Source organism: Sycon ciliatum, chromosome 1 (assembly GCF_964019385.1).
Source record: "Sycon ciliatum chromosome 1, ocSycCili1.1, whole genome shotgun sequence".
Taxonomy (NCBI): Eukaryota; Metazoa; Porifera; class Calcarea; order Leucosolenida; family Sycettidae; genus Sycon; species Sycon ciliatum.
This window is the reverse complement of record NC_088643.1, coordinates 79,705,994-79,849,353: the sequence shown is the minus strand read 5'-3', so window position 1 is coordinate 79,849,353 and position 143,360 is coordinate 79,705,994. Positions and strand designations below refer to the sequence as shown.

Genomic DNA, 143,360 nt, shown 5'->3' with positions numbered 1-143,360 from the left:
GGTTGCCAGCCAGAGCTCTTGAGTCACATGCACCAGCATGCAGGAAGTGATGCCCATCACGTCTTATCGAACCTAGAAGTGGAGCTGGACTCAATTTCCCGTGATACGACCTGTGATGGAGCTGCAACAACCAGCGATGCAAGTTTGCAGTCCAATTATTTGAAACTGGCCCGCGATGTTGCTGAGAACGTACTCAAGGCAACATTTGAGAAATTACCTTTCGAAAAAATGTTCGGTACAAACCTGGCCGGATATTGTTTAAACTTTACGGTACTGTGTGAAGAAAACAACTATTTTATTGCATAGACTAAGGAGCTATCCAGCATTATCGATAATTTTCATGAAATGAAAGAAGGACCCTCCTCCAACCACCCACCAACCCCCCCCCCCCCCCCCTGATTGATGTCTGCAATATCAATGTTTTTTCGAAACGAAACTCCCCTTGACCCACCCACAAACGAAACTTTTTCTCTTCGTGTAAAAGATCGACAATTATGGACCCGGCATTATCCATAATTTTCACGAAATGAAAAGTTTAGTTATGAGTAACTTGTGACCGTCCCCCACCCCCACCTACTCACCCCTCAACGAAAAATAGCTGGAATGGACTAGTGTTTCAGCTATCAATATTTTTCATTACAAACCCCTTCTTGACCCACCCGCCCACGAACGATTTTTTTCTCGTTTCGTGTTAAAGATAGATAATTATGGACGGCCCCTAACGTGCCAGGTTTGAATGAATGGACTGTAGAAGATCATTTGTGATATCATACGATCAGAACAGGTGACAACCAACAGTACATGGCTGTATACTTGATGCGCTGCATTTACTGCGTGCAACGCAGGGAGCTGTAGCATCTAGGTAGACGGCACAGGCGACTGTAAAGCTAAATGACATGGGATTCGACCCAGGGGTTCCTGTTTCAGCCACCCCCGGGGCACCATTGGGCAGATCTATACCCGCTCGTACATGGCATTGCTAATCTGGGCCGTTCTCAGGGTCAGTAGGTCAAGGCCGTGATCGCGGGTTGCACAGATCACGGAGAACCCCCCAAATCCTGACCCAAAATTCTATAAAGTATTGTGTAGTCTCCCTAAAGTGTAGGTGCTATGACTCCCTGGTGCGATGTACCTGCTGGTAAATAGACAAATTGCAACCAGGCCATAATTCGGATAGAGCAGACGATCCTGTCCTGGACCCTGTTCCACATTCAAAGCGTATCTAGACTCATATGGTGAGGGAGGAAAATTGTGGTACTGACTCCGATTTTCATGCGCTAAGAAATTATCAAGTATATGTAACTAAATAACCGACGAGGAGACAACAGTCGTAAAATAGCAATGAAAAATATCAATTGTGCACTCATAATCATGTATAAACAATTAAAATGAAACAATTCCAGAACGTTTTCGTGTGACCATCATCAGTGGAACATCGTCACATAGTAAGAATCACTAAAACAACCAGTTATATAGCTAGAGTAACATGAAAAGAAGCGTGAGAATGCAGCACAGCTAGCGGTTATGCATAACGCGTGTAGTGTGAACCTTTGCAGTGTATCTGAGAATGGTAGCAGTAGATGAATGTGGCAGCTGTGAGTGCGTGTGAACAAAAACTGGTGAGTGCGTATTATTTAAAAAGTGTGAGTGCTACAACATTTTCTTTTTGCTTGCATAGAACAGGGTCACGTGTGCGAATATATACAGCTTCCAACACCTGCAACTGCTTAAAGAAACGCGCGCGACAAATAACACTAAACCAGGAATCGTCAAACAACTTACGACAATCCGGACTGGACACCAAATGCTTGTAGATGGCAGACTTGCTCTTGTCGATGTCGAACTCCTCCTCGTCCGTATCACTCTCATCCTCCACTTCCCGTTCCTGCTCACCCTTACTTTCCTCCTGACCATCCTGTTCATCCCCATCATCATCCTCCATCTCCATCTCCTCATGCCATCGCTTCTTTCTCCTTGACGTGTTCACTGCTGCGCCCGTACTTTCACCTGCCACTACTGGTTCCGCCTTCTCCATTTTTCTCAGTCGTGTCTCCGCTAGTCTCTGGCTTCTCCTCAGATTCGTTTTTCCTCCATTTTCATTTCGTTCTCCTGGTGATCTTTCCGTTACCGCCATCGGGTTTGTTAATGAACGGTCGTCCGGTGGTCTCCCATGCCGTGTTGTTGTCGTCAAGAGTGACACCAGATTCGTGTGTTGCGCTACTGTTGAGTCCGGTGTTGTATCCGTTTCTGGTTGTGTTGTAATACTGACAGGCGTAGTAGTAGGCAACGGGTGTTTTCTCGGCCTCCCACGCTTTGGCCTGCCTGCCCTGGCCGCTTTTGACAACAAGGACAATGGGACGTGTTGTTTGATACGTTCGGACAAGTGTTGAAGCGTCCTGCCAACATACCGACTACCGCACTGTCGGCATTCAAAATGATAAATGAGGTGACTCAAATGATGGGTCGGCAGGACGTCCTTCAACACCGTGAACGAACGTATCGTGGTGAAGACAGTTACTACATTCACTGCATAGTACGTCTTCTGGACAATAGACTTGACAATACGACTGACCTTTGTCGACTCCGCGCCTTTCCAAGGCAGGCACAGGAAGACACGACAAGGAGCCGGGCCGATTGTCAGTTCCTTACGGGGCGCATTGTTCGTGAGTAGTTTCGCTAATAGTGATCCTGGATATCCGTTCTTAAGAAAGACAGAGCGAAGGAAATCAAGTTCTGCTTGCAGTTTACTCTCGGAGCAAATGCGTCTTGCCCTGTCAGCTAAGTTTCGGACTAGATTGGTCTTGTATTGCGAAGAGCAATATGAATCGTACATAATATACTGACCAGTGAATGTAGGCTTACGATACACCGATGTCACACCACCCTCACATGTCTTTTCCACGAGTACATCTAAAAACGACAATTTGTTGCAATCCTCGTGTTCACATGTGAAGCGTAATGCAGGGTGGACATCATTCAACTCATCTAGAAAGCCTTCACTGTCACGTCTTGTTTCGAAATAGGTAAATGAGTCGTCCACAAATCGAACGTACAACTGAGGCCACTTTATTTTGTCCATTCTCGATTCGCAATATCCAACGAAGACATTTGCCAGTACCGGGCCCAACGGAGACCCCATCGCCACACCGTCTGTCTGCTTATACATAACATCACCAAACGAGAACTCTACGCCACTCGTCACCATCAGCATCAAACGTCGAAATGCTGTCTCCGGTAACCATGGAAGATCAATGTCATCATCATTGTGGTATAGTCTTCGCGCGCAGATATCTATTGTCTCGTCTAGTGGTACGTTTGTAAACAAGCTTACAACATCGAAAGAGCACATATGGGCAGTAGGCGGAATAGGGTTGTCACGAAGGATTTCAACGAATTCAAACGTATCCTTAACGTTGTGTTTACAATAATGCTCTAATACGAAAATGTTGTAGCACTCACACTTTTTAAATAATACGCACTCACCAGTTTTTGTTCACACGCACTCACAGCTGCCACATTCATCTACTGCTACCATTCTCAGATACACTGCAAAGGTTCACACTACACGCGTTATGCATAACCGCTAGCTGTGCTGCATTCTCACGCTTCTTTTCATGTTACTCTAGCTATATAACTGGTTGTTTTAGTGATTCTTACTATGTGACGATGTTCCACTGATGATGGTCACACGAAAACGTTCTGGAATTGTTTCATTTTAATTGTTTATACATGATTATGAGTGCACAATTGATATTTTTCATTGGTATATGTAACTGTAAGTGATAATCACTCAAAGTACGAAGCTAACAGTAATATTCACTGGTTCGAGGGAAAGGCACAAACGGGAAAGGTCTGAAGAAAAAAATGACTGTCACCACCAGGATTCGAACCAGGGACCTTCGCTTGAGGCCAGCGATGCTCTAATCACTGAGCTAAGGAGTAGCCGTCATCCCAGCCGAGATCGTTCAACATTTTCTTCAGACTTCGTAACGCACACTAACAACATCAGCTAATGGTATATGTACTCTTTTTCGATAGTACATGCCAGCTCTACCTTGTGATGTTGAGCACTCTTCGTTTGGTGGGGGTACTCCGATTGTCTAATGTGAACCACATTCCACCTACAATTCTACATTTGCAACGTTGTCCAATGTGCATCGGCACGCATTGTGCATAAGCGTTACAGCAGAGTGTAGATAGATTATCCGCACCCCTCGGGCGCACGCTTTCTCCAGGGGGTTCGGATGGGGACAAATTCGGATAAGGGAGCAGTCACACATCCATCTAAGACTTGCACATTACTTCACGTTTCCATCATTTCTCACATTCTCTTCACAGGAACTAGACACACTCTAGCTCCTCAATATGACTCTACGGTGATACATTGTTGCTCCAACCTGTTGCAAACCATCTTGTGCACCGCTTGAATGGTGCTTGGGGTTGGGGAAAATGAGCAGAAGCTAATTTTCGTCCCTTCAATTCAATGGAAACTGGCATTTCGGATAAGTGATTGTTCGGATTATTGGCATTCTACTTTATTCATATTCACGCTTTCGGTACAGTCTGGAACAGGAGATCCTAGTTCGACTCAGACTGCCCTTTCCATAACACGTTTCTCATGTACTCGCAGTTCTTTTATCGGAACATCTTTTCTTCCCAACCTCAAATCCTGTGCAACACCGGTTGGCTTTCCTCAGTTTCCTGAGTGGTGTTACCTCTCAATAGAAGCATGAGTGGCTATATTGTAAAAAATGTCCATAATTATCGGAGAAAGGATCGGATGTGGCTAAATAATTTGAAACTGTCCACCTCTCCTCACTGCGCTCTTGGCCCACATTTACCACACCATACCGAGGAAGTTCGTTCTTGGATAGATGCTCTACATCCTTCAGACATCTATCCAAGAACAAACTTCTTCGCTATGGTGTGGTGAATGTGAGCCAAGAGTGCAGTGTGGAGGGGTGGACAGTTGCAAATAATTTTACTACAATGTACTAAGCAGAACAGAGGCACTAGCACCTGGGTAGAAACTATTCTGAATTTTGAATGCCAGGGAAGGCTGAAGGATACCCATGAAACCACTGCCAAAGCAAACACAAATTTGAAAAGCAGTGCATGCATGGTGGCGGTGGGAAAGAGGAGCCAAGGAAAGTGTGTACATATTTTTGTTGAAAGCACGAGAATTCAAAGAAAGCTGGCTGCTTCCTCTATTCCCATGATCGGCCAGTGCCTGCAGCACGAACAGTACATTGTATTACATGTATGTGCATAGAGAGACAAATAAACACTAACCTGAGCATGGGTACCGCTTGTATTCGTGGTCAGGAAAGTGAAAGTACGAACGAAGGAGAAGAAGATTGTTGACCATGGCGAACAACTGCATATCCAGAGGGCACACAGCTTGCCAGAATGGGTCGGCTACATCTTCGCTAATTTTCTATCCTAACAACATTCAGCTTCGAGGTCAAGGACGACGGCATTTTTGGAAGGAAATTTCGAATTTTGGAGAAGAAGCTTGCTTTCGGAAAAATGTTCCTTTCACGCAAGGCAGCATGCCAGGTCAGGCGTGTGAACCAGGTGAACTGTGTCGGCAGATCGACGTTGACGTTCCAGGCCGACAGTTTTTTGACCAAGCCGTGAATCGCCCTCGCTCGGACTCGCCCGGCTACGAAGGAGTAATTTTACAACTCTTCAGGCCAGCTACAGGTCTCTGATGCACAGCTGCAAGTGACGGATATCGGTCATTTGCAGCCACTACTTAGAGCCTCCTGGTCGTTGCAATCTGATACATAATATACCTCCCAAATCAGTCAGTTTCACTGGCAACATCACCTTGCTGTGAGTGAGACCGCTTGAAATGTGCTTGGATCCATACAAAAACTGGATCCAGGTGGATCCAGTTTTCGAATTTTTCAAATTGTTGCTATGCCATTGCTATGGAGTGACGTAGCACTTTCAAGCCCTATTCAATCCAACACGCCCGCATTTCGATCTCAACAACAATGTTGCCATGGAAACTGAAGACTGGTCATACTGCCCATCAGTGTCAGGCATCACCCTCCCTCCCTCCCCCTCAAAAATTAATTGGCTGAGAAAATTCAAAGAGAAAGACGCACAGATCAGGACTTACAAGAGTACCGGCACAACATGTGGGGCCTGAACTCCCACCAGAACAAGAAGAAAACCAGGGAGTAGTACAATACTCCCTGAAGAAAACCGGGCCATAACAGGGTGAGGCAATGTAAAGAGAAAAAAGATCAGGTATTGTTTTTTCATTTGTCAGATTGTGTTTTGTTCCTGTGTCATGTTTCCTTGCCTTTCCTTTTTTGTTGAGCTTGAAAAAGTACGTACTGAGTACTGTACTCCCTGCATGCTTAGGCCCCGGTCACACCGAAACAAGCCACTTTGGGCTTGTTATCGCTGGCGCTCAGCTGGCTTGCGTGATCCCTGTGACACGGTCACACCAGACCTTGAGTGCAAAGCTGGAATGGCTTGTTTTTCTTACCCGCCAAATTTTGAATATCTCGAAACACACCAATGTTTGCAAGAAACTGGAGAGCAGAACGTTCGCGATCTAAAACTGTACTGTTCTAGTGTTCAGTTTTGATGAAGAAGCGAAGGAAGCCCGGATTCTGAATTGCGAAGTCGTGCTCTTTTTATTTGTTCGGTGTGCATGGACGCGATGGTTCGGGTGGTGTTTCCTGATGTCGAGCTTTCTGCCCCGCCGGTTGCCGTGATTGAACTCAGTTGCAAACCACTCTCTTCTTCGTACCCGGCTTTCTTCATGAATTCGGTCGTGCCTTGTCTTGGCCTCAAACCACAGCTCCAACAATCTACGCAGCAGTCTAGAGGCACAGCGGCAGAAATCCATGGTCGTTGGACAAAATCCAAATCAAACTGAATACAGTGTAGTTGGGGTAGACAGACTCACGGTCAAAACCAAAGGCACAGGGATAGCACGGTTCCACGGACACAAGAAAGAACATCAATATATCAGTTCATCATGTCAACTAGCTACATGGTGTGCTCCGGAGCTCCAAGCGCACTCAAAATATTATTTTTTGAATTTCGGCTTTCAGCCGCTTGTACAAGCTGTGGCTGAAACAAGCCGGAAAAAAACGGCTGAGAGTCAGCCACGCGAAAGGCTAAAGCCGAAATTACTAAAGGGACAAGCCCAACTATTTTTGCGGATTTTCTGTCATAAAAAATAAACGTCACAGGCTGCTCTTCGTAGGTGTCCGCGTCCCAGCGGTCCGGGCAAGCGACCGCACCTCAGTGGGACACTTGGCCGTGGCTTTTGTACTGCAATCTGTGGGAGAGCCTTTCCAGGGGTAGTACACACCTGGCCTGGGTACCAGGTATGGACGAATCCCTGGTAGATGGTGTTGATCCTTTTTTGTTCCTTTCCTTTTTATTTGTTTTTGCTGAGAAAGAAACGTTGCTGTTTCTGTTCCCGCCAGCGCCTTTGCTCTAGTAAAACATTGCTGGCTGATAAATGGTCATTGCTCGTGATGCCAAAGGTGAAGGGAATCTGGGTTTCTTGCCATTTGCAACTCCCTGTCTCTGAAAATGTAGCTTGTAGCTCCGAGTATGTTAGTTTTTCGACGTGCCAGACCTATTGGTATGAGCTGCAGAGATGAGGAGCAACGAAGGCGTTGGATTAATGCGTTGGATTGATGCCAATAATGGTGTTTATGGCCGGACAACGCCAGCGGTTTTCACTTGTCAGGAGGACAGTCAAGTTGGAGCAGGCAGATGACGGATTATTAATTTTGGCGCATTTTTTTGCAGAGTGGGTGGCTTGCCGAAGAGAATCATCTCAGTACCTCATGGTTACTAGTATCTGACAAATGCCTCTTATTGCTAGTCTGCATTAGAGCATAGCAGAATTGGTCATGTCACAAGTACTAGTAGTGTCAAGACTTGATGTGCTACGATTGTACTCAGATCATGTGGCAACTTCACGGTAATTCGTCCTGCTACTTTACGCTCTCCCGGAATTCCCTGCAGAAGTCACGTGCCTGTGCAGGGGACAACGTGTTTGCATTGCTTACTGATGCAAGCGGATGGAGTGCAGAGCAGATAAGAAGACATAATCTGGCTATTCAAATAGCTTCGGCTGCTATTAATTGGCTGGACTCCTGGAAACGTGGGCAAGAATCTAAACCAGTCCACGGAAACGATGTGACGCCACACAGGAAGCTAAATGGCAAACCAATCAAGTTCTTTGGTAATGAAACCTTTCACCAACGTTGTCCGGTTTCATGCCTAGTGTCACTCACACAAGACCAATGGATGCCACATGTACCTAAAAGATACGCTGTTGATCAACCACAACTCCAATACCACTGAGCAGCGTCTTCTATACAGATCCAATTAGATATTGAAGTATATGAGTCGAAGTTGCTGGTATAGTCTCTCCTAATGACCGCGTATTTGGCATAATTTTCTCTATACTGCACTCTAGAGCTACTTACCTTTTCCGACATTGAACTCAGGCAGTGACCACTCGCCCACAGAATGAGCCAATTGACACAGACACCAAGTACCATGTGCATTCGTCGCAAGAGAGACACGCAAGTTTGCAAGTGCAGTGGATGTACACCCACTGATTTTCTCTTATGCCAACGATATCAGACATGACCTGAGTGAAACATATCAAGACTAGCACAGCATTACTGCCCAATTCCGTAATTATAATTATTGCGATGCCTTGTGAAAGGATTCTCAATGCACACCTGGTCTACGCCACACGGAATACATCGGATGATAATGACCAAGACAGCTGCCTATGTCTTTCTCTTTCCCTCTCTCTCTCTCTCTCTCTCTCTCTCTCTCTCTCTCTCTCTCTCTCTCTCTCTCTATCTTCATCTATATCTATCTATCTATCCAATCTGGGGACAGAACTGTTTCGTCCTTTGTGGACTCATTAGCACAGCACAGAGAAATGAGGCCGAACCTGATTGCAATGAAAAATAAATTCCAAAGCCATATTTAAACCAGGGCCGAATATACTGTGCCAAAAATATCTCTCTATCTATCTCTATCTCTTTATCTCCTTGAGGGCACACTGGGTCCCCTGTTTTCGCAATTCTCCACCTATCAACTCCCTTCTGCGTTTGTGTGTGTGTGTGCGTGCACGGGTGCAGGGTATATGCGCACATATCTTTCCTTCTCTTCCTGTCTTTACCTGGTTTGTGAATCGGCTTTTTAATCATATTTTTTTTCGGCTCACTGTTTTATGAGTTCACCTCATTATTGCACACAGGCAAGCAGTCAGGCAGCATTACAACAAATCAGCTTTGCTTCACTCCTGTACAGTAGTGTCTACTACACTCTGCTTTCGCCGCATTCGACAACTCTCAGCACTCTAGATCTGTGTGCATTATGCTGCTACCTACTTGTATTATACTACTTCAGTATTAGAAATCCAACGAACGAAATCTCTCGTATCTGTGTGTCTCCACATGTTTCTCTGTCTGTCTGTCTCTCTATTCTATTAATATATCTATCTGTCTACCTCTCTCTCTCTCTCTGTGTCTATGTGTCTCTGTCTGTGTCTTGGTTTTTCTGTATGCCTGTCTTTGTCATTCTCTAGCTGTCTGCCTATCTCGTTCTGTCCGTGTGCCTGTCCCTATCTGTCTGTCTGTCCATCTGTCTGTCTGTCTGTCTTCCTTTCTGTTTCTCTGTCTCCATCTGTCTGTCTCTGTTTTTCTGTCTGCTTCTCTTCTTCAGTCTTTCTCTGTGTGTCTCTCTTTGTCCCTCACTCGGTCACTGTTCTCTGTCTCTTTCTTTCTCAGTTTTCTCTCTCTGTTTCTGTGTGTGTGTGCGTGTGCGCGTGTCTCTCTCTCTCTTCTCTTCTTCTCTCTCTCCCCCCCCCCTCTCTCTCTCTCTCTCTCTCTCTCTCTCTCTCTCTCTGTGTTTCTCTGAATCTTCGTCACGGCCTTTCTGTCTGCCTATCTGTGTTTGTCTGTGTAACTCTCCAGCTGTCTCCCTGTCTTGGTCTGTCTCTGCTTGTCTCTCTCTGCTTGTCTCTCTATGTTTGTCTGTCTTCTTGGCCCTGTACTTATGTCGCTGTTTCTCCGTTTGCTTCTCTTCTGTCTCTCTCTCAGTCTCTGTGTCTTCTTCCTTCTCGATCTGCCTCTCCCTTTCTTAGTTTTTTTCTCACTGTCTCTCCCTAAGGACCCTCTGTCTCTGGCTCCCTGAGTCTTTGTGTCTGTCTCTCCTTTTGTCATTCATTATGTGCGTCCCTCTGTTTCTGTCTCGGTCTTTCTGTGTCTGATTGTCTGTATCTGTCTGTTTTCTCCTCAGTCTGTGCTTTGTCTCTTTCTCTCTGAGTCTGTGTCTCTGTCTGTCGCTCTTTATGCGCAGCATCCCTCCGTTTCTGTCTTTCTGTGTCTGTCTGTCTGTCTCTATCTCTCTACCAGCCGCTGTTCTACACATAATGAAATTGTGTGGCACCGCGCACGTGGCTATGCGTGGGACATTCACACGCACACACACACACACATCCGTACGCTCGATCATACAAGTACATGTAGTAGTGAAGAATTCACCTCAGACACATTATTAAAACGTATCTCTCTTTCTCTCTCTCTCTCTCTCTCTCTCTCTCTCTCTCTCTCTCTCTCTATGCCTGCCACTGTGCTGCATATACAGTTAGTGAAATTGAATGGCACAGAACACGTACATGACTGTATATTTACGCACACATGGGGCATTCACGGATGCACCCACACACACCATGTATACGCCCGTCGCAAGAGAAGCACCAAATCTGCAAATGCACACCCACACACACACACTTGTACGCTCGATCATACAAGTACACACACACACACACACTCATACGCTCGATCATACAAGTACAATGTAGATTATGTAGTAGTGAAGAATTCACATCAGAGACATTAAAACGTCTCTCTCCCTCTCGCTCTCTCTCTCTATGCCTGCCACTGTGCTGCATAATATTATACAGATAGCGAAATTGGTGTGGCATATAACATATACATGACTGTATATTTACCCACGGGCCAAGCGTGGGACATTCACGGATGCACACACACACACACACACCACACCACACACATGGCCTGCAGCAAATAACATTTCATAGCTACAAGACCTTCAAAGAAAGTCATGGTGTCAAGAAGATAGACACGTACAAGGATAATTGTAAAGTATAAATTATATTATACATGTACATGTAGCAGGGATATTCTCAGAGAGTCAAACTACCGGATGAAATGGCAAACGAAAGTCTCAACTTCAGAGAGTAGAGTAGAGAGTAGAGTGGGTGGGTGTGCAGACCAGCGAAGGTCATAACAAATTGATAATAACGTGTAACCAATGCCGGCAATGGATAATGTGTGAGCGACCAAAGAGGCGTACATAGCATTACCTGTACCACCATAAACACACCTTGACCTTGCCCATTGCGTAGCAATGATACCGCATTGTTATTTCTCAGTGCATGCATGGCGCCTGGAGTCCGCGCCTGACCATGCTGACGCGAGTGACCATGGTGACGGTCCGAGGACTGTGACTAGCCCAGGTGTGAAAGCGGTGCTGGGACACAGTGTACTGGACTGGGTTCAACAAAGTCTCTACATCGCCGGATTCCTCGATCTCAGAGTCAAATTTCCTTTGCAGTTTGTTTTGACGAAGTTCGTCGTGTTTTGGACGATGCTTTCGCTTTGTGGAAAAGAAAAATGAAGCATCGACATCCAGAGGGCCAGCACTCTATTCAGAGCTATTTTGAGCAGCAGGCAAAGCGTGTAGCCAGTGCTAGTGGCGAAGGTCAAGAGATAGATGAGAATGGAGACGCACCTGACTTGCAAGCGAAGGCTGCATGCATCGAGCAGCGCTGAGGAAGAAATCGTCGGCGAAGCTGTAGAGCGACCGTTGTTACTTCAGTGACATGGGAGTGTGTTGGAAGGGATATGTGTTCGAAGGAATATTCTGAAAGTCGACGTCCACAGTGGAATCCAGTCCCCCGACATTTGCCGGACACGGAAAAGATTTCCGGCGTCACCGACAATCATTGTGCGCCACCGAAGGCGAAGGATTTCATTTCCTGTGCGTGTCCAGATGGATGGCAAACAGCGCCACTTTCAACTATCCTTGTTACAGGAGTTACCTTGGGTAGTCTTTTGACCGGCGTGCAATGGTGGCCTCTGCTTGCCCTGTGTGATGTTTGCTCCAGATGATTCGAAACTTAGGCAGCTTTCAAGACTGCACGCAATCGTCATGCTGAACAAAACATCCATAAAACGGGGAAAAGTTCAGTCTTTTAAAATCAAAAATGCGTAGCAATGACATCGTATAGCAGCTTGTGGATGAAAATTTCACCCAGTCTGAGGAGAATAAGCAGAAACTCCGTGGGATACAATTGTGTGGAATGTTGGTTCATCAGTTGGCATGGGAACCACTCCTGGAGGCGAGCGGCGTACGCCCCTGAATGCAGACTAGCAATAAGAGGCATTTGTCAGATACTAGTAACCATGAGGTACTGAGACGATTCTCTTTAGCAAACCACCCACTCCGCTATAAATGCTCAAATAATCTGTCATCTGCCTGCTCCAACTTGACCAGGCGCGTGCACCGTATGAGTTTTTTGGTGTCTGGAAACCACCTTTTTTCGGGCAATCTTGCCAAAAGAAAAGCGTGTAGTACTGGATTGGTTATCCATCCTGCATACGCATCGATCGACGGGCAGTTTACAGAACAGTGACTATGTCCTTATTTCGAAGTGAGAGAGAGTTGCTTTGCATGCAGTTCGAAATACATTATTCTCTTTTTCTTCAGTGGAGAGTAGCCACGGAGGGATCAATCTCTAGCTCTGGTTCGCTCCTGGATTGGCGATGACGTTCAAGAAATCCGGTTTGTCTCGAAATTTGAGTCAAGCACGCGCGATGCAAGTCAGTTCAAGGATATGATTGACGATATCTCCTTCCAAACCGTTGACTCAAATCAAGATCGCCACAGCCTTTCGTTCTCGCTCATGTGCGCAGCAGAGATGTTCGTCAAAAACGTTGTCGACTGGAAGACGTAAAAATGTGCGTCCATGATCCACTTGCGCTGCTTCAGAACGAAGCGCTGCTCCGGCCGCGACTCAAGGACGCGGGGCTTCGCTTTTCTTCCGCGAGCTTCCATCGAAGCAAGGTCCATAACTCTCTATTGAAATCATGTGGAACATTGCCAATACATGCTGAAAACTTCGTCATAAGAACAGAAAGAAAGAGACGTCGAATGTAAGCAGTTTTTGATGAAACAAACAAGCCTGGAGTGGACTTGTAGTGAAGTACCATAGTCTGATAGACATAGTGTTATAGACTGTATAGTGTAGCCTGGGCAGCTAGGCCTATCAAACTTTTACGTGTTCAATAATTATGACAAACATGTATATGAGTACATTGACTTTTGCACCCTTTTTGCAAATGCTTTTTGAAGTGCTGGTATGTAAAAGGTAACCCGTTTTATCCTGCTATCGATTATACATGTACATGTACCAACATTTCCATGTAACCGGCATCGTCCCCTCCCTCCATTCCTCTTTATTCTTATTTCTGTCCTTTCTACCCCTGTACCTGGTTCCCTCTCAGACGCGTTTGTGCCGGCATGATCTGATGATAGCAGTCGGACGAGCCCCGCATCTCATCAGCACCAGTGTTCATTGGTGCCCTGATCTTGAGTCCCCCCCCTCCCTCCTCCCTAGCCGCGCTAGCCGGCTGCCCTCGCCGTTATCTCCGACGGGATGTTCGGGGGATGCGCATGTGCACAAAATTCATACATAATTATACAATGGGGCCCCAGAAAAAAAATTATCAACTCTAGAAACCCCCCTTTCAAGACTCGGTGCACGCCACTGTTGACTGTCCTCTTGACAAGTGAAAATCGCTGGCGTTGTCTGGGCCATAAAACCATTATTGGCATTAGTCCAACGCCTCCCTTGCTCCTCATCTCTGCATCTCGTAACGATAGGTCTGGCACATCGAAATCTAAAACTAAAATACTTGGAGCTCTTATTTGTTCAAGCTATATTTTCAGAGCCAGGAAGTTGCAAATGGCAAGAAACCCAGCTTCTCTTCACCATTGGTATCACGAGCTATGATCATTATCAGTGAGCAACGTTACTAGAGGAAAGTCGCTGGAGTGAACAGAAAGCTTTCCAAGCAGCAACGTTTCTTTCTCAGCAAGAACAAATAAAAATGAAAGAAGCAACACCAAGGATTTGTCTATCCCGGTATAGGTACCCGGGTGTGTGTAGCCTCTGGCATGGCAAGGTTCTGCCACAGATTTCCAGTACAACGGCCACGGACAAGTGTCCCACTGAGGAGGTATATTATGTATCAGATTGCAACGACCAGGAGGCTGAAAATAGTGGCTGCAAATGACCGATATCCGTCACTTGCAGCTCTGCATCAGAGGCCTGTAGCTGGCCTGAAGAGTTGTAAAATTACTCCTTCGTAGTCGGGCGAGTCAGAGCGAGGGCGATTCACGGCTTGGCCAAAAAACTGTCGGCCTGGAACGTAAACGTCGATCTGCCGACACAGTTCACCTGGTTCACACGCCTGACCTCGACCTGGCATGCTGCCTTGCGTGAAAGGAACATTTTTCGGAAAGCAAGCTTCTTCTCCAAAATTCGAAATTTCCTTCCAAAAAATGCCGTCGTCCTTGACCTCGAAGCTGAATGTTGTTAGGATAGAAAATTAGCGAAGATGTAGCCGACCCATTCTGGCAAGCCGTGTGCCCTCTGGATATGCAGTTGTTCGCCATGGTCAACAATCTTCTTCTCCTTCGTTCGTACTTTCACTTTCCTGACCACGAATACAAGCGGTACCCATGCTCAGGTTAGTGTTTATTTGTCTGTCTATGCACATACATGTATTACAATGTACTGTTCGTGCTGCAGGCACTGGCCGATCATGGAAATAGAGGAATCTGCCAGCTTTCTTTGAATTCTCATCCAGTCAAGAAAAATATGTACACACTTTCCTTGGCTCCTTTTTCCCACCGCCACCATGCGCATGCATGCACTGCTTTTCAAATTTGTGTTTGCTTTGGCAGTGGTTTCATGTGTATCCTTCAGCCTTCCCTGGCATTCAAAATTCAGAATAGTTTCCACCCAGGTGCTAGTGCCTCTGTTCTGCTTAGCACATTGTAGTAAAATTATTTGCAACAGTGTCCACCCCTCCACACTGCACTCTTGGTTCACATTCACCACACCATAGCGAGGAAGTTTGTTCTTGGATAGATGTCTGGAGGATGTAGAGCATCTATCCAAGAACGAACTTCCTCGGTATGGTGTGGTAAATGTGGGCCTAGAGCGCAGTGAGGAGAGGTGGACAGTTTCAAATTAGTTAGCCACATCCGATCCTTTCTCCGATAGTTATGGACATTTTTTACTATAATATGACATTGAATGGCCACTCATGCTTCTATCGAGAGGTAACACCACTCAGGAAACTGAGGAAAGCCAACCGGTGTTGCACAGGATTTGAGGTTGGGAAGAAAAGATGTTCCGATAAAAGAACTGCGAGTACATGGGAAACGTATTATGGAAAGGGCAGTCTGAGTCGAACTAGGATCTCCTGTTCCAGACTGTACCGAAAGCGTGCATATGAATACAGTAGAGTGCGGATAATCCGAACAATCACTTATCCGAAATGCCAGTTTCCATTGAATTGAAGGGACAACCCCAAGCACCATTCAAGCGGTGCACAAGATGGTTTGCAACAGGTTGGAGCAACAATGTATCACCGTAGAGTCATATTGAGGAGCTAGAGTGTGTCTAATTCCTGTGAAGAAATGATGGAAACGTGAAGGAATGTGCAAGTCTTAGATGGATGTGCGATTGCTCCCTTATCCGAATTTTTCCCCATCCGAACCCCCTGGAGAAAGCGTGCGCCCGAGGAGTGCGGATAATCTACACTCTGCTGTAACAGTTATGCACAATGCGTTTCGATGCACATTGGACAACGTTGCAAATGTAGAACTGTAGGTGGACTGTGGTTCACATTAGACGATCGGAGTGCCCCCACCAAACGAAGAGTGCTCAACATCACAAGGTAGAGCTTGCATATACAATCAAAAAAGAGTACATAACATATACCATTAGCTGATACTGTTAGTGTGCATTACGAAGTCTGAAGAAAATCTTGAACGATCTCGGCTGGGATGACGGCTACACGTTAGCTCAGTGATTAGAGCATCGCTGGCCTCAAGCGAAGGTCCCTGGTTCGAATCCTGGTGGTGACAGTCAATTTTTTCTTCAGACCTTTCCCGTTTGTGTCTTTCCCTCAAACCAGTGAATATTACTGTTAGCTTCGTACTTTGAGTGATTATCACTTACAGTTACATACCGTAAAAGCCCCTGTATACGCCCACTCGAAATTACGCCCACCCTCCGTGTACACGCCCAGTCAGGGAAAGTCAACACGTTTGTTTCAAAATAGCGCCCATGCCCATGTATACGCCCAGGTATGCCAGAAACACCAGTACATGTACAGGTACTGATACCCAATACTTACTGCTATCCCTATTCCCAGTATACACCCGGTTCCAAAATAACGCCCGTGCTCTTGTATACGCCCAGGAAATCGAGGCTGCTATTCTATACGCCCGGGGCCTATACACGGGCTTTTACGGTATACTTGATGATTTCTTAGCGCATGAAAATCGGAGTCAGTACCACAATATTCCTCCCTCACTATTATGAGTCTAGATACACTTTTGAATGTGGAACAGGGTCCAGGACAGGATCGTCTGCTCTATCCGAATTATGGCCTGGTTGCAATTTGTCTATTTGCCAGCAGGTACATCGCACCAGGGAGTCATAGCACCTACACTGTAGGGAGACTACACAATACTTTATAGAATTTTGGGTCTGGATTTGGAGGTTCTCCGTGATTTGTGCAACCCGCGATCACGGCCTTGACCTACTGACCCTGAGAACGGCCCAGATTAGCAATGCCATGTACGAGCGTGTACAGATCTGCCCAATGGTGCCCCCAGGGTGGCTGAAACAGGAACCCCTGGGTCGAACCCCATGCCATTTAGCTTTACAGTCGCCTGTGCCGTCTACCTAGATGCTACAACTCCCTGCGCTGCACGCAGCAAATGCAGCACATCAAGTATACAGCCATGTAGTGTTGGTTGTCACCTGTTCTGATCGTGTGATATCACAAACAATCTTCTACGATCCATTCATTTGAACCTGGCACGTTAGGGGCCGTCCATAATTATCTATCTTTAACACGAAACGAGAAAAAATCGTTCATGGGCGGGTGGGTCAAGAAGGGTTTCGTAATGAAAAATATTGATAGCTGAAACACTAGTCCATTCCAGCTATTTTTCGTTGAGGGGTGGGGGTGGGGGACGGTCACAAGTTACTCATAACTTAACTGTTCATTTCGTGAAAATTATCAATAATGCCGGGTCCATAATTGTCGATCTTTTACACGGAGAGAAAAAGTTTCGTTTGTGGGTGGGTCAAGGGAAGTTTCGTTTCGAAAATATTGATATTACAGACATCAATACAGGGGGGTGGGGGGTGGGTGGAGGAGGATCCTTCTTTCATTTCATGAAAATTATCGATAATGCTGGATAGCTCCTTAGTCTATGCAATAAAATAGTTGTTTTCTTCACACAGTACCGTAAAGTTTAAACAATATCCAGCCAGGTTTGTACCGAACATTTTTTCGAAAGGTAATTTCTCAAATGTTGCCTTGAGTACGTTCTCAGCAACATAGCGGGCCAGTTTCACATACTCTAATTTCAGAAATTTTAGGTGCTCAATATTTTCGGTATGAGAGCAAAAGGCCAGGTTAGGTGAACAGATAATTTAGGTACAGAGAAGCAGTTCTCTATCGGATTATGTGTTAGGGTTTGTTCGGTGTATTGAAATTTTAGGTATGAAACAGACGCACCGAAAGTACCGAAAATAAAAGTACACTTAACATTTGTGAAATTACAGTAATTGGACTGCAAACTTGCATCGCTGGTTGTTGCAGCTCCATCACAGGCGTATCACGGGAAATTGAGTCCAGCTCCACTTCTAGGTTGGGTGACACGTGATGGGCATCACTTCCTGCATGCTGGTGCATGTGACTCAAGAGCTCTGGCTGGCAAGAAGTTTTAGACTGCAGGTGCAATGCAAGATTTGTCTGCGATGTGCTATGCATTGTGCATTGCATTTCTCGAGAGACACTTCACGCTATGTGAAAAAAAGAATTTCGCTCGATGTGGTATTGTGCATCGGGCAGTGCAACTTTCCCACAAAACTGGACTCAAAGCGCCTTATAGCTGTGGTTTACAGCAAAGATTTTCCTATTTGCGACTCTTGGTTTAATGAGTGCAGTAGCATGCATGTGCCTGGTGATATTATTGCAATGGATCATAGTGAGGGCGTCGCAGTACTTGTGCACTGATAGTTGGTATTGACATGAGTACATAACCAAGAGTGGGCAACTCGATGATCCCTCTGCCCATGGCAGAAAGTTTCATCACTTCGGTTTTTGTGGGCCATTGGGCTCACTAATACCATCATGCGTAGCCAGAGATTAAAACTTGTACATCACAGCTACGGTAGGTGAAGCAGAACAATAAACTGTGGATCCATGCCTACTGAACCTGATGAAACACTCTATCTACATGGCACATGTAGACATATATGCGCGCTTGCTCATAATCATTTGATTTCGAAGCCGTTCGTACCTTATGTTAGTAGTTGCACATTCTTAGTAGTTATGTAGTTTGATAATAACGTTACGATAGATTATCAATACTGGTGGAAACGTTATGCGGGTTGCATGATTTTTTACCCGGTGTGCCATGGCCAGGCATGCTAATTCATCGGATATTAGCAAGTTTGCCTGCCTGCTGGGTGTTGTATCTTAGCTTCACTGTACTACAAATACGATATGCTTAGTTTTCCTAAATTGCTTCATTATAACATTCAGTTTGTTTTGCTGCAATCTTTTCACGTGTTTTGCAGGATTGTAGCCAAGGGTGAATACCATTATCATGAGCGAAGGTCTCTGAGAACCCATGTCTGAAAGCTGGTCATGTTGGCCCAACGCTGACTTTCATTGTCTGTATCCGCCACCTTCATACTGGAATGAACTGGAACATGTTCACTCTCTGTTTCTCATGTGGAAGGACGGAACAGATTGTTTGTCTGTCTCTGTGGATCACCGAAGGCTGAACAGTACAGTTGGAAGAATATTGGATCTCACGAAGTGCCTGAATCTGAAGCGGCTGACATGCATCTGCACAGCGCTGTCTTTCTGAGATTTGCTTCAAGGCAGGTTATTGTGTACAATTTTGTCCACAGTATTCCAATATTTGCCAAACGTATTTCTCTGATAGGATTGCGACTACACACGCGCAATGATCTCTCCGTCATCAGTCTTTCGCAATGATGTGGCTCACTGATGACAGCATGCATAGCCATAGATCAAATGAGCAGCTAAGGTAGTTGAAGCAGAAGAATGGATCAATGCATCCTGAACCTTGTGTACTGCCTATATGCACTCTCAGAAGTATTTGTAACGTATTAACTATGAAGTATCAACATTGCTTCTCTTCTATGTGGGTGGTGTGAGTGATGTCAGATGATCTGTACTGCCATGGCCGATGGTGTTCACTGGAAGATGTTGGGTTGGGCCATTGAGCCCTCTTGCAATATGCTGTTGCAGCCTGAAGGCACTGAAAACGTTCGAATGCTGATCTGCTTTCAAGTGTAGAATGTCCCATTGTGTGCATTACATATTTGCATAATTATGTTTTGTACTGGAGTGTGAATGTGCGGCAAGGGCGTGCACATGTAAGTATATCGCACTGGAAACAGCCTAAGAGTTCACGTGGTATGTGATAAGTACACTTTTGGAAAGTGCGTGCACAGTCGAATCATGTAATGTTAAAACAGCCTTCGTGCTCCTCCCTGAATGGCTATGCAAGTAGAAATCTCCGGCTTCCTTTGCTTCTTTTTGCTTGAGCTGGCATGGTGGTCGTAGAGTTGGAATTTGTCAAGTATGATAACAATCGTTGTTTGGTCTAGAGACAAGAATGCATTTGGATATTTGTCCCAGGACTGCATGGCTTCCCAAACTGCACGTTGAATGCCATAGATGATTATTGTTCGGTTCAAGAAAGGACCCGTGGATCTGTCTGGCTATTGTGAGCTCTCGCTAGTCCATTTCCATAGCACTTGCTCTGGATTCCCTCGCTGGAATACCGTAAAAGCCCCTGCATACGCCCACCCTCCGTGTACACGCCCAGTCAGGGGAAGACAACACTTTTGTTTCAAAATAGCGCCCATGCCCAGGTATGCCGGAAACACCAGTACATGTACAGGTACTGATACCCAATACTTACTGCTATCCCTATTCCAAGTGTACGCCCGGTTCCAAAATAACGCCCGTGCCCTTGTATACACCCAGGAAATCGAGGCTGCTATTCTACACGCCCGGGGGCCTATACACGGGCTTTTACGGTATTCTCCGGTATAGACCAAGAAGTTTAGAAAACCTACTGGTGATATTAGTATGTTATACTAGTTTCTCCGCACTGTACCGCAGCTTTTGTTATCACACACATGTGGGTTATATAGTTTATCTACAATCCAGCATGATGTTCTTCCAAGAACGCCCCCGACCTAGGCCCTCGGAACGACGTTCTTGGGTGTGCAACATCACTTATAGTTCTAAATCTTAGAATTTAGCGCAGGATTTTTAGTGATCACGGTTTCAAATGCATGTCATTGCACTCCACCTTTGGGATAAAAGCTTGTCATAAGAGAAGAGCAGACTTAAATAGGCATCTTGTACGCATGATTTCTAAAATGTAACATCCCTGCTGAAGAGCGTTCTTCCATACTACAGTACAGTCGAGCGTCCAAGAACGTTGTGTCCAAGAGGTTAGCCCGGGGTGTTCTTATTTTTCAGCTGTCCGGCTGCGCTCTTATAGCATGTTCTTAGAAACAAACATGTTAGCATCATATGTATCCCGAAAGCTGCCGGATAACCAACACCCCCATTCTTTTAAACTTTAGGCGGTGGCGTTCTTACCGTACTTCCGCACATATAAGCGCATGTGCTTATGTCCGAATATAAGCGCACCCCTCAATTATAAGCGCATGTGCTTATATGTGAACACTATTGGTGAAAAGGCGGGAGCGAAATATACCACTAAGTGGTGTGATGACACCATTGTTTAGGACACAGACAAACCTGTATTGCGCATATGTCATGGCCCTGCGTAGACAGTACTACTCACCAATACTATAGTAGTGCTGCACACATTCATTATCAGCCTGTCACCTACCTCTACCGCGGCTCTTCATCAATGTTCTCTTCCTTTTGATTAGGATAGGGTTACCTCTCCTGTCGCCGGACCTAGACTATCCATTACCATAGAACTGTCAGCTATTGTCTCTGTTGCCGGTCCGCTGGTCTGCTGTTCCGCTTAGTTGCTTCAATTCATGATTAGCATTAGCTTCAATACTTAGATACATCACTCTTTGCTGAGTTTAGCACAGCTCACTACTCGTTCGCTGCTGCCTGCTCGATCCTTCCCTTCGTAGCCGCTCGCATAGAGTTCAGCTAGTATAAGTTCGCTGACTTAGCCAGATATCGATTAGTCTTGTTTGAGTCTTGGATTAGTCTTGTATGAGTCTTGTATTAGTCTTATTCTCTTTTATAGCTTTCTTGACTTTCTTTATAGGAGTTCCGCTACCGCTCAAGCGGACTTGTCCGCTTGAGCCGGTTTGGCCTTTGACTTTCTAGTTTCTTACTGTTCCTTTGTTCCTTTACTATATCGGACCTGAGGGCTCCGCCACCCTGACTTCTCTCTGTGCTTTGGGTCTGAGGTACGCCTGAGTGGAACTACCAAGAGGCGCACATATACTTTGTGCAAACGGGCTTGGGATAACTAACACGTAGGGACGATCAGCCAGCCACGACACTTGGTGCTGTGACCAGGATTCGTCTTGGTCTAGTTTCCCAGGCCCTCCGCCCTACTCTTGGTCTATGCACTACCCGTCGTCGTTCCGTCCTTGGACCTCCGATGTGACTCTGCCGTATCTGTACGTCGCCTCACGAGTCCTTTGGATTGTGAGTGCCTACTGACGATTCCTCGTCGATCGACGAGTCGTACGCCAAATCCGTTGAAGACACGCGCTCCGAGTTGCGTACGGCAACAAAGAGAATACTTACGCCAGGTTACCACTGCATTCGCAGTCGTTTCCTCTTTGAAGAGAAGCAAAAGAGACGTTCCTCTGTGTTGATCGTCAGTTACGCCGCTCTGCTGTTTCAGCAAAGCCATACGCTCCCAAACGTGTTGTGGTACTGTCTGTGCTGCTTCCGTTGGCCTACGCCTTTGTGATCAGTCCTGCCTCCGGAGCCGGGGGCTAGCCCTGGTCAATCTGTTCGCCTGTGTTACGCCTGTGAGTGTGAGCTGTGTTCCGCTCGCAAAAAAAAAAGAGTTTCGTCTCTTCGCCGGATGCATGCTCCGCGATCTTCGTTGTACATGATTGTACAGTCCGCACTCTCTGAGCGTGCGCTCACTCCGTTGTGTGTTCCAATCAGCTCAGCTGGTATGGTTCACCGGTTTCTCCGCCGATGTAGTTCCTGTGGGAGCTGTTGACGAAACGCTCATGAGTTACGTGAGTGCTCCGTTGTACTCGACGAGTTTGGGTCCCGCGCGTTGGGCCATTCACCGCTGCAGCACTTCCTCCGGGAAGAGGTTGACTCTACGCGCTCTCCGCCTGATGGAGATGGCCATCCTCCAGCTCTGTGCTCGAGCTCGTTTACGCAGGGTGACGGAGTATGCGCGTCATGCCTCGTCGGTCTTCCGCTTGATTCCGCCAGACCACTTACGCTTATCTCCTGGTGTTGGCCTTTGTCCGCTGTCCACAGCTCCTGTGGTGCATTGATTGTCTTGATAATTGAGAGATGGCTCTCGTGATACTGATACGCCCTGCAACAGGCGCCTGGCGCCACCTCCGTCCTATTCATATTTCGTTTCTGTTTCCGCTGATAATTGTCCTTTGTCCCGCGTGGCGATTGAGTTTCGTCTGGTCTGATGCGCTATTGGCGATGTGGTTCCGCCTGGTGCAAGAGAAGGATTGTGCGCACGATTGGTGCGGTTCGGATCGTCACTGGAGAAGTTCCTGGTCTCGTGACTGGATCCAAGATCGGAGTAGAGAGAAAAGGCTCCGATGGCTCGCGGTTAGTGGTTGCGCTGATTGCCCGTCGTTGTATTGCTGCCGAGTGCTGGCGACGAAATTGAAGTCCGATCTGACCGTGGAGTGGTTTGTGTTGTAAAATGCGTAGCCGGCTACGTGACAAGCGGCGAAAGGCTGCTGTGCCTGTGGTGCTCGGGAGCTCGCGTCCGACTGATCAACGGAGAGCGGAGCTGGCCAGGTAAGAGTACGGAGATATATGCACGCGATCAGACCACCGTCTTTTGTGAGTTTTGTTTTTTTGGTTGTCAGTGGAGGTTAGGGTTCGTCCGCAATTGTCGAAAGTTTTTTCCAATCCGTAGTAGCTTCAAATTTTTCCTCACCCACCCACCCACCCCCCCAGTCCGTAATAAAATATTATTGATGGACACACAACGCAACACATATGGAACAAACTCAATCAGTGCTGGTCCATCCTTGTTCGTCGTCTTGGACAACTGCCACAAGCAATTTATTTTTCTGTAATAATCAGAGTCACCAGCGGTTTCGAAAAAGGGCTGCTTCTTCACCGCCTTTCCAAACAACGTCGCCTGTCTGGACATAGTCAATAACAGTCGTCAGCGCCAGCGCTAGACGGAAGGACTTCAAAGGAGTGCATGGAAGACGGTACTCTGGACGAAGGAGACAGTGAAACTCAAAAATAGAAGGTGTCGACTCGCCGTCGAATGCGCCGAACTTTATGATCCCCGGCCCAGGAGGAGCAGCCAAGGAAGCGCGCGCGGGGGCGCAGAAACTGCCAGAACTACAAAAATATTATAAGTAGTAGACAGTTCGCCCGCAGCCGCGCGTGGAAAACAGGGGCTACACGTAGACGTACACGTGGCACGCGCACGTGTCATTTCGGAAGTTTTTCAATCCGTAACTGGCCTTGACCCACCCACCCACTTTCGAAGCTACTGCGGATTGGAAAGGGCTTTCGATAATTGCGGACGACCCCTTAGCTGGTTTTATTTTTCAAGGTTTTGGAAGGGTTTGTCTGAAGTATTTGTTTTGCAAGCAGTAACCATGGTAACGGGTTTACTGGTTTCAAGGGGTGCAGAGGTACTAGCTAGGTAATGAATGGTAGTTATTGAGTTCACGGAGGTTGAGAATCTTGGGTTTACTTTAGATTGAAGAATACGTACTAGAAAGTTCAGGCACCAGCTGTTGACGTAACATTGTTTTGTAATCATTTTGTTATTATTTTTGGAGGTTTTGTTGATTTATCCACCTATTCTATCACGGGTTCCGGGTCACTGATGAGTACCATTCTACTATGATGTCTATGTGAAGTACACCTTTGGGCTGTTACTTTTTCGTGTTACCAGGGTGTCAGGCTCTGTTTTGAAGTACATGTAGGTTGAAGGTAGTTGTAGTCTTGTCGTACGAATCATTGCGGGGAGTGTGACTGCATTAATGTTGTTATTGTTGCCGTTGTTGTCTATCGGTACGAGAGTACACTACGCCGCCCAGTGGGCCTTCCGTATCCCTGTGTCGTTCATTTCCGCCGGTTTGCATACTGTGGTTGTAAATCACTCTGGTCCGCGTACCAGAAAGACAAAGTACATTGTGGATGCACATGTCTCGAATGACACTGCTCTTACGCCTACTTGTGTTGTCTATCTGGCACACGTCGCCGCTGCTGATATTGCAGCCTAGGGAAACCTATTTGTGTCTCACTGAAGTGCCTGATGGCTTGTTACAGTTTGATGCGCGCCGTCCTTTCCGCCAATTGTGCCCTTCTATGGTGTTTTTGGTATTCCGCTGCTAAGTTCACTTAGCCATATCATGAATGTTACGCTGCATTATGCTGGGCTGTTGCCACCTGGCCTTGACTGACCAGGCTGCCCACCATAGTTCCATGACCCGTCAATCTCGTTGTTACACGAAGCTGGATTCTGTCGTGAATCTGACCATTACGTGCAACACTGCTGGGGTCCTCTTTCCGCTTAAATCCCATTGCTGGAGAGTCAATTCTCCCACTGCCGCTCAGATCATTGATTGTGGTGTGCAGCCGTGAGCCATGCTAACAGACTATCACGTCGTGCTCGTTCGGCACAGTTTGTGTGTGTGTACACACTTGGTCTATGGCTTGCATTCCGCTGAGGTACAAACCGTTGCGTTTCCTACCCTCATGTGTATCAGGTAAACGTTACGCCAGAAACTTTGTGCATGCGCATTCTGTGTGCACAAACGTTCGCCTGTATCTGTCTGCACTGCCCGTCCTCATGACGTTGGCGCTCGTCTGGTGCATCTCGTTTCTAGTAACCTTGTTTGGTTGCTGGTCCCCGCCGATTGGTCGAAGGTTCCCTGAACTTTGTGTATATTATGGTGTGGACTATTCCCGGTACGAGACCGTCTCTTGGATGTTGTGTATTGCGTCCCAACTACGCCCGGTCTTCGTGATTATTCTCAGTGATTCTTGTGGATCAACTGTCTCGCTGCCGTGTTCTTTATGAGCTAGGCCACCATCCTTCGAGATGGAAGAAAAAATTCGCTTCTTGAGTTGGTGGAAGATCTGCCTTCTCCCTACGCCTGTCCAGTCATCTGTGAGTGAGGCATTCCTACTGCTTCCTGACTTCGAGTCATTGGCTCTGCTGTTCTACCACTACGTCTCATCGTTTCACCCTACCATGCTGATACCATCACTCACCTATAGTACGATGACATGAACACCAGGATTCCATTCCGTGGTCTGCTGAGCCTCACCAAGTACCTGTCTTACCCAGCCATTGCCACCAGTTGCTGGAGTATCAATGTTTCTGCTATGTCTTCGTTGTCCGTCCACCCTGTCACTATAGCCGATTCCGTTTGGTACTGCACTTGCACTAGTACTGCTATGATGTCGTCTGTTCCCTACTACCCTGAGTGCACTGTTCCAGTCTACCATCCTGTACTGCCATCATCTTCTATAGTGTCTACCGTCGAAGTACTGTCTTCCATGTGCCTAATAGTGTCTGCTCAACTTCATTCAAGTACTGCCGTCCACCATCATCATGAGTACCGTCCACACTGATCTCTGTCTGCTACCTGAGTGTCACCAAGTAAGACTATCTATGTACGAACAATTGTGCCCCATATCGTTAGTTCTCTAAGTTCAGCCTTTGCTCATAGCTACCTCTTGAGTGCCTACTGCCCAACTGTTACCCCTGGTCCTGTGCCTTAGGCAGTGAACAATTAGCTCCTAGCCCCATCGTGCTTTGATTAAGATTGTTTCCCAGCACACAAGATTTTGTGCCGATAGATTAGATCCGCTGTCCATTCTTTTTTATCTATTCGGCATAGCTCATCAGTTATCTTATAGTTTTGTTCTGCTGCTAGTGACTGTTTAGCGTCACAATTTTTCCAAGGTTAGACCCTGCTAGAGATGCCACCTGCCAAAGAAACTAGACTTAACATTGTGTTCGTTAGTTCTAGCCGTAGGTTCTTTCCGATTTCGTTTTCCTGATTCGAAGTCTGAAGCTTTGTTCCCTCTTGCTCACACCCTCTTTGGAACTACTGCGATGTTTAGTTTCCTTTTATTTTAGCCCTTTTCAGTTGCTCTTTTGTGTTGCTTCTTCCCGTCACGAGGACGTGACCCTTTTCTTTGTAGCCGAGGGAGATGTCATGGCCCTGCGTAGACAGTACTACTCACCAATACTATAGTAGTGCTGCACACATTCATTATCAGCCTGTCACCTACCTCTACCGCGGCTCTTCATCAATGTTCTCTTCCTTTTGATTAGGATAGGGTTACCTCTCCTGTCGCCGGACCTAGACTATCCATTACCATAGAACTGTCAGCTATTGTCTCTGTTGCCGGTCCGCTGGTCTGCTGTTCCGCTTAGTTGCTTCAATTCATGATTAGCATTAGCTTCAATACTTAGATACATCACTCTTTGCTGAGTTTAGCACAGCTCACTACTCGTTCGCTGCTGCCTGCTCGATCCTTCCCTTCGTAGCCGCTCGCATAGAGTTCAGCTAGTATAAGTTCGCTGACTTAGCCAGATATCGATTAGTCTTGTTTGAGTCTTGGATTAGTCTTGTATGAGTCTTGTATTAGTCTTATTCTCTTTTATAGCTTTCTTGACTTTCTTTATAGGAGTTCCGCTACCGCTCAAGCGGACTTGTCCGCTTGAGCCGGTTTGGCCTTTGACTTTCTAGTTTCTTACTGTTCCTTTGTTCCTTTACTATATCGGACCTGAGGGCTCCGCCACCCTGACTTCTCTCTGTGCTTTGGGTCTGAGGTACGCCTGAGTGGAACTACCAAGAGGCGCACATATACTTTGTGCAAACGGGCTTGGGATAACTAACACGTAGGGACGATCAGCCAGCCACGACACATATAAGCGCATGGGCTTCTACCCGAACATGTTTACACAGCCAAAGATCTTTTTTGCAGCAAATTTTCGCTTATAAGCGCATGCGCTTGTATGTGGGGAAGTACGGTAGCATTTCAGGCTGGACATTCTTGGTCAACACGTTCTTCGGTGCTCGTGTAGCACTGCACATGAAATACAGCTACTACAACTCTAGTAATATAGTCTTATTATAGATTGCCGATTATCCGAATGATTGATTGACTTGATTGTCCAAACTGCTCAGGCTGCATGGCAGCAGGCTGTCATCAACATGCATCCCATGATAATTTCGAGGAGCTGGAGTGCGTGCCAAAAAGAATGAGAAATGAAAGTATGCATGAGGAAATGAGTATGTTTTAGATGAGTGTTTTCCCACGCCCTTATCCGAACATACATGCACTCGATCGCCATAACCCCTGGAGATGACTCCATGCAAAGAGGAGTGCAGACCATCAGAGCCCACAAGTACTCCCAGGTCCCGAAGCTTTCGTCTCAACAAAGAATCATAATCGACGACTTGTAATGAACTACATTTTGGTGGTATTATACCGTACTTGTTTACATTCAATTTAGGAATGAGTTTAAAGCATGAGAACTATCCACAGCAGACATTCTCACTGTTCGGAGTTGCCAAAAAAGTGGTGCATGTACAAATCAGGGATGGGTACAATACCAACATCTGAGGTGAGTCTATCAGGAAAGTGAATGTCGTCCACTCTATAAAATGGGGTCCATCAAGAAAGATGTGATTTTGCAGCCATGGACGTTTCCAGCCAGGTGACTGTATATACAGTGATCTAAGTTATGCACAGCTTGACATGAATGATTGGCTGGACACGTCGAAGAGAAGGAAGAGAGAAGCAGACCAACCTTACACCACCCTGAGCTGAGTGTAGTGGCCCAAAACAACAAACTAATTCTGTGTGGCCTTAGAGGAGCTGGGCAAGAGGTGTACAGTGAATTAAACAATACAGTAAACGTGGGAGAAGCGACAAGACTGAGTATGATACACTGTGCCAGCACAGTGCACATACTAGTGCAACTGTTGGTGTAGTTACAGTTAGCCCACACAAGCAGGTCACTCGATTGTAGATACACAGAGCGCATTCTACATCATACAAAACATGTTGAGCTAGGCAGCAGTGGCTGGCATTTACGACATGCACCAATGCCAATGCGCGGCTTGAGCAAATATTACAAGCCTCGGAACACCCATACTCCATTTTAGAGACAGAACAAGGCGATGAGTAAGCACCAAAGGATTATACGAATAGCGACCAGGCAATAATTCAGGCCACTGCTGCTAATCAAGGACTAGCTACAAGTACTAGTATGTTGTCAGTGTACCCTGAAACGATGCAATCACAGCGAATGTGATACATGCACATCATGTTGCCTGGTTCTTGGCCCGGTTAAAAGTTGTATCCTCAATGCTTGAAGTTTGTGGGGTCCCTCCAGCTTCTCAGAGTCCTGCACAAAAAAGATAAAAGCAAGTGCAGGTAGAATATAGTAAGCTCACATAAAACCTCTTAGTCTTGCTAACGAATTTCGTGATTAAATCCACACCATGGGAACGGGGCTACAGGAAAAAAAAGTTCAACCATAATAATGCAAAAAGGCAACTTTAGCTGATCATATTTTTGGCAGCAACACTATACTGTTTGTATAGGAGAGTTGGCTTGGTGCATTCATGCCAAATGCACTCCCTATAGTATTGTATTACTGTACTTCATCATTTTACTTGGGCATTCATTCCCAGTAGCCCCAATGTCTTCTAACAGATTGCGCAAGGTACTGCATATTCGGCACATATTTTATTTTCGGCTATTGTCGGCCTGTCCATTTTAATTCGGAAAGTGGTGGGCATCACGCAACTGAATTGCAAATAAAAGGGGGTTTGTCAACTGACAACCGCATACTTTTTCGACATCACTAATAAAAGAATTTTTCGTCCAGCGCATGCGCCAAGAGTGAATAGCAACTGAATAGAGCGGTTGTCATTTGACAACCCCCTTTTATTTACTAGAGGAAACGCAAAAGGTAACAAGATTACGTAACCAAAGGTGAGAAGGCACTGAACGAACTGTCAACCTACGAATACAACCTCAGTGCAACAATGTGCTCTTTCTGCTTACACAAGCAGAAAGAGCACGTTGTTGCCCTGAGGTTGTATTCGTAGGTTGACACTTCGTTCAGTGCCTTCTCCCCTTTTATTTACTGGGCATTTGTAGCCTAAAATTTGTTTTGCAAGGTTCAATGTGACAGTGTATGCAGGCATCAGCAGTACAGGCTGAAATTTCAATGTGGCCGAGATGTGTTTTTGCCCTGGGGAGGCTGCAATTTAAAAGCACCGAAAATTTGCATACTTTACAACACAGTACTGAGCATGCGGTGAGCTGATGACGAAATGAATTGGAGGTACTAATAATGCTAAGGGATTCGGGGGGCGCATCAAAGGGGTCAGCACCAAGGAATGGGAAAGATTTGTGCCCAGTTCGGGCATGTATATTGGGTATAGAACGGAAATTATTGGCTTAGCCTCGGGCGACTCCTACCAGTATTGCCACCAATGGCCCATGGCTGCTGATCTCTGTGATAGAAATGAGACGTGTATGTGAAACCAAAATATGGCTTTTCAAGATGAACTGTAAGACATGTTATTATAACGAGTCGCAAATTTAACGATTGTCCAAAACTCATAGGTTAACGAGAAGATATGTTAACGATCTTGCAGTATTCTGCCATATCCACACACAGCATATATGAAGCAGTACGGACTCAACGGATCTTATTATAACGAAGAAATGTCATCCGTTAAAACGTTAGATTTGCTTCCTCGTTATATACAATCATGTCTTACAGTATGTGCATTTTGTGAAGATCTGATGTAAGTCATTAGGGACACCTTGTTGGGTCTTGCCAACATTCAATTATTATGATGTTCATATCTATGCAATAACGTTGATGGAATTATCAGCAAGAATCAATAACCCCAAGAGTATGCAGCTTTGTACATGGAGTCTGCCACAACACGTTGACCAAAGTACATGAACCTAGACACGAGCTGGGAAATCAGCTGAGCTGCTGCGTCATTTATGATCTGCTATAGTTTCCAGTCTCCATGGAGGTTTTTCTTGGAGACGTCGAATCTACAGTATTAGGTGTGAAACTTTTGTACTAAACCGCAGGAGATAGAATCTATCCAGCTCGGACATCATTTCACTACGTACGGAAGGAAGTACGCCGATCAAAGCTTGCTACACTCAGGAGATAGAATCTATCCAGCTCGGACAACATTTCACTACGTACGGAAGGAAGTACGCCGATCAAAGCTTGCTACACTCCCGTTTAGTCAACTTAACGGCCCAAATAATGCTTGGGTCATGAACTCATCGCTGTTGGTCTTTCGAGGGTGCCTGACAATGGTTGTTAATGCACAGCACCAGCCGGGCCAAATGACAAGATCAGAGACATAGATCTTCCTACGAAGTAGTTCAATTGCTGAAACGTGACTTCTGCAAACGTTATGTAGCAAAAGGAACTGTACTACGGCACTACACGCCATTCACAATAATCAAAAAAGGCCCACTTGACAAAACAGAATTTCATCAACGGAGCCCCGTGATTTTTTCTTCTGTACATAAGTTATGCATTATGGAGTCATAGCATAAGGGAGACGGCACGGTAGACTTTCAGCCTAAATCATAACAAGGGCCAGCCGGGCAGCTCAAAAGAGAGTGCTATGCACTATTGGCAGAGTGGTATACATGAATAGAGAGTGACCACCCAGTGCGTGAAGCTTTTCGTGTCACCCTAGAAAATTTCACAAATTAATAATGTGGGTTCAACCCCGGGCTGCCAGTGACAGTTGCCCTTACTGCCTTAGGGGCAAGTGCGATACAAACATGTTGGCATATAGCATCGCTTGACTGACCCATGCTTGGGGCCAGTGGGTCAAGTCCGCGATCACGAGTTGCATAAACCACAGATCATGTAGAATCTCCATGGATCCAATCTGTGTACTGTAAAAGCAGAAATTTTCGGTGGTGTAATATTTTCGGAATTCTCCAAAATCGGCGGTTCGGTGGAGGGAAATAATAATTGTCGGTAATACCCGCTTTCCAGGTAAGGGTGCTAGAACTGGTGCATTTTTGCGGTAAAAATTGTCGGCACCGAAGTTACCGAAAATAAAACACCACTGAAAATTTCTGCTTTTACAGTACATCATTTTGGGTATCATGATCTCGTGTTGTTTCCTTGGGTGCTACGACTCCCTGACATGCATTGATCCATGGCACGGTATGATTTGGGCGATTTCAGCCAATCAGTAGACGTTCTGAGAGGGGTATATTCAACGATACACCCCGCTCAGTTCACATGGGTCGCGCCAAGAATGAATATTGGGAGGAGTCTTGGGAAAGTGCCCTGGGAGAAATGGATTGCACCATTGTATACATGTACTGCATTCCCCATAATTTCCTCGTGCTACGTCCTCGGGAAAATATTGAACATATACCCTTCATATACTCATAGAATAATCCAAACGTATCTGCAGTCAACCACGGGTATAACAACCCACGGATAGTGACACTATCTTCAGACCTAGTAACAATATAGCCGTATATTTTCAACCCTGTGAATGACGACAACTCCCAAATAGCAACACTTTTCTCATGCCCGATCAAGGGTCGTTCGTTACTGGCAAAGTTAGCTGGGCATCATGTCATGTAGTCATTATTACTTCAGGCAGGGACAATGAAATACCCCCGCTCCTATTCCTGCAGAGGGAACAGTGCTGTGCCCAGGTCCACATGCAGCATGGAGGTGCTAGTAAGTCACTGGCATATTTTCTCTTGTGGATCGATGAATAGGGCGTGACAATGCTTCCATAGTGGTGGTGGTGGTGGTAGTGGTGGGAGCATACTGCACTGCAGGGCATTACAGCACTGGCATACTATAATTTTCTCTTGCAGCCGTGCAGGACAATGCTTCTATAGTGGTGGTCACGGTGGTGGTGGTGGTGGTCACGGTGGTGGTGGTGGTGGTCACGGTGGTGGTGGTGGTCACGGTGGTGGTGGTGGTCACGGTGGTGGTGGTGGTCACGGCAGTGGTGGTGGTCACGGCGGTGGTGGTGGTCACGGTGGTGGTGGTGGTCACGGTGGTGGTGGTGGTCACGGCAGTGGTGGTGGTCACGGCGGTGGTGGTGGTCACGGCAGTGGTGGTGGTCACGGCGGTGGTGGTGGTCACGGTGGTGGTGGTGGTCACGGTGGTGGTGGTGGTGGTGGTCACGGTGGTGGTGGTGGTCATGGTGGTGGTGGTGGTCACGGCAGTGGTGGTGGTCACGGTGGTGGTGGTGGTCACGGCGGTGGTGGTGGTCACGGCGGTGGTGGTGGTCACGGCGGTGGTGGTGGTCACGGTGGTGGTGATGGTCACGGTGGTGGTTGTGGTCACGGTGGTGGTGGTGTTCAAGGTGGTGGTGGTGGTCACGGTGGTGGTGGTGGTCACGGTGGTGGTGGTGGTGGTCACGGTGGTGGTGGTGGTCACGGTGGTGGTGGTGGTCACGGTGGTGGTGGTGGTCACAGTGGTGGTGGTGGTAACGGTGGTGGTGGTGGTCACGGTGGTGGTGGTGGTCACGGTGGTGGTGGTGGTCACAGTGGTGGTGGTGGTGGTGGTGGTGGTGGTGGTCACGGTGGTGGTGGTGGTGGTGGTGGTGGTCATGGTGGTGGTGGTGGTGCTGCTGCTGCTGGTGGTGGTGGCGGTGCTGGTAGTTGCGGTGGTGGGAGCATTCTGCACTGCAGGGCATTAAAGCAAGCTCGATTGTGCATGCATGGTGGCGGTGGGAAAGAGAAGCCAAGGAAAGTGTGTACAATATTTTTGTTGAAAGCACGAGAATTCAAAGAAAGCTGGCTGCTTCCTCTATTTCCATGATCAGCCAGTGCCTGCAGCACGAACATTACATTGTATTACGTGTATGTGCATAGACAGACAAATAAACACTAACCTGAGCATGGGTACCGCTTGTATTCGTGGTCAGGAAAGTGAAAGTACGAACGAAGGAGAAGAAGATTGTTGACCATGGCGAACAACTGCATATCCAGAAGGCACACGGCTTGCCAGAATGGGTCGGCTACATCTTCGCTAATTTTCTATCCTAACAACATTCAGCTTCGAGGTCAAGGACGACGGCATTTTTGGAAGGAAATTTCGAATTTTGGAGAAGAAGCTTGCTTTCCGAAAAATGTTCCTTTCACGCAAGGCAGCATGCCAGGTCAGACGTGTGAACCAGGTGAACTGTGTCGGCAGATCGACGTTTACGTTCCAGGCCGACAGTTTTTGACCAAGCCGTGAATCGCCCTCGCTCTGACTCGCCCGGCTACAAAGGTGTAATTTTACAACTCTTCAGGCCAGCTACAGGCCTCCGATGCAGAGCTGCAAGTGACGGATATCGGTCATTTGCAGCCACTACTTTCAGCCTCCTGGTCGTTGCAATCGGATACATAATATACCTCGCGTAATTATACGTAAAAAGTGTGACCATGGTGACCAGAGTCACCGCGTACCGGTACACGTGATCGTGCGTGGTCGACCCGATCGACCGTCTACCGATCGTGCGTCGAAGTGTCAAGAATTATAGTAGTATATGAAACATGATTAAATTTGTATGATACTATGAATCTATGATCGTATGTCTTTGAGAAATGAGAATATGAGAAGCAGGACGAAGGTGTGCGACGTTGGGACAGGGTGAAGACATACTTGCGTAGCTGTGGGGAGGCCACTATTCGTTGCTAGCTTCTGTTCCAAATTCTGCCCGAAGTTTCATCACTGAATCCGATTCATACGAGCGTATTCTCATCATAGATGCAACAGTAATTTAAAATTATTTCAGATTTTTCTATTTCACTAATCTCGTTCGTGATGCAACAATATTCTCATGTAGATTGTCTATGACCACTGCCGAGTTGGAATCTAAGCCCGCGATGAGGAATGTGAGGCTCAGATCCACTGCGATTTGCTGCATGACGATAGTGGTTCTCTTCATTGTGAATCTACCTGTGGCCAACGTCAGCAGGATTGCCACCACATCGAACACTGCAGATGCTAAACGCTATGCAATTGTCATTGATGCTGGTAGCAGTGGATCTCGAGTGTACGTTTACGAGTGGCCATCAACGAGCAATGGCCGGTCGCTGTTGTCTCTCAAGCAGAAAACTGATGAGAACGGAAAGTTGGTTACAATGAAAACTGAACCAGGTGAGCTGAGTGGATTGAGTGCATATGAGAGGTAACAGTTACGTATGTACTCATGGCAGTACATGTACTGCCCTTTGCATAGCAATGATAGTGAATGGGGCTCCCCGGTAGTGCGTAAGCCATAGGCACGTTGTACCAAGAGGACATGAAACCCAGAGTGTGCAGCTTCTGACTTTGTCTTCATGGGTGTCGGTTGCGGCGAAATTCTGGGACTGCATCATACTTGGTGCAAATCTGCGGCGGGAAGTGGTGTAGTGCGTACAACTGAGCTGCAGTTGTGCAGAAAGAGACCTCCTGAATCCTGCTTGTACCATAATGTCGCACAAACAAGCGCACGTGCTTATATCCAGACATAATGCACCCTCACATACCAGTATAAGCGCATGTGTGTGCCGAAACACATTTTATATGGACACTTTTGCACAGTTGGGTTATCTCGAGTGTTGAAAGTGAGTTTCTGCTACACGGAACTACGTACCAAACTCCGTGTCAACTGCAAGTGAAGTTCGACGCGGATTTTTCGTACATTGCGCCGGTTCTGCTGTGCGTAGCATGCTTGAACTTCCCGCCACATGTACTCTGTGCGCTCAGTTTTCACACGGAGCCGAGTCCGTGCGAAGTGCGCTTCCCACGGAAAAGGGTATGAAAAATCCGTGTGAAACTTGATCCTGTACCGCGATGAGGTTTCCATACGTACTTTGGTACGTTTTACCGTGTGGCAGAAACTCACTAATGACTGGTTTTGCCCGCCATGGGACATGTGGGAACCGTTAAACACAAGTTCAAACATAAAGCAAAGCGAGAACATGAGCATGAACCATTCATTCTAGTCCTCAGTACAAACTTCATCAGAAACAGCTTCATCACCGGGCAGATCATCCAGACGGTCTTCATCACTGGTCACTTCACCATTGCCACTAGGCACTTCATCAATGCCGCGTGCCTCGCCATCTTCATCGCTGCCGTCAGTCGAGTCCTCAACATCAGTGTCACTTTCCTCTGCAATGTCATCGGGCACTTCACCGTCATCGAGGAGAGACTTCAGGGACGAGTGAAGGCCGTCACGAGGAACATCACTGCCAATGCCACCGTTTACAGACGATGCCTTCACCAGCTCCTCAGGTATCTCACTCCATGCTTGCACTATCCACTGAGCCACAGTATCGTAGGAACTGTCCCTGCGGGAATTTGGACCAAATCACGGTTTTTTTGCATCCGTAGAATCGCTATGTGCGCAGTAGATCTGCTCGGGAGTAGTACGAGTCGCCCGTCGCGCCAAGACGCTTGGCAGTCACTAGGCTTCATGCCACCGATATTGTCCGCAAGCTACCTTGTTATCTGCCCATCACCCACTGCCGCTGGGAGGCCCCGCGGCATTCGCCCAGTATATCGTCGTCAGAGCTGTGTCGACGGTACAATAACGCTGGTAGAAACAAACAGTTGGTCGTATGGTATTGCGTCCAGTACAGTGTCATGCCCCAGGGGCTGCTGTGGCTGTCGACGTCGGCGAGTCGTGAGGTGCGTTTGCAGGCCTTCATGGCGCTGGGACAAGTACGATACACAGACTCTCACTACTGACACTAGCTACGCAGTACACTGATTCTGGCACGTTATTTCTGCTTTGATAGTATGCATAGTGATTGATTTTCCGCGCCGAATTTCTGACGCTGCATGCATGTCCCATGCGCGTCAACAGTAGTACTTCACACTTTCCCTTTCCCGCGTTATCACCTTAGCTATGCCAGTTTTGTATGTGGAAACCTTATATAATAGCAGTTTGGGCTATATTTTAATCATTCAACATCTACCTTCACTTATGAGCTATGTATTAGCGAAACAGCTGTCTGAAGGAGTTTATCAATATCGTCTACGGAAGTGTCCTCGCAATGGTGATGGTTGTGTGCAGGAGGGTCTAGTCGGCTAAAGAGCGCAGTGTAATGGTGGAGGTGACTCAACATTTCTTCAATGGCCGAGAGCTCTGTCGCACCCTGTAATAATGTACATGTGTACCACACAATCAACACCCAACCGGGCATGTACACACCTACGGGATTCCTTCATCTGTACAAAGTGCCTAGGGACCAGTGTGTACTGCACTTGCCTGTGAACGGAGAGGTCGCCGGTTGGAACCCCACGCGGCCGCACATCTAACTGGGAATCTCCATGACCCAGCTGACCAGATCACGGTATGGATCATCGTCACTCAGTCGAGTCGAGCGAGCTACTCCTAGTGCCGAGAGGCGGGTTCACACCCTTGTATATTTCCCCGTGTCCTGCCCCTAAGACGAAGTCAACACAGTAGTAGGCATACTGGCTGAGTTTAAAAATAAATAAAAATGATAGTGAATGATGCTTGTGTACAGCAACAAGGAGGACGAAGTGTGCCATAAGCATTTCCTACTTGTCCTTGTTGGTGTATCTTTTGTTTACTTTTTATCACAGTGCTCATACCTACGGAAAAGGGGGAAACGAAACAAAACCAAAAACTTAGCAGAGATACAACAGTGGGTGTGTAGGCGCTACATGAGCTGTGCTGGTGAGGTGCGGTGAACTCCCCCGACCAAGGGTCTCAGGATCGGCATACACAGCAGGCGCCATTGGGGAGAGAGAGCCAGAGGAAGGAAGGGGGAGAGAGGGAGAGAGAGAAAGAGAGATATTAAGGCCGTTGTCTCCGAAGCGAATGGTAGAAACCAAACTTCCCTGCACTGTGATTGAGCTCTTTGTCTTTCTGCAATGCTGTCCGTATGATCATGTTGCAGGCTTGTCCAGCTTTCGCAGCACACCCCAGCGGGCGTACTCATCCCTCGTTCCCCTGCTGAAGCTAGCTGCCTCCCATATTCCTTCGGAACTGCATCCCACTACGAATATTTACGTTCTCGGCACTGCTGGGTTGCGCTTGGTGCCCGCTAGGGAAAGAAATGCCATTCTTGCAGCGGTGTTCTCCCGTATTCGTGCTCAGTACCGATTCAACATCCAAGCAGATCACGTCAGGGTCATTTCAGGGCAAATGGAGGGTGTGTTTGGATGGATTGCTGTGAACTATGCGCTGAGTCGGCTGTCCAGGTCGTCCGATGGTGAGTGGGCACTGTGTGCTGCGGATACTTATCAGTGCATGTACATGTCAAGGTTTTTTTCATGTCCGCATCGCCACCGGCTATACAATTATGTTGAGAACGCTCAACCAGCTTAGGTAGTACAATCATGTACATGGAGTAATATCTGTGTTCAGTGTGTTTAGTGACCACTTCATGCTGCACTGAAAGGTCAGTATTGATAGGCAGATGGCCAGTAGTTGCTCTTCATTCATGTGTATGCTATTCTTGTGGACTGGGAGGGACAAAATTCCCCCGGCTACGGCAAACACTTCAGGTACTGCTTTTTTTGTCCTCTTTTGTTATGCAGTACCATTGTCCTCTGCTGTATTGCCCAAATGTGGCCCAAAGAGCTTTTTACGTTGCTTCATGAGGAACTTGATGACATTTGCTCCTGTTGATGATTCACTGATTCACGCCCTTTTGCTGTGCTGCCTGTTTATCCATCCTCTGCACAATTTGCACCCACGTTGAGAGCAGGCAATCAACTGGAGACTCATGGCTTCATAGAAATGGGAGGTGCATCGGAGCAAATCGCCTACGAAGTGAAGAATGAGGTATGAAAGCCCTTTCTGATGATTGTCTCTTGCTGCCGCATCACTGTTATTGCGAATCCTACTTCTTTTGAAGCTCATACTATAAACATGTTTTGCTGCTTTTGATTTGCCTTTCATCTGCTGATGGCAGTCAGAAGTGGTTTCTGTGTTTACTGTATCAGCACCAGCTTTAGTTTATATTTGATGTTGGCTAATTTTGTTAGGTGAGACATGCCAATGAAAGGTTGATCCCAGCTAAGTTTGAACGGAGCAGTCCCAGCCACTTTTTTTCTATACTCTCTTGTGAATTTAACCCTCTTTACCATGGGTTACAAGACCCCATTACTTTTGCTTTCTCGTAAAGCAAGCTCAGTAAAGTTGCGAACTATTCTCTGAGTCGCTAAGACCTCTTTGTTATTGTGTGTATTTCTGCTGCCGAAGGTTCTACCTGCAGAGGTCGGTATGGATATTCAGCTTTGTCCACCATCTGCCACAGCTTGTCTCAACTATCATCTTTATGTCACAACCTTCTTAGGTTTCGGTGCCAACTCAGCATACCAGAAATATATCCAGAAGCTGGCGAATCAAGCACGGTATGGTATCATTGTGTGCAGTGTCTTGTTTTGGTACATACTTCAAGTATACCTGCAGTCTATGGCACCTCTCTTCCCCCCCCCCCCCCCCCCTCTCTCTCTCTTCCTCTCTATCTATCTATCTACCGGTATCTATCTATCTATCTTTTAAAAGTGTTGATATGCTTTACCTGTGTTGTTTGCGCGTTTGCTTGTTACCATGATCAATCACATTGATTGGTTATGGCTCAGGTCTCAAACAAAATCGCCTGTGAGTGTTGTGGAGGACCCGTGCCAGCCACGAAACATGGCAGTAGCAGTCAAAGCCTCAGGCTCTCAGGTTGAAGGTAAGGCACATCATCTATTGACCCTGTTAAATGGCAGATGTGCCTGCCCATACCCAAGCACATTGGACAATGGTACTTCGAAGTAGCAATAAGGAGAGGTAGCACGATGCAGTGCCTTCCTTGTGAAAGTGCTATGTATATGTATTGAGTTTCGCTAGTTCCGGGTGCTTTGGCCTTGTTTCATTGGAGCTTGGAGCAAACGGAAACAATTTGCGTACATGTTGTCTTTTTGTTTGTGTAGTTTTAGCAGCTGGTGAGGAAGCTCTACCGGCAGGTACGAACATAGAGCTGAAAGGCACTGGGCAGTTTGCGGCTTGTCGGAAGTCCTTGTTGCCGCTGCTGGAAGCAAGTCAAGAGGAGTACCATTCCCTTGGTGGCGCATATCAGCCTCGCTTGCCACTGTCACGTAGCTTCTACGGCCTGTCAGAGTATTGGTATTGCATGGAGGACATCCTGGGGATTGGCGGCCGCTACCAATACCAGCGATACGTACAAGCAAACCAAGTAAGCACATGCCCAGCGATTGTGACACGTGTTGATTCTCCGCTGGCTGTCTGCCTGTAATAGACTCTGTCTCCTGTGTCGGTGTGTACAGCCACTATGTTGGTGTCATCCTCAGCTGTCCGCAGTGTGTCTGCAATTATCTGTTTGACAGCCCTCTCAGTGATTGATGCACTTGTCAAAATGATTCCTTAGCAATCTTGTGATATCTCCACTTCATTACACGGTGTATACTGGACTATGTCTATCTGGAAATGATAATAATAATTATCATCTGATGAATTTATCACCAAATAGACCTGAACCAGGTAACTTGTATTGCTCTCTTTGCAGAAATTCTGTGGTATGGCATGGGCAGATATAAAGAAAGAGAAGGAAATCGACAAAAAGTACCCGAAAGCAGATTCCAATCGGTTGAGGTATGGAGAGAAGAACTTTGAATCTTTTCTCAGTGTTGCATGTATGTGTATGTAACGTAATTTCCCACATATTCTGCTGCATAAAGTTTATTTTCTGGATGACTCCAGTGACCTGGGTTGTAGCCGACTTCGAATTGAAGAGGGGCGGCCTGGAACGTATGTGCGTTGCTATCAAATGTGCATCGCTCCACGCATGGCGTATAGCGTGGAAGGTAGGCTAGTTATCGTTTTTACTCGACGGTAGCAGTGAACTAGCAGTGTGGTGTGCTCTTCCGTGCCTACATGCACACAATGCATCCTGGATAGGGAAGCAAGGGGTTTTGCAGTGTCACTACCCATACCATGCATTGTGCAGTGGTGCTTTCGTTTCTGAAAGGGGTCGGCCAAAATGCGGATGAGGGCACAGCGCCATGCTTCGTCGGCTTGGCTGCAATCCGGTTGATGAATGGTGGCTAGATTATCAGCATGCTGGGGGCTGTTTTTTCCTTCTATGTGAGTACTCCTGGCTGGCGAATGATTTGTAATGTGACCTGTAGTACATGTACTGAAGTTAGTTGTAGGCAGTTTATAGTCTCGTGTTTCATTTCATTTCCCTGTGTGCTTTTACTTCGCTGTCTAGGCGTCAATGTTTCAAGGCTGCCTGGCTGGCTGCGGTGTTGCACGATGGGCATCACTTCCCGGAGAAATTTGACCACTTTCAATCTGTGAGTGAGATTGATCACAGTGAGGTGCAGTGGACGCTCGGAGCGCTTGTCTACAATCTACATCGGCCTTCGTCTGACAGGTTAGTACATGTAGTTGGTGTTAGGTTCTGCGTACTCTCCATTAGAGAGGTTTCGCACGACTTTTTTTGGAGCGCCGCATATCGTTGTAAGGGTAGGTCGACTGTAATTGGTGTGAGGTTCTGCGTACTCTCCATTTGAGAGGTTTCGCACAACTTTTTTTGGAGCGACGTGTAGTTTGACATGGGAAATGGCGTTGAACGTCGAATTTGAGCGTGAGTCGCACTCCGCTCGCGTTCGAAGGCAACGTGAGTTTTGCGCAAATTTTTGCAGGATATTTTATCGTTTTCCGAATTGACAGAGAAACAGCAAGTTACGAGTTGGCTAATTCGGACAGGTTTTGCTGCACGCGGCACGTGAGCCATTGGCGTTGATGTCGAAGTTGAAAAAACGCCGTTACAACATCGCCATATTTTCTGCAGCAGTAGTCCACATCCTACCACTTTATCAGAGGTAAACTGTCACGTTTCGGGCTTGTACTCGTCTGTACACTGGTGCACTGACAAGTAAACGCTTGGTTTATGAAATTCATGCTGTAATTACTTCAAGTATTTGTTCCTATTCAGTGGGCTGTAGTAATCCTTGGCGTAAATTTGTGTTGACCATACTACTCTCTTTAGGAGCCGCATCTGACGCCTGATAATGGGGCGGTGGCGTCCCACGGAAGCGGAAAGGTGGTTCTTGACCAGGGAGTTGTACGACTCCTTGTTCTTGACCTGCCCGGTACCCGAACCCGTCGAATTTTTTATATATTTTTTATACTACTCTCTCACTGCATGCATGTTTGCTTTGCTGGTTTGTTTGTTTGTTTTCCTGCAGTAGTGGAGGCATGCTTAATCTGCCATCATACTCGACATTGCCCTACAAACTCCTTCTGTTGGCTGCGTTTGTTTCTTTTCTTGTGGCATTCCGATCGTCTTGTCGGAAGCGACTGTCACAATTCTTTTATGGTTAGGGCTGTGTTTGTATTCCAACTCCTCCATCTTTGAATTTATTTTCTTACCCTTCTGCAAGCGGTTTCATGTACTTCAAAGTTTAAAAAAAATACTTTTTACCTGTTTTATACTATTTATTATAGTGTCCCAGGATTGTCTGGTGTTCTAATTCTAATAGATACTTTACTGGAGTTATGCTGGATACGCAACATTCTTTTTTTTCTCACTTCCAGACTTCTGGTGCTATGCACTCGAGCTAGAACGCAGTGCACAGGTCCTGTCGTTGTTTCTTGATATGTGTGTCTGTGTCCAACTTGATCTGCAGCATCACTTATGAATGCAGCCTTGATGCATGTAGGTTGTGCTTGAGATACTCTCTCAGTTGATTTTCCCCTGGGACAATTCAATATTATTTCAATGGCGTAACCGGAATGTACTCTTTGCCGCCCATGTTACACCCTTCCTGCCACTTTCCTCCTTCTGTCTTCTAATTGTTCAAGAAAGCCATTGACTATTGTTCCAAGTTTGTGTCAACCGTAACCCCTGAATTGAATATTCCGTCTGGTGTTCAAAGGTGGATCCCAGCTCATGCAACTGCCAGCGTGTAGTCATGAATATGAGTCCAGTACTACACCAAGAAGTCGTAACATCTTCGGAGACAACGCGAGATCAAAGTACCCATGTAACCACAACTCCATGGCCCTGCCCCAATGCCGAACTTCAGTTAGTGCAGTATGCTGGGATTATGTACTCTTGCTGACTACGACATCAGTGATTGTAGGTGGTGGGGTATGTTCAGGTCAATGACAACTTTTCTGTCACCTTGCTGGAGCAGGTGCAGTGCACACAATTGTCTAATGTAGAGATTGTAGACCTACAATGGCTACATGTACTTGTACATCATAATATGTACTAGTACTTGATGTTCCAATGTGAGTAAATAATTGTGCATGCACATAATTGGTTGCTGTGTGACTGAGGCGGAGTGTCCGATTTGTCAGGCCCAGGATCGTGACTTCATGAAAACACGATTACATCACTTTCTGGCACTAGTAATGTAGTATCTACATGCAGTAGTACGGTGGGCCATGGGGCCAGGGCACGCCGCCACCTGCATAGTGTGTGATAGCCCATTTCACGACCCATACGGCGGATACGAGGCAAGACCAGGAACCCCGCACACGTTTGTGTGGAGGACTCTCTCAACAGTCATGATTGTATGGCATTGCTTATCATTTGCTAAAAGTTATGCACCCCAACACCCTGGGCTTACCCTGACGCAATTGGTACATGCACGGATATGGATAATAATGCATGGCTGGTCTGCATTCTTCTTTACTGTAGCTAGCCTAGTTACCAGCTATCATTCATTACCAGTGCTTGTAGTGCATGCGTGCCTGTTGTGTCAAGTAAGTTAGTTGCAGTGCTCCTGTACATGTACTCGATCTGCCAATCGTGCGGCTGGGCCGGGCAGAGCGTCTGATCGTCAGGGTCTGTGCAGTAGGGGGCGTGGCTACGCATTCACTCCGTGAACTCAGTCATTCTCAGTCCCGGACTTTCTTTCATGAGACATCACGCACGATATATAGATAATAGAGGATATCAGCATGATGTCACACTTGCTATGATGTTCACCTTCATGATTGTAGATCTACATAATCATTGTATCCTGATGTCGACGTTCATACTATCCTAGAGTTTAGATGAGGGGTTCACGAAATGAGTTACTGTACTAGTACCGGTAGGCTGATGTCATGTTCTACAACTAAAACTGGGCATGCATGATGCAGGGAGGCTTCCGCTAAAGACCATTATTTTTGCTCCAGCTTGAGCCAACACTGAACAGCTACAGCAGTACGCCGGTCTACACTACGGTGACAATTGCGCTTGCCTGGCAATGGCGTACTCTATTACAGGTATTTCGCACCTGATGTCACACCGACCACAGTGATAGGCACACGAGCGAGCACGTACCAATCCTTGTGCATGCCCCAGCGCCTGTCAAGTCGCCTGTCTGCAATGGCTGTGATCATGGTGAAGCCAAGTCTGAGATAGCGGAGATGAGACAACTGGAACTAAACCCCAACGCGAGAGAATATTACTGAGCATGAAGCCGTCCACTTCGGACTAGGCACGAGGCTGACCAGTGCATTGGGCAGTACTAGTATTAGCATCCAGCATCACCGACATTACTAGTACTAGTACTAGCTTGGCACCTGTCCGCTATCGTGCAGGGAGGTGCTCGACTGACGGGCGTGTGTCAGGACAGAAATTGGGCGCTTCGCTGTGCACTGGCCGTGTAACGGACACCGTGCAGCGCTGTCCTTACGAAAGTTTGAAAGAGTCGACAAGTCTGGCAGCGCAGAAAGAGCCGCCTCGTTCGTATTTTTTTGAAATCCGCAGAGGAGAAAGTTCCTCGAACAAGGCAAGAAATTGCAGGGTACAGCTGCATTCGGAGTTTTTGACCCCTCGGGACACACGCTAGTCGCGGAGCAGATTAGCAGTAGAGAGGTGCTGAACTTACTTCCTGGGCTAGCTCGTCTTGGAGTGCTGCTATTGCGATTCGAAACGAACTGCGGTAAACTAGCGACAACCTTCGCAGGTAAGGAGGGACAATCCTTCTGGATGACATTGATATAATTATCTGTAACTAAGGGTGCTTCTCGTAGGATGCGCTAGCTCACGTCGTTCCTGGCTCAGTTGAACGCGAGAAAGAGGGAAGCAACGCTCAGTCTTGCAACCACCTCTTTGAGGCGTAGCCAACCTGAGAATGATTCAGATTAGCATGATATCTGCTATGTGTATTGTTTGTTGGGACTCCCATTGGCAGTGGCATGGGGTTTCATACACTTTCCATTGGCAGTGGGGTTTCCCATTGGCACGATCGGCGAAGCACATATGTGAATATGGTACTGGTCCAGCTTGTTGTTGAAGCACTGGCTCTGTTAGACTTGGAGGGAGGTGTCCTTGTACATAATATGAAGGACACAACTACTGGTCCAGCTTGTTGTTGAAGCACTGGCTCTGTTAGACTTCAAGTGGAGGGAGGTGTCCTTGTACATAATATGAAGGACACAACTACCATCGGCCCCTACATAAACATAAACAGACAAAAACTGATAAAGAGCATTGCGGACACTTCTCACGGTCAACACTTTGCTCCTCCCAGATTTCTCAGCTAAGACAGGTCTGATGAATTGGCTGGCTTAGAATCTGGATAGGAACAAGGTGCAGGATAGGGGGGGGGGGGGGGGGGGGTCGAGGTTGAACAGGAGAGTTCAATAGAATCAAAACCATATTCTGGGATGCAAACAGTACTGCATTGAAGTAACTCAATGTTAGGCATCCTGCATATGCTTATGCAAGTCATTTCAATGTGACCTTGGATATACAGTGATTGACATGAGGGTGGTCCCAGTTACAATGACAGGGCGGGCCCCTGGACATTTAATTGTTTTATTTCGAATAACCTGGCCCTGTTTTATTGCTCATTATGTAGCATATAGTTTTCCTCACTGTTTATTTCTATTGCATGATTTGCATCAGGAGATCCCCTTGACAGGCCATCGCCTCTAGGAGATCCTTTAAATATACCGTAGAATCCCGCGGATAAGCCCATGGGCTTATCTGTTTCACAAGGACATTTCGGTGGGCTTATACGAGAACATGGGCTTATACGCCGACACCAAGTTGTGCTATTGAAAAGTATCAAGGAAGTGAGAAGTACATTGCTGAAAACCACTGTGCAAACAAAAACAACCGATGATTGTGCTGAAATGCACGAAAAAAAACTATAATGTGCATGTACTACGTACATGGTATCGGTATGGCCAAGAGTCCATAATTTATGGACTCTCGGTATGACATAAGCCCATGGGCTTGTACGATGAAGCTTTGTGATGTTCGAACAAACCCTGGGCTTATGCGCGGGCATGGGCTTAGGCCACACGTTTTTATTTCTATGTTTCTCGTCACCTGAAAATCTAAAAACATATGCGAGAGGTGGAAAAAAATAAAAAATGACCGAAAAATAAAAAAAGTTTATCAGACCTTTGTTCACACTAAAATCCACCAATACACCATGCAAAATAGCATCCATAGTTAGCAACTAGTATGTGGTAGGAGCTTCTGTCACAATCTGTGCATGTGCAGCTAGATTGCGCACAATAATTGGTGACCTCGCATCATGTGTCGCGCAGGCCAGGCCACATTATGTACATGTGCATGAGTATGCTGGTCCCCACATGCACAGTCAGTGCAGCACATTTTTTCTTTTTTTCCTCCAGACTCCTGAATCGTATGCGCGCGGGTGACGAGAAACATAGATATAAAAACGTGTGGCCTTATACGCGGGTGGGCTTATCCGCGGGATTCTACGGTAGATTATTATTAAATGGCAGCCCATACATAGCAAACAGAGTCACTACAATGCCACTACAGTCATGATGAGGCTCTTGTACTTTAGAACAGCGGCCACTAGTGTGCAGTCCACCAGCTTTGCAGTACTCTGCCGCGTCAATGTGTAGAACTTTGATACTTTCCGGAGTATTACCCGCTCTTAGGACGCATACCGATACTGAAAACTCAAAAACAGCCCCTGCGGCTTAGACTCCGAATCGACCCATGCCCTATGCATAAGCTCGTATTATGCATGTACGGCATCATCCAACTACTGTTTTATGTGCTGGGATCCATCATTGCCGCACCAGCCTGAAGCTTCTACACCAGTCATGTGTTCATAAGTTAGGTACCAGTATCTGATAAACCGATTTGATCTATTCCTTGCAGTGCAGTGTTAAAATCGGATGGCCAGAAAATGTCACGGCCTGACATGTGACTTTCACCCCCAATGTAACCAAAGATATAAATTTTAGGCCCGAAAAGGGGGTGGCAGCTTAGACCCCAGTGCGGCTAACATACCGGAAATATGATACACCAATTTCGGGCACACAAACATACTGCGGTCAGTGAATGCATGTATACCAGAAAAAGTACCATGATAACCCATACTGAACATCTCCATGCAAGTCCAATGGGACATGGTGCTCCTTGTGCACTGTACTTTCTTGACTAAGGCTGCGTGTCTAGAGCTGACCAGTCTTGTTCTCTATGTCTAATGTAACCCTGTAGCAACCTGGAATTAGGCTGCTTGCAAAGCATTCTAGACGACAAACTGACAATTGCCTTGGCTGGTCTACATCACATCGCCAATTCTGATTTCTGACTGTGAAGTGTGCCAGGATCAGGCCCAGCATAGGCGTGCACCGACCAGTGCCGTCCGTCTGCTTAGTAAGTGCAGTTGCCAGTTTCGACGAGTACATGCATGCAATGTGATAGAGATTCTAGCCGAAAGGGCACACTGCATAGGTTGGATTGCAGTGATTTGACACCTAACCAATGACAACCTGCCGGTGCATGTCTCATCGGAACGCACGTATGTGCAATGTGCACCTGACCAATGAATGTGTTTGTATGTCCAAGAGCCAGACAGGTTTCATATTTTACCTACTCTTGCCCTTGTCCCTTCTTCGCAGTGCAACAATGGCTGGGACCAGCCGGCATAAGAGGTCAACACTGGGTGTCCAAACAAGTCAGCGCTTGCTGTTATTACAGGCAACGGTGGCATGTCTGTCCTTTCTAGCGCCATGCCTGGCGCAAGAAGGCATCACTCCACAGGTCTTCTTCAACCCTACCACCTACAGTGTGTTAGAGGTCAACTCATTGTCTGCTGCCAGTGTTACGCTGGAACGTACCCTGGAAATACTGCCTTGCACGGTCTTTCTTACAGTGAGTATTGTGTGTAGCCCGGCGGCTGACACTGTGACAGGAGTCAGTTTGCTCTGGCATAACATAATTATGTCAAAATATTGGCGTGAAATTATGTGAAACCAGTTCTAGAGTGCACATATCACATGTAATAATGCATGGCATGGAGGATGGGCACATGCATTTAAAAATTAATTGATGTGTCCAACTCGCCAGTGCGCTGCTCCAGCTCCCTACTCCCTTGTCACGTTATCCCCCGTTTTCTTGTTGACTTTCCATCTGCTGAACTGTACGTGGCCATCGGGAACTATGGGTAATGTACTGACTGTGTCCATATCTCACCAAACTACTGGAATGGAATTGAGATGGATTCCCTGCAACAACTTGGAGGAGCGTTGTTGAAGTTTTTTCACTAATGTAGTAGTCCACTGTACCCGTCTGATTTGTACTCTGTGTGTGGCCCGGGTGCTTCTTGGTTCAGGTTGTGAACAACACTCAGAGCGGCTTTCACACAACATCATTCGTCGACAACTTTGCATTTGGTTCATCGACACTCACGATGAGCCTGGGCCTCATGGACGATGCTATTCCTGAACCCGACCAAACGATAGCTGTCTCTATCACAAGTGTGTCGAGTGGCTTTATGATTGGATCACCAGCTACGGCCTACGTCACAATTCTTGCAAATGACGATCCTTATGGAGTGCTGGATTTTGTCAGTGTGAGTTCCCCTCTAACAATGGATATCATGTCCTGTGATACTAAACCCATACAAGGGGCTGCACAATACTCCACTCTCCATTGTATGCAATTACCCCCCCTCCCCCTCCCCACCCTTCCCTCCCTCCCTGCCCTCCCAGTCTCAACACACACACACACACACACACACACACACACACACACACACACACACACACACACACACACACACACACACACACACACACACACACACACACACACACACACACACACCAGGGGCGTGCTCGGCCCCCCAACTAGGAGGGTGCACGGGAGCCGAGGGGAGCCCCCCCCCCCCGGCTATTTTCTGCAATTTGTTTGCAACCTTTCTTGAATTTTAGAGCATATTTGCATACATTACAATTGCAATTACCCAGATTGAAAATTTTTGGGGGGTGCACGTGCCCCCCGTGCCCATCGCCGAGCACGCGCCTGCACACACACTACTACTACTACTACTACTACTACTACTACTACTACTACTACTACTATTGACAGCTGCCAGATTGGCTATGCCACTCCCAGATGGGAGGTAGTGTCAGAGAGGTTGGGGGGGGGGGGGGGAGGGGAGGAAGACAATGCTCCAAGTGGCGATCCAGATCTTGCCCCCTCTGGAACCGTCGGTTGTGACAAACTTGGCAGTGAAACTTGAATTGCTGGCGTTCAGCCACAGTAGGGCATTTTGAACAGGTTCCACAACGATGACGCTTGAGACCCGCAGCCGATTTAAATGAACGCTGACAGGTTGTGCAAGTTACATCTGGAACAACAAGAGGAGCAGGGGCCAGCGGCTGGTCGGCATCACCTAGCCAACACTTATGCACCGCAAAGCCTCCCTTGCTACGTAGCCATCGGTTGCATGTTAGACACTGAACTGACCCAGGCTGCTCCGATACCGGGAGCTGACGGATTGTCGAACACTTGTGCCTGGCCATATCAGAACTACGGCGGAACAGACGGTTGTAGGTTGGGCACTCAATGTTCTTCGGGGCAGGTTCCTTGTCCTCACCTGCTGCTGCCACCACTCCACGCCACTCTCCACGGTCGCTTGCCAACTTGAACCAGTTACGCACTCCAACCACAGATAGGTCCGTGTGGATGGTATCCTTCCAGCGACGACGAGGTTCACAGAATTGCCGAGACTGAGGGAGACAGGCAAACAGTAACTGCTTCGGTACTCTGGTGTCATCAAGGCGAGCCAGGTGCCCCCCCCCCCCCCCCCACACGCATGTTCCTCAAGTTGTATACCAACAAGTAGCAGCCAGAGGCGCTATGGTTACCAGTCATACTACAACACCCCCCCCCCCCCCCACCTCCTTTCGTAGTTTGGAAACTTTGGTGCATATCTCGATAATGCAATTGAAAATCATGCTGAAAATATTACTGGAACTCAGCACACTGTGCAATCAATCCAGCAAGGCCCTAGGGTGTATTTATTTTCTTCTCTCCCCAGCCAACTACGGCAATTGTTCCTGAGCCAGCATCAGGAGGCACGCCAGTTACATTCAACGTGGTACGCACAAAAGGACTATTCAACACTGTAGGAGCTACGTGGACGGTAAGATCTCAGCCACTGCATTCATAGCATATCCGAGTGCGGGAATTCCCCTAATAGATAGCTATTAAAGGTGTTACTGTTGATTCAGTCGCTGCTGAAATTACCATTCCTCACGAGTCTATGGTGCCTCTATTTCAGTAACATGGATGTCTAGTTTTGCCTATTATGGTATGGCAGTATCCTTTGATCTTTGGGGATTTTCTCAACTCCATTAGGCTTGTCTTTGCTTTACAATTCTCCTCACACTTGAAAGTAGACTTTTATTCACAAGAATGAGTTCATATTTCAGGCAGGTTTAGGACTCTAAACGACTTTGATGGTTCGAGCTGATTTTTTAAGCTGAGTTTGTACGCATGCTGCGTTGGGCGTTTTTCCCATATGAGGTGGTTTGTACCTTAAAATTCCAGTTTGGGACGGTACGCTAGCAAAGTAGCAGTCCATATGGGACTCCTGTGCAGGTCCGCTAGTCGATGTTTTCGTAATACACCGCAGAATTTGATGGCGTGGGTGTGCTCACACATCATGCCATTGGCACAGTGTCACGGTAGCCATGGCTACTGGGGGTGAGCTTGCACCATTTTAGTTGGTGCAGTGTGGCGAGTCATCTGGCTTGTTTGCATCCCATGTTGTAGCGCTTCTGATACCGCACTGCACCCATTCACATTAGCATAGTGCACCCATTCACATTAGCATAGTGCACCCATTCACATTAGCCATCTAGTTAGCCTGCAGCATAGGAAGGTACATGATTGTACACATGTATGAGAGTTTATGTGTGCATATGGTATCGGCAGGTGACTTCAACAAGCCCACTGACCAGTATATCACCCACTTCAGACACACTGTCGTTTGCTCCCAACGCAACAATGGACAGCGTGACAATCAACGTTCTCGCGGATAATGTGAGTTGTAGTGTTGGCTCAACCGTCTACTCCAGAACTTTGGTTGTGATTTTATTCTCATAATAAAGACAACTTACAGGCTATAGAGAGAATAACCATAGCCATGTGACTTGGAGTACCCCTCTGCAAGTACATATATACCTCGTAGCACAAGTGATTGCAGTACTGATAACAATCGTACTCGGATTTCCACAACACCGCTGCTGCTGAGCAACTCAACACAATTTCAACACCACTGTTGCTGAGCATCTCAACACCATCTCAACACCACTGTTGCTGATCATCTCAACACCAATGCCATTGAGCTAGCTGTGTTTACTATACACTTACATGTACTAGTGCACGTCATGTCATGTCAGAAGGTCTGTGCATTTTGTGTGTTAAAAATGATGCAGGGCCTCTGCGAGTCCTCCGCAGACACTTTAAAAATAGGCACACTATTCTTTCTCAAGTTCTTTACACGAATGCACATGCCGCAACCTGTGCTGTCTGCAACAGATACCAGAGCAGGATCAAACGTTCACAATAACCCTCACGTCCCCGACTGGAGGTGCAATTCTTGGCACAGTAGTGTCTGTCACTGTGACCGTACCCCGGAATGATGCTCCCATTTACTTTTCAACAACTTCCGTAACTGCTGACGAAGGAACGAGTGCAAGTCTGAGCCTAGTGAGAGGGAAAGATCCATCAGGCGTCAGTTTTGGAGACATATCTGCAGCTGCAACTGTCAAATACAGGACAATTTCAGGTAAGTCAACATTTCCATTTTTTTCTAGCTTTTGAGTTTACAAGTGTTTTATAAACCGGATAACCCCACAATGTTGGAAAGCAAAAGCAACTATCAGAAATGCTCCCTGTTGGCTCACTGTTGGACATCCTACAGGAGCCACTGCCCATCTAACTGCGCTGCCATCGTTTAGAATGGGCGAGGAACCAGCACGAAAACTGTGACCATATGCAATTATTATGCTTTTTGTCTGCAGTTTTGATAATATTCACAACATATTGAGTAGCATAGTCATGACCTGCCTCTCATTCTCTGTGCTTTTCAGTGTTCATAATTAAATGTCAAGATTTTGCAAAGAGTTCCATCCGATGATTTGTCCCCTTCACATTGTACAGGAACTGCTGTAGGCGGTCAAGACTATCCTGTGGTCACTAGTGGAACAGCTACATTTGCTCCCAACACCGGAACAACTAGCATCTCAATTCCCATAACAGACGACAGTGATCCGGAGGTGTCCGAGTCGTTCCAAATAGAGATATTCAACTCTAGCCTGAACTGCGTCGTCGAAGACCCCAGCATGGCCACTGTTACAATAACAGCTAATGACGATCCGAATGGAGTAGTCGGTTTCCAATTCGTTGGTCTTAGCACAGTGCTGAGTGAAGATGCAATCTCTCGCACGGCCTCTTTCCCAATTACGCGATCACGCGGAGCGTTTGGCGCCATCGTCGTCTCCTGGATAGTGAGTTTATCAGTGGTATCCATATGATTGGGTTTCTGCTTGTTTGCTGGCTTGACATGATGTACATGTGCATGTGTATGTGCATGTGCATGTGTATGGTGCTCATGGTCTTTCGTTTGTTCATTTCTATGATGCAGCTTGAGAACTCAGATGGGTCACCGCTCACGTCTCAGTTTGTGGCCACAGCAGGCGCAGTCACACTGGGACCTAGTGTGACAAGTGGCAGCATAGACGTGACACTGCTTGCTGACGCAGTTCCTGAAGAGGCCATGCGCTACACCCTGCGATTGGTGAATGTGACCGGTGGAGGACGACTGGCCAGTAGCTCGGAGACAGCCCTTATCACTGTCAGTGATAGTGACGATGCGTATGGAGTTGTCAGCTTTGCGCCTGATAGTTCTCAGTCCATTTCATCGGTAAGCATATTATGATAGGTCTACAGTGGACTAGATTGTCATGATGCCATGCAGCAGTGACTACTTCTGCTGTTGCGAGGAGTTTTGATGACCATACCATACGAAATCCCCATAGAACTAATGTGTTTGTCTTTCTCAAAGCCAGTGTATTCATGTACCTCGGTGTGGTCTGCTGTTGACATTCCCTACAACAACTGCTTGTATGTAATTCTGGCGTGCGTTCAGGTACCGCGACAAGTGAACTTACAGCTTACCAGAAGTGGAGGCTTGATTGGCTCACTGTCTGTGACCTACAGTGTAGTGTATGTGCCACCTGGACGGCCAGTCACTGATGGAACATCAATCTTCAATCCCAGTCAACCTGCAGCTGCAACATTTTCTCCCGGCGCAATGTCATTCTCAGCTTCACTAGGCATTGCTTCAGGCTCAGTCCTGGAAGTGGGCGGCCAAGTAGTAGCCACTCTTAGTGCAGTGCAGCTCACATCAACCACACCGACAAGCTCTCTGGCTCTATATTCACCCACCATTGGATCTCGTAGCAGAGTCTTCCTGACGATCAATTCATCATTGGCCAATGGTCCGATTGGCTTTGCGTCCTCTTCTCAGAATGTAAGCATTGGAGTGCGCATAGACTCGCTTAGATGGTGTTCACCAATAGCTTATTATCATAGACAGGCTAATCAAGAGTGTTTTGCGCATGGAAGGTGTGCAGCTTTGTGTACATCGACTGTCGATTATGTTTGGTATTTCCCAAAATGTGCTGCTTACACAAAACAAAACTAGCGGCAAAGAGCATGAATAGCGAAGCGATTTTCTGGCGCAGTTGGGCAAGCATTGTACTGTGCATAGTGCACACACACACACATGATGGGTATCCGCAGGACTACAACGTATCAGCACATCATGTAACCGAAAGGTACTGCAAGTGCCTAATGATCGTGATATATGAACGTTCGCTAATTTTTTGTGAGAAGAGCGTAATGCAAACAACTTTGATGGTGGATGTATGTGTTTGGCCACAGTGCAGTATCTGTCTTCGTTCAATTCGGTATAGGAGGCCTTGCTATTATCAGTCTACAGATATACATGTATTCATGTATTGGCTTTCGAGAACATGTTTGGAAAACTTGAATTACACTCGAAATGGGTAACATATTCACACTAATTGGACACTTTTTGGTTTGCACAGGTTCGCGTGAATGAATCATCAAGTGCTCAGGATGTCAATTTACAGCTAACTCGTCAAGGGTCGTCTGGTCAGGCAATCATTAGCTGGTCCATAATTGGGGTGAGCTCATCTTTCACGGCTGGAGACGTTGCCGCCACTTCCGGAACGGTCCAGATGGATGATGGTAAGATGGTCAACTGGTGCATGGTGGATCTCTGCAGGTCTGTTGTGCATGGTAACCATGACAACTATATTCAAATTATGACATTGCAATATTTTAGTGTAGTAAACGCCTGTGCAACGTCACCCCTGCAATAGGAGACCGCCGCGCCTGTCTCCCAGATCCCTGTCTGGGCTAGTGCATTGGTGCCTCAGGAATGTCAGCATGGTGGAAGGCTAGAACCTCACGTAATTGTGCCTTTGCACTGGCAAGTAAGAGTGTGTTTACTGTGCACCGCACAGGGTTATCCTGAATTGTCTGTTCATTCCTGTAATCATCGCACCTGCCATTCTGTGTTGTGTAGGCAAGGACACTGCCACTCTGAGGATCACCATCACTTCAGATGCCATGCCTGAGCTGGACGAACAGTTTCTCGTGAACCTGACCACCATCCAGCCATCTAGCCAACGCATAAATCCACTTGCGGTAAGCCGGAGCTAAAAAACAGGTCCATCCATCGCAAGCCATAGCCAGGTTACTGAGGTTACACAAAACTTAGAGAAGCCGGGGACTCGGGGGAGGTCTAGACTATCTGTGCCTACTGGGAAAGCCTGTGCATTGCCAATTTCCCTTACATGTACTTTCTTTGTGAGCTTGCACAATCAGGTCACTGGTGAGTTCCTCAATGCCAACGACAAATTGGGCCATGCTTTGTGTGGGGCCATACCGAGATACAACACAGACATGAAGTTTTGCTGTATGATGTCCACCATACATGTAGATGTGAACTTGAACTATATGAGATAGAGTAGATCAACTAGCAAGTGAAGTCACATGCTAGAGAAGTGGGTTGGAATTGGCACTACATCTCTGTTTAACTTGACACACCCCATGGCTTCGAGGCAGTAGTGTACACCTTGCATGGACGTTGTCATTATGTTTGATATCGTATAATCCTAGTCCTTGTACACTGGAATATAGACCATACGTGCGTGACTCCTTTCTGCCACCAATTTGCAGAGTAGTGCCACGGTCATCATCCTAAACAATGACAACCCTGGAGGATTTGTGTCATTCGATCCAACTGGACCAGTTTCTGTTACTGCTACGGTGAGTCACGCTACAGCACACAGCACACCGTGATGGAGTACCGTGCTGGCAACTGAAATCCGACCCCTGAGCGGTGCGCTCACATCGCAAAGACCCGACATGGGATTCTAACACTACGAAATAGAGGCCGCTAGAAAGTGAACAGGGGTCGGATTTCAGTTGCCAACACTGTAGTTTGTATTCATTTGCCCAGTTCACAGTTTGCAGCGTGTTAGAGTCCTAACACCGCATGAAAGGGAGAGAGAGCCTGGGGGAGGGGGGGGGGGGGGGGGGGAGAGAGAGAGAGAGATGCCGATAAAATTTCATGTACATGTGCATGGCAGCAGCGGTAGTCGTAGTAAAGTAACTCAACTTGAATTCAGTACCGGTATGTTGATCCATGGGACATGCATGTTCATACCCTAAACACAGCCAGGACGGGCAGGGGGCCTGGGACCGGGGAAGGGGTGGGGGAGGGTGGAGCCGCCGCGATCAGAACACTTTAAAGAATATGTCACCTTAAGGCAGGTCACAATCATGATTGCTGATTCTTGAGTGTTGTTCTTGCCTATGGCCAATTTTCAAATCGGCCGTGGCGGTGCTGCACATGCCCCCGCCCCCGTGCATGTTTTGAGCATGGGAATCAGTGCCTATTACAATATGTTTGGCGAAAATCTAGACGAAATCATTCCTCAAGAAACCCTGCAAGGATGTGGCCGGGGCAGCTGCCATATTGCTGTGTGGGCCATTTTAGAGCAAGGAACTTGCCTATGTATCCTTCGTATTTTTTATTTGTTTCAATTGTATTTGTCTCATAAGTTGCACAACAGTCAAGCAGATCATCCAAGAAGGACGGGTTGGTATGCTGACTTAATTTTCCACCTTGAAGCGACTCAGTATAAGAATGGCGAACGGACCTCATCTTTAGCTTCAATTTAGGAAAATTTAGGATGAGTCTTGGATTGAAATCTTGACAAAGTCTGGCCCCCGGCACCGGCGCGAACGGTTCACAAACCACTTTTGGTCAAAATTGTACGGGATCGGCGCAGGGGTAGATCGCAAGAGTTGGGCACTGCCCAACTTTGCCGGCGGTCCCTTGCAATCATTTACCGTATGATTCTGTTACGACTGCACTGGTTCACATAATCGCAATGCGCCGGGAGTGATTGCAAGAGGCTGACCACCGGTGACTCCCGACGCGTACCGGCGATATGTGAACCAAGGTGTACAGCTTTCTGTATACTTTTCTGTGGGTCTGGGCCATCTCCAACTGGCCCCGCCCCGTCCGTCCATCCGATGCCGGGTCATGCATAGTTTTTGCAGCTTGTTTCATTAATCACCGCCGATGTCGCAACATCCTTCGTATTGTTTCGAAGGCTAAGCACAAAAGATGCATTGTAGTTTGTGACAGTCATGTTGCTACATTTTTGTATGTAGCAGAATGAAGTGTGATGCTTTCAAGTACTATGCATATTGGTGTGCTCGTAATGATGTACTATTGAGCAGTGGCTGCGCAGTAGTCGTCAGTAGATCTACCTCGGGATCGATCGGGAGTTCGGGACTCAATGATTGACCTTTGCGGCTTTGGCCTGTTTGGGCGTTTGGGTACATGTAGTTTGGACTATGACGCACTTCATTACTAATGCGTATCGAGCTCGCGAGGCTACACGTGGCTGAAATTTTCAAAAAAATGAAAGGGCGACAGCTAGCTACACCCAGGCAAGCACAGAACTTCAGAAGGAAGACTTGCATTGCTTGCTCAGAAAGTCTGAGAAACGCAGGCTTGAGGTTAGCCGTTTCCCTTTCGAGAAAGCGCAAACTTTTCGATGTTTCTGGAGCATTGATTATGCTGTCGTCGTTTCCAGGAGGGCTCATCAACGAACATTATTCTGAAGCGAACTGGCGGAACTCTGGATGCCAGGATTGTGGACGTCATTGTCTCGAATTTGCAAGGTAAAGTACTTGTTTCGTATCGATGATGCCACGTTGTTGCCCTGTTCGATTATCAATATCATGATTATCACGCTGGTCTTCGGGGATGGGACGCTTGTCAGTCTTTGAAGACGTCGTTGTCTCACTGTACTGTATCAGTGTATGTCCGAATACGGGCTTGCTAGTGAACATCTGATAGCGCCACGAAATGGAGTAAAATTTGAAACTACTTGAAGTTATACAATCATATTGTAATGGTGCCTTACGATTGCACTGAGCATGAGATTGAGAGTGGGAACAAGCTAGCCTTGCTCCACTATTGTACTGTGAAGCTAGATGTGCCAACGTGTTTTTCCACGTGTGCAGAACACATTCTATAATAATTTAAAAACCAAGCCCCCCCCCGAGAAGAAAATGTACAGAGAGTCTGAGGTGTTCCTCTGAAATGTTGCTGGAAAGGTTTACTGGTACTCCAAAGCATCATTTTAACATTTATTAGGGATATATTTCAGACCAAATGGCAGAGACTGAGCTGCATACCTGTGCAGTGCAAATCAGATGCGGGATCATTTTCATTACGTTGAATGTGTATCGCACATTATACCTCACTCCATATACACTTACAGTCTTAGGCATGCTCTCCCTTAGTGGTGTATATATCTCCATATACACCACTAAGGGAAATTAGCAGTAGTTGTCGGCGAGGAACAAGCCATTAGGTGGTCACACACGGTGAATATGGAGAGGTATAACTATATTATAACAAAGGGACCTCGTGTATATCGAGATATATACACCAGTTATAAAAACCTCGGCTTCGCCTCGGTTTTCATACTGGTGTATATATCTCTATATACACTCGGTTCCTTGTTATAATATATACTTATATCGATGAATGTGACATGTTTTTCTTGACTCAACACAGCTACTGGCACCGGTGATGTGGTCCCAACACTCAAGAGAGTCATTTTCGCCGCTGGCACAGACACGAAGGTCGTTTCGCTGCTCGTTTCAGATGATGCCACTCCCGAGGTACGTAGGTTGATAGCTGTAGCAATTTAGGTTAGTGTTTGAGTAGCACCGGGTTGAAACATTGTACTTATCCGCTGGTCGTGCAGAACGGTCTGAACGCGTGTTCAAACTTTTGTGTTTTGCTACTTTGAAGTACCTTGTTTGGCCCACAGTGTACTAGCAATGTTCACAATGTGGATGAACACGAATGGGACTTGACGTGCACCAGAAGATGTCTCCTGCAGTGTTCCTTTGCTGTCCCTAACGTCCCTCCCTCACTGAGTCAGTTTTGTTCTACATGTGTCTGATGCAGTTGGAGGAGACGTTCAATGTGCAGCTGTCAACAGCTGGCCTTCCTTCGGGGTTTGCAGCAACTCTCATCTCACCCTCGGCAGTCACGCTTGTTGTTCCGAAGAACGATGATGCCAATGGCGTGCTTGCGCTCTCGCCTAAAACTCAGATTGTTTGTAAGTGTTTGTTGTTTCTGAAAAGCTAGGCCTTCTTTATTGCATGAATCCAGTATACTGCTTATTGATATTCTTGTGTGCGTGTGTGTGTGCGGGGGATGGGGGATTTAGTATTCTCTTAGTAGATTTCTTTGCTTACAAGTGCATCTTTTTTGCTAAGTGAACTGTGTGCATTACTGTGAATACAATACACGATTGACAATAAATTGCAGTGTTCAGACTGCCAACATGTTGGTGGACTGCCTATTTGCTGTGCCTGCAGCGGAGTCAACGGCAACGACGACCTACTCGCGCAACTTTACCGTTACGCGTACGGGCGGTCTCTTTGGAGTGGTGTCAGCAGTTTGGAATGTAACGGATGGATTGCAATTCGGTGATGACCTGGAGCCCTCCTCCGGTACTGTCACCTTCGCTGACCAGCAGGCAACGGCATCTTTTACCATCTCTTCTAAGCAGGACGAGGTACAGACCGAGCTCATGAGCCTGTTGTTCGTTGCGTGTTGTCCTTGTGCATTAAAGCTAGTGTCCTGGTTGCTTGGTTGCTTGCTTGCTTGTATCTGCTCATGAATCTCCCGCACCGTGGCATACTCTGATTCTACTGTTGAGCGCACACCACCAGTTCAACACTGTGACTGCGGCCTTGCCCTAAATATCTGCACGTGGATGGATGCGTAACGTCATGTACATGAAATTGTATTTTGCTTGGCCTGGTTGATGTGTTTATTTGCAGTTGACAGAGATCTCGGAGACGTTCACCATATCACTGACTTCAACTTCAGGTGGCGCTCGCCTGAGCAGTGATCCTGCAGACCTAAGCGCAAGCCTCCTTGTTCGAGCCAACGATGACGATGTTTTCTTCCTGCCTCCAGATATTGTTTCTGTCAATGAGGATGCATCCAATGTAACGCTCTTCGTTCGCCGTGGAAATCAAGCTAATGGCATCGCAGTTGTGAGGTAGAGCCTTTGCAAACCTCTCCTGCCAAGTTTCAATTTCTCATTTCATGCTTTTCCGTTCCTTTCTGCTTACGTTGTACACGCAAGAAGAAATAGAATAGACATGATTGTGTACATGGCATTGAACTACTAACGACAATGAATCATATTTTATGTACTACTCGGGCAAAGCCAAAATGCCATATTTTGTGTATAGGCGACAGGTCGATACCCTCACCTGTTGAGAAGCTATTTTGCAATCCATTTTGCACTAAAACTGCAGTCCACAGCTCACTGTTTCGTGGCGAGTGGTATGGTATCACAATCCAAAGTGCTTTTCTGTGTGTGTGTGTGTGTGTGTGTGTGTGTGTCTGTCTGTCTGTCTGTCTGCCTGTCTGCCTGTCTGCCTGTCTGTCTGTCTGTCTGCTTGTCTGTCTGTCTGTCTGTCTGTCTGTGTCTGTCTGTCTGTGTCTGTGTGTGCGTGTTTGTGTTCATGTGTGTGTGCATGTGTGTGTGGGTGGGTGTGTGTATAAACGTGTTTTTGGGCATGTGCGTGCGTGTGTATTCCTGTCTGTGTGTACTTGTGTGTACGTTTGTGTACGTGTGTGTGTGTGTGTGTGTGTGTGTGTGTGTGTGTGCATACTTGTATGTCGCAGGTACGCCACTATCAACGGTACTGCATTTGCAGGTCAGGACTTCCCAGGCGTGTCCGACGGGCAGGTGACATTTGCTGACGGTGTTCAGACGATACCTATTGTTGTTCAGATCACCAATGATCCAATCCCAGAGAGAGAGGAAATGTTTACTGTCATTTTACTCTCCGTGTCCGGTAAGTTCTCGAAAGTGGATTATTTTACTTTTGGTAATACAAGTCATGTATCCTGAAACCGTATTGTCTCTAGCTGGGAACTTCAAGTAACTTGCCAGTGGACGCATTTGTTTCGCTCACGAAAATGCCGTTAAGCCCTGAGTTTTACTCATAGAAAGTTAAGGGAACCAACGTTTTTTTTCTTCATTTTGTGTTTGTGTGCTTACCGGTTTGAAGGAGACGCGGTTCTTAGTGGCCAAACAGTAATCACTGTGATAATCCCTGCCAATGATGACACTAACGGAGTAATCCAATTTGCACCCACATCACGCAGCAAGGTTGTGCCTGAGGGCGACGTTGCTTCATTCATGTAAGGCCTTTGCATGCATACTTGTGCATGTGTGCATGGATGTCCAGGTATTTCTACTGGTGCCTTTTTGGTAATTAGTCATTGAATTGTGCGGCAGGAGCTTGAGACTATCTGCTTGGTTTCCTGGGGAAAGTCCTTTTCCTCCTTGACCTCACTCCCTATTGATGTTTGTTCTTCTTTGCAAACTGACTGTCTTTCTGTCCTTTTCTCAAGTCATGGCTAGCTGCAACTCTCTCCTCTCCATTATTGGTTTGGATATTCGTTGTGGCTTTATGCTGGAAAACTGAGAAATATTTACGTATTTTGTCCTATTTTGTCCAGGCTGGAGAGGCTGGGTGGAACGTTCAATGCGGTTGTGGTAAGCTGGGTTGTCAACCCACCGACTGGAGATGTCCTGGGACCGGCCACCTCTGGCACGGTCCAGTTTCTGCAAGGCAGCGACACGGCTCGCCTCAACCTGACTGTGGTGGCTGACAACGTCCCTGAGCTTCAGGAGGCTTTCACTGTCAGCCTCGTTGCGGTGTTGAGTGGTGGTGCAAGGCTGGCATCAACTGGACTTATGGCTAATCTAACTGTCCCTGAAAATGATGACACAAACGGTGTTATCAGCATCCCATCTTCTTCAGCGGCGGTAAGACAAATTTAAAATCTTGCTGGAGTAGTCCATGTGGTTCAAGTGTGGCATTCTGTCAGTTTGCATCATTCCTCGTGTTTGACTTCCACTTCACTCAGTTTTTTCTATGTACCACATTCAGTTCAACATATTATGTTGTTTTGTTGTTTTGTTGTGTCGCCTTGCTGTCCTTGCCGTCATTCAACTTACAAGTAGATCAACTACATCTGTATGTTCATGCTCAGCAGATTTTGCTGGGGTCATTGTGCTGCGCTAACTTGTGTGTGTGTGTGTGTGTGTCTGTCTGTCTGTCTGTCTGTCTGTCTGTCTGTCTGTCTGTCTGTCTGTCTGTCTGTCTGTCTGTCTGTGTCTGTCTGTCTGTGTGTGTCTGTCTATCTGTCTGTGTGTCTGTCTGTCTGTCTGTCTGTCTGTCTGTCTGTCTGTCTGTCTGTCTGGATGTGCCTGTCTGTGTGTCCATGTCTGTATCACGGTGTGTGTGTGTGTGTGTGTGTGTGTGCACATGTGTGTGTGTGTGTGTGTGTGTGTGCACATGTGTGTGTGTGTGTGTGTGTGTGTGTGTGTGTGTGTGTGTGTGTGTGTGTGTGTGTGTGTGCACATGTGTGTGCACATGTGTGTGTGTGTGTGCACATGTGTGTGTGTGTGCACATGTGTGTGTGTGTGTGCGTGTCACTGTGGATGGTGTGGATGGTGCGGTGCATACATGCCTGTCATCCTGGCTACTTGTTATTGCCATTCCCAGTTGTTTGTGGATGAAGACCGACCAAACAACTTGTCGTCAACTGGGTCAGTGACCATTTCTGTACAGCGCCAGCGAGGATTGTTTGGCACAGTTCGAGTAAGCAATTCCACCGTGCTTATCTTCTGTGTCATCTGTGTGTATGGTCCAGCACATATAAACCATTGATAATAGAGTGGGTGTGTATTTATTTATGATTGCAGTAGGTGGTATTTCTACTGACACATCACTTCTAGCAAAGGCTTGCTGCTAAATTGGTTTCTTGCAAGTTAGACTAGTTAGTTAATTGGAATCTGGGCAGTGCAATGTGGTTTAAATGTTGTTCTGTGTCTTTGTCTTCTGTGTTGGCTGCAGGTGGCATGGGAGCTTGTACCCTCTGGGACACCAACAGTGCAGTCGTTTGTAGGCCTTTTGCTAGCTGGCACCGCTCGAAGTGCCGTGACTACAGCTGCATCCAGGCCCGGTACCAGTGGCCTGGCACTGGATTTTCCTGGCAGCGGAGCAGGTTAGTCCTGGCACATTCTAGTATTACTTCCTCTGCGCCACCGGCATGTGTGCTTATCATTTCAGAGTCTGTGAGCAGACATCCTTTGACAATGACAAAACAGCACGTAGAAAATCAGATCCAAGACTCTAGAAACGGAACTGAAATCTTTCATGTCCTGCCATTGACGATGACTCGAACTTACTTAGTCCGAACATCTGCGATGTCGAGTAACACAACAAAACACAAGGGGTAACGTGCACAAAGGTTTTAGCTTCCGTCATGCTTGTTTCGCTTTTTATGCACATATGCAATGCAGGCTTACTCGTAGCTTTGCACAACCCCACCTCGCCCCTGGCTGAAATGTGACATGGATGAGAATACTCGACTTGCAGTATGCTTGGTGAAGTGATGACCAGTGCAAGGGCAGAATTGGCGATTGACCGTCATCAAATGGCATTCAGCCAAGTACAAGGAGCATGTAGTTGTTCGCAAGCTGTTGTTCTATCCAACATCGAAAGTATATAGTTTCAATGGGCGTTTGGTGCGTCAACTTAACGTTGTTAACGTTACTTGCCGCTTATCATCATCTTCGAGGTTATTATTTTGCAAAGCTGACTGCACTTGCGAGTTGTGTCCAATGTAAAAGATCAAACTTGTCTATGATGTTCTTATGTGGTCTCTGTTTGTGTTCGCTTAGATTCACTCCTTGAAGTAGCACAAGCACTTCAGCTCTCCTCTGATACTATCAACACTGGCTTCAGCATTGTGTAAGATGAATTAAGAATTAATATTTAAAAAGATATTTCGTTGTCTGATGATCGCCCTCTGGCTTGAAACTTTAGGGTTCACGGATTGGCATGCTAGCGTCGCCAGCTACATCATGCACGTGACAGGCGCGTGCATATACTGTCCCACACAATCGGTCAGTGCTCAAATCGCATTTTCCCATCAATATCACTCACTTTCAACTCTACGGGATTCATAACGGTTGGCTCAAACTGCCTGAATTTTTGAATCCACACGCACGAAAGACGTTCCAAGACTTCCACCGTTCGTATTTTTTCAAAAGAGTTCCGGGTTTTCCAGTAACTTTGGCCAAAGTTCGGCTAAAAAAACAGGGGGAGCCGTTGCGTTTCCGTAAAATACTGAACGGTAGAAGGATAGCCAAGGTCGAGAGCAAAACAACAAGCCATTATTTGTCAAAATCGAACAAGAAACGGCTCAGCGCATCTATTTTCCGTGCACGCGCGCGCGTACTTTGGCCGACAAGGTGTGGAGAATTTCTGAAGAAGAAGAATAACAAGAGCAGCAGCGCTCGGAACAGCCGTGCTGGATGCTTCCAATCCCGACGATGGAGCGTGTTGGCTGTCGTGAGCTGCTGAAACGACCATGACATTTCTTTTTCTTTGTATACCCTACATATCTTGACGTGCCCTAGCTCAGTTTCGGCCTCTTTACAGGAAGAATATTTTCTTCCATGGCATCAGCGGCCAAACAGCAAGAAGAGCAACAGATCGAGATTTGCAGGGCAAACAAAGGATGCGTGCAGCTACATCTAGTCAGGTTCGATGCAGCTGCGCTTTGCCAGAACCTCAGCAGATAAGAAAAGACGACAGAGTGTCTCAGATGGAACTGGATCTTTCGCCAAGACCGCCACCGCCGCCATCATCAAGTCCAGGTCAGTCAGAAAAATGCAAAGCCCGAGTGAAGTGAAGCCACTGAAGCCAAGGAAAAATTCAAAAAGTACGCTCTCCGGCTAGACTTCGAGTCGATATTTTTTTACTTCGATAGTCGCTGTCGCGGCCTGTAGCGCGCGTCCATAATCCAAAATGGAGGCGCACGTGACGGGTGCTTTTAGTGGCAAGCCGTGAACCCTAAACTTGAGGTACAACGAATAATCCGTTCCCTTCTGTCCACAGTGTGCGAGACCAGATGTGTGTTTGTGTGTGTGTGTGTGTGTTAGCGTGTGCGTGTGCGTGTGTGCGTGTGCGTGTGTGTGTGTGTTTGTGTTTGCGTGTGTTTTTGTGTGTTTGTGCATGTGTGTGTGTGTGTGTGTGTGTGCATGTTTGTGTGTGTGTGTGTGTGCGTGTGTGTGTGTGTGTGTGTGTGCGTGCGTGCGCGCATGTGTGTGTGTGTTTTTATGTGTTTGCGGTTGCGTATTTGTTGTGGTTCTTTGTTTCTGCGGTCCTCATTAACCTGCCATCGTAGTCATCAGCTGATGTGCTGGCTGAAGTAGGTTGTCATTGCTCTTATTATACAAACCTGCAGGTGTTGGTTGAAGCTGCGCACACCCGGCTACGTCTTTGCAAAGTTGAATAACGCCGGTCAAGTTGTGTATGGCCTGAGCGTTACTGCGCAGGATCTGACATTTGTCTATTTGCCTAGCAGTGCGTCGGTAAGTTTAACCTGTACTGATAGCTAAAGAGCATGATTACCTAGTTGCTATCCTCCTTCAGAAGTAGCTGATGGTTTGTACACTTAGATCGTTGAGAAATATTGCCCAGAAAGCACCTGGTTTCTTTTACTGCAGTGGTTCGTTTTGTGCATACGATTCTGTATCTCTGCTGCTAGAGCTTATCAATGGAAGCACGTTCCAATGTTGCTAGTAGGACTCATGCATAATATCACTGTGTTGTCATCCATTACACACTTTCTGGACGAAGTGCGTACTTCCAAGAGTGTGTTTGGTGCTTTGCAGATCTAAAACAACAAACAGTGCAACACTAATTTGTCCACCAGGTTTGTACTCATTTTGCACACACTGCAACATTGTGTGCCTGGTCTGTATGATATCTCCTGCTGTTCCTTGTAGACGTCACAATCTGTCACATCACCAACGTCCAGCACCCTGCTCAACAACGGTGCCTGGCATCAGATTGCCATCTCGGTCGGTGGTGGTGGCGTTTCCTTCTTTGTCAATGCTGCCAGGGTTGGCCAAAGCCCGAGGTATACTGAGAACTCGCTCTTCCAATAGCTTATCACAATAGCGTATAATGTAGTTCTGTGCTGTCTCCATTCTGGAGAAGATCTTCTTTTTGATCATTTCCGAATGCATGTACTGTAGTACTGCAGGTTGCGTGTAGCTTTACTCACTGGTCTTAGGAAAAGCTCTGGAATGAATCTTACGCACTGGCAGTGAAGGCAGAAGTACATACGCTGAATTCCACTGATTTCAGCGGGCAATGTTTTTTATGTTATTCTGATATTCTGATATTGTTTGAAGTGCCTTGTTTGAGCCGTACACTACCTCGGCATCTCTGTGTTTGGGTTTGTGCCTGCTCTGCAGTCCGCTCTCTGCCAGTGTTGCTGATGTTGCTGGTGTGTTGTACGTGGGAGCTCAAAACGGCCTCGGAGGGAATGCCATTGATGGCGTCCTCCAGGATTTGCGTGTCTACCAGGGCATTCTAGATGTGGGGTAAGTGATGGCTGTTCATGATGGTTTCCTCTGCATACGAACTGTGTTCAGTTTCTAAGCAGTGGTAATATGTCACATGGATGGAAAGCAGTGGAGTTTCTGGGTGTTATTTTGTTGCCCAGGTTTGTTTGGGGCCTGTTTTGTCTGTTCTTCTTCTATTCTCGCCTCCTGACTCTCATCATTGTATTATTGAGCTGATACTACGTAGGATATTGGAGCTAACCATGGCTGATTTCATTTTGTTGACTGCTGCAGTGCCCTCCAATCATTGGCCATGAATGCTGCAAGTTCAGACTTCCAGCCAACTTCCGGCTACGTGCAATTCAACAATGCAACCGACTTAGCGTCTTTCTCTGTTTCAACTGTTGATGATACCATCTCGGAGCCAGAAGAAACTTTCACAGCCAGACTGCTGTATGTCAGTGGAGGAGCAACATTTGACGTTGATGCAACTAAAACAATGGCCACCGTCACAGGTACTGTTAGTCTTCTGAATTGTTTTGGTAGTTTGTTTGGCGACAGCTCTGTGTTGTCGAGTCCTTAGGCCATAGTGTATTCATCTTTCAAATTGCATTCAAATGCACCCGGACTTATTTACCTCTGCCCCTGTGTTTCTCCTTCCAGTCTACAAGAGCGACAATGCCAATGGGTTGTTCGCACTTTCGTCGTCGTCCAAGACACGCACCCTGAGCGAAGGCAGCAGCACGTCAGTGGTGGTTGTGCGCACGCTGGGTTTGACCGGTTCAGTGCGCGTGTCCTGGAGAGTCTCTCTACCCGGTTCCAGTGCACCAGCGGCCGCAGACTTCCAGCCGGCCAGTGGCTCTGTTACATTCTCCCCAGGAGACACGAACATGGTCAGTGAATAGTCTGTGATGTATGGTAAAACCCGTGTGAGAGCAACTACTGCGGTGAAATACCAGCTGTCTTTAGAGACTGGCCATTCCAGGCCCCGACCATACCTGGCTGCACCTGTGTTGAAAGACAACCAACCTATAGAGGCTGATTTTCCATGCACCCCCCCCCCCCCGGCCTGGTCACCAAACTACAGGTTTAAATGTCTAACGCTGTTATGTACATGTTGTGTTAGAAGCTAATTACTCAATACACACACACATCCAATAGGACGGTAGTACTCATACTGTTGCAAGGCACACAAGAGAAAACTAAAGGATGCCTTCAACCATAGGAATCCTTTCTTTGTCTGTACTCATTAGGTACAGTGTTCTACCTAAGATATGTCTTGGATTCTTCATGTTCCCTGTGTGGCATGAATTTATCGAGGACAACATCATAGCCTTGTGGCAACGTACCGTCGACTAAAAGCGAAATTCTCCAGTTTTGATTCCCGGTCGCGTCAGTGAATTTTCTTTGCACAATTCCCCTTTTATTTCCCTCAACCGGTGGAAGTGCTAATGGTGCATGGAGTTCTAATGCTATTTGCGATTCTGTGCCTGATTTCCTATGCAGACCGTATTGATCAATGCTGTCAACGATATCATTCCTGAGTTGGACGAACAGTTTGATTTCTTCCTGACCAACACTGAAGTCCTGAATGAACCAGCAAGCCGAACTAGCACAAGCGGGGCTAGCCTGGACAGTGCCAACATTGACGCCTCAGTCACCATCTCAGCCAACGATGATCCGTACGGTATATTTGAATTCTCAGCAGGGATCCCATCCACTTCTGGTACTTTCATTCCAGCGTCGTCGGCTGCACCCAGCCTTGAGCTGCGCGAGAGTGCAGGTCTGGTGGACATCTATGTCGTACGTGCCCAGGGAACGGTTGGCAATGCTTCAGTGGAATACTCAACGAGTCCGGGAACAGCTGTTGGTGACGGAGCTTCCCCAGACTACACGCCGACTGCATCACGGCTGGAGTTTGCTGGTGGTCAGCTGTTCAGCAAATTCCAGTTACGTATCAATGATGATGCCATACCTGAGCTTGCCAAGAATTTTACATTGGAACTGACTAATCCTCAAGGTGGTAAGTTGTTTATTTCTGTGTCATCTTGGGTCAGCCTTGGCGTACGCGTTTAGACTGTACGGCCAAAGAAACTCAGCCTGCTTGTTTCTTCTTTCCCTTCGTGCTTAGGCTAAACGTTCATTGAGAAAATCGGTTAGCCTCACTTATTACTGGTACACAGCCAAGCTGTACTAGAGATTTGTTTGCTGTCCCAGATTTGTTTGTAGCCGAGGCCTGGTGTTGATGGTTTGTTTTGTTTTGATTGCTTTTTGCTGTATCCTTCAGTTCCACAAGCACCTTTGCTTGGAGTTGGACGTGTCATGGCGATCAATTTACTCCCGAGTGATGATGCATTTGGTGTTGTGCGCTTTCACTCGCAGTCTTTATCCATTATCACTGATGAAACTGCTGCTACAGCTTCGGTGAGTTGGGAAGACACAACGCACAGTTCAGGATGTGGTTGTTGTTGTTGTTGTTGTTGTTGTTGTTGTTGTTGTTGTTGTTGTTGTTGTTGTTGTTGTTGTTGTTGTTGTTGTTGTTGTTGTTGTTGTTGTTGTTGTTGTTGTTGTTGTTTTTTGTTGTTGTTGTTGTTGTTGTTGTTGTTGTTGTTGTTGTTGTTGTTTTGTTTTTGCTTTGCACTGTAGATCTACCTATTGTAGGAGGGTGGCCAGATCATGACACAAGTATTCTTGGCCTCTTGTCTATTCACACTTTGCCTGTGATGGATAGGTAGGAGAGTATACTGTCTATTGGGGTCTGTGTGTATGTGTGTGTGTGTGTGTCTGTTTTGCAGTTGACGGTGATGCGTGACGGTGGCTTGCTTGGTCCCATCACGGTTTCATGGATGGCCAATGTCTCTGCCGGTGGGGATCTCTCGCCATTATCTGGAAATGTGACACTTGCGGCCAATGTAGCCACTGCCACGTTCAGTGTTAACATCATCGATGATCCGGTGAGTCTGTGCACATCGAACGTGATTCATGCAATCTTGCTAAAAATCCACGTGTTCTATCCTCTTTCCAGCTATCAAGTTCTGTACATCTGACACATGTATAGGAAAGCCGGATGTCCAGAGAGCAGCCATTCGAACGTGACCTCATTGGTATAATATTTCTTGGTTTTGTGCACCCTCAGACACCAGAAGCTGCTGAACTTTTCTACATTCGCCTTGTTGCCGTGTATGGCGGAGGCCGTCTCAGTAGCACCGGTGGAACAGTGGCCACGCTCACAGTGGAATCTAGTGACGACCCGCACGGTGCATTCCAGTTCACACCTACGTCCCAGATGTACGCCATCCCGGAGACTACTGGAGCCGTTGCAACGCTGACTGTCGAACGATTGTTTGGCCGCATGGGCGAAGTAGAGCTAAATTATACTACTGGCCTGGACACTTCTGCTGTGGCCAATCTGTAAGGCTTGTTGTGCATTGTATTGTATTGTAATTGGTTCGGTCCTTTGCAGTTCTTTGGGAACGGGAGTGTCCACCCAACTACTTTCTACAGATGAAGCTGCCAGATGCATCAAAGTAAATTCTCACATGTGTATCGTGTCATCGCTGTAAACGTTTTGAGGTGCGATATATTATACAAGACACTAGCGTCCAATGGAGGTGTGGTTTCTAACATTTCCAGTGCCAGCGAAAGCGATGTGGTATTCAAAATGCATGCCAACCCCGTGTCATCTAAATGAACTCGGCGTTTCTCTCTCTCTCTCTCTCTCTCTCTCTCTCTCTCTCTCTCTCTTTCCTATTGTCCAATGTAGACGTGCCTTGCCTGGAGTGGACTATCTACATACATCTGGCACCCTGGTGTTCGCTGACAATGAGACCGTCAGAACTTTGAACGTCACTATTCTGGTAGATACCACTCCTGAAGTTGATGAAACTTTCCGAGTAGCCCTTGGTGGTGTTCGACTGCTGTCAACACCTGGCACGCCGCCAGGTAAGATGAAAGGAATACTTTCGAGTTGCTGTGGACTTGTCTTTAGGTTGTTGCCAATAACTCGTGTGGTGGATTTAATGCCTCTCCTGGCCCACTCCCCTCACTGATATTCACCCGTCCTGCTTTGGTAGTGTCCGGTGACAATTTGTCAGTGCAAACCTAAATGAGCAAACAGCAGTGATGGCGGCGGCGGCGGTGTAGTCATGCATTTTCATGATGTTTGTGATAGTAGCAGTTATACTTACTCCATTCTTGTTTTCCCGCCACTGTACACGGTGTAGATGGTGCAGTTGTAGGGAATGCGTGGACTGTAATTGTGTATTCCTGTTCATCCCGTGCTGCTCCAGCGCAAAATTCTCCCCGCCTTGCATCGCCTGGCGCCACGGCTGTGGTCAACATCAACAGCAATGATGATGCGTTTGGTGTGGTGGAGTTTTCAGCTGCAGCCCTCACGATCACCGAGCCTGCCACTCCACCAGTTATCACTGTCTACAGGCGGGCAGGGTCGTTTGGTGATGTACGTTGACAGGAAACATTGTGCTGCATCTTTTGTTCGAGTACTGTGAGAATTATGTGTGGTGTGCCACAGCTAAGTTCTATGATGTAATGATGGTGCATGCATACCCAGTAGTTACATTAGTTCTGTGCTGATCAGTACATGCACCGGTACATTGCTAATAGTTTACGCGTGGCATTTGTCTTCTGGAGTGGCTTCCTTTACTAAGTAGATGATACATCAGTGTATTGTGCACGCCACACTCATTGAAGATCTGCTGTCAGTTGGCGTTGACTATGCTATCTGTGCTTACACTGCTTCCTGCGTAGATTGTGGTGACATGGAGAGCCACTGGAGGTACAGCGCTAGGAGATATCGACTTCTACCCACTGACCGGCACGCTGACTATGTTGGAGAATGCTACTTCTGCCAGCATTCCCCTGATTATCGAAAACGACAGTATTCCGGAATTTGATGAGACCTTCACAATCGCGATTGAGAACGTGGCTGGCGGCGCTCGCATTGGGCCTGTATCTTCTGCCTTGGTGACCATTGCCGCTAACGATGACCCGAATGGCGCATTTGGTACGGTAGTAGTTATCTTGCATTATTGAACTGTTCTTGAGCTGGCGCCTCTTTGGCTGTCATCCCTCCTTCGCAGCATGTAATGCGTTTGTACTAGTATGTATAGGCTGTGGACGGCAGTCGGTGATGGTTTGTCTTCTGTACGATATACATCATGGTAGATCACTGTGAAGTTCTATGCTGGCTGTCCTGCGAGAGAAAATTTGTTGATGGTAACTCAGTTAATGGTGAAACAATTCTACCAAGCATCTGTTGGCCCGCTCACCAGAAACTCAGCTCGCTTTCACAGTCAGCTCTTTTACTCCTAACAAGTAGCATAGCCGTGGCTGTACTTTAGAAGTACAAGTCATACTCTCAATTCACAGCAAGTGAGCGTGACAGTGAGTGTCACAGTCATGCGCACTGACTATTACAGGATGGGGGTAGGTGTGTGTGGGGGGGGGGGGGGGGGGAGGGGGAGGGGGGGGGGGGGGTGCAGAGGTATACACCGATATCCAGTGTGTGCAGAATCACGGAGTGCATGTTTTAGTGCTGAAAGGGCCGACACCACCCAGCACCATTGTGGCAGCACCATTGTGTCGAGATACATGTGCCATACTCACTAAAACAGACCATTATGTTTTATACCTTCACATAGTATCGCTTGTGTCCATTTCTTCACCAGAGCGTGATCATCCCTGCCAACATCAACATGCTTGCTTGATCGGTAGCTCGCCCAGTAGTGGAATTACCCGCCTGTTAGTTATGGGCATGCTGGTTTGAACTATTTGAGCTCTGATGCATTGTGACTGCCTATCACTGTTGTGTGTCGTGCAGGCTTTGGTACATCTTCGCTGACTCAGTCCTTCTCTGAGCCCACTGGAACGGGCACCACGGCAGTCACACTTACCGTTGAGCGTTCCGGTGGCAGTGTTGGTGTTGTGTCTGTCAGCTATGCAGTCACCATGGCAGGTGTGTGGGTGTGTTTAGTCAGCGTACATGACACATATTCTGTTGCAATTCATTAGCAGTATCACCTTTGGGAGGATTGTTATAATCGCGTCAGTGTTATTGCTCTTTCTTTGGTGAATGAGCTGGAATGTTATGCTTTTGCATAGTGTGTCAGATTGTCCGGTACTATTGTGTTTCATATTGTCTGTACTGCAATTTGACTCTGATGGTAGATGGCAGTCCTGCGTCAGCTGACATTGCGCCTGTGTCTGGTACCTTGCACTTCACCACGGCGGAGAGATCTCAGCCACTGGTGCTCACCATCCAGCCAGACATTATACCGGAGATTGATGAGGTAAGTTAGGTTACTAGTAGGCTTGGTGGCCGTCTGCATAGCCTCTGTCTACTGGTGCACGGTTTTCTGTAATGTGTGCACTAGTTGAAATAGCTTCTTCAATGCTCGGAGGCTCCACTGCAGCCTATTAATCATCTCTCCAACAATACTCTCCGATGAAGCGCTAAGGGCAAATGTTTGGAGAATAATTTAATTGAAATTGCAGTGGAAGGCCTTGGTTGTTAAGATGTTGGAGAGGTAGTTGAAGCAGAACATGGATATGAGTAAGATTTTGGTATTCACATCTACCTGGCGAATGGGTATGATTGATAACGCAAGGATGGCACTGGATAAGAACGGCGGCAGCAGCGTTGGTATTGAGATCAATATCACTCTCTGTGCACACACAACACAATGATCCCCGTCCAGCATGTTGGAAGTGCTCAGGTGGTGGTGGGGGGAGAAAAAAAAAGAAAAACAGTCTCATTGCAATGCCCAATGCATGCTGTGTAACTTCAACCTACAGGTGTCATGTACATCTGCTCCCTTCTGCTGGTTCTTGGCTGTCCTTGTAGGTCATTCAAGTTCGCCTAGTCTCAGCAATGCTAAGCACCGGTGCATCGGTCCGCGTTGATAGCATGTTAGACGTTGCCAACATAACCATCTTTGCGAATGATCGCCCGTACGGTATCGTCGAGTTTTCACCGACAACAGTCTACAGCATCGCCGAAGGATCATCCGATCGCAGCCTCGATCTATCCATCTTCCGCAGGTGAGTCCTGTGGTGGCGGTGGATGCCCTTTCATGCATTGCTACTGGCTTAGAACTGTGGCATCCGAACATTGTTGATAGTCCATGTGCGTGACTTCGGTTGGGGAATTCCTGAGGGAGGGGAGATAGAACTGCTCTCACAATGTCGAACTAGTGAAACAAAAGGGCTCTAGAACCTCCCGCTCCTGCGAGTGGGATGACCATTGACCGTCTTCATGTTTACTTTACATTTGTAACAATGCGAGAGCTAACGTGTGCTTCCTCACACGCACACACTGCTTGAACCCTTTGAGTTATTTTTTTGTTTTCTAAAGTGAACCCCTTTGAGTTATTTCTAAGCTCCAGCCAGTGTGTTCACTGTGCTAACCCCGGTAGTTATGAAATATTTTTGTTTGTCCGTCTGTCTGCTTGCTTGCGTATATCAGTGAGGGAACATTTGGTGATCTGATGGTGACGTATAGCACTCGCGCGCTGGACTTGGCCGGTGTGGTGGCAGCGCTAGGCAGCACCAGCCTGGACTACTTCACCAGAACGAGCGGCCAGTGTGTCAACGGCGTGTCCACGCTGATACGCTCGGCGAATGTGTCGCACTGCGCGAATCAGTGCTTGAGCATGCCCAGCTGTCTTTCCTTCTGCTACTTCACCGACACCAACTGCCGACTGTTCACCGTTGTCAGTGGCGCATCGCCCTTGGTTAGTTCTACGCTCTACAACTCTTCTAGTCGAACGGTACGTAATCCCCTAGTAACGTTAGCAGTAGTAGTAGTTTGAATTTTGAATTCTTTATTCTCACGATGGTTGTTGTTGTTGTTGTTGTTGTTGTTGTTGTTGTTGTTGTTGTTGTTGTTGTTGTTGTTGTTGTTGTTGTGCGACGATCAGTGTTACAGTGTTACATAGATGCCTATACGTTTTATTCACCTCCGTCTGTTTGGCAGGGTGTGTCATTCTCTCCCATTTGTAGTTCAGGCGTTGGTAATCATGGCCGTTGTACTGTTGCTTTTGATCTATGCAATTTCTGTACGTAGGCACTACTGCGTGCCCAAGCCCAGGCCAATCTGGACTTCACGCTGGTGACCGGAAGCAGCGTTGTGATACCAGCCGGCCAGCGCCAGGCCAATGTCATGGCCACCATTCTTGCTGACAGCACCCCAGAGCTCACTGAATACTTTGCCGTCGACCTGCAGAGCGTGTCATTGGTCAGCGGTCCGGCCGCCATAGCTGCCAATGAGCCCATTCTCGGTACTAGCCAGTCAGCTTCGGTTGGCATCACGGGCAATGATGCTGCCAATGGCGTCTTTGTGATCTACGCCACCAACGACAATTCGCAGACTATTCGCGTTGACGAGCAACCCAACTTTGCTCTGTCAATGACTGTAGAGCGGTTGTTTGGTAGTATTGGTGATGTGACCATCCGCTACTCTGCAGTCAATGGGACCGCTGGTTCTGGATCTGATTTCTCTGTGCCGACCACCGATTTCTTCTTTGCTGATGGTGTAACAAAGCGATCCTTCTTCATTCAACTCAAGGAGGATCTAATTCCAGAGCCGGATGAGAGTTTCCAGGTGAATGCACTGATTTCATTGGATTTCTTAGGACTTGTGCTAATTTGCACCCCGTCATAAACAGCAGTATTGGTTGGCGCTTTTCAAAGGCGGGCAATGAGAAAACGTAGTGGCCCATGGCAGTGCGGGTTGTGTCCATGAATATCAATAATTGCCAATCCCTTTAATACAATAAATAGCTACCCTTTAGTCAGTACTATGCATCAAGTGAGATTATGACCGCATGTTGACAAGTAAACCTGACATTCTGTGTAGCTTCAATGTACACCGTTCTTTGATTCTTGGAGAGCAGCAGTTTGAGTAACCGTGTAATAGATGGGACCGTTTCTGTGACTTTTGTATGATGTCTCTGTACGAAGCCACTTGCACATGGTGTCAGCTTGCTTGATGCCCTAATGCTCTCACCTAAGACACACATATACATCAGAATCGATGGTACCATACAGTGTATGGAGGCATATTACCTTCCGACCTTTTTCCCTTGTACACTTGAACCTTTCTTTTCCGGTAGAGAGATGTGGCGGAATCCGACGCGTTTGGATAAGAGGCATTTGAGCATACTGTCTTTTGGCATATAGCATCATACCCTCTCCTGTGTTATCTTCTTATGACTTTAGGTGGTACTTTCATCACCCACTGGCGGAGCATCAGTGGCTGCATCTCCGAATAACTCCGTGACAGTTGTGATTGCTGATAACGATCTGGCTGCTGGCCGTGTTGCGCTGGCAGCAAGTTCTCAGTCTGCTATCGTCAGTGAAGGTATGCAGTGCGTTCTTGCCCATATCTTTCAAACTCAACGTAGTACAGACATTATCCTTGAATTAATGCTAGTCACTTCCTTCCGGCCACTGGGACCACTGGCCAGTGGGACACGTTTGTACTTACTTACTTGTCTTGTTTTTCCACTGCATGCTTCCTTTTAAAACACACACGCATACACACACGCACACACACGCACACGCACACACACGCACACGCACACACACACACACACACACACACACACACACACACACACACACACACACACACACACACACACCATTGGACCATTGGACGCCCATCGCCGGAGGCGATGATAGCGATGCTACAGCAGAAGCCATAGCAGCTTGTGCTGGGATTGCACCATTCAACAGGTTGCAATGCTGAAGAATTGACCGCCACTATTCAGCCTGGTCTACACCACACAGCTATGAAGTGGCTTTTTCTGGCCAGTGAATCCCTACTTTTTGGTCTTTTTCATTTTTTTACACACACACACACACAAACACACACACACACTAATTGTGTGCTTTCACGTGTATAAATATTGTGCAGGCGAGTCATTCTCCCTGAGTGTGGAACGGAGCGTTGCATCATTTGGAACTGTCCGGGTGTTTTGGGAGCTGACATCGATGGAATTAAACCCTGCTCAAGAGTTCAACATGACCAGTGGCTATGTGGTCTTTGCTCCGGTGAGTACAACTAAGTTAATGCACACAGGGATCATACCCGCCTCGTTGCTGTGTAAGGTCACACATAGTTGTTCTATGTTTCTCGCCGGCACATTTTGCCGAAAGGTACGCGGCAGGCGATAAAAAAATGAAAACAAAGCATATTTCCACCGAAAGCTCTATACGTTGTGTGCGTGATTATACAAGACACTAGTCCCACTGGCGAACCATATGAATGGACGTGGCGTGCCGCAGGAAGTGATTGAAGAAGGCATAGGCAATTTACGCCGTGCTTGGTACCCGTACTAAAAAGTGTACGTTTGTAGCACAGGTTGACGCATCTCTGGCTGCTGGAGCGTACATACACATACCGTACATACCGTATGTGCAAGTGTGAACCTTTTCTTCTTCTTATGATTAGAGTTTCAAACTTACTTCTCACCTCGACATTCCCTCAAAATATGAATTATGCATTTGATTAGGGCTGTGGATCGGCCACCTTTTTCCCTCTGATTGTTTGTGATATAAGTATAAGAAGTTGTTCATGCCGTGTCTGTCATCGAATTTCTAGTTATGACATTCAGTATCTCACATTTTACTTCAATTTTCATCCTCTCTTCTTTTTCACAGGGTCAACTAGTTGCATCGATTCCAAATAGCGTGCGAGTTGATACCACACCAGAAGTTGCCGCACCGGCAACTCTTACTCTGCGTAACATCAGTACGTCTGGAGTATCATCCGTACCAGCTGTTGGTGGAGCAGCAGAGCTGGATTCCACCATGACCACTGCTGTCATCACGCTACGTGCTAGCAACATGCCTCATGGCCAAGTGGCGTTTGCCGGTAGCTCTCTGAAGCGAACTGTGAACGAAGGCAGCGCGGAGATCAATGTGACCTTTACAATTGTCCGGGAGTTCGGTTCCATAGGTGAGATGAACCTTCTGAGATAAGTGTGCGTGTGTATGTGTGTGTGTGTGTGTATGTGTGTGTGTGTATATGTGTGTGTGTGTGTGTGTATGTGCGTGCACGCACGCGTGCGTGCATGCGCGCATGTGTGTGTGTGTTTGTTTGTACGGATGTGTGTGTCTCAAGTGTTGTTTTCCATTAAAATGTTTTCTTGTGCATCTTCCGTCAGTCTCCTGTAAAAGAAGGCCAATAGCCTGTGGGACACACCAAAGTAGAATAAAAGTGGTCAACTGGTTTTACAGATCAAATGAACTGCAAAATACTGCACCATGCGAACTACAATCGATGGCTCTGTGTTTATATTTGTGATGTTCCATATGCTTGTTTTGTTCTGTGACCGCAATTGAACCATTTTGTTCCATTTGGGTTTTACCTTCATCTTGCTGTTTCTGGTATTGTCGTCACAAAGTGTTGATAATGATTGTGCCTTCAACCCTGTTGCTATCGCGGTCTTTGTGCAGACGACATCATTGTGACCTACGAAGCATTCAGCATCAACGAGAGTCTTACCACAGTGTCACCTGGCCAGTCAGCAGCTGCCATTCCTGGTGATGATTTTGATCAGGGTATCCAGTCGGTGGTTATGGCTGATGGAGTCACGTCCACTACCATCCACGTAACGGTGTACAATGTAAGATATTACGAAGCAGGAGAGTAACAACAGATGTTTGCTCAGTGCTCAATGTGCTACTTGGTCCGCGTCAGCGATATTGTCGCTTATCTTTCAGCTTTGTTTATATGTCGCCAATGCTTACTTGGCAGCCTATTTCATCCCAATTTTGGTTAGCTAGTTAGTTTGCTAGTACCTGAAAGGTGTAGCTAGAGTTCGAGTGGATTTCGAGAGCGACAGGTGGGTGATTCGGATTGATACAGCGCCGCATCAAAATAGATTATCTTGTTACGCTGTGCAGGCAAGAGCAGCGCAAGCCACAAGAAAGTAATCGGCTACTCGGAATCAGCTCGATTTTGCTGAACGGCCGAGATCGCTCACCTCAGGGATCGCTCATCAAGCTGAGATCGCAGCTCCCTTACCTCCAGCTCCTCGCTCGGAGTATCCAGCGCGTCGTGGAGATTTGCAAGTACATGTACTGTACGCGTCGTCGTCGTTCAAAATAAAATCTTGCAAAGAACGGCGTCTGATTTGAACCACACAGGCTGTCGTGCTGCCCAGGCGAAGTCCTATAGAAGGCGACCGTCACGATCGACTTCTCTTTAGAAAATAGCCAGGCAGCGGAGAGGAAGAGAGATGAGCTTGCAAAAGCAAGAGAGTCGATCCCGAGCAAAATATTTGTCGCCAGCGCCGAAAGCAGCGACGAGGAGGACCGAAAAAAGTAGGAACCCTTCCTTGGACAATAAATTCCTCGCAGCTAGTTGTCATTCTGTACCTTACCTTCCATCGTACCAAGTTGTATCACTTCAGGTGCACGCGTTCATGTCCAAAGTCTAAGTTCAAATTGTCGAAAGATAAGCGACAATATTGCTGACGCAGACCAAGTAGGTGCAGCGCCTTCACAGTTCACATGCACACACACATGCGCAACACATGCACAACACCCACCCACACGCGTGCACTCACGCACGCACACATATGCACAAACACACACGCATGCATGCACGCACGCGCACGCGCACACACACACACACACACACACACACACACTACTACTACTATGTACAACTGCCACAAAATGGCCACGTCGCTCCCAGAAGCGGGAGACAACAGCGAGAAAGGAAAAGAAACAAGGAGAGTAATTGAGGTGAAAGGGGACCGTTCTACACACAGCTAGTGTTTCTGTTTTCGGTGGCGGGTGAGGTCCTGCGGGCGGGAGAATCGTTCGCTACATAGGCTGCATTGAATGGGCAGATTAGTCCTCTGGTCCTTTCGCAGTCGTTTGCCTCGAGTACAATTATGGCGGCACACACACACACACACACGTACACATACACATACACACACTTGCACAAACACACACACCCGCACACATGCACGCACACGCACACACACACACACACACACACACACACACACACACACACACACACACACACACACACATACGCACACACGCAAAACACAGACACACACTCACAACAGGCACACACTCACACAACCACACGCACATACGCATTCATAACTAATTTACTTTATAGAGACGAAAGTTGCAGTTTCTTGAAAATTACTAAAGGCATGAAACTCTGAGTAGCAACTAATTCCGAGTGATTTTGCCTTCAAGTATGTTTAAGATATGAATCACTATCGAATCGTGACTTTTATGTAGCAAATACTGGTATTAGCTTCACACTTGGTAACTTTTATCATTAGAATTATCTTGTGCTGTATAGCGTCAGCGCCAAGACTATGCTGATGATGAGGTGTGGTGTTTTCTTGGGCAGGATGACGTTGCTGAGTTGAAAGAAGTGTTCTTGGTCAATCTGACTGGAGCAAGCCTGGCCCCATCTGATTCCACTGCGGGACCACCTGCAGCCCTCGTGGTGCAGCCGACAATTGCTGAGCCTAGTTCGGCCGAGGTCACTATTCCGGCGAATGATGGAACCAATGGCCAGCTGCACTTCGACGGGAATTCCACCCTGTAAGCTGTGTTTCCCGAGTATTTGAATTTATTTCCAACACTAACATGCATCACCACTGGCTGTTTGCAAGCTTCAGGACATGTGGACAGTAATTCTGAAATGAGGCAGGTGATTCAGCGAATGTTGTATTTCTGGCGGTGACCAGCTTCTTTGCCCAGTTCTAGTTCTGCACTGAATGTGTTTTGTGCTGTACAACTATCGTCCTCACGATGGAAGGATCCCCGACTCTCTGCTGTGTTTCATGCAGGGTTTCCGTGTCAGAGGACGTTGGATTTGTCAACCTAACAGTAAGCCGTACACAGGGTCTGTTCGGCCAAGTCAGCGTCTTCTTCTTCGCGACGGCTGAGTCGGTCACTCCCGGCAGCATCGACTTCACTCTTCCGACAAACAGGGTAGGTTTTGGTGAGATCTGTGTGAATATGTGAGTACATGAAGGCTCTAGCTTAGGAAGATTACCAACATTCGCTTTTGTGTATGTGTGCATGCATCTGGGCGTTTGCTCATGTATTTCCGCTTTTCTGACAGCCGAGTACGCCATGGAAATGCACAGGTTCTTTGCGTTCAAAGGTATTCTACCTGCGCTAGTGTTTGTTCTATTGGCTAAGATTCACACGTTTCTCTGTCTATTGTTGTGTTGCTGGCCAATCATCCTCACGCAGCTATTGGTATTCAATGATGGTGTCGACTCCCAAACTATCAGCATTGGTATCACGGCCGATCAAATACCGGAGATCAATGAGAAGTTTAGTGTCACGCTTACGGGCGAGTCTGGTGGTGCTACCATTGGGACCCCAAGTGTTGGTAAGTCTTCTGTACGGCTTGTTCAGGCTGCACTCTAGCTAGCTTTGTTGCTTGCACGTATGCAGCATATGTGTGTGTGTGTCTGTCTGTCTGTCTGTCGGTCGGTAAAGACATTTGCAATTTGCTAGAAGTTGTCCGTTCGCGTGTACCTGTCTTCTGTACTCCGTTTTGTTTTAGAAATTAACTTCGTTCTGAACTTCTGATATTTGTTTTAAACTTACTTTCCCTGTATCTGGTGTGTGTTCTTCTCCGCTTCTCCAGCCACTGTTACTATCCTTGCAAATGACAATGCTAATGGCATCATTGATTTTGCCGTCACATCACAAACAGCAACATTGCGTGAGCCAGTCCCGGGCAACTCATCTGGAAGTGGTATGTCAGGAAGCCTGAACATTTACCTCGGTATTGCGTATAATTGCTGTGTGTGCGTGTGTATTATGAAAATTCTGAATGGTTTGCAAAGGTCACAGCTTTCCACACACGCACGCACATACAAGCACCCCCCCCCCCCCCACACACACACACACACACACAAACGTGTACTTGCTCACTGCCAAAACTGGTCACGTTGGTCTCCCCGGGATAGGGGAGAGAGACTCAAAAGGAATCTTGGAAAGATGACTCAATTAGCTAATGAACCGCCCAACGGCCACCACCCCCTGAAACCCCCAAACTATGGGTAGACTTGGAAGTGATCCCACTTATGGGCTCACCGCACCTCAGTAAGTGGGTGAGGACAAGGACACACGCACGCACGCATGCATGCACACACACACACACACACCACACACGCACCCCCCCCCCCCACACACACACACTTGTACTTGCTGCTCACTGCCAAAACTGGTCACGTGGGTCTCCCCGGGAGAGGGGAGAGAGTCTCAAAAGGAATCTTTGAAAGATGACTCAACTGGCTATTGAACCGCCCAACGGCCGACACCCCCTGAAATCCCTAAAACTCTGGGTGGACTTGAAAATGATCCCACTTATGGGCTCACCACACCTCAGTAAATGGGTGACACACACACACACACACACACACACACACACACACACACACACACACACACACATGCATATGCACATGCACATGCACATGCCCCCCCCCCCCCCCACACACACACACACCATCTCAACTTTAAGGGGAGGATTGTCAAGAACTGTATTTTTGACTGGAATTCTGGATTTCTGTGCTGTGTTTCTTGTTGCAATTGTGTTCGTCCAGCTGTTACTCTGACAGTGATGCGCACAGCTGGTCTCTTTGGTGAAGTGCAAGTCCCATTTTCAGTTGAGAGTGCTGGCAGGAGCGGTGAGTCCAATGTCAAATCATGTTTTCTGTACAGCATTGCTTTAAAACTGCCCAGGGAATATTTCTGTGTGCATTACTCATGACGGCTGTCTGGTGTCACAGGCGTGTTTCAGACAACTCACTGTGCCAGCTACGTGTACGTGTTGCCAATATACCTATTGCCTCTACGACGTTGTCTCTCACTGTTCCAGATTTATCGCCAACCACTGGGACAATCGTCTTTCTCACGGACGAAGATATTAAGGTCAGTCTTGATCCCCTCTCACCAAAATTGCACCACCAGGAGCCAATATGATCATTAGTATCGTGAGAAGTATCGAAGATATAGATGCAAAAGCAGTATCCAATCCTTACTTATTGTACGTGTATATTGAATGCTGACTTGACAGTGGTTGTTGAATCTTGTAATTCTCCTTATTCGTGAAGTGCGGTTATTTGTTATGATAAATGGCTGCTGGTTATCATGCACAAATTTACATTCACAGATGTGGATGTCTCTTTACTGTAAAGTTCTGGCTGTCAGTTATTTAGTGATTCACTCGTGTTCCAATCCGGTTTGTGCTCCTTTGTATGTTCTGTTAGACATTTACGATTTCCGCTTCCATGGACACAATTCCGGAGCTGACCGAGACCTATTCAGTAACCCTGATGCCGCCCAGCGGTGGTTCTGTCTTGGGTCAGCGTACCACGGCAAACATCACCATCCTGGAGAACAGCGACCCGCACGGTGTTATGCAGTTGTTCTTCTCCAGTGATGCAAGGTAAGTTCAGTTTACCGGGCACTGCGGCTCCATATTCCTGCCCAGTATAAGTAGTCTTTTCAATGTCATGCTTCTCTTGTCCAACTCTGGAATGGGAATGATCATAATAACGTGGAATCATCTATCTGAGTGTCTTGCATTGTAGTTTGGCGCGCATTGGTGGCATGGTGGGCTGTTCATCTCACGGCATGTATGGTCCTATTTGTATTTTGATATCCACCGTCCCACAGTGCTACTTCTATTGATGTTGAGGAGAACGTTGGAGTGATTCCTCTTGTCGTACGACGAAGCCAGGGATCGTTCGGCGCTGTATCTGTACAATGGAGCGTGAACAGTGGGACGGCCACGTCTGCCGGTAAGCCACACAGCACCCTATTGTTATGGTTACTGATGTCCGGTCTGGTACCCGTGCTGTGATACATCAAGTCAGACAACTCCCACTTGTGTGTGTGTGTCTGTGTGTCTGTGTGTGTGTGTCTGTATGTCTGTGTGTGTTTGTTTGTTTGTTTGTGTGTTTGTGTGTGTGTGGGTGTGCGTGCGTGCGTGCGTGCGTGCGTGCGTGCGTGCGTGCGTGTGCGTGTGTGTGTGTGTGTGTGTACCTGGCAGCGCACAGGGCAATCTTTTGTGAAGCAGTTACAAGTTGGCAGTGCATTTTTTGTGTGCCTAGTGCATGCATGTGAGCTACAGTAATATCTAGGTGGACAAGCAGCGAGGCAGTGCTTTTCCTCAACTGTGCGTTTATTTTGACGTCCCTTCACTTCAGGTGGTAGCATGCTGAACCTGGGCAGCATCCAAACTATCCAGACATCCAATATCCGCAGCTGGTACTCGTACACCGCTGGCAACACCGTGTACATGCTAGCCGCGAGCAGCAGTATGTCCACTGGACCTATACCCATCCCAGGTGGAAGTCCTGTTGCTCTGCCGTCCACGAACAGTGCTGAATCTGCGCTCTACTACTGGGATGGACAGTGGCTCAAGCTACAGGTGGGCTTAATCATTGCAGCAGCATTTCAGTGACTTCAGTGCATTGCTCCTACTTGATCAACTGTATTGCCACTACATATAGTATGCTACGAATACATTTTTCCAGATGACCATGCCGATTTATTAATTCAGGGATGACTTTGCCCCCTGCAGTGGCTCAGTATGATGTCATACAATCTCTTCTTGTATAATACTGTACAGAGTATTGCCGCCAACGGTGCCCGTGCATGGATTTCCTGGATTGCTGACTCCGGGGACCGATTCTTCGCAGTTGCTAACTTTGGCTCGCCGGGCCGCACCGAAGTGCAGTCTCAAGTATTCCAAATGACCAATGGTTTCCTCCAGCAGGTATGAGACCCTATCCAGTAGCCATGCTTGCAGTGTTTCATGAGCAGTAGCCATGCTTGCAGTGTTTCATGAGCAGTAGCCATGCTTGCAGTGTTTCATGAGCTGGTCTTCTTGTAGGTGTTTGCCCATGCTATGCCTCGTGTGTGGATTTGTAGCATGGCTAGTAGCTGTGCTTCACTGCTGGATTGGATGCAAACTATGCATGGCTTAGTTCCATCATCATACTGGTAACATGTCCATTTCACAACATATTGCGGGTCTTTTGTGTTCTGTTCTGTCTGTCGAAAGAGTGAACCGTATGCCCAACTTCCCTCACCTACCCATTTTGTTTGTATTTTGCGCGATTTCCAGCTGCAAGCTGTACCCACCATCGGCGCGGTGGACGTCAAGTTCTTCAGTACCAGCACTGAAGAGTACCTGTTCTTTGTCAACATGCAAGACAACTCCAATAGTACCAATGTAGATTCTGCCCTGTACAGGCTGACTGACACTGGTCTTGCTCTTGCTCAGGTATTCTACGTTTACATAGTGTGCACTTGTATGTTTTGCATTTACACTAGCACAGATTGCCGTTGCGAAGAAAGCATTAGGCATTTTGTACACACGCAGACATGCATGCATGCACACACGTGCACACATGCACACACACACACACACACACACACACACACACACACACACACACACACACACACACACACACACACACACACACACACACACACACACACACACACACACACACACATACTCTCTCTCTCTCTCTCTCTTCTCTCTCTCTCTCTCTCTCTCTCTCTCTCTCTCTCTCTCTCTCTCTCTCTCTCTCTCTCTCTCTCTCTCTCTCTCTCTCTCTCTCTCTCTCTCTCTCTCTCTCTCTCTCTCTTTGTTGACCTTAGTTGAGAGAGAGAGCAAGTATAGCATAGTTTTTGTTGCATTTAGTGCAGACTGTGGCTGTGTGTTGTGGTGACAATCTGCACCTAAGTTTCATTGATTTGTATCTTGTTCACTGGTAAAGTTCTTACCATGTTATCACGAGAGAAAGTCTTACCTGCTCCCACATACAGAAAGGTGCGGTAAGCAAGATCTGCACTAGTCTTATTTCAGTAATTTGTGAGAGCTTGACCAATTTTGGTGTAATGGAATCCACTAAATTTCCTTTTGCACCTACGTGCGCCTGTGATTCTGTTTCTGCTATTTCTTCTAGTCCATCTCTACCTTTGGTGCTACATCGTGTGAAATCTTCACCACTTCCGACAGTGAAACTGTGCTCGTTGTCACCGGAGCCTATGATTCGATCGGTCTCACAGCGGCGCGCTTGTAAGCATGTGTGTGTGTGTGTGTGTGTGTGTGTGTGTGTGTGTGTGTGTGTGTGTGTGTGTGTGTGTGTGTGTGTGCTGTTGTTCGAGGTGCTGACGCGTGTCTTGACATTGATAATTGTTGGCATTGTCCTGCTTTTCCTTTGGTCTGCTTTTTCAACTCTGCTTCTTCCGTTCACCTACCACTATTGCTTCCGCTGGTGTGTGCAAGCAGGCCTGTACTGGTGGAAGTACGTATGCGATGTCTGTGCTATGTCTGTCATTCTTTTTGTCTTGTGCAGGACTCGTGTATACGTTTGGCGTGGATCTAGATTCCAGGCGGTGCAATACCTTGCCACCAACAATGCACAGAGTGTCAAATACTTCTCTGCTGACAACAGTGACTACATTCTTATTGCAAACAGAGACTTAGCAGGTAAATGTAATGGTCCTCTCTCTCTCTCTCTCTCTCTCTCTCTCTCTCTCTCTCTCTCTCTCTCTCTCTCTCTCTCTCTCTCTCTCTCTCTCTCTCTCTCTCTCTCTCTCTCTCTATCTATCTATCTATCTACCTATCTATCTATCTAGACAGTTGTCTAAAGTCCTTGGGCTGCTTATCTATGCTGTCTGATGAAGTGTTTTGACACGAAACTCGGAGTAACAGCGGAATGAGACTTGTTTGATTCATTGGTGTGTAATATTTGTATCTCTCTCTCTCTCTCTCTCTCTCTCTCTCTCTCTCTCTCTCTCTTTTTCTGTCTATCTCTCTCTCTCTCTCTCTCTCTCTCTCTCTTTCTCCCTCTCTCTCTCTCTCTCTCTCTCTCTCTCTCTCTCTCTCTCTCTCTCTCTCTCTCTCTCTCTCTCTCTCTCTCTCTCTCTCTTCTCCCTCCCTCCCTATCTCGTCCGTGGTAGGATTGTACAGGGTACTTTCCTTGTAACATCAATATAATATATTGGCAGGTTGTAAGGTTTGTTGCCTCTATGGTCGTGCTGTCGCTACCTTTCCCCGTTACCCTTGTAAATGGTGACCTTTGCACACCTCTCTGATATCTCATGGTGTCACTGCTGTGTGATTCTCTCTAAAACCCTTTGATAGATATTACCAAGGCATATGCAGCCTCTCTGTTCAGGTGGAATGCGGCCACAAATGTGTTTGTCGCAGTATCATCCAACCTAATGCTTCGTGATGCCCGTCAGTTGAACACATTCCGTCAGGGCGGTGGTCTGTTTGTGACTGTGGCCAGTCCAGTGACGGGTCTCACTGTTTACCAGTTTAACTCCACTACTGCTAGCTTTACCATGGCACAGGTGAGACATAATGTCACTGCAAGGTGAAGTGAATTTTCCTCCGTGTGTGTGTGTGTGTGTGTGTGTGTGTGTGTGTGTGTGTGTGTGTGTGTGTGTGTGTGTGTGTGTGTGTGTGTGTGTGTGTGTGTGTGTGTGTGTGTGTGTGTGTGTGTGTGTGTGTGTGTGTGTGTGTGTGTGTGTGTGTGTGTGTGTGTGTGTGTGTGTGTGTGTGTGTGTGTGTGTGTGTGTGTGTGTGTGTGTGTGTGTGTGTGTGTGTGTGTGTGTGTGTGTGTGTGTGTGTGTGTGTGTGTGTGTGTGTGTGTGTGTGTGTGTGTGTGTGTGTGTGTGTGTGTGTGTGTGTGTGTGTGTGTGTGTGTGTGTGTGTGTGTGTGTGTGTGTGTGTGTGTGTGTGTGTGTGTGTGTGTGTGTGTGTGTGTGTGTGTGTGTGTGTGTGTGTGTGTGTGTGTGTGTGTACACTTTCTGAGCTCCGTGTTCTTGGCTTTCTCCAAAGTTTTTCTGCCTGCCCAGGGCGACTCTGGCCTAGCCAGAGTCGACCCTGGAGCACCCTCGCACACTGCCAAGGTAGTGCTGCATGATTGGAGCGCGGAATCGCGATGTAGCTTGCAGGACAATTTACTTCGATATTGTCACTGCTGCGTCGGCCGTGGTCCACCACTCGCAGTGGAGTAGCTATCCCTCGAGTGCTGTGAAGAATCCAAGCTCGAAGAATGCAGTGGTGGGAATTGCGGATTGGCTGGTGGAGTGCTGGAACAAGTCGTTGTTTCAGTGGAGTGGACGAGCGAGTGCGGAGAGGAAGGTCGCAATGGCGGAATGGTGGGAATTGAAACTTCAATCTTTCGTCGTCATGAGTGCACTGGTCAAGCGTTGCGGAAGTCTGTCGGATTTGTGAGGCATTGCCCTGCCGCTTACATCGTCAACGTGGAAGAACTGCTAGTGGAGTCCTGGTGGGATTTCGGATGCCCACATTCCTTTTGCTTGGTAGATTCTTTCGTGGACAGTGTTTTTTCGTGGCGTGAAATTTTGAATTTTTTTTCTTTCCTGTTCATTTTCAGTCGTTGTCACTGTAGCTGTCAGGTTGTTGTTACAGTACAGCAGTCGTCCGTTCTACTCCATTGTTTCATCTGTTTTGCCAGTTCTGCTAGCTGATTCTCTTTATTTGCCACTGCCCCTCATAGTGCTCATGCTTGGGTGGAGGGCGGCGTGACCCGTTTAGGGTAGCTGTATCATAGTAGTAGTAGTGTGTGTGTGTGTGTGTGTGTGTGTGTGTGTGTGTGTGTGTGTGTGTGTGTGTGTGTGTGTGTGTGTGTGTGTGTGTGTGTGTGTGTGTGTGTGTGTGTGTGTGTGTGTGTGTGTGTGTGTGTGTGTGTGTGTGTGTGTGTGTGTGTGTGTGTGTGTGTGTGTGTGTGTGTGTGTGTGTGTGTGTGTGTGTGTGTGTGTGTGTGTGTGTGTGTGTGTGTGTGTGTGTGTGTGTGTGTGTGTGTGTGTGTGTGTGTGTGTGTGTGTGTGTGTGTGTGTGTGTGTGTGTGTGTGTGTGTGTGTGTGTGTGTGTGTGTGTGTGTGTGTGTGTGTGTGTGTGTGTGTGTGTGTGTGTGTGTGTGTGTGTGTGTGTGTGTGTGTGTGTGTGTGTGTGTGTGTGTGTGTGTGTGTGTGTGTGTGTGTGTGTGTGTGTGTGTGTGTGTGTGTGTGTGTGTGTGTGTGTGTGTGTGTGTGTGTGTGTGTGTGTGTGTGTGTGTGTGTGTGTGTGTGTGTGTGTGTGTGTGTGTGTGTGTGTGTGTGTGTGTGTGTGTGTGTGTGTGTGTGTGTGTGTGTGTGTGTGTGTGTGTGTGTGTGTGTGTGTGTGTGTGTGTGTGTGTGTGTGTGTGTGTGTGTGTGTGTGTGTGTGTGTGTGTGTGTGTGTGTGTGTGTGTGTGTGTGTGTGTGTGTGTGTGTGTGTGTGTGTGTGTGTGTGTGTGTGTGTGTGTGTGTGTGTGTGTGTGTGTGTGTGTGTGTGTGTGTGTGTGTGTGTGTGTGTGTGTGTGTGTGTGTGTGTGTGTGTGTGTGTGTGTGTGTGTGTGTGTGTGTGTGTGTGTGTGTGTGTGTGTGTGTGTGTGTGTGTGTGTGTGTGTGTGTGTGTGTGTGTGTGTGTGTGTGTGTGTGTGTGTGTGTGTGTGTGTGTGTGTGTGTGTGTGTGTGTGTGTGTGTGTGTGTGTGTGTGTGTGTGTGTGTGTGTGTGTGTGTGTGTGTGTGTGTGTGTGTGTGTGTGTGTGTGTGTGTGTGTGTGTGTGTGTGTGTGTGTGTGTGTGTGTGTGTGTGTGTGTGTGTGTGTGTGTGTGTGTGTGTGTGTGTGTGTGTGTGTGTGTGTGTGTGTGTGTGTGTGTGTGTGTGTGTGTGTGTGTGTGTGTGTGTGTGTGTGTGTGTGTGTGCAGTTGTACTTCTGTTCATCTGATACCTTCGCTCATCAAATCTACCCAACGATCATAACTCGTATTCATGACCTTTGTTGGGATATGAAAATTTGCTTACTTGATAGATTCAGCGCAGAGTGAATAGCAACTGAATAGAGCGGTTGTCAGTTGACAAACCCCCTTTTTTCTTCTTTTTTTGATACACATGCATGCTAGAATATAATTATAGCGCTTCTTGGTGAATCCACTCTCGGTGAACTTTGGTGGAAAAAGTCAATCTATTTCCACTGTTCTGTGTGTGCATGTGCAGAGCTCATCGCTAACGGGTGCAGTGAGTGTAGAGCCTGTTACAATTGCCACATCATCGTTCAATACTACAGTGCTGATGGTTGCCAGGGAGACAGCTGGCCAGACGGAAGTGCTACAGTCAAGCCTCATCAGCGACCAAACTGACTTTGTCGATCGGTGAGCGATGTCATCAAAACTTGCCTGCTATCTGAATCTGTATATCCAGGAATTTGGCTCAAGCAGTATCTCAGCAGTATAGCGATCATGGCTCATATTTTGATGAAGTCAGAAAAAAATGCTGAATGGGTCTCTGCTGGAATAACGGCTACACCGTAGCAGTGGTTAGAGCATCGCTGGCCTATAGCGAAGGCCTCTGGTTCGAGTCCTGGTAGTGGCAGTCAAATTTTTCTTGACTTTTTTCCCCTTTTCAACACTCTCAACTGATGACTATTTTCTTGTTCTGTGCTGGTCTTTCCAGTGGCGGTGTGCTCACATTCAAGGAGCAAGAAACGGAGCGCAGTGTCAGCGTGCGTGTCTTGAATGATGCCATACCTGAGATTGACGAGTCATTCTCCATTCAAATCACGTCACCCACCGGTGGCTCTATCCTGGGCACTCAGACTAGCCTGGCATGTACTATTCTTACCAACGACAATGCTCATGGTCTCCTTGGATTTCAACAGGTAAGCATGCAACATTGTGCTGAAGGCAATAGCTGCCAAGTATGTTTTGTATTTTTGTGTCAGCCACCCTTCAACCAATGTTTTTTTGCTAACCTGTACCATAATTTTCCGGTTGTAAGTTGACCTTTTACGACTAAAAATAGAAGGAGAAAGGGTGGGGGTCGCCTTACAACCGGGATTCGACGTATAACCGGGAACTATCAGTATCTTACAAAAATGACCTGCACTGCATGCACGAGTGCACCATGTGTACACATTTTTGCCAGTTTATTGGCCTTTTTCAAGGACTGGGATGTTATATGAAAAGAATTCGGGTGGACACACCCATTCCCATAGCGCTGCATATCACATCCGAACCAGTTCCGTTATTTTAGTAAAATAACGGAACTGGTTCGGATGTGATATGCAGCGCTATGGGAATGGGTGTGTCCACCCGAATTCTTTTCACAGATGAAGCTGCAGGAAGCCTCAGCCCTTCTTCAAACTGGGATGTTATACCCTCTGTTGTAGTTTATGGTAACGTGGCAGCCACTGGCTGGAACTGTATTGTTACTTGTGCATGCTCTGCTTGGTATACCTTCTGCGTGATGCCATTTTCCGTGTATTGATTGTAGGTTAGTGAGTGCGCGTCCGTGCGGTGGTGCATGCTTTTCCATTCACTGATTGACCTGTCAGCGGTCAATCTTCTAGTTGCGGTTTCGGCGTGGTCTGCGCTGCCCTTATTCCGAGTTTGTAGCTTTTGTGTGCATCCTGACTTATGTATGGAGTGTGCTTGCGTGCACGCTTGCTACGCGTTACTTTTGGCAAGCTGGCCATGGTTCTTTTTCGGGCTTAGCTTCCGTTTGATCTTGGCGTGGAGTTAGTTCCAACTTGTGGTGATAACAGACGTTTCTCATTTTCCATCTAGAAGAATAACTAATTTCCTTGGAAGCTCTGTGGTGTTGTGAGTGAACTGGCCGTAAGCCGGCGTGGAGTGCATGTTCTCCAACAGCTTTTGGTGCCGAAACCCGGGACAACGTGTTGCAGAGTAGGACTTTTGTGGAGTCGGAAGGAAATAGAAAGTCTTAGTGTTTGTTCATGAGAATAAAATGTCTGTGAAGTTGGATGGATTTATGCGTCCGTACCGAGGGCGAGGTGACGACCTAGATGTATTCTGGTCAAAGTTTATGATCCTAGCGAAATCCCACAAGTGGGATACGGGCAAAGAGCAGATGGCAAACTTGCCGTTGCTCTTGGATAAGGCTGCGTATACTGTATTCAACGCCATGCCCGACTCGGACAAGGAGAAACCTGACGAGGTGAAGAAGGTGTTGACTGAAGCCTTTGCTCCTTCTGCTGCGGAGTGTTACCGCTTGTTCAAAGCGCGTTCCATGGGATCCACAGAGTCAGTAGACGAGTATGCGGCGGAGCTAAAGAGGCTGTTGAAGAGCTCTGGTCACAACATTGCGGACGACAAAGATCCGATGCTGTTAGAACAGTTTGTTGGGGGCTTGCCCAGAGACTTCGCCAGAGAGGTGAGAATCCAGTGCTCTAGCGGTAGCATGACTCTTACCGATATGATCAAACGTGTCAGGGCTATGTCCGTCGATGATACTATAAGTGTCAGTGGAGGGAAGTCCGTGGCTGCAGCTGTCAAGTGCTATTCATGTAAGGAGCCTGGTCATGTAAGAAGGAATTGCCCTAAGGCCAAGGGCAACAGCCACACCACTGGCAAGTCACGAGGGCCACAGTGTTACTCTTGCAAAGAGTATGGCCACATCAGGCGAAATTGTCCAAAGGCCAAGACTGAGTCTGCTTCAGTGGCTGTGAGTGCTGGGCATTGTCAGGCTGGAGTGTCTACTGATGCTGACGGAATCCCAATATCAACTGGTGGGCAGAGCTCTAAGCTGCTGAAAGTTGATGTGTGTGTTAAGGGCCATGATGACTCTTGGATATCAGTCGCAGCGGTTGTGGATACTGGATGCACGCGATCTCTGATGAAAGAGAGTGTAGTAACTGCCGTGGGCCTGGCTGATCAGGTGGAATCGACAACTGACTGGGTGGTCGGCATCGACGGCACGTCCCTGGAGTCAGTTGGATCTGTTGCTGCGACTGTCCAGCAACATGATGATATAGTTCAGCTTCCGGAACTGTGCGTGGACTTCCTGGTAGTTTCAAAGCATGAGGGAGTGGATGCTGACCTGATTCTTGGCAATGACGTTGCCAGCGCGGCTGGTGGTCTTGAGATACGCTACCAGAATGGCTCGGCGAGTGCTATTCGGTTCGGAAAAGGGCCCGATGTAGCGGCTGCCGCAGCTGGCCATGCTGAACGAGCGCCGAAGCAGAAGCTCTCGAGGCACATCTCTGTTGAGCGAGATTCGGATGGTGTCACCCTCAGTTCAGCCGATTTCAAGGTGCGCTGGGACAATAGTGCAAAGTCGTGGACCGTCGCCTGGGTCTGGGGAGGTGGTGTAGAGCCGACTGATAGCATTGGCTCCGGAGTGACACAGTACTCACGGAAGAAGCTCTCTGCAGAGCAGGAGCAACAGTACCAGAAGGAGGTGCAGTCGTGGATCGACCATGGTTGGATGGTGCCCCATGATCCAGATCGACACGGCAAGTCAGGTGCGATCCTCCCTCTAATGGCTGTGTGTCAAGGACACAAGGCGTCTACGCCTGTACGTCCCTGCTTAGACTACCGTCGTTTGAATGAGGCGATTCTTTCCCATCCTGGAGGCGACGCGCCTGCATGCGACCAGAAGATCAGGGAGTGGAGACGCCGTGGCGGTGACCAGGTAGTCGTCGATATCAAGAAGGCGTTTTTACAAGTTCACGTCGACCCCAGCCTCGTTCGGTATCAGACCGTGGTATTCAATGGAGTCACGTATGTCATGGAACGAATGGCATTTGGTCTCAGCATAGCTCCGAAAGTCATGGACGCCATCGTGAAGTTTGCGCTGTGCGACTTTCCTGATGCAGACAACTATGTCGACGATGTCGTTGCTCCGTCCGAACAACTTCCGGAGGTGACTGCGGCGCTGAGTCGGTACGGATTACCGACGAAGCCACCAGAGGTACTTGCCGGCGCAAGGGTGCTTGGCATGCAACTATCGGTTGCTACGTCGAGTGAAGACGTGATGTGGCGTCGCCGTGATGGCATGGATCTGACGTTGCCAGAGCAGCCGACGAAGCGAGAAGTGTTCTCCTGGTGCGGTCGATTGACGAGTCATTACCCTGTTGCATCGTGGCTGCGACCGTGCTGTAGCTACATCAAGCGAGTGAGCTGTGAAGATGCTGCGGTTTGGGATAAGCCTGTCTCAGCTGCGCTCGAGAAGTTGTGTCGTGCGGTGGAGGATCAAGTTTCACGAGAGGATCCCGTCAACGGCAAGTGGACAGTCAAGTCGACTGGTGGCGTGTCCCTATGGTGCGATGCATCCAACCTGGCGCTAGGTGTTGTCATCAGCGAAGATGGCTCCGTGATTGAGGATCACTGTTGGCTCAGGCCTAAGTCAGACAAGCGGCACATCAACGTTGCCGAGTTAGACGCCGTCCTTCGTGGCTTGTCTGCTGTCGTGGATCACAGAGTGGCCAACGTTCGAGTCATGACCGATTCGAAGACGGTGCATGGATGGCTAAAGTCTCTCTTGGGCAACATCCAGCGAGTGAAGGTGAATGGCCTCTACAGAGCTCTTGTAGAGCGTAGATTGCAGCTGATTGACGACTTGGTCGAGGTTTACAAGTTGAAGATATCTGTCGAGTGGGTGCCTTCACAGAAAAACCTGGCTGACCGTCTGACCCGTGTGCCGGCATCCTGGCTCAAGATGCCCGAGTCACCGGTGGTTGCGGCGGCGACCCAGAGCAGTGCGTGTGCAGGTGTCCACAGTTCTGCCCCACTTGCCTTCGACATCATCCGGGACCAGCAGGGAGCAGATACTGCCATCCAGCAGACGGTGGAGGATGTCAACGGTATGCAGACAGTTAGGGCGAAGCAGTTTCAGAAGGTGGCACCACAGCTGAGAGTGCGGGATGGCGTGCTGTATCGGTCAATCAAGTTGCCGCCTGCCAATGAAGCATGCGAGGTGCCCGTGATTCCGAGCTTGCTAGAGCAAGATGCCCTCCGAATCGCCCATGAGAACACTGGCCACGGATCATGGGAGGTGGTCCATGAGATGATGCGTCAGCAGTGCTACCTTCCTGGGATGGCAAGGAAGTGCCAGGAGTTCGTCGGTCTTTGCGACAGTTGTGCCGCTGCAAACCCTGCTGCTGGTGGTCATGCTTCGCCGACACGTCCCGAAGTGCCGGCGCGCCCATGGCAAGTTGTGGCGATTGATACCTTGGAGCTAGGACCGAGCCGAGCTGGGTTCCATTGCGTCTTGGTGTGTACGGATATGTTCACGCGCTATGTGGAGGTGATACCTTTGAAGCACCATGACGCTAAGTCAGTTGCCGAGGCGTTTGTGTCTGTGTGCTGCCGATGGGGTCCGCCGGAGGTGGTCAGATCAGACAACGGAACAGAGTTCGTCAATGCTGTCATGGACGCCTTGTACTTGGCGTTTGGAGTGGAAGTCAAGCACGGTGCAGTGCGACACCCTCAGTCACAAGGAAGCGTGGAGAGATTCAACCGGACCCTGTTGACTCTGATTCGCAAAGTACACTCGCAGTCCAACGACTGGAAGACCGACCTGTCAATGCTGCTGTACTTCTATCGCGTCCGACCGCATGGAGCAACGGGAGTTTCGCCTCAGCTAGCGATGACTGGTTGGCAGCCCCGTGGTCTTGTTGTAGAGGCCCAACAGCCCCTGTACACCTTGCCAGCATGGACGGCTGAGCTGCAGCGTCAAGCAGCTGCCATTCGTGATTTGATCGATGAAGAAATGGCGTCAGCTGATTCCCAAGAAGACGCCGACAAAGCAAGTTGCTGTTACGGGCCTGGTGACGTGGTGATGATGAAGATGACCAGCCGCGCGCAGAAACGCCTCCCGAAGTTTCAGCTTGGCTGGAGAGTCAAGAAGGTGTTGTCGGAGTCGACTGTAGTCGTTCAGAAAGTGGAAGACCCCAGGGTGGAGAAGATCGTCAACGTAGAGCTGCTGAAGCGTGCCGCAGCCAATCCTACTGTAGACCTGCCTGAGCCGCCTCAGCCAGATGATGCGAGCGAGGATGACGGTGGTTACCCGATGCGGCTAGAGCCCGGTGAGCTAGTCGCAGGTGTGCCTAGAGCTGAAGAGCCAAGATATGTGCTCCGGAACAGAGCTGGTATCAGGGCTCCAGTGAGATACGACTGAGAACTAGTAGCTGGTGATGGTTCGCAGAACTTTCATGTCCTTTCGTTTCTCTTTGCTTCTTTCGATGTGCTTGCCTATTATTGTCTTTTTAAGGTGATGTTACCAGGGAGGGAGATGTTGTAGTTTATGGTAACGTGGCAGCCACTGGCTGGAACTGTATTGTTACTTGTGCATGCTCTGCTTGGTATACCTTCTGCGTGATGCCATTTTCCGTGTATTGATTGTAGGTTAGTGAGTGCGCGTCCGTGCGGTGGTGCATGCTTTTCCATTCACTGATTGACCTGTCAGCGGTCAATCTTCTAGTTGCGGTTTCGGCGTGGTCTGCGCTGCCCTTATTCCGAGTTTGTAGCTTTTGTGTGCATCCTGACTTATGTATGGAGTGTGCTTGCGTGCACGCTTGCTACGCGTTACTTTTGGCAAGCTGGCCATGGTTCTTTTTCGGGCTTAGCTTCCGTTTGATCTTGGCGTGGAGTTAGTTCCAACTTGTGGTGATAACAGACGTTTCTCATTTTCCATCTAGAAGAATAACTAATTTCCTTGGAAGCTCTGTGGTGTTGTGAGTGAACTGGCCGTAAGCCGGCGTGGAGTGCATGTTCTCCAACACCTCCAATAAGGAATGTTTACATGATTTGTTGATGTGTTGGTAGCAGGGAGTGGTTAGTAGTGCTTCTTTGGGTGAAAACTTTTAAACGCAGAATTGAGACCTCCGGATACGGGGGTCGACCTATAACCTGGGTCGACTTACAACCGGTAATATACTGTAATTGCAGACCATTTTCTTTTCTCCGCGCATGCTTCACTTTCCAAGACCTCTAATTATCTCTCTCTTTCACTCTCTCCTATGTGCTAACCATAGCATACTTTGCTTGCATGAACCTGCCGTTTTGCACAGTCCTCCCTCTCAACAGTTGTTAATGAGACGAGTGCTAATCAGTCCGTGGTGCTGACGGTGAATCGTGAAGGCGGTCAGTTTGGCGATATTGACATAGACTGGTCTGTCGCCGGAGCTCACAACACGGGCTCCAACATTGACATTCACCCAACCAGTGGTGTGGTAAGATATCTCATTTCCGTCTATTGACACTTTTTAAAGTGACTAATGGTGTGTTTACTTAGCCACAGAATGCATGCTGGGGATGTTTACGATGGGTGCGCCGGCCATGATTCATGTCCATGGCTGCAATTTTGTGGAGACTGAAGAGGTGATCTTGAACATCTGTTGCAGACATTCCTTCTGTGCTTTTCGGTTATCTGTAGGTCACGGTAAAAAGCGGCACGTCATCAGCCACTATTACTTTGACTGTGTACGCTGACAATGTGGCCGAGCTGAATGAAGTGTCAACCATTACGCTGAACTCGATAATGGGCCGAGGTGGTGTAGCTGCCGGTGGTGATCTCGGACGCCGTGCTACGTTGCAACTAGGCAGAGTAGTGTCCGTGTTGACCGTGCTGGCTAACGACGAGCCGCATGGCGTTGTCCAATGGGCACCTGGCTCGACCAGCGTGACACACAGTGAAGTGGACAACATGAATGTCACCTTCCAGCTGCAGATTGTCAGAGAGTTTGGCCTGATCGGTGATATCCTGGTCTACTACGAGTAAGAAGTGCACCCCCCCCCCCCCCCACACACACACACCTCTTTTATGCACCACCAGAGCTACCCATGCTGCTATAACCCTATTTCCTCAGTAACTGGGCTAGTATGGTCCATTATTATACAGTGATATCCTTATGACCTACATATGGTAGCTTTACGTGTAGGTTTCTTTTTGAAGATAGCAGTGCTCAGCATTCTTGCTCAGAGCGACACGTAGATAAATAGTGATAATTGCGATTGAGTGAGCAAGACGTCTGAAGGTCTGTATTTGTATGTGTGCCTCTGGATGATGTCTTTCAGAACCGCCAATGCCTCTAGTTATCCCACTGATCAGCAGGCAGTTGCAGATGTAGATTACGTCAGCATCAGCAATGGTGTTGTGGAGATAGCTGATGACGCTTCTACGGCTATGGTTTCAGTCAGTCTGCTTCACGTAGGTCACAGCTCTCTTTTTGCAACCTTGATTTTCCTGTTGTAATGGCTGGACTATCGACTGATCCCTGTTTGAATTCGGGAAGATATTGTAGTGATTTTGATTAGTGTGACAAAAAAGTGTAACGACTTTGTGACAAAAAAGTGTAACGACTTCAAACGTATGTTCACATTTTCTCTGCAGGAAAATATCCCAGAGCTTGCTGAAACATTCATTGTCAACATCACCGGTGTTCAGCTGAAGAGCGAAGCGTCTCGAATGAATTCCTCGACTGCTTCTCCCAGAGTGGCATCGCCTGGCAATGAATTGGCTACTGTTACCATCCGGGAGAATGACGAGTCTAGAGGCATTCTGAACGTTGACGCAACCCTGGTAGGCTCTTGATCTGTGCTATCAGCTGTGCTTGCTTGCCTGCCTGCTTGCCTGCCTGCCTGCCTGCCTGCCTGCCTGCCTGCCTGCCTGCCTGCCTGCCTGCCTGCCTGCCTGCCTGCCTGCCTGCCTGCCTGCCTGCCTGCCTGCCTGCCTGCCTGCCTGCCTGCCTGCCTGCCTGCCTGCCTATCTGGCTGCCTGGCTGGCCACGGTTGCCTGTTCATGCCTACAGACACTCACTGTTGCCTTGCTATGTGTACTATGTGTATGTGTATGAAGGGGAGAGGGAGAATACAGAACTGCATGTTGTGCTTAGTTTTCAGATTCCAATTTTGTATCCTGTCTTGTGATGGCACTGCAGAATTCTAATGGTGAACTCCTTGTCACTGAAGGCACTAACCTGGTACTCACTGTTCGACGAAGCTCCGGCTCTTTTGGTACCATTGGCTGCTCCTGGAAGCTGACAGCATTGACGAGCAGCTTGGTGGATGTTAGCGGGCCGGTGAATGGTGTGTTGACTTGGAATGAGCGTGAGGTAAGGTCGAGTTTTCCCTTGTGTGTGTCTGTCTGTCTGTATGTCTGTCTGTCTGTCTGTATGTATGTATGTATGTATGTATGTATGTCAGGGACTAATTTACTTCAAAAAAATTGCATAGCAATAATTGCTACACACCTCGATGTTTGCATAGCAACGCAACAATTTTGCATAGCAGTTTTTTTCCGTCGACAATGCAGTCTTCAGTGCACTTCCACTTATACCGTCAACAAACGCCATGCTGCCTCAAACCACGAAGCGAGGACGCCTTCTCCCTGCACATCTTGCAAAATATCTTGGTCACAGCTCCACCACTCGACTCTGCGCGAATCCATTCTTTTTTGGGATCAAATTCAGCAATCCACTTGTCCACAGTACCTTGCTTCACAGACATGCCGGCAGTGAAGAGGCTTCATCAATAAGGCTAGCAGAATTTTACAAAGATAAGTCCTGAACGGTCGAGACGCCTACTGCTAGAGAAGCAACGCGGTCTAAATCTCAAAAGCAGGTGAAGTACTTGTCGACACTCGCCTCGTGCTTCCTGGGCTGCACTTCAAGTAAGTATTAGTTAGTTAGTTTCCAAGACCAAGTGCACGTGCTGCGGTGCGCGTGCGGAGATAGTGTGACATATGGCCATGGTCCCGCGGCCCGCGCGTGGGTATGGACTATGGTGTAAAATCTACCTGCAGTGCAGGCTGGACAACCACACACACACAGTCTAATCTAGTCACAGTGCATGGCGCGCCATCTAGTCATAGCCCAAATTTGCTAGCAATTCTTTGAGCAAAATATCGGATGCGCAAGTTTCCGGCAACTTTTGAGCAAAATATCGAGTTTTGGTGGGCTTTTCGAAAAATCCAAGGCTTCTTAGGGACTTCCTCAACACAATCAGTCACCAAGGTTGAAAACAAGCACAAAAGTTGTAGAAAACAGACTCATGGCTACATTTCAGTGGAAAGTTGAGCAGCAGCAGGAGCTCAATCAAAAGTATCGTCGTCATCAGCGACAATTATCGTTGAGTTTTCCCTAAAACTCATTTCATCTCGAGCAAAACCAAAGCAAAATACCGACGGAGAAAGGAAATGCCAAGCAGAATATCGAAAATTTTGAGGCAAAATTGTGCGGCAAAATATCGATGTAGGCCGAGCAAATTTGGGCCATGACTAGCGCCATCTCGTGGCGCCAAACCAGCCACACACACTGTAAAGCTACACATGTGCATGCGCTACGCGTGCACTACAAGTCTATGTCCAGGGCCATACTTAGCTGTATGTTGTGTCGCAGTTTACCGCGACTCACTACGAACTTCGAATCGCAGACACTGTGTTTTGCGTCGCAAATTGCGATGCGATACCGGTTAAATTAGTCCCTGTATGTATGTATGTATGTATGTATGTATGTATGTATGTATGTATGTATGTATGTATGTATGTATGTATGTATGTATGTATGTATGTATGTATGTATGTATGTATGTATGTATGTATGTATGTATGTATGTAGTCCAGCTAGCACCCCTATCCTGTCCGTTTAGCATCATGTGTGGAAATTCTGCTTTAGCCATGGAGTTGTGTAGCTGCTTGCTAGCAGTTGACCTTGATGCACTGTGCATGTGGGCGAGTGTTTCCGAGCTATCGCCAAGGTCTGGACTATTCTTCAGGGTTAATGTGTGTGCTTTCTTTCTAATTCGCCCAGGTTGTCAAGACAATCAGTCTTGTGATATTCAACGATGACATACCGGAAATTGTCGAGGTAAGAAAGGTGCTCAGATGTTTCACTCTGACTCCGGTATAGTTCTGTGTAATTGTTGGGGGTAAACCGGTTCACACTGCCCATATTGAATCTAAGCCATGTTGAGCTTCATTTTAGCATAGCGGGTGGAAGGTTCTAGTTTCATTTCTATGACTACTGTTACTTGACAAGTATGTGTGTGTGTGCGTGCTTGCAGAGGTTTTCCATTGAGCTGTTTGCTCCAACGGGAGGTGCTCGTCTCGGTTCCCAGAGCATGATTGTTGTGGCCATTGATCAGAACGACTTTGCCAACGGTCTGATCGGATTTGCTGGTCAAAGCTTGACGGTAAGTAATTGCAATGTTTTCTCTGGTGCAATTTTTGCATGGTGAATTGCTGAGGTGGTGTTTTGTGGACTAGACCCTGCATGGTGAATTGCTGAGGTGGTGTTTTGTGGACTAGACCCTGCATGGTGAATTGCTGAGGTGGTGTTTTGTGGACTAGACCCTGCATGGTGAATTGCTGAGGTGGTGTTTTGTGGACTAGACCCTGCATGGTGAATTGCTGAGGTGGTGTTTTGTGGACTAGACCCTGCATGGTGAATTGCTGAGGTGGTGTTTTGTGGACTAGACCCTGCATGGTGAATTGCTGAGGTGGTGTTTTGTGGACTAGACCCTGGATATTACTGGTTAAGACACTGTCATCTGCTTCGACGGTTTTGACATCTGATGCTATTGCCGATGGCCATGTTGTCCATGTTATGTAAATCTCAGGTCAGCGTACCAGAGGCAACCAGTCCATCTGACACGCAGGCTCAGGTCATGCTCACCGTCTTGCGCTCGTTCGGAACCTTTGGCTTCGTCAATGCTTCCTGGTCGCTTTTGGGAGCTGCATCAGATCTGTCTCCAGTGAGCGGTTCGGTGTTCTTCCTGCCGGTAAGAGTGTAGCGTAGATCTGTTCATTACTACTAGTCCATAGCACTCTTTTGTTGGCTGCTGACTCTTGGTATGCACTGCTGAAAGTGCCTTGAGCAAAATATTGAAGCCTGCTAGGCCCATCCTCTGTGCCTTGATTCTGAAAGCCAGCATGGCCATTGTAACGTGTGAGAAGATTTGTCTTCAAATCCAGGTATGATTTGGGTTTCTACGAGGTAGATCTAATCACTTCTATTCTCTATTACCTGATTACAGAATGAAACTAGCCAAAACATTGTCATAAATTCGCTGCCGGACATTATCCCGGAAGGGGAAGAGCGCTTCACAATAGCTTTGACAGCAACGAGCGGTGGTGCATCGCTAAGGCCTGGCTTCCAACAAGCGACAATCATCATCCCTGCCAACGATGATGCCTTCGGTATCTTCTCAATTTCACCGGTAACTGGTGACATCTACACTGCAGAGGGTGCGAATGTGGCTGTAAAGTACGTATCAATTGCTTTTGTTCTTGCCTGTCTGTATGGAGTTCTCTGTAGCACTTATTCCATTCCCTCTAACTGTTATGCTGGCACAAGAGTGTCTTGGACTACCAATGTTTGATCTCCTTGTAAACTTTCGATGTGTGCACGCGTGTGAGAGTTTTGTAGTCGAAATTTCTGCGAGAGCTGAAATCAACTGTTGTGTCTTGCTTGTACGAAACTGTTTCCACTCACTGAGCTAGTCAACACGACTTTGTACTAAGAAGCTACTTGTGTTTGTTCTTTGTCGCAGTATTGTGCGTGGTGGAGGAACCTTCCGTGATGTCAGGGTGTCCTACCGCATCAGTGCAGCGGACGCGAAATTTGCCGATGACACCGCTTCAACCTTCTTCCCTGCATCTGGAACCGTTACGTTCTTGGCCGGTAGCAATACCTCGTCTGTTGTCTTGCGGGTAAGGCACAAAAAAACTTCTTCCTTCGCAAACTCAGTAGGTCACTTGTTTTCTTGCCATTTTCTTACCGTATACTCATGATCTTGTATGAAATCCATGCTTGAATGGAAGCTGTTTTTTTGCTATATAATAAAGTTAATACTCATAAAAAGGACACACTTCAGGCTCATTACAAACATCTTGAAAGTTTTCGTCTTCACAAGTATACTTGTGTGAGGAACGTCACCTCACAATTAACTAGACCACCAGAAAAACAACCGGACAAGACACCTACGTGCGTGGCAGTGACAGGAACCGCATCAACCAGAAGAATAACAAGATCGGCAACGGCGGCGATGGCAGCGACTAAAGCACAGACAGAGGCAACGGCTAGGGTCCACTCGACTAGCCATGTGAAATCGGATGTGTCCACCGCACATGCTGATTGTTCTGATGTTAGTTCTGATAAGTATGAGTCGTCCATTGCTAGTCATTTGTTTGAGCATCCTGATTGTCGTGCTGTGTATTCGGATGATTGTTTTTCGATTGTGTCACGTGTACGCTGTGCTAGATTGCTGAATGTTTTGGAAGCTGTATACATCCACACAAGGAAACCCAACCTTTGCAAGCAGAAACAAATCAAATTCACACTTAGGCTGTTAGGTAGGTCGTCAAAACCTCGTTAGTTACATGTATGTCCAGTGGTTGTCTCTTGTTGTCGCACTACATGTCGCGCTTATTGAGTTTTCTCGCATTTGCACCTTTGTGTCATTATTGCAATTTTCGCTGTTTACTTTAGCTATCTTCTTTCTTTCTTTCTTTCTTTTTGCGCTGTTTTACCACCTTCTTACTGTATTTAATCCACTGTTCCTGTTCCTTTTCCCTTGCCTGTATTTCACCTGATGAGAAGGCTTGAAAGTATACTTGTGAAGACGAAAACTTTCAAGATGTTTGTAATGAGCCTGAAGTGTGTCCTTTTTATGAGTATTATCGCATTTTTGTCTCAGAGGAAACTGTTTAATAAAGTTAAATTAATGTTTTTTTGACTGTGCTCGTAAGCCATCCTTGCTTAGTCATAGTCTCACCAAGGCATGTCTTGGATGTATTCCTGTGCCCACAGGTTCTCTCTGATGTGCATCCCGAGGAGGCAAGGTCCTACACCTTCCAGCTGACCCAGGTTGACAACGGTGGTCGGCTGGGCACAATCAACACGGCAAGCCGAATCACAGTGGTGGCCAGCAATAATCCGCATGGCACCGTGCAGATTGCTTCATCGCTGCTGCAGCGCGTCGCCGAGGATGTTGGCAGTGTAAGCATTTCCCACAGAGTGCAGGTCTCTCACTACGTAGGCCACTATTATATTATGTGTTCTTAACCTGTTCCTGTTGTATTTGAGTATTCTGGCGAGTGGCAAAGCCAACGGGTGTCTCTTCGGCATTACATGTAGGTTTTTGTGTTGGCTGGACAGTATGACTGTTTTTCAATGCTATTACGTAACGTGCTACCCATCATAGAGATGTACCAGCCATCACTGCCTATGACCAAACATTCTCTTCTGATATCATCATTATCTTTAACTCCAGCATCCCAGGATTGTATCTCTCTTTTGTTAGAATGGCCTGCGGGGATGCTATGGAGCCATGGCAACTAACTATTGTCATTAGTTGGCTTCTTCAGCTCCTGATGCCAGCGCGGATAGGCATTGATGATTATAGTAACCGTATCATGGATTGCATTTGCCCCTGCATACAGGTTTCGTTCACTCTTACACGTACTGGTGGAAGCATTGGACCTATCCGTGTCGACTATACAGTTGGTGGTGGCTTGGCTACCCTTGGGTCTGACTATACCTCTCCACCCGTTGCCAGTAAGCACCAATGCACTCTTTGCCTGTCCCCAATGAAACATATTCATTATGTCCCCTGCTTGAACCATATTCATTGTGTCCCCTGCGCGAACCATATTCATTAGTACTTCAAAAACAAAGTCTAATTTCTTGCACTTGCTCGCACCTTAGTCCTTAGTTTATGTAGAACGACTTGCAGTGTGTGGACGTTGCTTAACCTTTTCTGCTGAGTTACGTTTCCATCTATGTGTGCAGGGCTATGAGGGTCTTTGCAAGAGACTATGTTGAGTGGCATGTGTGTTGTTCTGTGCTCGTGTTCAGGTGTCATCCTCAACAGCACGGTGATTAGCTCTGTGATCACTATTCCCATTGTGAATGATCCCTTGCCGGAGCTTACCGAGGATTTCTTCCTTGTGCTGACGTCAGTGCAGTTCATTGGTGGTACGTCTTGCTTGCATCAGTTCTGTGGTAATGTCTATGAGCTTTGGGTCAGTTGTGATATTTGTGGCTTCTGCTACGTATAGATTATTAGTTGGGCTAAATAGATCGTGTATTGGCACTCAGTATGCGTGGCTTTGATACTACAACAGTTGCACTGTGCCAATATCTTCAGTGCATGTAAGTTATCTTGTTTTCTGTATTTTTGTGTTTTTTTAATAGGTCCACTCAACACTACCGTTCTACCAGCTGGCTACCCAGTAAATATCGCACCAACTCTTGGCTTGGCTGTTCGGGCACAGGTTGATATTCTAGAGAATGACAATGCACATGGTGTAATAGAGTTTGCACTGACCTCCACTGCCATAGACTTGCACGAAGGGGCTGGTCTCTACACCCTACAGCTGATGCGAACGGGAGGACTGTTCGGAGCAGTCTCGGTCCAGTACATGGCGTTGAACCTCTCCGCTCACGGCAATGGTGTTGACTTTGGTAGCCTAGCAGCGCCATCAGCTGGTGTTGTTATCTTTGCTGCCAATCAGTCCACAGCCTCTTTGGATTTGGTCATTATTGACGACCAGGTCGCTGAATTGCAGGAACGATTTCAGATCAGGTAAACTCCCCACATTGTATGCTCAGCTACTGGTCCATTACAGGACTCAGTTTAGAGTTTAGACCTACATGTATTATTCTTACGTTGCTTTCGGAAATGAGATCACCCCATGCATGTAGGATGACTCACTTCCCCGGTGTATTAGGTAAAGGCACTCCATATCTAATTCATGGATTTTGGACACAGCCATATTAGGAATGTCCATGCACCTACCTCTAGTTATATCATTGCTATCGACTCTACCCTTTACTGCTGGTGTGCGTTCCTCCCTTTCCTTTGATGATATCTACAGACTGCAGAATCCCACAAATGGTGCAGTCCTTGGCACTCAGACCCTATCAACGATCACCATCAGCAGCAGTGACGATCCCAGTGGAATATTTGGATTCAGCGCAGCCACTTTGAGTGGCTTTGTGGTGAACAATCCCAGCGTAGCCAGTGGTGCATCTAGCATTCGTCTGACACTAGAACGTTCTGCTGGCTTGAATGGCAATGTCACGGTAAGTCACCATAGCCAACAGCAGCATACGCCTTTGCGCCTTTGCACCATAGTGAATTCGCCAACAATAGTCACTTAACAAACTCTCAGATTCCCACTCCCTAGCTCTGTCTGCCTGTTTTTCTCCCACTCTGTCTGCCTCTCTCTCTCTCTCTCATGATCTCTCTCTCTCTCTCTCTCTCTCTCTCTCTCTCTCTCTCTCTCTCTCTCTCTCTCTCTCTCTCTCTCTCTCTCGTTCTCTCTCTCTCTCTCTCTCTCTCTCTCCATTTTTTGCTGTGTGTATTTCTCACTTATAAAGCCACAAATTGAGGATATTTTTTCTTAACGTTGGAGATGAGAACTTTGGACATGGCTTAGCTTATCTATTGTTGTATTCTGTTGTATGTATCGTTCCTAGGTGTTCTATGACCTGTTTGGTTCTGATCCATCTCGTCTACACACGGACATCTTGCCAATCCAAGGATCTGTTACTTTCCTTCAAGGACAACAGTAAGAGCTAATTCACAGTGTTTTGAAGGCACCTTGGTTATTTGTAAAACTACTGGGCAAATGGGCAGTGTTTTAGGGAACATACTCGGTGCGAAAACTGGCTGCATCCATGGTAGTAATGGTACGGGTATATTGCGTTCATGGCCTATATGATGTATATGCAGTTTTAGGTGAGCTCCAAACAGGACCTAAACAAGATTTCCTAATTCCAGTACAGAGCGGTTGAAGGAGACTGACCGGTTTGCTAGATAATGTGCTTCAGAAGTTTGTGTGTGTTTCTCTTCATGTTGTGTAGGTCCAGTGCCTTTGACCTGAATATTGTTGCTGATGATATGCCAGAGCTGGAAGAAGTCTTCTATGTGCGCCTGACTCGTTTGACCGGTGGAGGGCGCTTCAATGCATCCAATGTCAACACGACTATTACGGTATGATAGTATGATGTTGCCTGGCGCGTGTAGTTGTACTTGTGGTAGCATGTATGCTCCATCAATACGATGATGTCCGCCATGGCTGGGACACATAGCTTTTACTCTGTGAAGTATGTTTATACAGCATATGTATGGGTGTGGTATACATGTATAAGTATGCGTGTACAGCATATGTATGGGTGTGGTATACATGTATAAGTATGCGTGTACAGCATATGTATGGGTGTAGTATACATGTGTAAATCAATGCCCTGGTGATGCGTAATGGGTGAAATATTGGCAACATCTTCATTTATTCGGCGCAGCTGAGAGCCTGTTCGTGGAATGGAGGTGTTTTCCAGCGCAAGTAATATGCTGCAGGGGAGTTGAGAGTTCTGAAGAAGATTGAATGATTTCACATCATTATGCCAGTAGTTTTTTTCAGTTCATCTGCTCTTTATTTCAGACTCTAGTTGTAATAATGTTGCTGTCTCCTTGTGCTCCGCACCATCACATAGATCCGGCCACACAACAACCCGCACGGAGTCATTTCTTTCACTGGCCAATCACTCCTTGTGAGAAGCCTGTCCGAGCCGGCTGCTGGCAGTACGTCTAACCTGACATTCACTGTGACTCGTGCCGACGGTCTCTTTGGAAGTGTAGCTGTGAGTACACTACGACTAGTATTGTGGAAGACTAGATCATGTAGATCATGTAGATCATGTAGATCATGTAGATCATGTATGAGGTATTTGTATACGGTACGGTTGTGTCTAGGTACTAGCATTTGTCATCCTCCTACCTGTTCCTGGGCAAGGATGACAGAGCGCTCTCTGCTATGTTATGGTTCTTGACACTGCTCTTTGGTCATTATCATTGTATAGTGTCACTATCTGTTCCTCTCACCCTCATTTAATCACACGCACACACACGCACATGCATATGCACACTCACACACACACACACACACGCACGCACGCACGCACACCCACACACGCACGCACACATGCACGCACACACACACATGCACACACACACACACACACACACACACACACACACACACTACACATATTATATGTTACACACATTTCCTGTCAATTTCTATTGTACTCCTAATTGGGCATGTTCCTTTGCTTGCTTGAAGGTGTCATGGAGTGTCACTGGAACTAAGCTTGCCGACATCAAATCCTCTTCAGGAGTGGCTACCTTGGCTGAGGGACAGCGGACAGCCAGCTTTATTGTGGAAATTCTTCCCGATGCCACCCCAGAACTTGAGCAACGGTTCTATGTCATGCTCAGTGCACCCACTGGCGGTGCCTTGCTTGGCACTCAGCTCTACTCAAACTTCTCTGTGCTGTGAGTACTCAGCAGTTTTGTGTACTTTATCAAGTGTGCCCCAAAATCTGTATCCTGTTACCCGTGCGCACGCAGAATGGAAAAAGAAACGATCGCGTAAGAGTTATAAGTTGCATTCCACCAATTTACCCAGGTATTGAACCTAGTGCATTCCCTATCACTATTTGCTCTTTTTCCAATGTTGTTGACGTCTGTGTATCTCAATCTCTTTTGTGTGTATTTAGGGCAAACGATGTCCCGCACGGCTCCTTCCAGCTTATTCCCGGCGGTCAGAGTGTTGTTGTGAACCGTACACTGGTGAATGCTGGTGTTTCCGCTGGTCGCTACATCCAGTTGTCAGTGCTGCGTCAGCTTGGTCTGATCGGAAATGTCACCGTTTCGATTAACATCACATTCGCAGAGGTGAGGCAGGCTATGATTTGTGATGAGTTGTGAAATGACAGCAGAGATGTTGTTTGTTGTTTGATCGATGCTTCTGTGGTGGGTACATTTTTCAAGGTTCGGCCGTGCATACACTTTATCCAGTGCCCTTGTTTGTAAAACTGTGTTTGTGGATGACGTCAAAGTAGATCATTTATTGTGGATTTGTGGGTTTTCTTCTGGCAGACTCCATCACACCTTCCAACATCTTATCTTGCCAGCGTCTTTGCACCATCTGGACAAGGCATGGTAAGTAGAGTGCGCATTGTAGTGCCTATGGCACTGCTGGGTGATTTGTCTTCATCAGTGTGACAGGGACACATTTAGCAATTGATTTTGAATGTCGTGGCGCGAACAACGTAACCGGATCATGATTGGACAGACAGCCTCTTGTGATTCCGCTCTGCAATCAGATGAGAACAATTTCCTTGTGTCTGTGTGCTGATGTGCTGATGTGCTGCAGATATCTACAACAATAGCTATCAGTCCATCTTTCTTCTTCCAACCAACATCAACATTTGTAGTGGCCATTGCTGGTGTGAGCATGGCTCCTGGCTCTCAGGGTAGGTGCCTTTGACTTTGTTGCCGCAGCCAACTCTATTCTTCTGCAATTATGCAATGTCATAGCGCCATATATAAAGACTACAAGCACCACAGCGATCTGTCACTATTTTTCCAATCATTGATGCTGCCTTTATTCCACTCTCTATTAAAGTATCTGTATAGTCTGTGATTAATTAATGGAGTGGGATGTCTTCGTGTGATTTGTCACAGCACCTGGAAATCCGCCAGTTGTCGGTGCTTATGCTCGCGAAGTTCTCACCATCACAGAGCTGGACTCCAACTCGATCTGCTCCTTCGCCACCAGTTCACTTCAACTTGCCGTTGATGACTGTGAGTGCATTTTACTAGCACCTTATTACTAGAGTGCTGCTGCACTCTCCCATGGCATTGCTTGCATGCTTTTACAGCTGATAAGGAGCAGAAGACATTCTGTCTCTCTCGTTGGTGCTATTCTTCTTTCAATTTCTTTGTTCTGCCACTTTCTTTCTATTGCCGTAATGAAGTAGAATGCTCCTTTTCTTCATTGTGTTGTTTTTCTTTAGCTGCAGCAAGTGGCATGAATAATGTGATGGCGGCGGTGACACGTGCAGGCCTTCTGGGAGACGTGTCTGTATCATGGCGCAGCGTGGTGACTGGATCAAACAGCAGCACGCTATCACCTGCTACTGGCAGTGTGATGGTCGCCGACACCACCAGAATGATGTCCTTCGGTGTTACGGTTAGTTGCACATCGCGCCACTCACACTTGGGCACTAGTACCTAGGCTTTCGACAATATACTAGTAGCAGTTACTGGTGGTGATGTTATGCTGGCATGGTAGTGTTATTTGGTGCTATATCCTTTGCTAAGTGGTGCATCCGACTCTTCAGTCAGAGGTAGATGTTCCACTGATTTAGTCCTTGAGATCATGTATGAAATGAGGCAGCATTCGTGTTAGTAGTGGTTTTGTTCACAGTGTACATGCCATACCTTGTTTGCATTGTTTCAGGCGACCCCTACTTCATCTTCCCTGCAAGATGCCGCGGCCATGTCACTTCTGCTGGAGATGGTTACAACGAGCACTGTGGGTAGTGCTCGCCTCGCAGCAGCATCTCTCCAGGCCAGCATTGAGCCACACGGAGTCGTTCGCCTTGCACCCAACAGTCAGCAGCTATCTGTACTGGAGGCCAGTGGTGCCAGTATCACTCTCACCGTATGGCGACAGTACGGTGCGGCCGGCAACATCACGGTGTTCTACGCCACTCGTGCACTGGCCTCGGCCACCGACAAAGCCCTGCCTGGCTCGGACTACACTGCCGTGAATTCCAGTCTCACAATGTATGCTGGTCAGACTATTGCCACCGTACGAATCGACATCACCAACGACGATATTCCAGAGGATACCGAACAGTTCCAGGTCTTCCTTGTATCTGTGAGGCGTGCAGACGGCATGCAGAGTAAGTACCTCCGCTACTCCGAATCTTTGCAAGTCTTAGTGATATGAGTCTAGCGTTTGTCTGGTCTGTTTCCAATAGGGCAGTTGTTCTTCAAACTATTACCATTCTGTACTGCGCTAGTGAAGTAGAGTTTTATGAAGCAGGCAGGGTCAAACTTCGCCCCATTTGATTCAGCTTGTTCGTCTTGGCAGTGTTGTCAAACTGGGCCCATCCTGTGTGCCTGTGTGCTGGGTCTGTTTCCATGCAGCTGTTCCAGCATCACCCCGCTTGCACAGTACCCTGACAACGTCGGTGGTTACCATCACCGATGACGATGACCCCTCCGGCGTCTTCTCTCTAGCGCCGAGCAGTAGCAATCTGCAGTTGTCTGAGGGTCAAAGTATGAGCATCATTGTCGATCGTATGCGCGGACAGTTCGGCCCCGCATCCGTCACAATTTCCACCGTTGTTCTGACAAGCGTTGTAGCTGATCAGAGGGCCTCAACATCAGACTTTGTTCCCATCAGCACTGTTCTGATGTTTGCTGTAAGCACTGGTTTTAGTGGAGAGCCTGGCCTGATCACATACTATCTTATCACCTGCATGAAACTGTACGGGAGACTAATCCATCCATGTGCAGTGGACCCACTCGGCATGAATCTTTGGGGATCGGGAAATTATTCCCTTGTCAGAATTCCGTGGTAACGAAATCTTTTCTGTGTAATGTGTTAAACAAGCAGTTCTGTATTTTCTCTATGTGTAACACTCAAATCTTGTCTTTTGCGTGTTCGTGGCCAAGTTGAGAAATCATAATTATTGCTGTGTTCAAATACAATCGCATTATTGTGTGACGACTATGTGGTATGTGTGTGTGCGTGTGTGCATGCGTACGTCCGTGCGTGTGTCTATTTTGCCTGTACAGAATGGCCAGAAGACGGCCAACGTCACCTTGTCAATCATCAACGATAACATTCCCGAGATAAATGAAACGTTTGGCATTGCGCTCAGCAGTCCGACTGGTGGTGCCCGACTTAGTGCCACGCCTGACACGGTGAGTGTCTGGTCTTGTCGGCAGTCTTCTGTGAATTGAGTATGACTTGTATTCTAAGTGTGAATGAAGTGTATTAATTGTGTAATCTCCTTCTATTGGTCTGATCCCATACATACAGACATCGACAACAGTTGTAATTCCAGGCAATGACAACCAGTATGGAGACTTTGGCTTCAAAGAGAATTACACTGTCACCGTGAATGAGGACACTTCCCCGTCAGTCAGCCTCACGATTTTGAGAAATGCAGGAACCTTCGGCTCTGCGGTGGTGAGTGCATGGACTTGTTCCTGTCACTTTGTTTTTATTCTCTTTATGACAAGATCCTGTTTCTACGGAGCAGTGCATTTGGTGTGGTCATTGTGGTGACATCAGCCATCTTACTGTTGACAGCCTCTGTGAAGATTTCCAGGCCTATATGCTCATTGTTGACATTTTTCATGCTGGTTGGTACAGTTTTCTTGCACTTTTACAGTTTCCCTGTGCAACAAGTTCCTGTGTGCTTGAACTGTTCATTTGATCGTGATGTATTGCTTGTCTCAGATTCACTGGATAACCAGGAGAGATCCTACGGGAACGGCTGGTGGTTTCCCAGAGCAGCTGGTAGCCCATCAGGGTGATGTTGTCTTCCAACAAGGTGACAAGGAAAAGAGCTTCCAGATTACCCTGAGCAACGACACGGTAGGTGCATGTGACCATGTTGCTTCTGATGTACGGTGCACGGTGTACGGTGTGTGTGTAGTGTGCCCGTGATATCGCTATTCTGTTATTCTGGGTGGGGCCTGGGCAATCGCTCAGAGTGTTTATGGCAGCATTGTTACTCACTCATTGCTGATATTACACCAGAGTCCCTGTTGGTGTGTTAGAAGGAACCGTGTAACTTCAAGGCAGCCACAAATACTGTCAAACGGCTTCTTTCTAAACGTCAATACTTCTCTTTGAAGTACATGTAATGGCCCTCACCCTACCCCTCACCCTACTTTCTTTTCTAACACTGTTATTACAATCATGTGTGCAGATCCCTGAACCAGCATCGACGTTCTACATCTTCTTGCAAACCGTCATGCCTGACTCTAAGGCCATTCTCGGCTCTACCCGTTTGGCGAGAATCAATTCGCAGTCCAACGATGCAGCCGATGGTGTCTATGAGTTTGACCAAAACTCCAGGTAATGCCGCTTTAGTAGTTTTTAAATTGAATGTTTGTACGTTTGCCCTTGGTACGACTTCTCACCCATACATCTAATCTCCTGGTTGTTGTTGATGTTACTGCTGGTATGTGAGACCTGATTTGTCCAAGCGTGACCTGTTGAAGTGTTTGTAGACTGTATCTCATGTTTCCTAATCTGCAAGATACTCAGGCATTGTACGCAAAACGGTTTGTGTGTTGTCTTTGTGCGTGTGCAGACTTGTGGTTGCAGAGCCTGGAGCAGGGTCCGTCACACTGTTGGTAACACGTCCTAGTGGCCTGTCAGCCTCGTCAGTCCAGTGCAGGCCAATACCACTGACCGCAGTGCCAATGATTTACGGCGAGGAGGCCACAGCTGCTCGCCCGAATGTTGACTACATTTTCAGTGAAGCGCAGACCTTGTCATTCAGTGTTGGACAGGTAAGGACAGGTAACAGCAGGCACTTGGCATTCATGAAATTATTGCAACTGGGTACGTCGATAGACTACACTTTTCGCATTTTCATATCGCCGTTCACATGCTACTGACAAGATAGAAAAAAACTGGCATTTGTGACAATGTCTACATCCAATGTCGCAGTCCAACGGAGCAAACTTCTACTTTCTGTGCTTGCTACTAGGTGTTGGTTATACACTCATTCTATTCTATATGTTTGTGCTGGTTGCAGACTTCTGGACTATGCCAGGTCTCTCTCATTCCCAAGATGTCTCAGACTGACATAGCACCCAGCGTGTTCAACGTAACACTGGTGAATCCAGGCGGTCTTGCCACGTAAGTACCGAGTGTAGCTGCGCCAATGTTCTCTGTCGCAACATGCATGGCTAGGGGAAGGGAGCATACACGCGTACATTCAGACCACAAGCGCAACGGCAACTTGTTGTGCATCTCGAGAACTTCTGTATACCCTTGAAACAGGAGTATCACCAGCCGCTCTTTCCTTACTGTGTAGCAAATGCTTTGTCCATTCGTCGTTTTATCTGTTCAAGGTCATGCACCGACTGGAGTGTGTGACTATTTGTTCATCAATAGAATGCTTATGTTCTTACTTGCTCCTACCACTATGCGTTGTCCCTTGTAATCTCTGCACTGCCTTGTAGTTTGGGTGAATACCACACGGCAGAAGTGGTAGTGACGTACTCCAACAACATTCGCGAAATCTCCGACTTCAGAGACACAATTGAGAATACGCCAACTCCACAGGACATTGAGAAGTAAGTTTCTAGTTCTATGTCTGGGACCCTGTATGTATGCTGTGTTCTCATGGTTGCATGTACAGTAGGTATCGGTTATAGCGTGGGTGTTTGAAAAACGACATTTGATTCTTATTGCCGATATTTCTTACACACGATAAATCACGTGTGACATATCATATGCACGTGTGACATACAGGTATCATAATTATAATTATGCGCGCACGTTTGGCATGTGGACACGTACAATCATGTAGGTCTACACATGATACACACGGATCAGACTCGCGGTCGTGCTAGGCGACTACGGAGCAGCCGATACGAGAGAAGTCGGAAGCAAGAGTCCGACTGGACAGAAAAAGTGATTGTCCGATGCTCAGTTGGACATAACTCTCTTTTTGTGTTGAATATTATTGTATTGAGTATGCACAGAGCACAGATTTTATTACTACAGGCGATACACTTTGCACTAATCTGGCATATTTTGCTACACAAAATCCATTCTTAGGGCCGATATATTCTACTATGTGATAATACTGCTTGTAAGAATAAATATACACATAAAATATGTGTTATGATTATGAAAAAATGAGTGTTTATTCTTGTAGGCAGTATATTCTTGTTTATCACTCTCTTATTATTGACCCCCACAGAAACTTGTGATCTCTAAGCGGTCAAATATCAGCATATATTGACCGCTTATATTGACCACTTATTATTGACCACTTAGCCCGAGGACTTAGAACTTTTTCCTCAACTTAGAAAAAAATCAGAACTGAAAGAAGAAAAATCTGAAGCCAAATGCTGGGATTTGAACCCAAACTGTCAGATTCTCAGTCAAAGAACTTGGGGAACATACTACAAGAGACAACTGAAAACTTCGGTTTACACAGAAGTAATGTCCAATGTAAACGGCATACGTACATACTATTATACTATTACAATAGTATTCCTTTCTTCCTATAGCGAAGCAAAAACAGTTTTAGGTATGCTATGTCGTGATAAATCTATTATTGCCCTCATAATCGGTCAATATATGAAATATAGACCTCGTAAAAGACCTCGGGGGACCTCGGTCTTTTACTCGTTCTATATTTCATATATTGACCTCTTTAGGGGCCGTCCGAGGTTACCAATAATATTTTCAAAACGAAATGTTTTCGTTTGTGGGTGGGTGGGTTTGATGGAGTTTCGTTTTGAAAAATTAATAATTATTGAATGCTGATGGAGAATGCCCAGTCACTTCTGGGTGTCGAAAATTGACATCAATATTTTATTGGAATTCGTTTTACCTGCAGAAAAGGTGGGTGGGTGGGTGGGGGCTGAAAAATACTAAAACTTTTCGTTTTGTAAAAACAATCGGTAACCCCGGACGGCCCCTTAATCGTGCAATAATAGATACATACGACCACACTATAACCGATACGCACTGTACTTGTTGATAACATTATGCCGTGGCATGTAGAGAATAATACTAGCACGGGCAAGTTGTACATAGCCAGGATGGAGTGGAGTGGTGGAGTCAACCCAGTCCTAACTGTCAATGTAGGGCTGCCGGAACCGGTCCGGTTGGTCAGGTTATCACCGGACCAACATTTTAGCCATTAACACATGTTCACTACTATGGAGGGCATGTGTACCTGCCATTTCATACACAAACTGTATGAAAGGCACTGGAACTACCGGACCAAATCAAGAACTGCTTCCGGAGGTCCTGCTGAATGGAGCCTGCCTTAACAGCATACATGTACATGTATATGTATATGTACATGTATTATGTACATGTATATGTATATGTATATGTACATGTACATGTATATGTACATGTATATGTATATGGCATAACTTGGTGTACATGTTTGTTTGTTTTGTCTTTGTAGTGTCATTGCGGGCGTTGCTCAGCTGCCGAAGAAGGTGGATCGTGGCATCGGCATTGAGTTCTTTGTAGCACTAGTCGACCGCCTGATCGACGTCGCGCAGCTGTGCACATCGTAAGTTTGGCTGGTGGATGTGTTTGTTTGCCTAGGTCTACATGTAGCCTTCTTCAAGTTCAAGTCTCAAGAACTTCCTCCATGAAAGCCTTGAAAATAGAGGCTCGAGCTACATATTTAATTGTTGTGTGTTCTTGGTTAGCTGTTGATTCCTGCTTCCATTCATCTACTTTGTTATGTGCTGTTGGTGTTGTTTGCAGGAAAAACAATGCAGTTAACATGATGACTGTGTTTGATGAGATGCTGCAAGCACCATCGTTTGTGTAAGTGCCGCTCTTTTTGCCTGTCCATAGCCCAGTAGGAATATGCGATGATCTTTTCCTGCTTCATTGTCAATCGCACGGTCCTGAAAACAGGAACTGTGAGCAGCAAAGGAGCTACAGTGTGTAGCGTGTGTCACTGGAGCAAGTGCTGACGCTCCACATAGGCCTCTGTTGTTCCGTTTGTCATGTCTTTGCAAGGCCAGTGCATGCATTCTTCACTTTTAATTCTGTGCCTTTTCTCTTTCTGTGTTACAGCGGGTTTGCTAACTACAGCGTCCTCGTCACTAAGTTTGCGTATGCAACAGTCCGATGTGACCCTTGCCCATCAGAGTAAGTCTGAAGAGCCACCGTCCAGTACAGATGTATTCCTTTTTTGTTGCTGTTTAAGGTTTGCTGCGAGCGCCCATGTTTGACGAAATCATGCATAATGATATATAAAGAGCTCGTGTCATTCATGTTGATCTAGAACTGTTTGTGCCTGAACCAAGTGGATGCATGTCTGTGTGTGTATGTGTGTGTACTGCCAAGGACAATGAATTCGCCTTTCTGGATCTGAGCTGTACTGGGAGCCTCCTTTTAAAGCTTATGTCGTTTGTCTGGGTTGGTTTTTGTGTGTTGTTTGGTGTTGTGAATATCAGCCCCAAGACCTATCCCGGTGTGAATCTGAACGTAGTTGCGCAGAGTGTGAGAACATACAGTGGACTGCAGTTCACCGGCTCAACCGAGACGGGGCGCCCAGGGTAAGTGCCTTGATGCCAACACTACTGTTTCGTACGGTATTATTACACTTTGCTTGTATCATTTGTATGTGATTCCCGCTTTTATTCAGATACATGTACCACTGTTGTTGGACAAGCAGTGGTCGAGTTGCAGTCTGTTCAAGAATCCATATCCGAAAGGTGCACAGCAGATTTGCATAGTATGTATTTCGCTGTTGCTACTGGACAGTATTTGAAGGTTTTCATGCGTTCAGCCTCTCGGATCTTTCATTCGTGTACCGCCGTTTGTCTGTTGTTCTCCACAGTGATACATTCAGTTTCCCAACAATTTCCGGACTGGAGGTTAGTTTCCTGCATGAAATTCCTACGCCAGTGTTGCAGCAAGTTTCCTGCATGAAATTCCTACGCCAGTGTTGCAGCAAGTTTCCTGCATGAAATGCCTACGCCAGTGTTGCAGAGTTTGAGTATAACACCGGCATTAAGCTTTATTTCATTCACGGTACTAGTATGCTTGGATTGCACCCACCTATCAGTTTAGCGTCCTGAAACGTTTTTTTTGTGATAAGTTTCCTCGACTTTTCAATAAACGATGTAGCAGGCACTAACTACTCCTTTCCTCTACTACCCTATCTCCTTTCCTGTGCCATTTACTCAGCGGGTTGATGTCGCTAATCGTAGCCTTTGCTACTCAGTTCACTTCGTTGAATACCTCCAGCAGACAAACTCGTGGTTCACTTCGTCAACAAACAATGCCGCTGTACTCAGCAACAAGGTAAGGAACAGTTCATCACTGCAACACTCCACCTTTGACTCACTATTTGCAACAGTAGGGCAGCTGATAGTGTTTCTGGAGGGTATCTCACCTCATAAATTGTTAGGATAAGAAAAAGATAGGAAGATCATTCATAGCTGTATGAAAGTAGATACAAAGCCAGGAATTGTGTTGCTTATGCAATACGGTCACCTAGTTGCACCAGCCACTTTGACAGATGTAAACTGTTTGTGACTCGGTCGCTGTATGATACATGTGTGAATTTTTGGTCTGTGTGTCTGTGTGTCTGTGTGTCTGTGCGTATGTGTGTATGTGTGTGTGCGTGCGTGCGTGTACGTGTGCATGTGTGTGTGTGTGTGTGTGTGTGTGTGTGTGTGTGTGTGTGTGTGTGTGTGTGTGTGTGTGTGTGTGTGTGTGTGTGTGTGTGTGTGGATGTATGTGTGCGCGCATATTGTGTGCTTACTCCGGCCTGTGTGCCATATGTAGGTCCTGTCAGTAAATGTTCAGTATCTCACATCCACCGTGCTGCCCTATGATGTCACCTATCGTATCCACACCAGCGAATCGAGAGTTACAAACCGTGGTGGAAGGTGAGCACAACTCTACTGAAATCTTGTTCAACTTCGTCCAACACTTCCATTGAGCATGCGTGCATATGTGCATGACAAGGATGTGGATTTAGTAGGGGGGGGGGGGGGGGCATGTAAGATTGTTGGTCCTGTGATGAGGAGGCTACTGACCTGTCCAATCATCTTGATCTCTCAAATGCCTTGAAGTGAATTTGAGTATTCATTCCTACATGTATATAATGCCCAATGCTGTAGACAGCAAGCTGTATATATAGCTGTATATAATGCCTGTGTGTTGTTGTGTTGTTGTGTTGTTGGTGTTGTTGGTGTTGTTGTGTTCAGCTGTTTGTTCTGGGACTACAATGTGAATGACTGGTCTGACAGCACCTGTGTAAGACAAACACCTGTAAGTCATTTGTTGGCATGCTGTTTCCTGTGTATTGCTGTAATTCTGGTCTTGTGCTATTGCAGTCTGAACCACCGCGTCATCGCTTTGATGCATGTTTGCAGCTATTCGGTTTACTCGGAATGTCGCATCTCCTAAGACATGTACTGCATCTCTCTGAGCCATATCTGCATGTAGGACATTTCATTGTGAATCGCTGTTCTTCCACGACTGGTGAAATGTTCATTTGAACTTCACTGCGCTGAGAAGCCAAGTTGGAATGCTCAGTCAGAGATCATGGCACCGCCATGCCGCCATCATGCCTTAAGTTGTCACATCTGCTGCTAGGACTATCGCGTGGACAATAGCAACCCAACATATGCGTTGTGTTGCAATCTGCTTGGTTTGCTCGTCCATTTGGTGTTGTACAGAGCAGCGGTGCTGATCTACAGTACATTGAGTGCCGGTGCAAGCACCTACCTGACCTAGCCGCCAGAGCAGCCGCCGACAGCCGTGTTGGGTTCGGTGTTGCTGCTCGCATCTCCTGCTTTGTCGTCATGGTAAGTACTGTACCAGGAGCTGCAGGTGTATGAGTATGTGTCACAGATTCCGCATGTGTGTGTGTGTGTGTGTGTGTGTGTGTGTGTGTGTGTGTGTGTGTGTGTGTGTGTGTGTGTGTGTGTGCGTGCATGTGTGAGCGTACATGTTGGTATGAAACGTAAAAGTTTGTAGATTATGAACACGTACATACGAATAACAATGTGTGCCTGGCACTGCGACTACAGTCAACTTCGCTAATAACGACTGCGGATATAACGACAATTCGCGAATAACGACAGAATTTCCATGCCCAGAGCAAAGTCCATTCTACCTGTATACATATAATGAGACTTCGGGTATAACGACACTTCGCGAATAAGGACACTTTTGTGATGCCCGGCCGAGTGTCGTTATACGCAAAGTTGACTGTACATTGCTGTGGGAATTGTTGAACAGAATTTCCTAATGCGAGGCACTTTGGTTACCTGTGCTGAGTGTTGGTGTGTTGTATCTTGTTCTGTAGGGTGTCATGTTTATTATTATAGTGCTGCATCATAGTGCACACCGCGAGAAGATGATGGTTGCTACCAAGCTGTTCCTCCACCTCATCTTTGCCATTATGGCAATGGAGGTAAGCATTACAGTGGTTTTTAGGTGCTGAAGAAAGACCAGGCTGGAACGATATAAGAATATGCAAGGCTGGGGTCCCATTGGCGTATGTTTTGCTATGTCAGAATAAGAATAAGAAAAGGGTGGAATTGCAACTAATAACATCTCCAGGGTCAGTGATCTATCCCGTGTTCTTTGGCACCCAATACCGCTGCGGGCATATATCCGTAATCAGTTTTGACCGTCTGTTCTTCTCACAGATATGAACATGGGGTATGTTTGTTGTATATGAGGCATGTTGCATGCAGGTTTGAATGTGTTGTGACCAAATTTTCTCTTCCCTATTTCCAGTTTGCTGTGTTTAGTTATCTGCTGTTACAAAACTCTAGTGCTGCTGCCTAAAGGTAGATGAGTAGTTGTGTAAGTTTAGTACGTCTTGTCATTTATTATTGCCCATCCTGTAGGTGATTCTGGTGGCATCGTTCTACCAGGCAAGCCGCACTGGTGTGGAAGGCTGCTTTGCTCTTGGCTATCTGATTCACTTCTTCGGCCTTGCTCAGTTCGTCTGGATGGCCGTGCTGGTAAGTTGTTGGTGGCTCTTGTTCTGCTGATCGTGTAGTCATTCACTGGCTCACGAGATGGCTTTTCACTTCTTCAGCTATAACACATGGTTATGTATAGTATCCCCTTCATGTTGCACTTTTCATCACTGAAGCACTCAATAGATCCTAGCGCCTGATCATCAGGTTATCCTGCTGTGTACCACCTCATCCTCTGTCTGCTTCTCTTCCTTTTTATCTGGCTTCAGGGATACAATTTCTACCGGACCTTCATATTTGAAGATGACGAGACAGATCGACTCTACATACGCTATATTGTCACTGGATGGCGTAAGTTGTCTACGTTGTTTGTTTTTACCTGTTGTGCTGTGTGGTGCAAGACTGTCGTATTGGCATCCCGTCTGGTTACTGTTATTCTAAAGCGCTATGTACGAGGCATATGAACCACCAGCGATCACATCAAGGACAGGCCAGAATAATATAGCACTATCAACCCCTTACCGTGTTTAGTCTTGTGGCTTTACCCAAAAGGTGAAACATGCTCAGGCATCTCAGCGGCAGTAGCTTAAGCTCAGACAACCGCTCCTCTTCCGGTTCTAGTCGCCCATAGCGCAGCAGAGCAAGAGAAACTGTGATGTGCCTGAAATTGCTGGAAAGCATCTTGAAAACGAGAACGCTAGGAGCAGAGGGAGAAGGAAGGCACAGAAATCATCATCATCATAAGCTAGCAGTGACTCCTCTTCCTCCTCATCTCCATCAAGCAGCTCCTCGTCTTCACCCAGCAATTCTTGGTCACCCACAGGGCGAAAGAAACTGTTGAAAAATACTGAAACTATACAGGAAAAGAGTGGCAATGCCACTGGATGCCAAGCAATTGAGGAATCGAAGATCACAGGTTTACGAGTATGCATGTATGCCATGTGCTGTTGTGAAGCAACGGACAATGAATACCTGTTCTCTCATTTTCTTCATTTTCTTGCAGTTCTACCGACTGTGATTGCCTGTGCATACATTGGTGTAGCGATTGGTGGCCTGGGCTGGACGGCTAGCCGCACTTATGGTGACGTGTACAATGCTGGTGACCTGTGAGTAGCCTATTGCTCTTCAAATATGTACATGTGTACTCGTACTACTTACCCATAGCCAGGTTATTAAGGTGCAGCTATGCAGCTATGTTTACACTTGAGTGCAAGAGAGACCGAGACAGAGACAGAGACAGTGGGAGACAGAAGGAGACAGAAGGAGACAGAGACAGACACACAGAGACAGAGAGAGACATAGAAAGAGAGAGAGACTGACAGACAGACAGACAGACAGACAGACAGAGAAAGCATGCGTTCGTGCATCCGTGCGTGTGTGAAGCCTGAACGAGGCAACATCATCAGTTCTTACAGCACTTGTATTTGCACACAAGGAAGGTTCAATGATGAATGATTAGCATTGATAAATCAGATACAATTGCCAGCAAAGGGAGCTCAACCTGTGAACCCTGTGTGCCTGTCAAGTATGCCTAAATCTCTTCTTGCTACAGCCATGTGCAATATAATGCATGGATCGTTGCTGCTTGTGCATCGTTCTACTGTTCTGATTGCAGTGTTTTCTGTCACTTTGCACTTGTTTGTACTACACAGCTGCTTCCTGACTGACATCTACGGTGCACTATTCAGCGGTGTAGCTCCAGTCGTGCTGTGCTTGGCCGCTGTCTGCTACTTCTTCATCGTCATGTACTCCAACAGTACACGCAAGTCCAAATGGGCCAGCTTTGATGACTTCTATCTGGAATGTGACAACAGTTCTGGTAAGTGGCTGTGATGGTGGAGAGAGAGAGGTGGGGGGGGGGGGGGGGGGGGAGAGAGAGAGAGAGAGAGAGAGAGAGAGAGAGAGAGAGAGAGAGAGAGAGAGAAAATTAACAGCTCCTGGCCCTTGTGCTGATGCTTGAATGTGCTCACTCTGCAGCTGCCTTGCATTGCATGTGATCAACTTGCAGCTCGCAGTACTTCAAAGCACTTTCATAGGCCTAAACATAGTGACACCTTGATGCAATCCTCAGATCATCTTTTGTGGCTTGCCTTGTATGGAGTGGCTAGGGCATCTATATTTAAATGACTTGGTATATGCATTCTTTCTTGGGGGGTTTTCGCTGCAGAAATTCCACGGCTGTTGTTGCTCTTCCTCGGTGTCTTCCTGACCTGGGTGTTTGCAAGTCTTCACATTGCTTTTGGAAAGGACTGGACCTACGCACTGTTTGTGGTCTTCAACTTTTTACTGGTAAGCTTGCTGAAGTATGTGTAGCTGCTTGTGTCATTTTGAATACATATATCACAGGAGAACCTAACAAGAACATTTCTATATCCGCTCTGCTCCTCCCTATGCAATGACAACTCTTCAGCATATGCCTGCATGTCGTTTTCACAGCTCCACATTGTATTGATTAAATGTGATCTGTTACCCTTGGAAAACTGTGTAGTGTGCGTAGTGCATTGACTGGCTTGTGTGCTTGGTTTGTTGTTTCAGGCCGCATATGCCCTGGTCATGTACTCTCTTGTACGCTGGCAGGCGCTACGAACAAAAGGTAAGGATTTTTCCACATTCCCACCTACTTTGGGATGAATATCACCACTGGTCATCATCTTGTTGTGCCTATTTTTAGTCTGGTGTGTCAAGGCTCCCCTCAAGTAACCATTATGCTTGGTGTGCGTGTACGTAACGTATGTGTGCTGTGATTTGTTTGCAGGGAGCTTCTCGCCAGAAGATCAGTCGTATCCACTGGGTCAGGTTCCCACCAGCCTCTCAACATCCAAGCATAGCCTTACCAGTCTTGGCAGCAAGAAGCAGCTTGTTCTGCACCGTCAAGTAAGCACAGCAATGACTAACAGGCACTGCTCAAGCAATACTATAGGCGATTGAGGGAAATAATAATTTAAGGTGTGACATTTGGAATGCCTTCAAATATAAGCATGCTTCTAAAGGACTTCATATCGTGAAGATGCTTTGGGTTGCTCCTTACCTGTTGACTCGGCGTCGCTGTCCTCTTGTCAGTTCATTTACAATGGCTGGTGGAAGCAAGCTTCTAAGCACAATGACCAGTGGTCTCATGCAAAAAAAAAAAACTTACTAGGTGACCCCACAGATCACTTAGTGCTGGTGATGGCTGGAAGTAGCTTGGTGTAGATGGTGTCCTCCAGAGCAGCAAGCAAGTGCACAGTGCCGGGCGATGAACGACCACTTGTGCCGCAGACCCTGTCCAAATGCCGCAAAGTTGCTTGGGGCTGGGTGACAGCATACTGGGCTAAGACTGTAACCTCTATGCATCAGTCCTGGACTTTTGATCGAACAACAAGTGTTGCATAGGTATGCTGTGCATTCGTGCCTTCGCATCTCAGTCCTACCACTGTGTTGTTGGATGAGGCATGTTTTGTTCTTGCTGCTGCTGTTGTAGATCTCAGCTCTGGATGATCCAGGCCATGGCCGGCCATTCCGTGCTTCAGTTGCATCACAGCAAAGCTACGGCACTGGTCAGCTACCCATGGAGGCTGATGGCTATCCAATGGCAGCAGATGTATGTGCCTGTAGTAATATTGATCAGTGTTGTGCGGAGGACTGGAATTGTGCATGCGCATGTTTTCACTTTGTAGCTTGCACAAGTCTTGCATCATATTTTACCAATTCCACGTACTACTCTTTCCCGGCCGCACATGATGTGGTCATGGTGCTGTAGCTTTTTCACCATGGTGTGTTTCGTGCTTTACATTTTCGAAATGTGCTAAAACGTATGCGTCTCCATTACTTTGTGCACTGCAGCATGGAGCATTGCCTGAAGACGACGGCAATGAGTTTGATGACCTGATGTACATGCTGAAGACTGGCGGTAGCCTTGCACAGGATGAGGACGACAACGGCGCTTTCCAAGAAGCCGAGGCACAGATGGGTCCGGGATTCCAGAATGGGGGTGCTGCGTCAGCTGAACACTATCAAATGAGACGGATCTCCATAGCTGACACGCATCTTTGATGAGCCATTTTCTTAGGAAGCATCACGTGTATAGTGCTCGTTGCATTTCAGCGAAGCACTGCACCACATATCTTATGTATCATATTAGAAACTGTTTTGATATGACCGTTGACACATGTTATTATGCTACCTTAGCTGATATGAATTTTCACATGTTATAGTGTAGTTTGTTGCTGTTGATGTCTCCATAGCTATTCATTGTTGCAGTAGAACTGGTGGGGTCAACGCAAGAGGCATGCAGTAGTACGACGTATGCATATGGTAGTCTGGTTTATTTTTGCCGACAGCTGCGATAGAAATGTGGGATTGCTCAGACGCTATCCCGTGAGTGTAAATAGTGCACAACACGACGACGGGGCGACACGTATCTACTGATTTGCACGCTTGTGTACTTCTTCTGTCGCCCAAGCATGTATCACATTATTTTCTTTACTTTCGCCTTTTGTGAGAGCATATTTCTCCGTGCATAACCTAACCTGTACTGCTCAGTTCAACGCCGTGCATTTCCTTGATTCTTGTGCAATGCGAAGATCTTGCTTGTACATGTATATTGTACAATGTAATTCACTCAGTCATGCAGAACGTGGCATTCTTCTCGATCAGTTGCCTGGTCCTGACAAATGGCCTCTTTGTACACATTGCAAACTCAGATGATCGTTGCTTTTGACAATTCAAGTTGACTGGCACAGTACTGTGCTTCATATTGCTTTGTTGCAGCTTATCTTGGCATACGTGTGTGCATGCATGGGTATGTGTGTGTGTTTGTGCATGTGCATGTACTACAAGTGTAACACGTGCTGGCATGAGGAGCACACGATTTTTGACCGTATACTCGTGTGTGGTATAACTACCTGTACAACTGGCATCAGTCGGATGTTATAGGCTGCGTTACTTTGAAAGACGTCCATTAGCTAATTTATAGCTGTAACGCCTCATCGTTCGGACGGCGCTGGCATGCAATTGGCGCGTACATGTATGCTCGATGCTGTCAACGCTGCTGTCGCACATGATCAAAATCTGGAAACTACATTGTACATGCACACACTGCATGACTCTGTCACGATGGCTCTCAGTTACTAGTAGCTCAAGTTGTGGTCAGATCACACACAGTTAGAGCCGGCAGCCATGTTACCATCGAGTCCTGATCCAACGACAATGTTGCCTGATCTAGGTACTTGTGACCACATGAGTGTGACTCCCACATACACCATAATCAGGCTCATGTGCTTTTCACAGCTGTTTAGACAATGTTGTGCAGCGTATACCTTATATACTGCATGCAGGTGTAGTGTTTGCTCTGCCGAAGTGAGAAAAACCTTCGCCGGGGCTGAGCCGGACTACCCAACCAATCATTATACATCTGTAAATTATCTCCCTACCCGATGCTCCAATGCCAGCACTACATGTACTGCAATTTTTTTTTTTGCTGAATCCCACCCACCCCGGCCCAGTCACTGACCTTGAGTGTCCAGTTGGCATTGCTGGCGAGTTAAAGATAGCACATAGTCCTGGACTCAGATTCCCCATCGCCAAATCTGATAAGGTAGACCTGGTTGAGACCAGTGGACCAGGGACTGGTCCTGGATCCCATACACGTACACACTGATACTAGTGATAGTACTGTAATAAATAGTGCACAAAATCAACATACTGGTAGTACAATGTAGTTAATTTGCCATGGAAGTAAGTTACTAGTTATTTAGTTGGAACATTGGCCTTGGCCATTCTGAGACACATACATGCCGTCATGCACAAACAGCAAACACAGGCAAATGGAAACAATCCTGTACGGCAAATAAAGAAATCATTCAAATCAATGCACAGCTAGCTGGGCGACGTCATTGCCATTGGTAACAGACGTATACGCGTAGTATAATGACGTCATGCGTCCAGTCAAACGACAAGTACGTTTGATTTTGCATTGTTCGATTTTCATTACGAATTTTACTTTACTTTCTGGGCAATTGCTTGATAGAATCTGCTGGTCTGGTGTACAAGATTCCACCCTGGGCGACTATGCCTATGGTTAATACCGGGAATATTTCTCCACTGCTCCTCTGACGTCGTTGTAGCGATGTCGAGCACGTCGTCATCCTCCTCACAATCGAGAAAAGGCGATGCTGCTACAACTGCCAGCACGCAGGGGAAGAGTACGAGCTCTACAGCAACTGCAGCAGCCAGATCCTCTGGAATTCGGAAACCTCCACCTCTAAAACGTTTGTCTGATCAGACGCAGGCTCGGGCAAAGCGCCAGTCGGCGACAGCAAGTGCAGCTTCATCTGCTGCGAAAAGTCGAGCTACTGGCTCAACAGCGTCATCATCTTCTGCGACTGGAACAAAGGCTAAAGTTTCAACGAATGTATCTCAGCCCACGGTAACTAGGCGGCCTGGAGTAGCTGTGAGGAAGGTGGCCGAGAAGCCGGCGGATGTGCCCAGTGTTAGCATATCTGGATCATCCACAGCAGGCCATGTTACAGCTAGCAGCATCGCAGCCACTGTGGACACTGCAGCTGGATTGAGTCCCAGTGTTCTGGAATTTAAACCCTATTTCCAGGAACTGGATGTTCTGATTGAATAGTAAGTAGTACAGGAAAAGAGACTACCATGCAGCTGAACACTACAGTATACAGGGGCGTCGGAAGGTAACTTAGCGTGGTGCGGTCAGCCATCTGAAGTACAATTTACTTGTGGGGGAGGGGTGGCTGAGCCGAAAAATTTGGAAAATAAGAGCCCAAATCAGTGCATTTTATTGATTCACGGGGTACTTGGGTCCAATAGTGGTACGGTCAATACCATAGTGACCGTACCGTGTGCGACGCCCCTGCACACGAATACTCTGCTGCTCAATGAAATCTGATCGTGTGAGTCAAGCTTGCACCCTGCACTAGCACACATCCCAGTGTTCACATATCTGGTGCTGCACAGCGCGCGGCATGACATGGACTTGCATGATCAGATTTCATTGAGCAGTACTGTACAAGTACAAGCACATTGTGACTGACTGACTGACTGACTGACTGACTGACTGACTGACTGACTGACTGACTGACTGGCTGGCTGGCTGGCTGGCTGGCTGGCTGGCTGGCTGGCTGGCTGGCTGGCTGGCTGGCTGGCTGGCTGGCTGGCTGACTGACTGACTGACTGACTGACTGACTGACTGACTGCATTACGAGTACAACGCAGTGTGTTTCAGGCATCTGCCTGTCGCACCTGTACTGCTACCCGTAGAAAGAATGAAATTGATGGACCTTCGCAAAGCTATGGCCTTATCTTGTGTTATACATGTACAGCGAGGATACAGATCAGAGACACATTCTATCTAGTAGTATACAGTCAGGATAAGGAACTTTCCCTCATCATGTGTGTCCACCCAGTGCCTGGTAGGTTGACTTGTCAACTTAGCCTAGGCCAGGGGACTTTCTTAGCTTTGGCTTTTATCACGTAGCCTTTCTTGGATCCTTCCCTGCTTAAAAGCCGTATGTATTCCCAGGATTTTTGACTACCACACCGCATGTGTGTGTGTGTGTGTGTGTGAGCTGTTGAATGGTGTAATCCCAGCACAAGTTGCTATGTCTAACATAGCTGTTCGCTATCATCGCTTCCGCGATGGGCAGGTCTGAGGTCTGAGGTGTGTGTGTGTGTGTGTGTGTGTGTGTGTGTGTGTGTGTGTGTGTGTGTGTGTGTGTGTGTGTGTGTGTGTGTGTGCGTGTGTTGCAGTAAACTAGTCTGTCACTACATGGTACGGGAGGGTGTCTATGTGGTGCCATCACTCAAGTCTGGTCGAGGTGAGCGGAATTTTTCATGTCAACTTGGCTATGATGGTGTACTTCGGATGTGGTTCAGTTGCACCGGGCTTCTTGGAGGGAATTATCTTTGTGTTGGTTTCTACTGGCATTTTCCAGGATGTACTTCGAAGAAAGTACTTAGTTGAGGGTGGTATTTGGTGTGATTTTCAAGTTTTCACAATTCTGCAACGTGTGATATCCAGTGCTTGAAACTCAAATTCGGTATCCTTTTGTTACTGTCGTGGCAGGGACTTTGTTATGGGGTGAGGTATTGTAATGTTAGGTACACGTGGGGTGAGGTATTGTAATGTTAGGTACATGTACGTGTGGTCTTACAGTGATGAATGTTATTGGCCCTAAGCATGGGCCTGAAATGTGATGTGCTTCTGTTCTTCTCTCTCTGTGTACATGGCCATGTGGTTGTGACTGTGTGACCGTGTGCAACTGTGTGTGCAGTATGGCATGGCGTGATTTGTCTTCATGCGGGCCCTTTCAAAGGCGGCGTGTTCCGTTTCAACATCTTCTTCCCAGACAGGTGAGTCACATGGCTGCTGTCGTCTAAGCATCTACACTCGAACGTCTCTTATCCGGGCACCTTGGGACCGGGCACTGCCCGTATCTCAGATTTGCCCGTGTCTCAGGATAACTCACCTACCATGTATGATATCATTTTTTGAAGAAGTTTATTTGGCACGTATTGCACATGTTGAGGATACAAAGGGAACCCATTGATAAAAATGTGGGGATTACATAGGTTGGCAGTGAAACATAAGCACTTCCACACACGGAAGAAAGTTCAAAAACCCCAAATTCGACTCATTTGTGCTATAGGCCCTCAAGCTGAAGGTGCCCGGTAGAGAGACGTGCCCGTATCTGAGGCGTCCGGATAAGAGGCGTTTGAGTGTACTGTATTACAGTGGTGCGTACACGTTTTTTTCTTTCTTTCTACGAAGTGCATTCTCTGCTAAGTATGCTGAAGAAATTTTCAGTGAAAACTAGGATTCTTCACGTGCTCTTTTCAGTTCATTACCATTGCTGGCAGATTATGAGCTCTTCGCTGGTTCGGATTCGGTCAAAGTAGTCTCTGTATTCTCCACTGTGCTGCTGCTCTCTGCAGATTCCCGCACGAACACCCGATGATCAAGTTTGTCAGCTATGTCTTCCATCCGCAGGTCGACTCGAATGGGTAAGTTGTATGGTGCCCCTTTCCACAACATGGACACATGAACCTGCACGATAGTTCCGTACGGACCTCTAGCTTACTGCCGAACCGCTACTTGAATCTACAGACTCCTCTGAATTTCGAAAGAATTCTGGCAGTGCAGCATGCAAACACACTTTGCACAACACAGGAATCTGAATCCAGAATCCGACAACCTGCATGAAAATATCCTTCGTTTCCGTGAATAAAAAGTATATCAACAGAACAGTAAAGCAAAGACAAGTCCGACAAAGTCCAATAATGCCGAGAAATCCCCCAAAACTGGAAGACTTTGTGGAAATTGCGGGGAAACACTGCACTTCTATGTTATTGAATACACTATGACCTCAATAGGATGTTTTGCCACAGGGTTCTATCCACACACTAAAGCTGTGTTCCCAACTGGCGCGTGGGCACGGTACTCTTGCGGTTCATGCGTGCCCAAACGCGCGCTCAGGCTTTCACAAAAAAACGCAATTCGACCCGTATTTAGGGTGTGCGACGCCTTCGAGTACTAATTTTTGACCCCGCCAGTCAAAGTGACTGGTGTGTACGCTGGTACGTGCCTGATACACGCTGAAAATTCCAACATGTTGGAATTTCCATTTCGCCGCGTTTCCATACGCATGGTGCCCCAAAAGCCAGCAAAAATACGCACAAACGCATGGTTTCAAGTGTACACGCGCCAGTTGTGAACACAGGTTAAGAGTAGTGTGTTGTGCTGTGGTGTTTATATTGGTTGATGCTTGTAGAATTCTCAACATTACTCAAGCATTCCCACACTGGCATGCACAACGTGACCATGTCTGGTAAGTTGGTGTGTGTGTTTGTGTGTGTGGTGGGTGTGGGTGTGCATGCAAATGGGGGGGGGGGGGGGGGGATGATGATGAACTGTGTGTTGATGAATTGATGTTGTATGTCTTTATCTACCTACCAGCGAATATTTTCTGTTCTTAGTCATGTTGTTGTGCCATGTCTTTGTGCTGTGTGGTGTCAGGCATGTATTACAGCACATGAAGAAAGTATTCTGCTCTTTGGACACTTGGCAACCAACTAATGAAAAGGCCACCATCGCGTACGTTATCTTTGTGTATATCCGTGCATGCAGACATGTTAGCAAGAATTACTAAGCCCCCAAGAGTGTGAAACTCTTTAGCAAGCAGTGGAGTAGTAAACAAGCACTTCTTTGCTTGTTCCTGCTCAGCTTATCCCAGTTATCAGCATGATCATGGCAGATAGTCGAACTGTGTGCACGCTGGCCTTCCGTGTACATAGTATGAAATGTACTTGCAACGCGTGATGTGAGTTTTCGTCACAATTGTTTACTCTTGATGTTAGTGTACAGCGTTCTTCTATCTGTTTCAACTAAAATAAAGTTTTGAAACCTTGCGAAAGAAATTGGCGGCCCACAGCCAACAGCTTCTGCACAGGCATGCTGCTATCCAGCGTATAGCGCAGGCATATCTGGACGCCAAGCTTCTGACTCAGAAAATTAATATTCATCTTTTCTTGACCATGGCTGAAATGGCCAAGCTGCTGCAACTAGGGTCTGAGCATAAATAGCACTGCTCAAGCTCGGATACCTTGCGTGTCCTTGACGTCGCAACGGGACAAGCAGCATCATTTCTGTTGAAATGTCCCCGTGAGATGCTGCTGCCACATTGCTTTGAGGCACTGAATCTGGCGTGGATCGACTCGCTACCCTGTTCAGCCAATAGTCTGAGGCCAACTCCAAATTTCCTAGTGAAGGGTGGCAGGTAATCTTCTAGTAGATGTAGTTTAGGTGTTGTGTTGCCGAGCTGCTGGGTAACAATGGACTCTTCTGCTTTTCTGAAGAAACAGCTGAATTCGGTCCCTGAGCTTGGAGATCTCGACCTCTGACATACTGCTGCATTGCCTGAAAAGGTGGCTGTAGTCTGTCTATGCCGAAAAAAGAGTAACAAAGTTTGGATGTTCCTGTGCTAATGTCTCCGATGTGCGGCCCTAGTGATTTTCTGCCTGTACATAGTATTAGTAGTTTGCCTTTATTTCTGAATTTTGCATCATTGCTATACAGGGTTCACGAAAGCATGGATGCATATAATGCACAAGCTCACACGTGTGTTCATCAGTCTATTCAGGATTTGTTGGAGAGTACTGGAAGCTCAGGTATGTGGCATAATGAGGATACAATAGTACTTCGAAGTACAGAGGAACGACATACTGCTTAGCCAGTCTCTGGAAGTTCTGGCTTCGCGTACCACACACATCCCGTGTTTTCAGACTCTTTAACCCTTTATGTACTGATTTCCAGCACAGCATGAAGCAGAATTTGAATTTTCAGCACAATTTTCACCTTCAACAGGCTATAACTTTGGCCTCCTTCGCTTGATTTCTACAATCTTGGGCTCTTTGGAAAGCTCCTGGCGAGAGCAATGCCAGTATACCATGCTCCATCAACTAGCTGCCACAAATCAGGCACTGGAACACATCAAAGTCGTCTCCAAGCCCAATATGCGAGCAAATTTCCCCATCAACGCCATTCCACACTCCTCTATCGCAGAACGCTCAAATCTTTTCCAGGCGATTCAAACTCCAGCCAACTACGTCATTACCATGTGCTGAGTTGGTCAAAGAGCACACGAAAAGGGATTTTCCCCTAAAATGGTGAAGAGATCGATACAAAATTTGAATTTGCCGAGATAAGAATATGGCGCGCGATATCTCTGGATTCGTACATCGTAGCTCTTCGGCGATTGTTGCATTGGAAAGCTTGGAGTTTCTGCTACCAAATAGACCCTTCGATTGTTGAATTCGGACAAGAAGTGATGGAGTTACGAAGGTTTTACGGATCGATCATGAATCGATCATATGTGATCGATTCACGTACACACCGTACATAAAGGGTTAATACAGTACTGTAACTATAGAAGTGCAGTAGTGGATTGTGGACACTATACTACACTTCCATTGCTGTCAGGAAAATGATTTTTAATTTTTTTTAAAATTTCTCGGATACTATGTGTGTTTCTCTGATCCCCCAAGGACTATATCGTATCAAAGCTCCACTGTGAAGCTGCATTACAATGGTTGAAAGTACATGGAATAGTATAACTCCTGGTTTCCTATGCCAGCATGGGCCTGCTTGTCCTGTGCACTCTAGGTGTTGGCCATGCATCCGTTATGCCAATGTCCCTACCTAGCACCATGTCCAACTGTCCAGGAGCATAGGTTTGTCTGTGGTACGGTCATGGCTTGTGGCCAACTCCCTGCATTGCTTTTACCCTTGCATGATCTGTAGATGATGATGGCAACTTTCTCAAGTACTTTGAAATCTCCGATGAAGCCAATGCAGAAATCAAGCAGCAAATTGGCTCACAGGTTAGTACATTGTTGCTGTATAGTTTGTATGCCACCTCACCATTGTAGGGAATTGAAATCTACAGTCAATATGAGGTGGAACGATCCTGAGACATACTTTCTACCTCAATAATAACAACACGGTCCTATGCCCTATCGAGGGTCGTTATTCGCAAGGTTTACTGTGCAAGTATGTGAATGTGCTTGTGTGTATGATAAGGAGTGCATGTATTTCTAGTCGGAGAAGCATAACATGCTCCTTTGGCTGTGTTTACATGAGGCGTTTCAACCCGGGTTGAGGTCGACCCGGGTCAAGTTTCAACCCACCATGAACACAGATTGACTGGCGCGTTTACATGACGTATTGTGCTGGACCCGGGTTGAAATTTCGCCCCGGGTTGATTTCAACCCTCCCCTTAGGGGGGGGGGGGGGGGGTTGAAATCGAGAAATCGTACTATCGTACTAATGTACGTATCTCGCGCCAGGTTTGAACAGCACGGAACAGCAAATTTCGCGCGAAAGTATTCACGTGATCATACAGGACTCAAGAAGTGGACTTTTGGCGACATATCAGTAACTGACCCAGGTCAACTGTCTTCATCCAAACACCCACCTATTTTTTTCTATCGTATAGACTTTCAACCCGTGTAAATGCAGCCTTTGTCAGCTGCGAATGAAAACAAGAATCCACCATTGTGTACGTTGTTTGTGCAAGCCTCCGTAGCCTAATGGATATGGCATCGGCCTCCTAAGCCGGGGGTTGCGGGTTCGAATCCCGTCGGAGGTGCATTTTTTTTATTTACTCACTGCAAAAAAATTGTTGTCAGTTTTCCAGACTTTTGGGCCATCAAATGACAAATGTATGCCTTCATGTGACACTTAAGCGGGATTCACAGAAGCTTTTTTGCGATGCGACAGGCGCGAAACCGGGAAAACCCCAAATCGCAGCCTTGTCGCACCCCGCGCAACTGGGCCATCGCAGGCCATCGCAGAAGTTGAGCTTGGCTCAACTTTTGCGATGCGATGCGATGCGACAAGCGATTTGGGGTACGATTTTGACCTTTTCTACAGCAAAGTTGTACAAAGGTTCAAGAGTTGCCTATAAATTTGTACAAGTTGTATCAAACCGCGCGAATATCATGGTGACGTAGCCAAATCAGCAAGATTTTGTCGCATCACTGACTTCTTCAGTGAATGGTATTTCGCGAGTTCGCATCGCACGCGTCCGTCGCAGATCGCGTCGCATCGCGTGTCGCATCGCAAAAAAGCTTCTGTGAATCCCGCTTAACACTGCGCTGTTGCACACGGGGCACTTGGTAGTTCTCTGTCTTGGAAAACTTATTTTAAATTATTATTGTCTCTTTGGCATCTGCGCCTTGATCCAAGAGGGTGGTGGCGTTCCTGCGGATGCGGAAAACTTGGCCTTTGGCCAAGTCTCACGCGAACCGTGAATTTATATTTATTTTTTATTTTGCGATTATTCATATACTTGACAAGTACATGTACCATAAAGTACTGCGAGAGCACCCACCACCTCCCTTTTGGTGGTTGTGTTTTGGAGGTGGTGTCCTGTCTGTAGGTCCTGTCACACGTACGTTGCACAATCCGTAGCTTACCTTCACGCAGATGCGAGCTCCACACAAGAGCATGCTAGGAGAAGTTAGTGTGACCTTAGTGCACTGAGGATCTCACACCGTGCCGTACAAACTTAGTTGCACTCTACCATGTGATTTTTCTTTCCCTGACTCTAAAATCAAGGTGGAGCGCCTCTCGCGAGATGGGGTGCTCTCACGGTACATATAGCGTAACGTGCATAATGCGTCTCATTTGTTCCTGTACTGTTGTCATTCCATTGCCACAGTCACCGGGTACCTATATATCTGTGTGGGACTTTCCCTATGCATGGAGTACAGTAGTATTTCAATATTCCTAAATACAATAATTATGAGTCTGCTCAATGCATTCTGTCTTGCCTTTGTTTCACACATACTTGGTATCTGTGACCGCACAACAGCCGTGCACTTGTCCTAGGGCATGGAGGATTATGTCTTCCCCGTCACTGCACTCGCCTGCACTCGCCTGCACTTTTCCTCACTGGCTGTCCGTGTACGCGCATCTGTGCGTGTGTGTGCGTGTGTGTGCATGTGTGTGTGTGTGTGCGTGTGTGTGTGTCTGATTTAGCCACCCACACTAGTAGCACGTATTACCTTCACTGGGGGCAGGGGTAACTGCAGTTGGATCCCAGGACGGATACCCTGATGCCGTCAATCCTTTTTCTGCACCTTGTCCTCACCCACTTACTGAGGTGTGGTGAGCCCATAAGTGGGATCATTTTCAAGTCCACCCAGAGTTTTGGGGATTTCAGGGGGTGTCGGCCGTTGGGCGGTTCAATAGCCAATTGAGTCATCTTTCCAAGATTCCTTTTGAGTCTCTCTCCCCTCTCCCGGGGAGACCCACGTGACCGGTTTTGGCAGTGTGCAACAAGTACAAGTACAAGTACAAGTGTGTGTGTGTGTGTGTGTGTGTGTGTGTGTGTGTGTGTGGTGTGTGTGTGTGTGTGTGTGTGGTGTGTGTGTGTGTGCGTGTGTGTACTTGGATGTGTGTGTTATCCATGTCACCACACTGGCCATGACTGTGTCACATGTGTCACACATACAGAGCACTCTTCGTGCTGTGCAACACGGTGACAAGGAGCTTGCACAGCTTGCTGAGCGCTTTGCGAAGATGTTTGCGAAACATGCCGCTGCCTCCCGCACATCAACATCACCGTCATCATCGTCATCATCATCATCCAGCCATGCCACTGCCAAATCAGCATCGGCCTCTGTCACATCATCATCCAAGAAATCTCGCACTGGCACGCACACTCGCTCGTCTGCGGCTGCTCAGAAAACCAAGCGGAAAGCGTCCGCTGCGACTGCGAGCTCAACCGTTGCCATTTGAGTGTTGCATACTTGCTTGTCGTGTTCGTGCACTGTGACCATTCATGCCACCGCCATCTGATCAGTGCAGTACATGTATGTATGGCATAGCATGTCTCCTTAGCTACCAGCAGAGAGTCGAGGCCTCTAGGGAGTTGGCATGCGCGGGTGCACCATGAAATGATGTGGGTTTCGCTCTGGCCGCCCGTTCTAGTTGCCCTTAGTGCAAGGCTGGGTTATGCCCACTTGCTCTCAGCTGTACTTGAGTAGTTTCTCTAGCATTTGTTATGGGATGATAATCTACCTGCCCTATTTTTTATATTTATTTCAAGTAAGTCTTTCCCTTTGAGACAACAACAACAACAACATCAAAACTTCGGAAACAACAAAACTTCATGACTCCGATTTGACCTGTCAGTGGTGGTGAACTGAGCTCTGGCGATTAGCTCCAAATTTCTCGAGCACAGTAACTCCTTATAGTGTCAATACATGACTGTATAAAGTCACAAAGTGTTTGTCTCCGGAGTGTTCTGCTTCAGCTGAACCAGCAGAACCAGTCATTATTCACAATGCAGTCGTGGCGCACTATGTTCCATTCTACGCTGTGCCTTAGGCACTTCTGTTAGCTGGCAGGGTTCCAAGCACATGTGCATTGTACAATAATTGTGCTAAGTAGTGTTCACCTAGAATAAGCTCACCATGTACCGAGATAGTACTAGATACTGTGCTTCTAATGACAGTAAGAATTACTATAGAGGCTTGTCAAACAAAGCAAGCATCAGGAAGCACAATACAGCCCATTTTTTTGCATGTGCTGCTTTCGTGTTCACAAACATTGGGCATAACTTTGCTTCAATGTTTCGACAATACAGTCATGATGTACTTCGAAGTATTACCGTACTTCAGTCATGTACTTCGAAGTATTACCGTACTTCCCCACATAATTATAAGCGCATGGGCTTATAAGTGAAAAATTGCTACACAAAAGATTTGTTGCTGTTTGAACATGTTCGGGTAGAAGCCCATGCGCTTATATGTGCAATACAGGTTTGTGTCCTAAACAACAATGTTATCACAATGCTTAGCAGTATATTCAGCTCGCGGGTGTTTCACCAATAGTGTTCACATACAAGCGCATGCGCTTATAATTGAGGGGTGCGCTTCTGTCCGGACATAAGCACATGCGCTTATATGTGCGGAAGTACGGTACCATCATCAGACACCATCATCAGACACCATCATCAGACACCATTATCAGACACCATTATCAGACACCATCATCAGACACCATTATCAGACACCATCATCAGACACCATCATCAGACACCATCATCAGACACCATTATCAGACACCATCATCAGACACCATCATCAGACACCATTATCAGACACCATCATCAGACACCATCATCAGACACCATTATCAGACACCATCATCAGACACCATCATCAGACACCATCATCAGACACCATTATCAGACACCATCATCAGACACCATCATCAGACACCATCATCAGACACCATTATCAGACACCATTATCAGACACCATCATCAGACACCATTATCAGACACCATCATCAGACACCATCATCAGACACCATCATCAGACACCATTATCAGACACCATTATCAGACACCATCATCAGACACCATCATCAGACACCATCATCAGACACCATTATCAGACACCATCATCAGACACCATTATCAGACACCATCATCAGACACCATTATCAGACACCATTATCAGACACCATCATCAGACACCATCAGACACCATTATCAGACACCATTATCAGACACCATCATCAGACACCATTATCATTAATATCACTTTCCTATTAGCTGTAAATGCTAGAAGCCATACCCAGTCCCTTACTTGTCAGTGACCCTGGTTTCTAGTTTTGATCCGTTGTGACTGTTGTGTATTCGTCTACTAATCTGATCAAGACGAGGATGAGTAGCTGCAAATATGAATTGTGCAACTGTTCAACATCTCTGAATCTCTATTAATAATCAAATATTATCTTGTGATCAGAGCTTTGAGCAGCATAGGTAGACCGAGAGACAGTAGAAAATTCATTCAGCGATTAGTGCTCAGTGGTGATAAAGCTAACCAGTGAGTTCAGCTGTACATGCCGGTTGTGTATGTGGCAAATGTGCAGTCATTTTCAGTAGAAATCTCTTCAGACGGATTTCAGAGCCCCATGGTTTTGCATTGAACACATTTACTGTAGTGTTTATTGTTGGTGTGTCTTCCTGGCTGGTTGGTGTGTCTTCCTGGCAGATGATAACAGTGGACCAGGCACTGAGAATACCTTTATCACCCCGGCGGTGTCCAAGTCTAACTCCTCGCGGCTCCACGCACATTGTTTCTATCTAACCTGGGCAGTCTGATCATTACACTGCACTACCCACTGGTTCAGACCCTGATCCGGTCTGGGGAAAGCCCTCTGTCAAGCCGGCCGGACCTGGCAATCCTGCAATGCAAGACATGTCAACATATCCAATTTGTCCGGTTCACCAGCTGGTTCCGAGCACCCTGTGCTCCATCCACACCGCTCAAGCCATGCAGGGGGAGGGAGGGGGAGAGAGAGCGAGAGAGAGAGAGAGAGAGAGAGAGAGAGAGAGAGAGAGAGAGAGAGAGAGAGAGAGAGAGAGAGAGAGAGAGAGAGAGAGAGAGAGAGAGAGAGAGAGAGAGAGAGAGAGAGAGAGAGAGAGAGAGAGAGAGAGTGCGCGCGCAGTACTATAATACCATTCAGTACAGTGTACTCTGGTTCACTGGCTTTTGTGTTCAGACAGCACCACCCCATCAAGCTACTCACTTCCGGCAGCAGCCACATGAGTGCATACTGACCACACATGCACACATGGCAGCAACGAATGAGCGCTGTATAACCAGATAACTTTCAGTGCAGTGGAATAATCCAACTGTTAGTTTCGTATTTGTACTGTATCTTTCTGCAGCTTCTCGCCTTATTTTCCGGTTTACTCTTTGCACACTTCCTGGTACTTCAGGTCACGATTGCTGCTAATTCTTATCACCCCAGCCTACCGTAATAATGTACTACAGTAATGTCATTAGCAATATTACACACAGGACCAACCAACAAGTATTCTGTTTAGTTTTACCAGCAGATTCGTTTTCTATGCTGCTTTCTTGCTGGATGACCAGGACTTAGGCACAGTCAATAGGACAATGTCAATACTCTGTCTCCCCACCTTCACTAAAAAAATGTCTTCAGTCAGTGAGGATGACAGAAACGTCAGTGGCATACAGTTCTACAGATATAAAAAAAAATTATAATTTTGCTCTTGTTGGTTTGTGGTGTGACATCTGCATAGGCTATCTCAGCAGGCAGTTGAAGCTGGAAATCTAAATCTGGCCTAGCCAACAGCTGCCCTCTTCAGCCTCCAGACTCGTAGATACACGATGAGCATTACCGGCGATAGAAATCCCTTTGTGGCGTTGCGTTGTGTATGACCAGTGGTTGACTTTAAGGACGTTGGTCGTTTAGACTTATGGTGTACAGTCGACTTCTGATATCACGAACACTGTTGTGCAGGAGAATTAGTTCTTTATAGCCGAAGTTTGTTAGAACAGAAATGCACTCACACTATAATTATACAAGCAGCAAGTCATGACTGGCAAGTGGGCAAAGGCAGTATGACTATGAGTGCACTTGGTTTACAAGCGGGCCTACAAGACTTGGTTCGTTATAAACGAAAACTGTTCGCTATAAAGGGTCAATTTTGTATTGGGTTCAAACAGGGACATGGACAAGGGTTCGCTATACCTCGAAATTCGCTATATGAGAGTTTGTTATAAGTGGAGTCGACTGTATGTGGTCTGCGAAGAGATAGCAAAATGACCAGGCCAGCTATCGAAGACAATGATCAATTTACCCTAAAGTCGTGTATAAAAGCTGCGCCTTATAATTATGACATTATACATGTAGTTTATGGGGGAAACCACTGCAACTTCGCGTCCAAGTTTTCGAAGTTAGTTAGTTTTGAGTACTTTTGACCTTTGTTTCTGTACTCATTCCCAGACTCGAATTTTCGCATTGCTATTAAAACGTCCCTTATGGTGACTGAATATCCTGGTTCGTGATGCCATTTTACAGATTTCTGTTTCTGTGCCCCGTGAATTCCGCGGTTTGCAGAATTTCCGCAGAATCCACTACGAGGTGATTTGGGTTTTTTAACATGGTTGTCCTAAAAATGACGTTTTTCAGTCACTTCTAGGCAGGCTACGTCCAAATGAATTGTTGCAAGTGGAAGTGCGATCCTTATGCCCGTTGTATCAAAAAATGGGATTGATCCCACTTTGGAAAGTGTCTTGAATTATTATTATTATTATTAAGATGAATAGGGCAATCCCCACAGGCCTAAGGCCTTTTTTACAGGGTACCCTATGTGATCACGTACAGATTTGCGGAATAGTGAAAGCGAGGAGCAAGAGCGAATGTCAGCTGGAAGAGAATTCCAGCGGTCAGAAGGCAGAAAGCTCAAAGCGAATAAGCCATAACGATTGCGTGCTTTAGGCAGAGCAAGTGAATCTATGGACTGGGAACGTGTACGGACAGCTGTGTGTGTTGTGGCAGAACGAAGGCAGAAGCAATCAGAGACTGAGCAGAGTGCTACACATGCCACGTAGGACCCGAAAGACAAGAATATACAGTTTAAGCTGATAGCGCAGTGCAGTTGGAGCAAGGCCATACCTGGTGTGTAAGACTGAAACATCATAGTGCCAAGGGAAACCAAAAACAATCCTAATGAATCATGCCCTACTTTCATAGTCTTCTTAGGATTCAAGTAAGGGGCTATCCGGCACAAGCAGAACAGGTTCTGGCCGACCCAGAACAGGTGCAGTCCCAACCAACCGCGCTGTTCTGGTGAATCCTGTTCTAGTTCGTACCAACCAAACGCGCCCTTGGTCTCACATATCAATATTTTTCAAAACGAAACTCCCCTTTATAACCCACCCACCCATATACGAAACTTTTTCTCTTCGTGTAAAAGATCGATAATTATGGTGTGTCATTTTTCAACAAATTTGTAAAAATTAATGGCATCACAAACTGGGATATTCGGTCATCAATGTTCTGAAGTAGATTTATCACTTCAAGGATTGCTAGTGAATGAAAATCTGTCAACTGCATTGTATGCTGCGAAAGCTGTGTTTTTGAATTTGTAACTCTTGGCTGTGTCATACGGTGGAATTGGATAGGTAGCATAGCATCGCAGCCATGTTTTCGTTCTTACAGAGTGTATTCCGTGGCCTACTGTTCTTCATTATTGTCTTTAGTGATGGCAAGACGGTATTCCAAAACCAGAGCATATTCTTGTGAAAAATATGCCAAACTTGGTGCATTCTTCAAAATGTGTATGGGTCACCATGGTCACTGTGTACGGTACGACGAATCTAACCCCAAAGCGTATGCACGTGATCATTTGGGACCAAAACCGATGTTCCCGCCAGGTTTCACTGTGAAAAAATGAAACTGCTCGGTCTGCTCCGGCCTCGAGGCCGGAGCAAGCAGAACAGGTTCTGGCCGACCCAGAACAGGTGCAGTCCCAACCAACCGCGCTGTTCTGGTGAATCCTGTTCTACAGTGCATTTCAAAACTATAGACGCGTAGGGTTTTTGAAATATTTCAAATTTGGCTGGAACTTTTTGAGAATAGTTTTCGGAATATTGCTCAGGATCGCTCCACAATTACTCTCATATAGTTTCTAAAGGATTGGATAACAGACGCCCAATTTGGAAAAATTTATGCACAAAGTGATCACAGATTTTATGTGGTATAGATGCTGGCATAACGGTTTTTGCCTAGGTACGCGTCTATAGTTTTGAAATGGACTGTAGTTCGTACCAACCAAACGCGCCCTTGGTCTCACATATCAATATTTTTCAAAACGAAACTCCCCTTTATAACCCACCCACCCATATACGAAACTTTTTCTCTTCGTGTAAAAGATCGATAATTATGGTGTGTCATTTTTCAACAAATTTGTAAAAATTAATGGCATCACAAACTGGGATATTCGGTCATCAATGTTCTGAAGTAGATTTATCACTTCAAGGATTGCTAGTGAATGAAAATTAAAGGGGAAGTATACCCTAAAATCAAATTTTCACCAGTTGTAGTCTTCGGGGTGCTGAGTCGAATGGTCTTGGTCCGAGGAAGCTGAGGCGCTCCCTTCCTACTTGAATCCCAATCGAACTCGCGCACTTCCACCGAAACTGGGTGACTGCGCCCTACGAGATGGGGATTTGTATGCAAAATGTCACTAAAAGCGCCATTTCGTTCTTATAAAAGCACGGATGACCGCGATTGGCCCATATGTTGTAGTCTTTTGGACGCTGAGTCGACTGGTTTTGGTCCGAAAAGGCTGCGATGCAGCGTTCCTCCTTTATTCCCAATCGAACATGGTTGAACAAGCGGTCACGTGCTCCTGCGTACACCAGTCACCTGGTCACCGTGCCTGCAGGGTACAACTTACTAGCCTGTTTGACCTTTTTTGGGTGCAGTCCTGTCACTCGAGTTGAACTCGAGTTGAACCTTGGTGTGAAAGTTGTCGCCTGCTGGCGCGGTGACGAGGTGATTTGGGCACCCAGGAGCACGTGACCGCTTGTTCAAGCATGTTCGATTGGGAATAAAGGAGGAACGCTGCATCGCAGCCTTTTCGGACCAAAACCAGTCGACTCAGCGTCCAAAAGACTACAACATATGGGCCAATCGCGGTCATCCGTGCTTTTATAAGAACGAAATGGCGCTTTTAGTGACATTTTGCATACAAATCCCCATCTAGTAGGGCGCAGTCACCCAGTTTCGGTGGAAGTGCGCGAGTTCGATTGGGATTCAAGTAGGAAGGGAGCGTTGCAGCTTCCTCGGACCAAGACCATTCGACTCAGCACCCAGAAGACTACAACTGGTGAAAATTTGATTTTAGGGTATACTTCCCCTTTAATCTGTCAACTGCATTGTATGCTGCGAAAGCTGTGTTTTTGAATTTGTAACTCTTGGCTGTGTCATACGGTGGAATTGGATAGGTAGCATAGCATCGCAGCCATGTTTTCGTTCTTACAGAGTGTATTCCGTGGCCTACTGTTCTTCATTATTGTCTTTAGTGATGGCAAGACGGCCTGACTTCGTCCGGCAAAGGCCCTGCGGAAGCAATTCACTGCCCTCCTCGTCTATTCAGGGTCTTATTTTACACAAAATGGCAAAGCACCCACCACTATTTATACCGACGTGGCAGGGAGAAATTTATATGCACCAAATTTCCTGGTCAATGTTGATCTACGATAAACTGGCTCTCATTTGCCACCACCCATGTTTCGATACAGCCAGAAGGAATGCAAATTTTACATATTTGTTTTAAAAAAGCCAAGGGGGCGTTCGTTTTTGATCTACAGGTTTGGGTAGAAACTACTTCTTACGGTAGAGGTGTTCGTTTTTTGAAAAAAAATTCTACTCAAAAGGGTAGATTCTACTTTCCTCTACCGGGAAAAAGTTGGTAGAATCCGGTAGAAGTTGGTAGAGCTACGGGATTTCCAGCAAGATCAAGGATTTGTACACAACTCCATAAAAAAAAGAAACATTTCACGTACACATCGTGTAAACTACTAGATCTGGTAGAACAGCGTTCGTACACTTGCCTCTACCATCTACCTCTATCGGTAGAGTGACTCTACTCTACCAGGTAGCTAAAAACGAACGTAGCCCAAATCACTTCGTAGTGTCCACAGAATTCAGAGAATCCCGCAGAATATTGCAGAAAAGAGAAAAAAAGCTACCATTTCTGGAAACTTGATGTATTTCCCAGCCAAACCAACCTGCTTGTGACTTTCAAAATCAACTTGCACGGTACATTTTGGAGCTTTCAATTTTTTGGACCAGGATTTCACATGATTTTGGTTCGGAATTTAGAAACCGGCACGGAATTTCTGATATTCTGCCGCAGAATTCACGGGGGACAGAGATTTGTTAAAAAATGACACACAAACTATTTTAAATTTTGAATACATGTAGTATGAAAGTACGACATCATTCAAGGCACTTTCCAAAGCGGGATCGTGTCCATTTTTGGCATGAAGGATATCACTTCCATTTGCCATAATTAATTTGGCTGTAGCTTTCCTACAAGTTGCTGAAAAAACGACATTTTACAACCATGTTTAAAAAAGCCAAATCATTTCGTACATGGATTGACAAAGATAAACACTGCTGCACATGCTTTCAGTTCCAACTTAAAACACAGCACATTTATGAAGTACAATCGTCCTATAGTTCGGACACTGTTACTATTACAGACACAACAATCAATTACGGTCTGCATTTCCTGTGGGCTTGGTAACCTAATAGCCTGTTCAGTATAGACATGGAGTAGTGTTCACATCCATGGATATTTCACAAAGTGCTGCTTCTGCTACTACCTCTACTCTGAATCTTCTCCGGATTATCTGGTCACTAAAGTTCTTTGCGTACAAGCTACATAAGTGTATGGATGTTCATTTGAAAATGTGCATGGCCATTGCGCAGTCTGACATGATGGAAGTTGGAAAGTTGCCACGTTCCTCAACATGTGACAGTGTGTACAGCACTATACAAAATTAATACAGTTAGGCAGTCAACT

General features: G+C 46.9%; 3 protein-coding genes, 1 long non-coding RNA gene and 1 other non-coding gene across 7 annotated transcripts; all 5 read left to right on the top strand.

Annotated features, from left to right (window-relative positions):
* The first annotated feature begins 14,482 nt into the window (after nt 1–14,482).
* On the top strand, nt 14,483–19,576 carry LOC135807131 (uncharacterized). Its single transcript, XR_010551480.1, has 2 exons — nt 14,483–14,852; nt 18,998–19,576. It is a non-coding gene; the product is annotated as an uncharacterized LOC135807131 (long non-coding RNA).
* Nucleotides 19,577–34,248: 14,672 nt separating this feature from the next.
* On the top strand, nt 34,249–42,540 carry LOC135805725 (ectonucleoside triphosphate diphosphohydrolase 7-like). Of its 2 annotated transcripts, none has more exons than XM_065319810.1 (9): nt 34,249–34,818; nt 37,578–37,892; nt 38,391–38,467; nt 38,888–39,039; nt 39,271–39,365; nt 39,607–39,869; nt 40,200–40,285; nt 40,905–41,069; nt 41,887–42,540. In XM_065319810.1, the coding sequence occupies exons 1-9, from the start codon at nt 34,512–34,514 to the stop codon at nt 42,020–42,022; spliced, it is 1,596 nt and encodes a 531-aa protein (XP_065175882.1). In that variant the 5' UTR covers nt 34,249–34,511; the 3' UTR covers nt 42,023–42,540. The 2 variants fall into 2 exon arrangements, with proteins under 2 accessions (XP_065175882.1, XP_065175883.1); XM_065319811.1 differs by having other exon boundaries at nt 41,890–42,538.
* A 1,811-nt stretch (nt 42,541–44,351) lies between these two features.
* LOC135805720 (adhesion G-protein coupled receptor V1-like) lies at nt 44,352–124,168 on the top strand. The gene is made up of 113 exons (XM_065319805.1): nt 44,352–44,604; nt 47,133–47,291; nt 47,537–47,789; nt 48,250–48,489; nt 49,963–50,067; nt 50,862–50,969; nt 51,468–51,717; nt 52,092–52,438; nt 52,576–52,854; nt 53,080–53,463; nt 54,044–54,206; nt 54,547–54,668; nt 55,203–55,292; nt 57,137–57,224; nt 58,129–58,235; nt 58,528–58,681; nt 58,944–59,143; nt 59,412–59,635; nt 60,271–60,443; nt 60,660–60,792; nt 61,114–61,423; nt 62,166–62,261; nt 62,517–62,667; nt 63,347–63,416; nt 64,918–65,044; nt 65,462–65,595; nt 65,936–66,064; nt 66,320–66,540; nt 66,689–66,918; nt 67,532–68,048; nt 68,313–68,449; nt 68,821–68,979; nt 69,162–69,436; nt 69,789–69,967; nt 70,315–70,484; nt 70,793–71,048; nt 71,865–71,999; nt 72,212–72,333; nt 72,888–73,084; nt 73,509–73,812; nt 74,109–74,645; nt 75,263–75,404; nt 75,963–76,099; nt 76,709–77,006; nt 77,507–77,676; nt 79,440–79,636; nt 79,885–80,029; nt 80,297–80,438; nt 80,700–80,810; nt 81,664–81,747; nt 81,939–81,991; nt 82,330–82,508; nt 82,739–82,863; nt 83,272–83,495; nt 83,697–83,843; nt 84,195–84,353; nt 85,048–85,160; nt 85,441–85,574; nt 86,232–86,443; nt 89,138–89,292; nt 89,594–89,798; nt 95,952–96,113; nt 96,317–96,657; nt 96,958–97,090; nt 97,274–97,462; nt 97,821–97,994; nt 99,690–99,746; nt 99,943–100,071; nt 100,498–100,659; nt 100,915–101,144; nt 101,431–101,590; nt 102,690–102,878; nt 103,322–103,436; nt 103,737–103,856; nt 104,076–104,466; nt 104,759–104,966; nt 105,363–105,454; nt 105,750–105,879; nt 106,380–106,526; nt 107,009–107,220; nt 107,445–107,622; nt 107,827–107,889; nt 108,104–108,203; nt 108,415–108,534; nt 108,747–108,922; nt 109,193–109,640; nt 109,888–110,165; nt 110,542–110,670; nt 110,789–110,938; nt 111,212–111,349; nt 111,687–111,835; nt 112,074–112,275; nt 112,524–112,627; nt 112,954–113,067; nt 114,927–115,037; nt 115,238–115,300; nt 115,556–115,630; nt 115,939–116,040; nt 116,325–116,361; nt 116,675–116,791; nt 117,278–117,381; nt 117,703–117,766; nt 118,177–118,305; nt 118,809–118,916; nt 119,359–119,475; nt 119,703–119,784; nt 120,437–120,539; nt 121,086–121,252; nt 121,601–121,722; nt 121,969–122,026; nt 122,189–122,307; nt 122,894–123,013; nt 123,256–124,168. Exons 3-113 carry the CDS (start codon nt 47,544–47,546, stop codon nt 123,463–123,465), a joined length of 18,699 nt encoding a protein of 6,232 aa, XP_065175877.1. The 5' UTR covers nt 44,352–44,604; nt 47,133–47,291; nt 47,537–47,543; the 3' UTR covers nt 123,466–124,168.
* Nucleotides 124,169–125,397: 1,229 nt separating this feature from the next.
* On the top strand, nt 125,398–137,948 carry LOC135805722 (protein AKTIP homolog). 2 transcript variants are annotated; one of them, XM_065319808.1, is made up of 9 exons: nt 125,398–126,042; nt 127,183–127,250; nt 127,707–127,785; nt 128,368–128,436; nt 129,204–129,260; nt 129,449–129,526; nt 130,508–130,599; nt 131,732–131,811; nt 137,002–137,948. In XM_065319808.1, exons 1-9 carry the CDS (start codon nt 125,540–125,542, stop codon nt 137,095–137,097), a joined length of 1,122 nt encoding a protein of 373 aa, XP_065175880.1. In that variant the 5' UTR covers nt 125,398–125,539; the 3' UTR covers nt 137,098–137,948. The 2 variants fall into 2 exon arrangements, with proteins under 2 accessions (XP_065175880.1, XP_065175879.1); XM_065319807.1 differs by lacking the exon at nt 137,002–137,948 and adding an exon at nt 134,450–135,117 and having other exon boundaries at nt 125,400–126,042.
* On the top strand, nt 132,506–132,578 carry Trnar-ccu (transfer RNA arginine (anticodon CCU)). The gene has a single exon. It is a non-coding gene; the product is annotated as a tRNA-Arg (tRNA).
* Nucleotides 137,949–143,360: the final 5,412 nt, after the last annotated feature.

Excerpts from the sequence above, each read along its gene's own strand:
- LOC135805722 (XM_065319807.1), top strand. The coding sequence starts at position 125,540 with ATGTCGAGCACGTCGTCATCCTCCTCACAATCGAGAAAAGGCGATGCT. Across the intron at positions 127,251-127,706 it reads ATCACTCAAGTCTGGTCGAG|TATGGCATGGCGTGATTTGT; the intron begins GTGAGCGGAATT and ends CTGTGTGTGCAG. Across the intron at positions 128,437-129,203 it reads CCGCAGGTCGACTCGAATGG|AATTCTCAACATTACTCAAG; the intron begins GTAAGTTGTATG and ends TGATGCTTGTAG.
- LOC135805725 (XM_065319810.1), top strand. The coding sequence starts at position 34,512 with ATGACCACTGCCGAGTTGGAATCTAAGCCCGCGATGAGGAATGTGAGG. Across the intron at positions 34,819-37,577 it reads TACAATGAAAACTGAACCAG|GCTTGTCCAGCTTTCGCAGC; the intron begins GTGAGCTGAGTG and ends ATCATGTTGCAG. Across the intron at positions 41,070-41,886 it reads CATCGGCCTTCGTCTGACAG|TAGTGGAGGCATGCTTAATC; the intron begins GTTAGTACATGT and ends GTTTTCCTGCAG.
- LOC135805720 (XM_065319805.1), top strand. The coding sequence starts at position 47,544 with ATGGCTGGGACCAGCCGGCATAAGAGGTCAACACTGGGTGTCCAAACA. Across the intron at positions 80,439-80,699 it reads CATTGGGACCCCAAGTGTTG|CCACTGTTACTATCCTTGCA; the intron begins GTAAGTCTTCTG and ends CCGCTTCTCCAG. Across the intron at positions 85,161-85,440 it reads GGTCTCACAGCGGCGCGCTT|GACTCGTGTATACGTTTGGC; the intron begins GTAAGCATGTGT and ends TGTCTTGTGCAG.